The 128,612-nt window shown below is 57.0% G+C and overlaps 2 protein-coding genes and 3 long non-coding RNA genes across 8 annotated transcripts; 2 read left to right on the forward strand and 3 right to left on the reverse strand.

Moving 5' to 3' along the window:
* The first annotated feature begins 474 nt into the window (after nucleotides 1–474).
* On the forward strand, nucleotides 475–27,109 carry SLCO4A1 (solute carrier organic anion transporter family member 4A1). Of its 3 annotated transcripts, none has more exons than XM_023626883.2 (12): nucleotides 475–1,019; nucleotides 12,164–13,047; nucleotides 13,378–13,468; nucleotides 15,517–15,638; nucleotides 16,068–16,179; nucleotides 19,630–19,784; nucleotides 21,247–21,442; nucleotides 22,473–22,638; nucleotides 22,736–22,908; nucleotides 23,168–23,232; nucleotides 23,659–23,807; nucleotides 25,823–27,109. In XM_023626883.2, exons 2-12 carry the CDS (start codon nucleotides 12,231–12,233, stop codon nucleotides 25,985–25,987), a joined length of 2,211 nt encoding a protein of 736 aa, XP_023482651.1. In that variant the 5' UTR covers nucleotides 475–1,019; nucleotides 12,164–12,230; the 3' UTR covers nucleotides 25,988–27,109. The 3 variants fall into 3 exon arrangements, with proteins under 3 accessions (XP_023482651.1, XP_023482650.1, XP_023482652.1); XM_023626882.2 differs by lacking the exon at nucleotides 475–1,019 and adding an exon at nucleotides 1,252–1,456; XM_023626884.2 differs by lacking the exon at nucleotides 475–1,019 and adding an exon at nucleotides 7,705–7,802.
* On the reverse strand, nucleotides 27,103–37,749 carry LOC138920177 (uncharacterized). The gene is made up of 3 exons (XR_011430921.1): nucleotides 37,289–37,749; nucleotides 34,149–34,211; nucleotides 27,103–33,024 (listed from the first exon to the last, which is right to left on the reverse strand). It is a non-coding gene; the product is annotated as an uncharacterized lncRNA (long non-coding RNA).
* Nucleotides 37,750–51,198: 13,449 nt separating this feature from the next.
* LOC138920178 (uncharacterized) lies at nucleotides 51,199–54,567 on the reverse strand. 2 transcript variants are annotated; one of them, XR_011430923.1, is made up of 2 exons: nucleotides 54,283–54,567; nucleotides 51,199–53,335 (listed from the first exon to the last, which is right to left on the reverse strand). It is a non-coding gene; the product is annotated as an uncharacterized lncRNA (long non-coding RNA). The 2 variants fall into 2 exon arrangements; XR_011430922.1 differs by having other exon boundaries at nucleotides 53,900–54,520.
* A 4,515-nt stretch (nucleotides 54,568–59,082) lies between these two features.
* On the forward strand, nucleotides 59,083–111,266 carry NTSR1 (neurotensin receptor 1). The gene is made up of 4 exons (XM_001493229.4): nucleotides 59,083–60,290; nucleotides 106,809–107,010; nucleotides 109,468–109,558; nucleotides 111,010–111,266. Exons 1-4 carry the CDS (start codon nucleotides 59,577–59,579, stop codon nucleotides 111,257–111,259), a joined length of 1,257 nt encoding a protein of 418 aa, XP_001493279.1. The 5' UTR covers nucleotides 59,083–59,576; the 3' UTR covers nucleotides 111,260–111,266.
* LOC138920179 (uncharacterized) lies at nucleotides 95,392–118,946 on the reverse strand. Its single transcript, XR_011430924.1, has 2 exons — nucleotides 118,032–118,946; nucleotides 95,392–96,890 (listed from the first exon to the last, which is right to left on the reverse strand). It is a non-coding gene; the product is annotated as an uncharacterized lncRNA (long non-coding RNA).
* Between the last annotated feature and the right edge of the window lie 9,666 nt (nucleotides 118,947–128,612).

Genomic DNA, 128,612 nt, shown 5'->3' on the forward strand with positions numbered 1-128,612 from the left:
CTTGTTCAGGGTCACAGAGCAGGAAATACTGGCAGGAATTCAAACAGGACCTCCTGTTGATGGCCATGGGCCTGGTACCCCGCTCCTGCCTGATATCAGTGCTGACGTCAAAAAGAGCACCATTTTACCGAAAAGGCAACAGGCGGGAAACACTGGATTCCCCAAGCGGGTGCCAGCCTCACCATGCGCCCAGGGCGCGTCCCCACACCGGCGCCCTCCCAACTCCCAGGGGTGCCGGGGGCGCACTGGAAGGGGCGCGCGCAGGTAGAGCGTCTGAGGCTGGATCTGGGGGCCAGACCAAGGCCTGCAGCGAGCTTGGCGGGGCCGCCGCTCTCCCGCCCCGCCCGCGGCACCCCTGCGCCTCCGCCCCGGCCCCCACGCGGCCATTGGTGGCCTTTCTGAAGAGGTTAGGGCGGGAAACCTGACTCCCTCCCACGTCCTCGGCCCCACACCCCTGGGTTCGAATTGTGAGTCAGTTCGAAACTGAGTCGCCGCGTGACCCGGGGAACGGACTTCACCGCTCAGCTCTCTGTTTCCCGGCCTGTAGCTCCAGGATGCCGGGTCTCTCGGGGCTAGGGAGCGATTACTCAGCGGAAGGCGCGGGGCGCCGTGCCCGGCTCCGAGGGCGCCCTCGGTTCCTGGGCGATGGCCACCTGGAGGGTGGAGAGGTGCCGCAGCCTGGGGCCCCAGTCCCTCCGCCCCGCCCCTCGCCGGCTCGAGTCGCAAGCCCCTTCCTCTCTGCTCCGCCCCCGGCCCCGCCCCTCGCCCCTGCATCCGCGCCCGCTGCCGCCCTGGCCCAGGCCGCGCGCTCCCGCAGCTGTCACTTTAGTGGGCGGGCCCGGATGCTCTGGGGGGCCGGGCTCCGCTCGCAAGGCGCAGCCATTGGCCCGAGCAGGGGAGGCCAGGCCGCCGACTGTCTGCGACGGGGGCGGGCCGCGAGCGGATGAATGAAGCTGGAGTGGGCTGCTAGAGGACCGCCAGAGCCTGGTGCGCAGCGCGGCGGCGGGGCACCTGGAACGGTGAGTGCTCCCCCGGGCGAGGGCCGCGGAGGGTCGGGGCGCCCAGGTTCGCCGGGCCGACATGCTGACGTGAGGAGCGCAGCAGGTGCCCGCGGATGTTGGGCAGGAGCCAGCCGGATCGAGGTGGCGCCGGCGCTGGCGCGGCTGGGGATGCCGGGCGGGGCGGGAGGCCGGGCCCCGGCAGTGTGCCCAGAGCCGTCCTCGGACGGGAGGGCGGGACCAAGCGCGGACCAGCGCCCGGCAGCCCGGCTGCCTCTGGGGAATCAGACGCAAACTGCATCCCCCTCTCGCTGCCAGCTCTCCAGGCGGGAAGCCTCCGAGGAGACAGGCGTAGAAGGAAGGGGATGAGCAGTGGTTGGGGCTCTGGCGGAGATGGAGGCAGTGGCCAGGGCAGGTAGCCTGGCAGGTGGCGGGGCGCGCACCCTGGCACAGGCCACGTGAGTCGGGCTGGGGACAAACGCGCCTCCCGGAGCTCCAGGGTTGCGGCGGGCCCCCACCTCCGGCGTATGCGGCTGTGCTGAGTCAAGGAGAAGATCGTCAGCACAGAAGTTTCTCGTGGGCGGCCGCGCTTTGTTCGCACCAGCCGCGCTCCAGGCACCTGGGGGAGGGGAGCGCGGGCGGAGCCGCCTTCGCGGGGCGGGCTACCCGGCCAGGGCATGGGGCGGGTCCCCAGCCGCGGAGACTCCCGCCGCGCCCCTGTCCCCACCCTGCCACCGGAGGTCCCCGTGCCTGGCGCAGAGCCTTGGCTGGGCGACCCAGGCGCCCCGGGGTGTGGGCAAGGGGAGGGGGAGGATGGAAACGAGAGTGCGGGCCCACCCTTGACGCCTGGTGGACACACTTGACCCCGGACCGGGAAACCGAGGAACCCGGGTCAGACGCAGGGACTTGCACCTCCTGGGAGCGGGCCTCTGCCGGCAGAACCGTGTGGGGAGAAGCTGGCTCGGGCAGTGTGGGTCAGCGCCGCTGTCAGCCTCGGCTGCCAGGCCTGTGTCGGTCTGACACGCTAATGCCCGCGGTAGTTTTCCACAGGAGGGCACCAGCCTCCCAGTCCGGCTCCTGCTCTGCTCTTTGGAACTTATCTTTCCTCTGTCTAATCAGAGACGGGCTCGGGGAGCCCCTCTGGGACATGAGAGCCCCAGCCCGGCCACGCTGCTAAGTTTTTATTTGGGGCAGGGCAGGCACGTGGACTTCAGAGGAGGGCCAGCGCCTGGTTTTACCCACTCCGTTTATGAATCTGACGATAGCCATCACATTACTGACGACAGGAGCTGTTTACTGACCAGTCAGCATATGCCAGGCCCTGTGCCAAGTGCCTTGAGTAGTATCTCATCTAACCCGCACAACACCAGCAGGAGGTGGCTACTGTCCCACCCAGTTTACAGAGGAGTAAACTGAGGCATTGAGCCATTAAGTGACTTGCTCACCATCACACAGCTAGTTCGAGGTGGAGACGTTTGAATCCAGGTTTGTGTGACTCCAGACATCTCACAGCTCTGTCTCTGGTGGGGAGAATTCGACCCAGGAGAGCCAGGAACAGTGTCCCAAAAGGTCGGCCTGCAGCTAAGGGGACAGGAGCCTTTGGCCAGCATAGCCAGTATCGTGGGACGTGGAGGGTCCTCTCGGGGAGCAAGCGTGCAGTGCTGGCTTTCCCACGTGCTGCTGCGGGGAGAGGAGGAAGGGCCTGTTGCTGGGCCCCATGCTCCTAGCAGCCCTGCATCGGGACCTGTGTCGCTGTCCTGCTGGGTAGGGCCGGCGGATACTACCTGGAAGTTTTTCATCGAGCTGCTTTGTTCTGGGTGGCTGTGACCTCCTCCACAGCTCCCTGGGTGTGGCCCGTGAGCAGGTGCCAGGTGGCTCCCAGCCGAGTTCCTCCCTCCGCCGTGGTTTGGTGGCCGGTGCCTGGAGGTCGGGCAGAAGGGTCGTGTGAGTGGAGGTCTTGGGACTGTCCTCTGTCCTTGTGAGAGGGCCTGACTGCAGGCGACTCAGCCCAGAGTCGGTCTCCCGGGCCTCATCGGAGCCTTGCCTTGACAAACCCAAGGTTGCAGCTTGGGTTCCAGCTCAACATCTGGCTTCCGAACAGCAAAGGTTTCCTCAGCTCCTTGTGAAATCTGAGTTGAATGACCAGCTTAGCATTGTCTCTGAAATGCCGTCCATCTAGAAGTCTCTGTGAGTGTTACTCCATTTCCCAGGACAGCACTGCTGAGCCAGTATAAATTCACAGCTCTGTGGACTCATGCGCTGGAGCGAGTCTCTGCCGACTGTGCTGTTTGACCTGAGGCCTCCCCGTGGCTCACGGGCAGGTCGCCGGCCCAGAGCCTGGTGCTCGAGGATGAGAGGGAGCTGGGCTGGGGCAGCTGGCCAGCGGGGGACCCAGAGGACTGCCCAGTCCTACTCCTGCTTCCTCCGTTGTTTCGTCCAGCTGGGTGTGGACAGACACCATGAAAATATTCCTTCCGAAGCCACCTGGTCTCCTGCTCTCAGGCATGGCAAAGAGCTCATTGTCTGCTTTTGGAAGGGGATATACAATAATCCTCAGAACCTGAAGGCTGCATTTGTTCCGGACATCCAGCTGCTTGTCTGGCCGTGGTGTGGTCGTGGTGGGTGTGGGAGCTGACCACAGGGCAGGACCCAGTCTCTAGCCTGGCAGGTAATCGGACAGGCTTCCAGGATTCTGCCTCTGAGCAGGAGGGAGGCACCAGCTCAGGCCTCATGTGACTGGGCTGTCGTGTGACTTAGTGGAGCCCGGGCCCTGCTGGAGGAAGAAGAGGAAACTGGCCTGGCTGCCAGCTCGCTGGACCCCAGCTTGCATCCCCCCTAGGCTGTTCGTGAGGACTCGTCCTGCTGCTGGACCTGCTCAGCCCTCAGCCTGCTGTCCTCAGACAGCCCTCATGTTCCCCCATTGGCCGCGGCTCAGCCCCTTCCTGCCAGGGTTACACAGAATTAGCCTCTCGGACCACATTTCCAGGGGCAGGTGCATGCCTTCACAGACCACATGTCTTTTGCAAAAGCCACTCACGGTGTGGCCAGTTGAGGCCCACCAAGGACCAAAGGCAGAGCAGGGCTTCCTGGCCAAGGCCTGGCCGGCTCCACTTATCAGTGCCCAGAGAGTCGCAGGCTCACGGGCTGTGGGGCCGTCAACAGGTCTTCTCCTCCCACGCGGGCCTGGCTCCAAGTGAGCACCCTCGCCCTGGGGGCTGCCTTTCTCCATGGCTTTTTGATCTGGGAAGACTTGGAGGTAGCTGAGGCCTCGCCCCTCGGCCCAGCCAGAGAGGGTGTGAGCTGGCGGGGCTGAGGGTGGTGCCTGCTCCCGCCCCAGGCTGGCGAGCAGTTTATTGTGGGGTCTACCTCTCAGCAGGCACTGTGGGCCTGATCTTTGGACCCACAGGCTCATCCTGTGGACAGAGCCACCTCCCCCCAGCACCCCAAGCCCCGTGCGGCCCTTCTGCAAGTCTGTGTTTCTCACAAGCCCCACGTGGTGTCCAGACCCACTGTGAGCAGAGGGGCTGGGTCTTCCCCTCGGGGACCCACTGCTTCTTCCCTATGATGTCACGCCCCTGTTACAGTGGAGAAACTGAGGCCCAGAGAGGACTGAGGGGGGAGCGCCTGCCTGGCTCCAGGCAGCCCCTGTGCGTCCTCCCCCTGCGCGTGCCCCTGCATGGCACGGAGACTGGCTTTGTTTCCAGCCCCAGGGGTCAAGTGTTAGGGGTCAGACGGATGAGTGAACTTACACACGCCTCCCTCTGGCTTCTCCTGCCCTCCCCACACTCCTGGGCTCGGGCCATGGGGACAAGGGTGGGAGCAGGAATGTCTGTGCTGAGACAGCAGGACACTCCCTGAGGGACAGGCCCTTTCATGCTCTCTCAGACAGTCCTGCATTGTTAGCCTCCATGCAAAGCAGCTGACCTCCCACCCGCTCACCTGCTCATGGTCACCAGGTATGCAAATCGGGTGTACCGTGCACTGCAGTGGCCACCTAGATCCTGCCACCAGCATCCGCTCTATGAATAGCTTTGAGTCTCGTCTCCACTCCCGGACTCATAGGAAGAGGCACCAGGATGGATGTAGGAGGCCAGAGAAGGGAGCTGCCTGCAGAGTCCCCAGGTCATGAGGGGAAAGACTGAGGTCATGAGGGTGGGGGTGGGGGGGGGAATGGCCTGGGTGGCAGGGGCTGTGCAGGAGCCCAGGCAGGGGCTGCCATGTTGGTGCAGGCACGTCCCAGTGGCATGGGTTGCCACTGGCAGCCTCAGAGCCATCAGGTGCAGCGAGAACCTACTGGCTGGAGCATAAAGAGAAGGAGAAATGAAACCTGTCATTCTTCCCCTCCTGCTGAGTTCTGGGCGGGGTTCTGGGGGAGCCTGGGAGCAGCCCTACTGTTCTGGCCTGAGCTGCTGGAGCCAGACTATCCCACAGGAGCCAGGCCGACAAGGACCAGGGGCCACCAGCCAAGGCTTAAAATATTGCTCTCAGTAATCCTGTGTCCTTCCTACCTGCCCCGCTTTGTGGACAGCCTCCAACTGGGAAATGAGTCCATATACGGGGCCCTGCATGCGTGAGCACCCTTGGACATCAGTGAGCAGAGACGGGGTGTGTGTTCCGGCTGGTTCAGGCCTTTGTTGACGCTGGATCTCAGTTCTCACAGACCAGGCTGTGGGGAGCCACCCAGTGGGGCCACTGGCTTCTCACAGTGCAGCTGTCAGGGGCTCGTGAGGAGGAGGTGCAGGTGGAGGTAGGGGGGAGGTTTGGAAAGAGGGCGTGCTTTGAGGTGCAGCTGGTGGGCCAGGCCAGTGTGTGGGAGTCGAAAGAGAACTGTGGTCTCCTTCTAAAAGAGCGTGCATGTGCACATGCGCACACACACACACACACACACACGCGCACACACACACACGCACGCACACACACACACGCACACACACACGCACGCACGCACACACACACACGCACACACGCACACACACACACCCTCCCCCTCCCCCGATGCCCCAGGTGCAGAGCCCTTGGCTGGAGGCGCCGGCTACACATGATCCTCCCCGCTAATCGCCCTCACCTAATCCCGCAGGGCTGTGACTCTCCCGAGGGCCTGAGGGCCTCAGGCAATAGGAGGGCGACTCCCAGGATGCCCTCCTCCTACCTCTCCCCTGCCCGGGGACAGGCCGGGGGATGGGATAAACTCCCCTGAGAGTGGGCGCCCTGCCTGCTTGCAAGGGCTGCGTGTTCACTGTGCCCTGGAGGTCGCTGCACGAGGAGGGTCGCGCTCTCCTTGGACATGAGGAGGGGATTTTCAGCTTCTGCGCCTCTCAGGCCAGGAGAGTCATCTCAGGCTTCACTAGAGCTTCTCCAGCCTCAGATGGTCTCCCACGAGAAAGCGGCAGGGAGAGGTCAGGCTGAGAGGTGAGCAGGTACCCCAGGGCCCGGCGGCCACAACGGGCTAGGGCTAGGGGTGGGGGCAGTGGGCAGAGCCACCAGCCCTGTCCCCTCCCCAAGAGGCCCCCTTCTTGTGCCATCTTGGTTTGGGGGTCACGTGGCTGGAGCACCCAGGAGACCTTACCACTTGTCCAGTGTCAGCGGTCGAGCACAAGCCGTGGGGAGCATCTGGCTGGGTGGGGAGAGTGACCATCAATATGTGGGGTGAAGGACTCACCTCCCCTGATGGGGGATTTCAGTGAGTCTGTGTGTGCATGGGAGAGGGCCCAGCCAGCACCAGGCCCACGGAATGTTCGTGCACAGCGATGGTGGTGGTGGGCATCCTGTCAGATGTCTTTCCCCACAGCCCTGTCCCGGGCCTGGTGGCAATGTGGGCTTGGCTCCAGGCCACCTGCCTCTCACCTCCACCTGCTCTCCACAGCCTGTGCGGTTCGGATTTGTAGCCGTGGGCAGCTTGGGTAGGGGCTGCGGCTCGTCATGGATACGATGGTGTCCTGGGGGTCCCCGAACCCCAATGCCAGCAAGGACCCCCCTACAGCAGGGGTTGGAATAGAGCTGCTGCTGTGTCAGGCAGGGCGCCCCAGAGTAACACAGCCAATAGGACAGAGATATACACACATATAAAGGTTTATTATAAGAACTTGGTCCATGCGATTCTGGAGGCCAGCAAGTCCCAAGATCTGCAGTTGGCAAGCTGGGCCCAGGAGAGATGAAGGTGTGGTCCCAGTCTGAAAGCTGGACTCAGCCGCTGTGACCAAAATGCCCTTGTGCCCCGTGTCAGTCCACTGACTGCAGGACCACGTCTGGAGCAGAATCTGCTTCCCCCAGTTTCCCGACAGAAGGGCAGCAGAGCCATACATCGCTGCCTAGACGCAGCCACATGAGATCTTGGTACAAACTCGGCACTTTCCTCCGGAAAACCGTGGACGCAGGACTGTCCTCATGGCTGTGAGATTCCAAGTGTCGCACAGCCTAGACTCGCTCAGGATCCGGCCCCCTCTGCTGCTGGGGGGGGTACATCCCAGGTGCCACCTGCTCCATCTTCAGCCCGAGGGCCCAGCCTCCCGCTTCCTGACTCTGCTGTTAGGGGCCAAAGCCTTCCAGAGAGAATCCGGCCTTCCAGCCAGGAATGCGGTACCTGGAGCAGAGCTCTGGCGTCGTGAAAGATTATAATAAACACTCGAACAGGCACTGTCACCCGAGAGCCGACTTGATGGAGAAACGGCACCATCACAGACAAGGTGGGAGGGCACCCCACAGTCACACGGCTGTGGGTTCAGGAGACTCGTCAGAGGCCGGCTCCTGACGGAACTCAACCTGTACGGCTGCAACTGCCGGCGGGTCATCCGGCTAACAACTGAGGTCGGGTTTTCAATTTGCTACTTGAAGTGTATGTGGTGTGTGATTTTGAGTTGAGCTTTAAATATTCATGTCACATCCATAGCACTTAGTTCAGGTAACATTTTACCACTGGAGGTCTGACCCTTCCTGTCCGTCACTAGTCTGTCAACTGTTTCTCCTGCAGCAGCTGGGCTGAGGGTTAAAGCAGTCCAGCGTGGGTGGGGAGTGGGGAGTGGGGAGTGGTTTGACGCCACCAATACCTTGGTCTGCAGCTTTTGGATCCCTTACTGGGAGCACTGACCTGGGATTCCAGAGTCCTCATCAGCACTGACCCTCCATCCCCACAGGCCACTGCATACCCTGCTTCCCCGGCCAGCCCCTTGGCTGGTTTTGGCTCCTTCCCTTTGGGGTGTGTCCCCACCCAGAGATGAGGTCCAGTGCCCCGTCATTTGCGTGTGTGTGAAGGTGCAGGCGGTTATGTGTGCACACGTTGGTGTGCATGCACACAGATGTATGTTGGTACGTGTGTGTGTGCATGTGCACGTGCATTGAGAAAAAATACTAGAGGAAAGCATACCACGGGGTTGACGCATCACAGCCTCTGGGCCTTGGAATTTCGGGTGAGTTTGGGCGTTTCTCGTATTTTCTGCATCTCCAGGTGGCAGCCTGTCTGAGTTGCAGGCTACTGGGTGGCAGAGCTGCCCTGTCCCAGGGCTTGTCGCTCTCATCCAGGCTGCACGTGGCCATCGAGTGCTTGCGGTAAATGTGCAGTAGGTCCGTCCTGGCTCCGTCCCGTGAAGGGGAGCATCGCCTTCTGCTCCTCCTGAAGATTTGCCCGTCCTTCTCTAACACGAACATCGCCCTTCCTTAGGTGTTCTCTTTCCAGCTCCTCTCGCGACCTCGCCTGCCGTGCCAGCTTGCACAGAGGTGGTGGCACTATAAGTAAAACGCCAGGCTTGGGCCTGGGCACCCGGGGAAGGGCTGCAGTAGAATTTCTGCTGCCCACGCACGGCCTCCAGACACGGCGGCCGACGCCTGGCAGCACCAGTTTCCAGGGTAAACAGCCGGCCCCATGTGTAAATGCAATTGGTCATGGGTCTTTCAATAAAATGTCAGCGGGGACGGCTGTGACACACGCACAGGGCTCTGGAGCCAGACAGTGTGGGTCGAGTCCTAACGGCTGCTAGGCCGGCTGTGTGGCTTGGGGCAAACTGCTGATGACCCCTCTGGGCCTGCTTCCCTTCCCTGTCGGGGGGGCCAGGGCCAGGTGTGCACCAGCGACCTGCACACAGCCTGGAAATGTGTGGCAACATCGTGGGATGGTGCCGAGATATCCCGTGGAGTGGGGTCTTCAGAGCTTACCATGTTCCCCGGCCAGTGACATTTGCACCCGCAGCCCCGCCCAGGGAAGGCCAGAGAGGAGCCCTGGGGGGAGGCTTACGTCAGCTAAGCGGGCGCACCCTTCTACTTGCACAGAGGAGCGTGGCGGTGGCCACTCGCCTGCTGCCTCGGTGAGGTGGCTGTGCCGAGAAGGCCAGGAGCAGGCGGAGGTTGTGGCAGAAGCACCCGGAACCCCCAGCCCCTGGGCTCGGTCCACGGAGGGTGGGGAGCGAGGGCAGCCAGCGCTGTCAGATCTCTTCAAGTGCCACACTACATCCCAGACCTGGGTGCGGCCACTGTGGACACCCCTGCTATCAGCCTGGGTTGGTTCCCAGTGTGTCTGCAGGGACGACACAGGATAACGATGCTCTTTTCTTTAAAAAAAAAGCAACAAACTAAAGCAGCCACCTGCCCTCCGAGCACAGAAGTGTCTGCTTGGCGGCTGCAAAGCCCTCTTTGCTCTCGGATCGCAAAGGCCCTTGCTGGGGGCAGCCCTCCCGACGTACCCTCCCCACCCGCAGCCCAGCGGGTGTGGGTGCCTCCTGCCCTGCTCACCTCCTGTTCTGAGCATCTGTTCTGCTCAGACTCCACCTCCTGGATCCGGGGGGTAGTATGTGACTCCTCTTTGCCTCCTCGGGGGGCGGTACCAGTGTCCCAGGGCTGCTGTGACAAAGCACATGAGCCAGAGGGTGTGAAACAACAGGAATGTGTCCTCCTCCAGTTCTGGAGATGGGCAGGCTGAGGTCAGGTGTGGGCAGGGCGGCGCCCCCTCCAGAGGCCCCGGGGAGGTTCCCTCCTGCCTCGCCCAGCTTCTGGGGGCCCCAGGTGTCCCTTGGCTTGTGGCTGCATGGTTTCCATCTCTGCCTCCGTCACCACGTGGCTTCTCTGTGTCCTCTTCTAAGGACGCTTGTCCCTGGACTTGGGTGCCCCAGTCCGGGATGACCTCATCCCAAATCCTGAATCACAGCTGCACACACTGTTTCCAGATAAGGTCACCCTCAGGGCGTCTGGGTGGAAGTGCCTTATTGCGGGGGCCGTCATTTGCCCCCTTCCGGGTCCCCAGTGAGGGCCCAGCAGAGCCATGTTCCATGCCTAGTCTCCTTGAAGGAATCTCAGCCTAGAAATTTGGTCTGAAATACAACTCTGGAGGCGGCGCCAGCCCCCTCCAGCAGCATCTCCGTGTCGGCCCGCCCCAGTGTCCTTGCGTGTGGTGAGGGTGGGGGTGGAAGTGAAGCCCTGTGCCAGGTGCGTCTGGGTCTGAGGACCCCTTGGGGCTCCGTGTTGCTGCTAAGGGGGCCCAGCCCTGGGTGAGGCCAGCAGGCAGCTCCCCCCCGCCTCTGAGCGCAAACCCATGGTGCTTCTTGTGCCTCTGTGACGTGATCGTCTCCAGAGTGACGGTGCTTCAGACACGCTGGAGCCTCTGCACGTGAAGTGGCCCGACCTGAAAGGCAAAGGGTGTGTCAGTGTCCTGGGGCTGCCGGACAAAGGACCCCAGACAGTTATTGTCTCTGTTCTGGAGACGGGGAGTCCGAGCCGAGGGTGTGGGCAGGGTGTTCCTTCCGAAACCGTGAGGGAGGATCGGCTCCAGGCCTTGCTCCTCGCCAGTGGACGGCCGTCGTCGTTTCTCACCGTGCTCTCCCCGTGCGCGTCTGTGGCCAAATTTCCCTTTTCGAAGGGACAGCAGTCCTAGCGGACCAGGGCCCCCCCCCCCCCCCGTGGCCTCGTGTTACCTGAGGCCCTGTCTCCAAACACACTCACTTTCTGAGTGCGGGCTTTGGGCTCCAACAGTCTCTTTTGCTGGGAGGACGCAGCTCCTCCGATGGGAAGTGTGTTGCAGGCTGCGGAAGCCCCTCGGCCGAGGGTGCCCGGAGCCGTGCGAGTACAGCAAAGACCGACTGCTTTCTGTCGCGGCAACCGTGTGCTCGTGTGTTAACCGGTTTATTTCTGGCCGAAAACCAGCTTTTTGCCTCTTAAGATGCAGAATGGTTGTAGCTCCTGGAGTCCTAGGCAGCCTTGGGGCATCCAGGAGGAGCTGTTTACTGGCAGTAAGTGCCACCCGTCTAAACGTAGGAGTCGGGGGCAGGGGCATTCGGGATGCGCGGGGAGCCCCCGGGAGCCTCGCCACGCAGTCATGGCTCAACCACAGCCGAGCTCCTGCTGGATGGTGGGGCAGGAATGGGAAGTGAGGGCCCAGCAGGCGACAGGACCGGGCTGGTGGGGAGGTCAGCAGGAAGGTGGAGGGCCAGCACGCCTTCCTGTGAACTGGTCCACAGGGCTGCAGACCACAGCTTGGTTTACTGTTTTGAAAAAACCGCCGCAAGACGGAACACAGCTGCGTGGAACCAGTGAGGCCCAGTGCCGCCAACCCTCCTGCTGGGCGCCATCCCAGAGCTGCTGCGCTTAGGCTGGGGTCCAGGCCCGCTGCTCATGCCCCCTCCTCATTTCCCACACCCTCCAAGCTCTGGCCTAGGATACATTTCTTCTTTATGCTACAGGGCGGCTACGGCTGGCAGGCTGTGAGTTAGGGAAGAGCCCACTGCACTCCATGCTCCGCGTGAAGAGTTTCCACACGGGGCTCTCAGGGACCCTCACCTGCAAATGGCAGAACACACAGCTCACACAGGCCGAGCAGGCCATTGGGGGAGCAAAGGTCAGGGTGATTCAGGGGCTCCCATGGGCGTCTGACTCGGTCCTGCTGTGTCTCGGCTCCACTCTCCCCTTTGTGGCCTCATTTGGGCTGGCTCTGCCCTGTGACCAGGCCGGGGCACATGCCCACCCACCGCCGAGCTGTGGCCACAGACGTGCTACCCTGAGTGTGTGGGTCCAGGTGGGGCCCTGGATTCAGGGAGGGGGCTGCTCAGGGCGGGTCAACCCCCCAGACGGTACCTGGCAGGCAGAGCCACTGGCGGCCCTGAAGGACAGGGCGTGCGTAAATGTTCTCGCTGGGACATGAATGCGTTCGAGGGGGGTGCACGTTTGCTCACCAGAACTTTTTCTCACAGAACAAACTGGCCGCTGGGACACTGTTTGGCGACTTCCACTGCTGGCACTGTCACCCCCTCGGCAGAGATGCCCCAGCACTCAACGGGGGACAAGCCGCTCCTCTCCACGCCACAGCTGGTCTTCCCCAGCCTGCCCTCGGCCGTGGACAGCGGGTGTGGCCACACCCCCCCCAGCCGGCGGGCATCGATCGGCTCGCCTCTGAGCCCCGGCGCCCTGCGTTCCGCCACCCACAGCCCCCTGGACTCCTGCAGCCAGCCACTGTGCCAGCTGCCCGCTGAGAAGCATGGGCCCCCGGCGGCCCGTGAGGTGCGCTACGTGTCGGCAGGGCCCAAGCGCCTGGCGTGTGGCTGGTGGGCCTTCGCCCCTGAGTGTCTGCAGGCCTTCAACACGCCCAGGGGCTTCCTGCTCTTCCTGTGCGTGGCCTCCTTCCTGCAGGGCATGACGGTGAACGGTTTCATCAACACCGTCATCACCTCCATCGAGCGGCGCTACGACCTGCTCAGCTACCAGAGCGGCCTCATCGCCAGCTCCTACGACGTGGCCGCCTGCTTCTGCCTCACCTTCGTCAGCTACTTCGGGGGCAGTGGACACAAGCCGCGCTGGCTGGGCTGGGGTGTCCTGGTCATGGGTGCCGGCTCGCTGGTGTTCGCGCTGCCCCACTTCACCTCGGGCCCCTACCAGGTGGAGGTGGACGAAGGCATCGGGACGTGTCAGGCCAACCGCAGCGTGGCGTGTGGGAAGAGCACCTCAGGTCTGTCCAGCTACAGGCTGGTCTTCATGCTGGGTCAGTTCCTGCACGGCGTGGGCGCCACGCCCCTCTACACTCTGGGTGTCACCTACCTGGACGAGAATGTCAAGTCCAGCTACTCGCCAGTCTACATCGGTGAGTGGGGCCAGTGAGGGGACAGGCAGGGTGTGATGATGGCTGCTGACACTGACCTGGCGCCTCCTTGGAGCCTGGCCTCATCCAAGCCCTTACATGCATTTCCCCGTTGGCCACACATGGTCACATGTGGCCACAGGTGCTCCTAGCGAGGCAGCAGGTGAGCACAGGCTTTGTTCCACCTGCAGCGCCTCAGGTGGTGGAGGTGGTGCCGGGGGACAGACAGCTGCAGAAACGCAGGTGTGGGGAGGGGTCTTCTCTTAGGCGGGCCCCACGTGTCTTCTGAGTGTCAGACGCTTGTGAGCCCCCAGCACTCTGCTTCCCTTCCAGCCATCTTTTACACGGCGGCCATCCTCGGCCCCGCAGCCGGCTACCTGATCGGAGGCGCCCTGCTGAACATTTACACAGAAATAGGCCAACGGTGAGTGTCTGGGTCCCATCCTGCCTTGTGGCACTCTTGATACGCAGAGAAAACCCTGCGCTGTCTGTGCAGGACCCGCGTGGCCCTGGGCGGTGTTGTTACAGAGCAGGGTGCACAGTGAGAGTGTCTGCACTCCGAGGACCGTAGCCCTGAGCAGGAGGAAGTGCAGGCTGGCCTTTCTGTAGGGGACCTGGGAGTCTGTGGGTGGCTTTGAGAACTGGCCTGAGGGAGGGGCAGTGTGGACAGACAGCTCCCCGGACCAGGCGGGACCAGGCCACATCATCTCTAACGCCCTTTGTGTAACCAAGAGCCGGTTTTTCTGCTGCCAGCATCAGATTATTTTGTGTGGGGTGCCCTAAATTCAACTCAGTTCTGAGACTGACTCCCTGAAGTCAGTGCAGACCCCACAGGTTAAGGGCTCAGTCCCACAAGGCCACCCCACTTCAGACGCCAGCCGCAAGTACTGGGTCCTGGGTCACCCCCAACTTCTGTCCACCTTGGCTACAAATCAGAGGTTCCCACGACCCCCTCCTTGGGCTCGGTAATTTGCAGAACAGCCCACCAAACTCAGGAGGGCACTTCACACTTTACTAGGTGACCAGTTTATTATACAGGATGCGACTCAGGAACGGCCAGATGGAAGAGATGCGCGGGGCAAGGTGTAGGGTGGCGGGAGCTTCCACGCCCTCTGGCGGTGCGCCACCCACCCAGCATCCTCGTGCTTGCCCCCCGGAGCTCCCCAAATCCCTTCGGTCAGGGTTCTTGTGGAGGGTTCGTTATGTGAGCACGACTGATGGACTCATTGTCCATCAGTGATTGACAGCCTCCCAGAGGTCCGGGGGTGGGGCTGACAGTTCCAACTCCCTAATCACATGTTGGTCTTTCTGTGACCAGCCCCATCGGAAGCCCTCGAGGGTCCCACCAAGAGTATCCACATTGCAACAAAAGATGCTCCTGTCACCCAGGAAATTACAGGGGACTCAGGAACTCTGCATCAAGAAACTGGGGAGAGGCCAAATATTTATTTATTATGTCACGTGGTGTCTCTTTCGTTTCCTTGTATCTTTCGTTTGTGACGCTGGTTTTTATAAATTTGAGCAGGAGAGAGAGTTACAGAGATAGAGACAGAGAGACAGGAAGAAACAGAGAGATGGCGGGGGAGAGGTGGGGAAGGAAGGAAGTGTACCCTCCGACCAAGCAGGCTCTGGAGCCCGGACCATCCTCCACGGGGGCCCGTCCCTAGGTCTCCCCTCTGGATGGCTGCCCCGCTGTCTGCTGAGACTTGCGGTGGGCACCGCGGCACCGTGGGACTCTCTGCAGATGGTGCCCTCCAGTCGAGGTGTCTAGTGCTCTGACCTGGTACAAATGCCACCTCTGGCCTCAGGCTACTGATATGGGCGTCAAATGTGCATGTTCTGTGCAGAGTGCCTGGAGATCAGTGGGGCTCATGTCCCTCACTCTCCACACCCTCTCCCTGTGCCGGGATCTGGGCCGCTTGGCACGAAGAGGAGGCAGGCAGCGAGGCCAGTGTGGCGCCCCAGTGCGAGAGCAAGGCAGAGCTGCGGCCCACCCTGTGGAGGGCTGCACTGCTGTCTGGTGGCCACACGGGGCATCGGTGCTCCCCACCTCCCTTTCGCCCCTCTGGGCCTCTGGCTGGCTTCTGCCCTCGCCCCTGGGTTTCCCCCATCCATGATTCTTTCCCACTTAGCTCTGAATTTGAAAGTGAGCCTGTGTGCAGATCGCGGTCCCAGGTGCGCCCCAGCTGTGCCCTCTGTGCCCTGAGCTTCACGAGGCCCCGGCACCATCCGTGCCCCTCTATGCTGCTTTGGGGTGCCACCTCGTCCTGCTCTGTCTGGGAGAGCCTGCCACTCCTGGGCCCGCAGCCTCCGCATGGCCTCATCAGGAGGCAGCCCCTTGGGGCCGCGGAGGAGCATCAGGACCTGAGGCCAGAGCAGAGTGAGCCGGCACGGACTGGCGAGCAGAAGGATGTGGTGTGTGCTCTGGACGCATGTAGGTCTGACGCTGACCCCAAGCGCCTCTTCCCACAGGACGGAGCTGACCACGGAGAGCCCACTGTGGGTCGGCGCCTGGTGGGTCGGCTTTCTGGGCGCTGGGGTCGCCGCCTTCCTCATCGCGGTGCCCATCCTCGGCTACCCGCGGCAGCTGCCAGGTGGGTGCTCCCCCTGCGCGTGTAGAAGTCCTGCTCCCCCTCCTGGTTGTTTGGGCCAGCGAGGAGCACAGGGGAGTCTGGGACCTTACTTTGGGGGCAGGTGCTGCCATGCTGCGGGGCTGGCTGGTGGTCTCCCTCGACCCCTGCAGCCTCTTCTCGCTGGGGCCCCGAAAGAGGCTTGTTTCAGCTGTTGGGGGGAGGGGGTACTCCTTCAGTGCCTCTTTTTCCCTGTGGCCCCAGGTTGTTCCCCGCTGGCTCTCTCCCACCTCCCCTTCCCTGGGGGCCCGTCCCTGTGGTGCATCCCCACGCAACGGCTCTCCTCTCACACTCTGTCCACCGGACGTCCCCATACTGGAGGGCAGGGGTGTCAGGTGTGGCCTCGCGCTGGCCTCTGGTCCCTGCCTCTCGCTGACATCTGTGTCTGCCCAGGCTCCCAGCGCTACGTGGTCATGAGAGCGTCTGAAACACACCAGCTGAAGGACAGCCGCCACAAGGTGGCCAGCAACCCCGACTTCGGGAAAACCATCAGCGACCTGCCCCTGTAAGGACCTTGGGGGGGATGTGCCTCTCGCTTGCACCCATGTGCCCCAAAGATCCTTTGGGGGTCCCACACATGCTGAGTCTTGACCACGAACTAGGAGAGTCCATGTGACCCTCCAGGGCCAGTGGTGAGTGCTCAGCTTCTGGCCCTCCTCATGACCCAGCAAACTTAGGTCTTGGCCCCAAACCTTGGGCTAAAAGACTGAGGAGCAGTGGACTGACCTCCTGGGGCTGTAGCCACCAGGGACCTCAGGCCTCGCTCTGCCTCATCCCCTGACCATTTCATTAAGTGCCACGTGCGCAGGGCCCACAGGGGCTCTGCGCTGGCGCTGCCCTCCCTGTCTCGGGGTCTCTGAGGACGTGGAAGGAGCCGAACCGAGTGCATCCCTCCTGCCTCCCACCCTGCACCTGCCCTGCTCTGGGCACACAGGTGTCTTGTTTGTTGTCTTCGCTCCCCGCTCTCCTCTCTCTCACTGTGCATGACCCGGACTGGCTTCGTGGTCTTCGCACTCTGTTGAGACAAAGAGTCCTGGGCTGCCGGGGCCTCAGGGACGTGGGGCCTGGGGCTCCCGGCTGCCAAGTGCCCCTCTTAACAAACCAGGCATTCCCCGGGGGCTCTCCCAGGGCTGGGGGAGGAGGCCCTTGGATGGCTGCCCACCCAAGTCCTTGGCCTCCTCCAGCGCCTGCCCGCCTCTGCAGTGCCCTCGAGTCTGAATGGCCACCTCTAACTGGCCACGTGTAGGGCCAGGGCTGTTAGTGGCAGGAATGAGCCCCTGTTGTCCGTCTTCAACACAGGGAGGGTGAAGGGGCATCAGGGCGTAGGGTGGCCTCCAGGGAAGCCCCCATGCTGTCCAGGCCTTGCTCCCCTCAGAGGGGAAGGAGGGCTGGCTGCTGGGGGTGGAGGGCTGCACGCCCCCCACATTTAGGACTTCACTCTCCAGTTGCCCACTTCCTGTTAGACCACCCAGAAGAGCTGCCCACTCAGGAGGTGCCCCCAGGGAGGCCAAGCTGGCCAGGTGTCACCCAGTGCCTGCAGTGGAGCTGCTCTGAGCTTGGGCAAGGCCACCTGCTCCCTCCATGCAGCTCTGGGCCCTGAGCACGTGACAGCCTGGTCCCCAGGGGACCCAGGACCATGGCCAAGATAAGGAGGTTTATGCCCAGGCTCAGCCAGGCTCAGTTCACCAAACCAGTTGCTGGTAATAAAGTAAATCCCGGCACACATGCCCTTTACTAAGGTCATAACTAGTTCTCCAAGCAATTCAACATAAGAGTTTCAGCTGAGCAGCCTGAGGGCCAGGGTTAAGAAAGGAGGCCGTCTGCATCTCCCCACCGAGCCTGGCCAAGCGCCCGAGGCCTGGGCAGGTCTGGGCAAGGCCCGGGGAAGTGACCACCACACCCAGGGCACCCCCTTGCCTTCACACAGGACCTGAAAGCCCCACCCTGGAGAAGGTGCTGGGGACAGGCCAATGCCCTGAGCCCACGGGAGGCCCCACCCGGCCAGCACCCACTCTGGGGGGCTTTTCCTCCACGGCCATTGTCTTTCCTTCAAGGACGTGGGACTCAACCAGTTGACCAGAAAGAAGCCTTTTCAGGGCTCAAGTTTGAAAGTCAGTTTTGACGGAATCAGGTCCCCCCATTTGAAGCAGGACGGGAACGAGACTGTGAGTGCTCTTCTGCAGTTGATCTGAGTGAGTTGACAAGACTCCCAGAGCCACTGTATCTGAAAAGCCGGGTGGAGCCTCCTCCACCAGCAGCTCCCTCCCGGCCACCTGCTCCAGGTGTTGGGAGGGGCCAAAAGGCTAGTGGCAGCCACGCTGCGCGTTGGTACTTTCCAGAACCCAATTTACAGTTGGCCTATGTCCTCAAAAGGAAGAGTCTGAGAGTCAGGGGAGCCAAAGTTGCTTTGCCAAGTGCTGGGAGGTATTAGCTCTGACCCCTGGACAGACGGGGGCTCCCTTCTGCCGTGAGGATGACTGGGCTTTGTGGAAGCCGGTTCTCGGGGCAGCAGGTGCACGAGGACAGACGAGCACTGCCTCCCTTATAGAAGAGCCGAGAGCTGTCCACTCAGATTACGTGCACAAGGGAGGGCCGCTCTCCGCGCCGTCCAGTAGTAGTTGTTGTAGCCTGACAGTGGTCACTGAGAGAGTGCTCCTGTCCCGCCCTGACCTGGCTCCAGAAAGAACTCTGCCCCGCCCACATCACTCCCGCATTCTGGGGACAAGGCGTAACCACCTCCACCAGCTCCTGGGCGCCGGCCCGGCTCAGGTGTGCGGGAGAGCCGCCTGCCGCGGGAGTGTCTGCCCCCCCAAGGCTGAGCCGCCTCCCTTCCAGACCCCGAGTGTTTCCTGTTCTGAGCTCAGCCTCCGTCACTGCCCAGAAAGGAGGGGTTTGTTTGTCTTGTTTTGTGTCCTCGTGATGTTTTGATGGTCCCTTGCTTGGCGTCTTGCGCGTTTAAACAGCGCACTCAGTGCTGACACTGCTCGGCCTCCAAACCCTGACGAACCAGAGCGTGGGGCCGAGGAGCAGCCCTCAGGGAGACTTCTTGCTCATCCACGAGCGGGCGGACGTGGGGCAGGGCCTGGCGTGGAGCCCCCACCCTGCTGTGACCCTGGGGGAGCAAGTGGAGGCAGCGGGGTGACCCAGCACCTCCAGGTTCATGGCCTGCGGCCACCGCTCCTGGAGCCTGTTCTGCGAGCTTCCACCTCCCTCCACCCTATAGCGAGACCGAGGCCGGGTGCCCCCGGTCCGGGCTGGCAGGAGTCCCCTTTGCCTCAGAAGGGGGTCCTGGCTGGGTTCGCCAGGGGACCCCTTCCTCGGGCCCCCAGCCTCACCCCACCAAGTGCTCACCAAGAGAAGTTGGGGAGCCAGCCAAGCCCCCCAGGGGCTCCCTGGAGGGGCCTCTCTGTCCAAATCCATAGGGCTTCCTGCCCCCTTCTCAAGGGCTGGTGGTTGAGAAGGAGCCCCCCTCAGCATCCTGTTCCCCTTTCGAGGGGGCTAGTCCAGTCCTGGACTTGGTGACAGCTGCCTCCCTCCAGCCCCCCGGCTCCTGGTTCAGGCCCCTCTGCTGGTCCTCCCAGCAGCCCCTGGAGGTGATTAAACAGAGTCACGGCCACTCAGGGTCTCTCCCCCTGCCGAAGCCGGAACGCTGGCCCAGGATAAGGTCCTTCCGTCATCAGACTCAGCAGCCGTCGCAAGCCGCAGGCTCAGAGTCAAGGCGACAGTTCTCCACCTGCCACAGCCCAGCGTCGACCCCTCTCAGTTTCTCTAGAATAGTTGTGGGGTGCCCCCAGCTCACCTGCACCCCACCCCACTCTCCTCTCAAAACCGAGGCTCTGTGTCCTCGGGCGGGAAGGGCCATGACCTTGGGAACCGCGACTTCCTCAGACGCTGGCTCTGGCCCACTCTGACCTCTGTCTCCTCTCTGGTCTCTGTTGCCCCCTCTGCTGTCCAGCTCCATCTGGCTCCTCCTGAAGAACCCCATGTTCATCCTGCTCTGCCTGGCTGGGGCCACCGAGGCGACACTCATCGCAGGCATGTCCACGTTTGGCCCCAAGTTCCTCGAGTCCCAGTTCAGCCTGAGCGCCTCGGAAGCTGCCACCTTGTTTGGTGAGAAAACGCCCCTATCTTGGGGGTCTTCTGCTTTCTCGTTCATTCTCAGATGGATGGGGGTCTTTGAGTATCTGCTGGACAGCTAGTCCATGCGTGAGCAGGCTGTGGGCGCGTGGGGGCACGGAGACCCTGAGAGCCAGCATCGGGCTTTTACAAAAGGCGAGGTTGCTCCTCTGATGGTATTTACAGCCGCGGGGCCGTCCTTCCTGGCGGTTTGCGAAGCTGACTACAGCGTGTGCCGGGGCTGACCGGTTCTCTCCCCAGGCCCCAAGGAGCCGCCTCGCCCTCCTAGTGGGAACCCGCTCCTGCTGGGGGGCCGGGGGTGGGCTCTGCTCGCTTCACCACCCGCTTACCACTCAGGACCTCTGCCTCTGTCGTCCCTGGCTGGTGGCAGAAAGGGTTTGGGTGGTGACACCCATGGGGCACCTTTGGGCTTAGCTGTCCCCGAGAGCTGGATGGGACCATGAGGGTGGAGACCCCGGACCTGCCCAGCTGGAGGCCGTCTGTGGCCAGAGGCAGATGGGTCCTCCCGGGAGAGCGAGGACCCTTGTCAGACCCTTCCCTCTGCCACTGTTCACGGGGTATCCCTGCACTGGGGGGACAGCCACGGCCTCACCAAGAACAGGCCAGGCAGGAGGTATGGGGGGGTCATCGCAGATGTGGGATTAGTGCTGGCCGTGGGGGTCAGCACCACATGTGGAAAGTGGGTGATCTGAGCAGCCCGCGAGTTAGTCCTCGCCATGCCCCACCCCTCAGGGAGAGGGGCGGCAGATTAGGGTCCCACCCCCTTCTCGGACTAATGTCCCCAGACACCCCACCTTGCCTGGCTGCTTGGCTGACACCGCATGCCTGGACCCCCACCTACAACAACTGCCTCCCCTCCCCACAGTGACCCCCTCTCTCTGCCGACACCCCCTCCTGGAACAGCTGCAGCCGTTGGGGTCCCCCCTCCTGCACCCCCAAAGCTGGCCTCCGTCACTGCCCTGGGGGCTTTGAGGTGGCCTCCACTGGCCCTGGAGAGCCCCCACTGTCGTGTGCGCCCGCCCCTGGGATGGCCTGGGAGCCATGTACCAACTCATCCCAATTGTTCATTAAATGGCGGCGGCCACAGGGTCTCCAGATGTCCTCTCACGCTGGACTCGGCAGAGGCCGTGGTGGGCTGCAGACCCTCCCTCCTCCCAGTCCTGCCCCACCCCCACATCCCTCGGCCTCTGGGCACCCGGTGGCCTCCTGGCAGTCCCCTGACCGAGGCTCTCCCAGCGGACCCCCCGCCCGTGTGGTGGTGAGGGCTCAGGTCAGGGCCGGGCGTGGTGAGTGCCCAGCCCAACGATGCCACCCGGACGGGGAATGATCACCCTGCTTGGTTTCCCCGCCTGCAAAGTGGGACAGTGACACCCGGTGGGTTGACGGCCCCGCCCCTAGGCTCCGAGGGCTCACCCGGCCGCTCCGTCTCTGGCAGGGTACCTGGTGGTGCCAGCAGGCGGTGGCGGCACATTCCTGGGCGGCTTCCTGGTGAACAAGTTCAAGCTCCGCGGCTCGGGCACCATCAGGTTCTGCCTGCTCTGCACCCTGACCAGCCTGCTGGCCGCCTCTGTGTTCTCCATGCACTGCCCCAATGTGCCCATGGCCGGCGTGACGGCCAGCTACGGCAACAGGTGAGGGCCCGGCGGTGCCTGGGCAGAGGGAAGACCCCCAGCATACATGTCGGGACACCTGTGGCCCCAGCGGGGGGAGACCGGGTCAGGACTTGGGATGAGGTCACTGTTTGGACACCAGCAAGGAAGACCCCTCAGTGGGGTGCCCTTGCGCCAACTGATGGTCACACATAAATGGCACCTGAGCCTCGATTGTCTTGTCTGTAAAACGGGACCGTAGTCGCCCCGGCTCCTCACTACATGTTGATGGGGAAAGTGGCCCAGGATCGGCCCCGTGAGTCACTATGTCCTGGGAATGCGGGGAATGGCCCATCAGGTGGTGATTTGGGAATTTCTAAAATCGATGCAGGCTTCCTGCTCCTGGGCCCGGGGATTCCTCCCCCGGGAATGCCCGTGGAGGTGACAGGGCGAGGCTGCAGAGTACAGAGGTGCCGTTGTCCTGTTGTTGGAGACAGCCAGGACTGGAAAGCACCTAGGAGTTGGTGGCAGGTGGACGGGCTGACCTGCCAGGGTCCCCTCTCGGAGGCTCGGCCACCCTCAGTGGAGGAGGGAGCTCTGAGACCCGGTGTCGACGGGAAAAACCGAAGGAGCAGAACAATGGGCCCAGAGTGCCGGATTGGAGTAGAAACAGGGAACGGGTGCCGTCTGCCATGGCTGGTGTGTGCATGGATAGCAATCTGCACGAACACGCGGCCGCAGCCGGCGCTAAAGGACCAGGCCGGCCATGGGGCCCTCATACCTGGCACGCTTTTGTGGTCGTTGCGTTTTAAGCCACGTGAACGTGTGGCCTGTGCGCCACACAAACCAGTTAGGGGCAGCCGTAGGGGTGGTCGTTGCACACAAGCTGAGGCACAGGGGGGCTGGGTTCGCCTTGCTGTGAGAATTTCTGACAAGTCTCTGAGCAAAGGCGATGTGCAGAGCGCCATTCCTCGGGGCAGCATGAACCCACAGATGTGGGCTGGTGGGGATGAGACTGGAGGCTGTGGGACTCTGGCCCCGGCCCCATCGCCACCTTGTCTCCCACCTGCAGCCTCCTGCCCCAAGACCCCTGGGAGCTGACAGCCGCCTGCAACGCCGCCTGCGGCTGCCGGCCAGAGCACTACAGCCCCGTGTGCGGCTCCAACGGCCTCATGTACTTCTCGCCCTGCCACGCGGGGTGCCCCGAGGTGGCCGCGCCAGGTCCGGGCGGCCAGAAGGTGAGTGCGGCCACTGCTCCCGTCCCCATTGGTGCCCGGACCTGGGCGGGCCCCTGTCCCTTCCTCCTGTAATCAGCGCTCTTGTTGCGCCCCTCAGGTGTACCGAGACTGTAGCTGTGTCCCTCAGAATTTTTCCTCTGGTTTTGGCCATGCCACTGCAGGGAAATGCAGTTCAACTTGTCAGAGAAAGCCCCTCCTTCTGGTTTTCATATTCGTTGTAATTCTCTTTACCTTCCTCAGCAGCATCCCTGCGCTGACTGCCACCTTACGGTAAGCCATGGGCCCGGGTTGCTCTGTCTGGAAGCTTCCCTTTCAGGGTGCTAAGGTGGAGCTCGCAGTCCTGTGGGGTCCGCGCCAGGCCCCCAGAAAGCTGCGGCAGGAGAGAGCGAACACCTCTGTGAGGTGCTTGCCACCTGGGGAGGCGGCCGTGCGGCCTGGGGCTCAGCCGGGACTCGGACGTTGGCGTGGGGTATGACGTGGCGAGCGGCCATGCTTGCCCGGGCGCTGACGCCATGGTCTTCCGTTTCAGGTGCGTCTGTGACCAGCAGAGATCCTTTGCGCTGGGAATCCAGTGGATTGTGGTTAGAACTCTAGGTACTGTGCCACGGGAGGAAGCCACGCACAGTGTTGTTGTGTGTCCACTGTGCAAGGGCACCCAGCAGCAGTCTCCTCGCCACGCCTGTGTGTGCCCCGGCAGGAAGCTGTGTCCACCTGGGGGAGGCGCATTCCCTGGCCATCTGCTAGAGGGACCCATGGTCATTTATTTGTCCAGAGGCTGCCTTTACCTGGTGCAGCAAAGGCTCCGTGGGAGTCGGAGATCATGAGGAATCTCCCAGGGATGATGCTGAGTCCCCACCCCAGAAGAAGGGACATTTGAGTCCCCTTGGTGCCGCCTGAGAGCACCGCTGGCTGATGTCACCTCTCTGAGAGCCGGTGCATTCTGTGTCTCTGGCACTGCCCACACCGCCCTGTCGTCCCGGGGCATGTCAGGCAGAGTCCTGAGGGAGCCTCTCTCCACAGGCAGCATCCCGGGGCCCATCGCCTTCGGCTGGCTGATCGACAAGGCGTGCCTGCTCTGGCAGGACCAGTGCGGCCAGCGGGGCTCCTGCTTCCTGTACCACAACGCAGCCATGAGCCAGTACATGCTCATTGCCGGGCTGGTGTACAAGGTCAGCGGGGCCAGCATCTGCTCCCGGGGCACTGGAGGGAGGGAGTCCGAGGGTCTACTCCAAAAGGCCAAGAGCCTTCTCCAGCTGGCTCGGGGGTCCGGGCACTCCACTGGGACCTTCCAACAGCTTAAACCCCACTGGGGCCTGGTGGCTGTAGGGGTCACTCCCACAGCCTGGTTTCCAGAAACACATCCTTTCCACGTTTAGGGCCGTCATTGTCATGCCCTGATGATGCAATGACAGTACAGGGGGCAGTGGGAGAGCAGGCCCCGGGGCCACAGGGCCCCCTCCCCGGCTCGCAGCCCCAGGCGTCAGGAATGGCTCCCTGGCCTCCCAGGGCCTTCCCCAGCACAGCTTGTTGGTTTCCTGTGGCTCCGGTCGGCTGAGGCTTTGGGGAAGTAAGAGCCAGCTGCTCCCCACAGGAGCCGCTCTGGCAGGCGGCTCGCTCCTGGGCTGTCGCTCCGTGGATCCACATGTGATATTGCTCTGTTTCCAATCTTAACGAGCCTTGAGTTTCATCCTGTTTCTTAGCCTGACCTTGTCTTCAGGTTGTTAAGAGAAACTTCATGCTGCATCTCTTGTGCTACGTGGGGAAAAGTACATTATCTATATTTTGAATTTCTCCCCATAGAGGAAAAGGCACAAAACCTTCCAAATACAATGAAATCCTAGGGCCAGTCCTCTTCTTGGAGGGAGGACTCAGGAATGTCCCACTGGCAGGAGCCACTTGCCTCAGCCTTTTCCTGAAGGGCCTTGAGGATTCTCGGCCCCTTTGGTTTATCTTCCGAGGATTAGCATAAAAATAGCCGAGTGTGAGAAGGATTTGTGTGGCTGAGTTAGCAAGGGGTCATTTGTAAAGAGCCCGCCCTCCCCAGGGAGCTTCCCCTTCCTTCCGTGTAGTGTGGACCTCTGCCCAGAGCAGCAGGTGGTACCCCCCTGGCGTCTGTCTGCCCAGATAGAGACCCGTGACCTCAGCATAGCCAGCGTGGACCTCAGTGGTCAGGACTGGCTTCTAAAGTACCTGCTAATTTTAGTAGGGGGAGCAGACAGGTGTGCCCTCCAAATGTTATGCCAGCAGTCCATCACCAGGCCCCAGAGCAGACACGGCCTCGCTCACTGACGTGGCTTCAGGCCCATCAGCCCGTTGATGCTCCAGGAAACAGTGGGCGTTCCTGCTAAAACCACGTCTACACGGTAAACACGTGCACGGCTATGCAGAGGCCTGCAGGCTGGCCCACGCTGTGATCTTTAAGGCCGAGGGTCATCCTGCAATGACCCGTGAGTTCAGCATGGTGGTTGGAGGTGAAGTACCAGCCAGTGCTCACCAGCTCCCAGTTAGATTCCTGGGGCTGCCCCAATAAAGGACCGCAAACTGGCAGCTCAAAACAGCAGAAATTTTATTTTCTCAGTTCTGGAGGCCAGAAGTCCAAAATTGAGGTTTCAGTGGCGTCTGTTCCTGCTGGGGGCTGAGCGTCTCCCAGCTCCCTGTGCTGCTGACAGCTCTCCTGTCCTCGGCTTGTGGACGCCTTGTCCGGGTCTCTGCCTCCACGTTCACACGGCCGTCTCCTCTGTGTGTTTCTTGTTGAATCTCTCTTTTCTCTTATGAGGACACCAGTCACTGGATTTGGGGCCCACCCTAACCCAGAATGATCTCATCTCCAGATCCTTACTTAATTACACCTACAAAGACCCTATTTCCAAATAAAGGTCCTGTTCACAGGTTCTGGGGGCCAAAACTCGGCCATATCTTTTGGGGGGAACACTGTTTAGCCCATGACAAGCCCCCCCACCTCATCTGATGCTTCTGTTGTTTGTCAAATGGTACTTGTCATTCGTTCACTAACAGTGTTGGTGTCCATGCTGGGCTGGCCACGCAGGAAAGATGAGTCTTCTCGCCAGAGCAGGGGTTCCTCAGGACTGAGAGCCTGGGGCTGGGGTCCAGGGGGGCTCAGGACTGTGAGTGTCCGGGGCTTCCAGGCAGGCCGCTCTAGTCCAGCAGGCTCCTTTCTCCCCAGGTCCTGGGCTTCCTCTTCTTTGCTGCTGCCTGCGTCCTGTACAAGCCCCCATCGGGATCTTCCAATGGCCTGGAAGCTTCTCTGCCCAGCCAGTCCTCAGGCTCTGACAACCCCACAGACCTCCAGGATGCCCCCACAGACCTCCAGTTCCAGAGTGATGTCTGATGTCCCACCCCCCGCCCAGGGGCATGGGCCAGCCACTTGGCACTTACCACAACACTGCCTAATCTCTCCCCAAAAGGGCTGACCCTGCTGATTGATCTCCCAGCACTGAGGACCCTTCCAAAATCTCCCACTGGGTTCTGGGGGGCACTGAGCGGAAGGGGGTGTGTCCCAGCCCAAAGGTGCCAAGGAAAAAGAATGCAAGACACACCCAAAGTGGACACGCCACCCTCCTGGCCCCACCGGCCTGGCCCCTGGGCAGTGGGATGACCGCTCTCCCACTAGGAAGGCGCAAGGCCCCACAGCGCCCGAGGCGGTGCCACCTTCCATCCTTCCTCCTGCTCATTTCACACACAGTGGTTGTTTCCCAACGGACGCAGCCGAACAGCATAGACTGGAGCCTGGGGACCCCCCAGACACGTTAAGGGACACTGAAGCAGTCACACCATCTCTCCGTACCTCCCTCAGGGCTTGTGGAAGAGCAGAGCCACCTGTGGGGTTACGTGAGAGGCTCCCATCTTTGGTTTCTTTTCTAAATGGCCGATGTGTGGATCTGGCGGCCGCCTGTTGGTTTAGAAGTTGCTGTTCCCACGAGAGACGGAGAAGCACCTGCCACGACCTTTGATGCACACACAGGCCTGGCCCATGGTCTTTATTGATGCTGCACTGTGCTGTGGGGAGCGCTCTATGGAAGGGACAGAGCACTGACCCCACCACGGGGTGCTGGCAGGCCAGCCGGCACTTCTCAACGGTCCGTCCACTTCATCTGGTGGCTGACCTGGCCCTGACCTCCTGGTGAAGGGAAGCTGGGTGTGAGGCCATCCCCAGGGCGCGTTCCTCCTGGAGCCTTCTCCTCGATGTGTTCACAACCTGCTGTCCTGGAAGCCACATGGCCCCGCAGTGGGACAGGAGCAATGCACATAAGCATGTGATTACAGACCCGTGTTTTGCATAAACGCTTATTTATAGAATTTGTTTTACCTTTGGTGTGGTGGGCATGGCAGCAAACTCAGAGGCACCTGTGAATTCTGCCTGGAGGGCACAGGAGTTTCCTGGACTGTGTGTTTGTGGGCATTCTGAGCTAAAATTGCGTGTATGTTAATATATTTTAATATTTAAAGCACAGTGCCTGTCCAGTGTGTTTTATTTCCATTAATTTGCAAAGCATTGATTTGCACATCCTTCATATGGGTTTTCGTGAGTCTGTGCCCCGAAGTCTGCAGCTGGCTGCCCCAGGATGAGCCTTCACTTGGCCCGGGTCCTCCCGGTGGGTGTCCCTGCCTCACCCCTGCAGGACCCCTCCCTCGTTGTCACCCAGGAGCTTCCTCCCTCCTGGGTCCAGCGCCAGGTAGGCCTGGGTCCTCAACCAGGGTCCCCCTTCCCGCCCCTTTTGTGAATGACCTGGAGTGTTGGGATCCATTCAGGGTCCCGGACGTGACGTTGGTGAGGACCAGTGTGCATGGCGTCTGCTGGGTGAGGGCCCTGTCTGCTCGTCTCCTGGAGGTCACACGTGGCAATCCGAGGCTCCCAGACGTTTCTGGGGAGAAGCAATGATGGAAGCGAAATGGAAACGATCCTCTGGTGGCACTGCCGGCTGAGGTGCCCCAGGGCCTCGGTCCAGTTTGACCAATGCCAGCCCCGAGCTGCTGCAATGCCAAAGGCCGTGCCCGTCCACCCCACCGTCCAGGTACCCTGAGCAAACGCCGTCCTGTCTCATTGCCCAGAGTGTCGGGCTCCTCTGCCACCTGCCACCTTGTCCTCTGGGGCTGGTCTATGAAGACCGGAGGATCACGGCTGTGGGGGATCCTGGGAGGTGCCCTACCTTCTCCAGCATGGGGCCGAATCAGCTGGCTGGATTCCAGCCCCTGACCTGGGGGCTCCCCAGCACCAACCCTGGGTTTGGGCCCTGAACCCAGCACCCCAGCTCCGGCCCCTCCGGTGCGGCCAGGGAGCCCAGAGCATCCGCAGTTGCAGCCTGTGGGCACTGGGGGGCAGCACAGACACGTCCTGGGCATAGGGTTCCCTCCTGCCGCAGGCCCTGGTGGACCCAAGTCCCTGTTCCCAGCAGCATCCTGTCCCCCTAAATGCAAGCCAAAACGGGGCGTTGCTTCCTTCCTCTCCCCTAGGAGATGTTTCTGTGAACGTGAACTGGATGCCAGTCCTTCTACAAGTCGGACCCGGCCGTGTCCACCTGCCAGGAGCTGGGCAGGGCCTGGGGCTACGCTGGGAGCAGGAAGCAAACAGCCTCCTTGGCCTTGTGCACGATGTTTGAGGATTCATCCAGTACCTGCTGCATGGCTGTGCTGGGCGACTGGGATGGTCGAGGCCCTGCCCTGGGAGCCTCGATAGCACACCCAGGCCGGGCGGGAGGGCAAAAGAGACCGGGACTCACGGCTCAACCGGGTCGCTGGGACTGACCCACGGGCAGCACCAGGCACCCCTGACGCCCTCGCCCAACGGAGGATCCCCCGGCCCACTCGCGGGGTGGGACCGGACCTGGCAGCAGCTGATGCTCCTGGGTCCCCTCGCTCTCGTCTCTGCCCTTGAAAAGGGTCCGAGCTGGGCAGTGCTTGTTCAAGCCCACTTTCCTTTCAGCTTTATTGAAATAGAGTACACGCCACATAATTCTCCCATTTAAAGTGAACAACTCGGGGGCTGTGAGATGTCCACAGACTTGTGCAACTATCACCACAGCTGACTGGAATGCTCTATTCACTGCAAACGGACCCCTTGAGCCATGGCCATCTGGCAACCGCTGGTCCACGTTCTGTCTCTGTGCCTGGTCTGGGCATTTGTTCCCTATAAATGGAATCGCACTCCGGCCTTCCGTGTCGGGCTACTTTCCCTGAGCCTCCTGTTTTGAGGCCCATCCATGTGTCGCGTGTGTCAGCGCTTCATTCAGTCTCTTCTAAGGCCGAGTAATGTCCCACCGTGCCGACAGGTCCCGTTTGCTGATCACGTTATTTAAGGAAGGAAAGGTCCCTGGCGTCTCCCAGCTGTTTCCAGGCTGAAATGCAAACGTCTGAGCGCTGGGGCCTTGGAATTAGGATAACACCCTCCAACAGGACTCGGACCATAAGCCACACTGGAGTGTCCACGGGGGACACGAGCATCCTCCACCCGCCCAGGAGGACGCCCTTTCAGCCCAGGAATCACCCACTTTCCATTTCCAGGTTCCACCAGGCAGGCCTCGTGCCCGGGTCAGACTCGCACCTGGCTCAGGCTTCCTCTGTGCTTCCTGGTTGGTGAAACTGGGGGTCCTTCGGGAGGATGCCCAGCACCCTGTATGTGCACACACACCCATACACACCCAGCACACACACACCCCCATATGCACACACACCCCCATACACACACAGCACACACACCCATACACACACAGCACACACACCCATATGCACATGCACACCCATATATACACAGCACACACACCCAGCACACACACCCATACACACCCAGCACACACACACCCATATGCACACACACACCCATATACACACAGCACACACACCCATACACATCCAGCACACACACCTGTACACACCCAGCACACACACCCCTACACACAGAGCACACATACATACCCATACGCGCACACACACATACACACACATACACAGCACACACACCCATACACATACAGCACACACACCTGTACACACCCAGCACACACACCCGTACACAGCCAGCACACATACATACCCATACACGCACACACACACACCCAGCACACACACTTGTACACACCCAGGGCGTGCACACTCAGCACACACCCATATGCACCCACAGCGCACACACACGCACGCACACACACCCCCATACACACATAGCACACACAGACGTACACACACATGTACACACACATGTACACACACAGCACACACACGTACACATACAGCACATGCGTACACATGTACGTACACACCCATGCACACACACCTGTACACACACACATGCACATACTCCCCCTCCGTCTGCCAGTCCCAACAGCTGCATCTGCACCCGCCCTGTCGGCTGCACTCCCAGGCGGTGAGGTCCACGAGGGGAGCCTGCCAAGCTCACTGCTGAGACCACTGGGCCGGGCCAGCCAGGGAGGTGCACGGGGCACAGGATGCTGAGGAGGCAAACAGCAGGGGCAGATGCCCGGAGGGGCAGGAGAAGCTTCCTGGAGAGGTGACATCAAAAGGAAGGAGCAGGGTGACGCGGGTGGTGAGCAGTCACCAGGGCCCAAAAGGAGACAAAGCTTCGGGACAGAAGTGAGGCTGGTGTGGTGCTGGAAACCCTGCAGGCAGCCCAGGGGAGTTGTCGGCTGTGGGCGAGATAGAGAGAGAGAGAGAGACGAGGCCAGAGGGGCAGGGCCAGGGTCGGCACGGAGGGTGAGCTTCCATGCCGACGAAGAACGGCAGCCTCCATTGGAGAGGAGCGTGCTTCCAACGAGAAACCCCGGAGGAGCGCTGTGGGCCCGGACAACCTCGCCCTTCCAGCTTCATCGCAGCCCGATCCTGAGGCTCAGCCTTCTCGCCCCATGTTCCAAGTGGCAGCCTCGGCTCCTGGCAGCTGGACCGAGGACAGGAGAAGGAAGGTCTGGGCAGAACACATGCAGCTCCTCCCGGAGTTCCCGAGACAGACGCAGGTGACACTGTTCATACCACACGGATGCGAACTGTCACGTGTTCCCATCACAGGAGTGAGTCGGGAAAACCAGCCTAGTCCCCACTGGAGGTCACACCAGTCCCGCAGGAGCTGTATGGCATCAAAGCTCTGGGTGGAGATGTCCTGTGGGGGACCCCAGGACGAGGGGCAGGAGGAGGAAGCTGCTCACGTGAAAATGGGGAGGAGTGAGGAGTCGGGGAGGAGCCAGTGCATAACGGGGAGGGTGGAGGGGCAGCACCTGGCACCCCAACCCTGCTGTGCGACACTGTGCTGAGGGCTGTCTGTCTCCCAGCCGCAGGTGGTCAGATTGTCCCCATTCTTTGGGAGCCTGAGGCCCTGGCCATGTTCCCTGTGGTCCCACAGCGATAAATCGGCTGGGGCACGAGTTACGGACTGAATGTTTGTCCCCGCCCCCAGAGTCCTGTGTGGAACCCCTGACCCCCAGTGAGACGGTACTGGGAGGTGAGCAGGGTTAGATGAGGCCGTGAGAGTGGGGCCCCCATGATGGGATTGGCGCCCTCATGAGAAGAGGATGAGCCCAGAGCCTTCTCTTTCTCTACCACGTGAGGACACAGTGAGAGCGGCCTGTGACCCAGGAAGGGTTCTCCCTGGAGCCCGACCGCACCGGCACCCTGACTCGACCTCCAGCCCCCCGTCTGTGGGAGACAAGTGTCTGTTGTTTGCAGTCATGGCACCTCAAGCCGAATAAGGCAGCAGGATTTCAACCCCTGTCTGCCGGCTCTGAGGCCCACCCGTCCAGTCCTGGTCCAGTGCCCTGCCCTCCGGATGCAGGAGGCCAGAGGGAGGGAGAGGAGAGCCCTGTGTTTGCACAGTGAACCAAAGCTCTGAGCTGAGACGGCAGCGGGCAGGGGCTCTGAGTGTTCTGACTCAGTGCACACGACCTGGGGGGGCGGTTCGCAGAGGGGCACACACAAGCTGCTTGGCCCGCCAGGGACTGGGGCAAGAGCTGCCAGGGACTGGGGAGAGAGCTGATCTGCTATGACGTCCAGTCCGCCTTCCTGCAGTGGTGACACTTCACCATCACTGACGAGGTGGGCCCAGCTTCCTGCCCACGGTCCCAGGAGGGCCTCCTCATAGCCAACACTGCGCTGCAGCCCCAGCCCCGGGTCTCTGCAGCTCCCAAGTGCCACCACCCCACCTTGACTCTGGGCCGGGTTGGGGGGAGCCCGGGCCACCTCTGCGCCACCCCCTGCCTTCCTCACTGAAGCTCGCTGGGCTCCAGATCCAGATCCAGTGAAGGGACGGAGCAGACGGTTTGCAGAGGCAGCCGGAACACGGGGAGAGAGAAGTCTGGTTACAGCAGGCCTGCCTCTGGCCCTGGCACCCTGGGCCGTGGTGACACAGGGGCTGCGTGACTCACGGTGTGGGAAGTCCTACCACAGAGGCCAGAACTGACGCAACCACAGCCCTGCAGGCGTCTCGAGGATCACAGGCGTACAGCCGGCAGGCACGTGCATGCTGCCCACACCCGCGGGTCCACTCAGGCCGTGGGCCTGGTTCCTCCTGTGGCCTCCCCTGCCCTCTGGTAGCTCTGGGGGCAGCCCTCCAACATCCCTGGGGACAGGGAGTGAGCCACCCGGATCGGGCAGGAGGGCACAGCAGACAGGGCCATGCTGCCCACGGGGAGAAGAAAGATGGGAGTTGGTGGTAGGACAGACGGGATCTCCAGGGTCCCCGGGACCCGCTTGGTTCTCTGTTGGAGAAGCTGCAGAGGCAAGAAATATCAGGACCACGAAGAGCCTTCCTGTGGGTCAGGAATTAAAAGCTGGTTTCCAAGAGTCAGACACAGGTAAAGATCTGAAATGGCTCAGTGTCTTCTGGTTGGGGACTGTGTTCCTTTTATCTTTGTGCTTTTTTTAAATAGTCATTGAGTCCAGAATATATGGAGAACCCTTACAACTCAACAAGTAAAAGATGACCCAATTTAAAAATGAGCAAAAGACTTGAATAGACCTTTCTCCAAAAGAGACATTTGAATGGCCGATAAGATGTGAACAGATGCTCCACGTCATAGGCCCTGAGAGAGATGCAGGTCAAATCCACTTCACACCCCCTGCACGGTGAAAGCCAAAAAGACAGAAAACGAGTGTCGGCGGAGAGACTGGAAGCTTCGGGCAGTGCTGGGCGGATGTGAGACGGGGCAGCCACTCTGGAAACAGTTTGGCAGTTCTTTGAAAAGTTAAGCATTCAGTCACCATGTGCCCCAGAGTCCCGCTCCTCGTGTGAATGAAAGCATCTAACCATGCAAACTCGTTCAAGAGTATTCAAAGCAGCGCATTCGTAACAGCCAAAAACCGAGACACCCAGACGCCCATCGACTGATGAATGGCCGACAACAGTGGTCCATCCGCACAATGGAATATTATCTGGTCGTAAAAAGGAACAAAAGATTGGTTCGTGCTACAACATGATAAACCTTGAAAACACGGTGCTCAGTGAAAGCAGCCAGACACACACGGCCACATGTCGTGCGATTCCAAATGTCCAGAGCAGGAAAATCCATAGAGACAGAAAGCAGGTTAGCGGCTGCCAGAGCCTGGGGAGAGGAGTGGGGAATGATGCTAATGGGGACAGGATTTTCTAGGGGGAGTGACGAAAATTCTGATTCTGGAATTAGGTAATGGTGATAGATGCACAACCTTGTGAAGATACTAAAAACCACTAAGTTGTTCACTTTAAAGGGAGAATATTTTGGTATGTGGCTTATATCTCAAAAAGCTGTTATTAAATGAATAATGTAACTGAGCGCCTGTCATGTGTGATTCACTGCCCTAGACCCTGGGGATATATCAGCGGATGAGGCAGGGGCCCTGGCCTCCTGTCGTTAACGTGCCGTGACTCTGTTCTGTGACCACACCTCTGTGGAAGGGAAACGTGTGGGCCCTGTGTCCAGTTGCCTGACGATGCCCCCCGACTTCCCTAGGAGGAACCTTTGAGATCATATGTTCCCACTCCACTGTGGCAGACGGTATTTCCAATAATGGCCACAACGTTGTGTCCCAATATGTCTCACCCCACGTGCCCTTCCAGCACCTGTCACTTCTCCATAAAGAGGTGGACTGTGCCACTCTTCGAACTTGGGCAGGGGTTCGTGACTCTGCTTCGATGAGTAGAGGGGATACCACTTCCAGCTGGCCTGGCCTGTGGGGGATGCTTGCCCTGGAGCCCAGCCACTGTGCCGTGAGGAGCCCAGGCCACGTCCATGGCCCCAGGTGAGTCACCAGCCATTGGCATGCGCCATCTTGGATGTTCCAGCCTTGAGCTGCTCCCACCTGATGCCACGTGGAGCAGAGATGAGCCTTCCCCTCTGAGCTACACCCAAACTGCAGGTTCATGAGAAAAATAAATCATCAGTGCTGGTTAAGCCTGAGCCTCGCTATCAGTGAAAGCTTGAAGGGAAATAAAATGTTAACGGAAACTGGAGCAAAGAGAGCAGCAGAAAGTCAGGCCGCACTGTGGCCTCCTGTGACATAGAAAGTAGAAAACGTACCAAGTGCCCAGGCGATCCAGCTGAGGGGATTTCCACACAGAAGTGCCAACGGGTTTCTCTTAGCTGCAAGTAACAAAAAGAGAGCAAGATGAGTTAAAAAAAAATAACTTTAGTTTTCAAGCAAAATTTAGAGGAAATATAAAGAAGCCAGGACTTACTAAGATAAGAAAGAAACTGTTGACAAAACCAAGGGTTGATGAGGATACGGAGCGACTGGAAGGCTCCTCTGCTGCTGGTGGAAAGGAAAAATGCCACTGCCACTCGAGGACACCCTGGCAGGTTGTTATCAGGTTGAACATAGACTTATCATATGACCAGCAATCCTGCTCCTAGGTATTTACCTTAGAGACGTGAAGAATTACGTTCACACAAAGACTTGTCCACAAATGTCCATAACAGCTCTATTCATAATCATCAAGAAACTGGAAATAACCCAAATATCTTTCAACGAGCGAATGGATAAGCAGACTGTGGTACATCCATACAGTGGAATACTACTTGGCGGTAAAAAGCGAGGAATTGAGGATATGCACAACAACACGGACGGATCCCAAGGGATTATGCTGAGTGAAAGAAGCCAGACTCAAAAGGTTATACGCTGTGTGGTTCCACTTTTGCGTCATCCTCAAAAAAGGCAAAGCTGCAGGAATGGAGCACTGACCCCCGGTTGCCCTGGGTGGGGGTGTGAGGGCAGGTGTGACTTTAAAAGGGCAGCACACGGGCGTTTGGGGGGAGGTCGTGGTGCTCGTGAGTCCTGACTGTGGTGGTGGTTACACAAATCCACACGTGTTAAAATTCTTACACTCATACACCAAAAAGGAAATAAATTTTACTGCGTGATAGTTTAAAAAGTAAAATTAAAATCAACTGTTTCCTATTCCAAGAGTCTCCAGGTGGCGAAGGGTCTCAAGCTGATAAAGGGCCTCAGGCCAGAGAGCACTCGGGAGAAGACAGGCCAAAGTGGAGCCAAGGACATGGCTGTAAACTCTTTGTTAGGATGGTAGAAAAAATCCAGGTAGGGGGTCGCAGACCCTTTAAAACAGACAAGACGCCCCCAATGGGTCTTAAGGTGCACCTCAGGGAGCCTTTACATTAAACCAAGAGTCTAAGGGTCTTAAGGGCTTGTTCCAGAGCCGCGTTGCAGGGAGCCCGCGGGGCAGAGGGCTCACCCCGGCACGACAGGAGGACTGGGGCTTGGCTCACGGGGACCCCAACAAGGGTCAGACCCACAGAGTTTTCAGCAGCAACTGATTTATGTTTACAGATAACTGCCATTGTGTTTTAACTTCGGGTTCCTGGTGTTCTTCTCTGGTACACAGAGTCAGAATTGATAGTTTCCTGTTGACCTTGCATCCTGTCACCTGCTAAACTCACTTGTTTGCTCTAAGAGCTTTTGTGCACATTTCCTGGGATTTTCCACACAGCCAGCCACGTCATCCGTGAAGGGGGACAGTTTCATTTCTTCCTTTCCAATCGATATGCCTTGTGTTTCTTTTTCTTGCCTTTCTGCGCTGGCCAGAACCTCCACTGCGGTGCTAAGAGTGGGGAACGAGGACGTCCCTGCCTCGGTCCTGATCTCGGGCAGAAATGGTCAGTCTCCTGCCGTTAGGATGTTAGCTGTATGAAGCCTTTTGGCAGGCTGAGTAGTTTCCCTTCTATTTGTAGTTTGCTGAGGTTTTTGTTGGTTTTTAATCACAATGGACATTGAATTTTGTTGAACGGTTTTTCTACGTCAGTTGATATGGTCATAGGGTCTTTCTTATTCAGCCTGTGGATGTGGTGGATTATGCTGATTGCTTTCTGAATATCACACCAACCTTCCGTTCCCGAATAATCCTGCTGGGTCAGGTACTATGTTCTTTTCGTACGTTACTGGATTTAATTTGCTAATATTTTGCTGAGGATTTTCGTGTCTGTGTTCGTGAAGGATATCGGTCTACAGTTTCATTTTCTTGTACTGTCTCTCTCTGGTTCTGGTTTCAAGGTAGTGCTGACCTTACAGAATGAGTTGGGAATATCCCCTCCTCTTGTCTTTCAGCTGTGATAATTATAGACTCAGACGCAGTTCTAGGAAATAACTGAGAAATCCCCACACTCTGTCCAGTCTCCCCAACGGGGATGTTTTGCAAAATTGCTTTACGACCACGCCCAGGACATCAACCCTGACACGATCCGTCCACCTTGCTCAGAGTCCTTCCGTCTCCCTCGCTTGTGTGTGAGTGTGCACTGAGTCACAGGCACTCTGCTGCTGTGCAGGCTCATGCGTCCACCACCACTGTCAGGACAGAAAACGCTCACAGGGGTGGGCAGAGAGGCGAGCGGCTATCCTGGCCTCTCACTCTCGAGGCTGCCTGGAGGCAGCAAACCTCACATCTTCCTCCCGTTGGCCCCTGGCCGTGCTCTTGGGGCACAAAGCCCCCTTCTGCTGCTCGCCAGCCCTTCTGGGAACCATGGGCAGCTGTCGGGCTCCCCGTCCTTCTCGTCCCCGAGCCAAACATTCCCTGTTCCTCCCTAAGCAGAACCTGAAGACGGAGCCTGTCACCAGTGGCTCTCCTCCCAAGACTGCGTGGTGCTCAGCAGCACGACAGTGTCACCCGAGAAGCACTGAGGGGCCGACATCTGAGCCAGCTCAGGATTAGGGTTCAGGGGCCAGGAACCTGCATCTGGACACTGGCCTCCACCCCCCACCCCAGGGCTCCTACTTGGAGAAACGGTGAATTCCCTCACCACAGCCCTCAAGAGGGAGCAGGGGACCCTCATGGCAAAGCCTGCGCACCCCCCGTGAGCAGTGCCCAGGGGGCTGGAGGGGAGAAGACCCCCACCATACCCTGGAGCCCACCCCCGGTCAAAGAACCCTTGTTCAGCCTTGCAGTGTCCGGGCCGGTATAGAAGGGAGCAAATCCCTTTTTGCAAAGAGTACTCAACACACCATGAGCTTGTCTGTTTACCAAAATGCAGAGGGAAAGGCCCCATTTGTGGACAAAGTTGAGACTTGAGCAAATTTGGAAGACAGGATATTTCCTAGAGTGCAGAAAACAGCCCCTCCTTGTTGACAGCGGGTGTCAGCGCTTAATCGGCACAAACTGTGTTTGAAACAGCAAGCAGAGAAATCCCAAGAGTCCAAATCAGGTAGTACTCACCAAACATCACACACATCGACCGAGCCGGAGTCTCCCCGGGGAGCGTCGTGACGGAGACTGCCACACCTCAGCCTCTGTGCCTGTCCAGCCAGACGGGCAGCGGTGAGGGGCTGGGGGAGACGCAGCCAGGGGGCCTCAGGCAGACCCGGAGCCAGGCTCTTGCAGCAACGGCGCGTCTGACAACAAGGATTCAGCCGCCTCGGGGACAACTCCCTGCGACAGAGCAGTCTGGTGCCCGCTGAAAGATGTCCAGCCGAGAGGCTTTCTATCCCACCTCCTGTGGCCTGAGGCTGGAGGAGGCTGTGAAAACCCCGGAGAAACCAGGAGGAGGAACCAGGCAGATTTTTGGGGTGGGAGGGGATCCGCAACATTTCCACCACCTCCGTCTGGACTGAAAACCAGCAGCCAGAGGACCTTTCAGTGCAGTCAGGTCTCACACCTCCTCCTAGAAAGGAGGGACTAAAGACCAGTCCCTCACACTCCCGGCCACACCCTGACTCCTCATCCTGGACAGACAGGCTCCACACACACACCAGGCACACCACTGCCCCAGGGCCTTTGCACAGGCATCTCCCTCCTCCCAGACATCCCCATGGCTCCTCCTTTGCCTCCCGCTCAGGCTTTGATCAAATGTCCCCTTCATCTGGCACTCCACTCCCTGACCAGGCTCTGTCATTCTGTTTTCCAAGGTATCCGGCACCTTCTAACTGCAGCGTAATTCACTGTCTTGTCTGTCATTGGAAAGCAAGTGCCCGCAGGGCTGGGATCTGTTTGTTCACCTAGAACAGCGCCTGGCTCACAGCCGGCGCTCAGGAGTGCCTGTTAGATGATGAGTGGGACCCGTGAGGCGGCAGCCAGCACCACCCAATGGCCAGGATTACGAGGAGCAGCTGACGGGGGCTGGCGGCTCCCCACCCACTGTGTCCCACCCTGGCCCGCTGATAGCAGAACTGACATTTGTCACCCACTCTCCACCTCGGGCAGCGCTGCTCACTGTCCTGCCCTTCCTTTGCCACTCCCAGGGGGTCTGTGAAAGGTCAGGCATGTGACGTCCACACCTCTGATGGAGAAAAGACCTTTCAGACAAAGAGAGATGTCAAAGCCAGCATGCCACCCAGCCGTCGCCCAGAGATGACCCGCTGCCCCACTGCCAAGGGATAGGCCAGCCTCCGCTGGCTCTTCAATGGGGCGGGGGCAGCCCTCACCTCCCTACCGGCCCCGGCCAGCAGCTCTGTCCTGGGTCCAGCCCGTTGCCGGGAGTTAAACACGGGGCTCTCCAGGAGAGACCGGCACAGATTCCGGGTGTCAGTTCCCAAAATGCCGCCAGAGGAAGTAGCAGGACAGAACGGAGGACGCCCTCCCCAAGACGCTGGCGTCCACCTTGCTTATAATTTTGAAAAGGTGGAACTGCCAACTGTCCTTTGATGAGAGAGGGTCAAAGGAGTCATGATAGAGGTCTCCACAAGAGTCAAACACCGCCAGTAAATTTGTGTGAATTGATGTGGAAAACAGCCCAAGATACATCATGAGTGACAAGGGCAGGTGGTGGCGTGGTCCGTTGTGTGATGGAGGCCCCAGGTGAACAGAGACACTGGGGGACCACGGCTGGGGGTCACCCCTCTCCTATGACTCTCTCTGCTGCAGCAGCTGTGTGTGACGACACGGCATTGGCGTGTGACCGGTGACCTGGAGAGCCCGTGCCTCGCAGGCTCTGTGGGGGACGCCCCATTGTCAGCCACGTTGGTGCGAGCCCTGGGTCGGGGACAAGCAGAGTGTTCACAGGACACCTCCCTCTGGGGTGGGTGGGGCTCCTGGGTCCTGGGAGCCAGGCTCTTCCTTCCCATAATTCCCTGCCTCCTATTTGCAGAGGGTCTCCCCCAGGGGACTCGGGGGAAGCTGCACGAGTTCACAGGACTCTGGGGCGTCTGCTGAAGCCTGGGGCATCACCCCACTGAGGCATAGGGTGGGTGTGCCTGTGTGTGCACATGTGCGTGTGTGCACGCGTGACCATGCACACACACACACCCACTCACTCTTAAAGTTCTGTGCCCGTGAAGGGTGGGTTCAAACCTGATCCTGGAGTGGGTTCCCATCCCGGCTCTGGCACCTGCAAGTGGCTTGACCTTGGGCGGATCATGTCGCCCTGCTGCCTCGGCTCTCGCATCCGCCAGGGGCCCAGGCGGGGACCGGGCTCATGGGGCAGCGTGAGGATGAATCGCTCCGTCTCTGCGGAGCTCCGAGGATGCCCCTGGCCACAGCGGTGCTCGATGGCTGTCATCCGGCAGCTCCAGGCCCTGAGGTGGCCGCCTTCCGGTCTAAGGCTGGAGCCGGAGGACCGGCTGTACCGAGAGGCAAGACTCCCGGTTCGAGACGCTTCCTCTCCGGGCCGGCTCCTCGGGGCACAGAGATGAACCATGCAGAGCAGTCGCTCCCCGTGGTAATGTGCAGATTTGTTTTAATCGGCAGCACGTTACTGAGGCACATGCGATAACCGTCTAATGACTGTTACACGTTTAATCCATTTTGTTCTCAGCGGGCTCCTGCAGTAATTACATTCCGCGATGTTTAATTCATTACTTGATCGTTCATTCCAAGTTGTGTTGGGTCGGACGGCAGGCTCTCGGGCGCTGCGCAGATGGAGCCGGGCCCTCCGCTCTGGCTCGGGGGGCTCCCAGCAGGCAGCTCCCCACTCTGGGCCGGGATGGAAGCTGGCAGAGCGGGCTCCGGGGCAGCAGAAGGGTCCTGAGGATGGCGGTGAAAACTGCGAAGGCTGATGTAACATCGGGTGAATTATTACAATATTACAATTATTACAATAACTCCACAACTCAGAGAGCGACAAGTGCTCACACTTCACCTCCAACACGCCCACGAGGCCGGGGCTGGCCCGCAGTGCGTTTAAAGGGCCTGGGCGGACCCTGTGGGCTCAGACACATGTAGCCCTGGGCGCTTTACCTCAGCTTTCCGTGGCTCAGTTTCCCCGCCTCTGAAACGGAGGTGACACTACAGTACCAATTTCATTGGGGCTTAAGAGGATTGGGGTACCTGGCTTATAGCAAGGGCAGGAAAGTGTTTATTAAGCAATTAAAATCGTCACCATCCTTGCTCAACCGGGAAGGAAGCTGAGGCACGCAGAGCTGAGAAACCAGCCTGCATGGTCGGGCTTCTCCAGGGGAACGGCGCCCAGAGGCTGTGCAGACGTACAGATGCGTTCACTCGGAGGGACGAGCCCACGATGCTGGCGGCCGAGAAGTCCCGCCATCCGCAGTCTGAGAGCTGGAGGCCCAGGGAGCCGGTGCTGTGGTTCAGTCCGAGTCTGAAGGCCTGAGAACGGGGTGGGGGGCGATGGTGTGAGTCCCCCTCCCAGGGCAGGGCAGGACAGGCCGGACGTCCCAGCTCCTGGGCAGGCAGGGCACAATGCTCCTCCCCACGCTTTGTTCTATCCCGGCCCTCAGCAGGTCAGACGAGGCCCGCCCGCATGGGGGACGGCCATCGGCTTCTCTGCTGCCAACGAGTCAAACGCTAGCTCCCCCAGAAACACCCTCCCAGACACCCCCAGAATAACGTTCCGTCTGGGCCCCCAGAACATCACATCCCTCCAGGCCTCAGGTCTTCTTGGAGCCTCAGGTCTCCCCAGAAGTCTGTCCGCCAGGCAGGTGTTTCCCGGGGTCTGGCGAAACCTCCACCAGAACCACTCAGACCCGCTTTTACGGGCAGCGTCCATGGCCCTCACACGGCCGCTGCAGAATCTCTGAGAGGGTCTTTGCTGCCTGCACTGAAGGCGCCCAGGCAGCTGGGCTGTCATCAGGTTTAGCTGCTGGTGTTTGCTTGATCCGTGCCCAGACCCTGCCCTCCAACCTCCAGAGCACGCGGGCGAATCCTACGCCCTCAGCCACGCGGTGGAGTCACTGTTTCCTCGAGCGCGTAAGGGCCCTCCGCCTTTAATTACAGCAGCCCAGCCAGCGCAATCACACACCTGGGAGTCACTCATTAGGAGCTAATCAGCCCCATCCCCCATCTCTCGCCCGAGGCCCGGCGTGAATTTGGTTTGCAGCTAATGACTGTGTCTTTGCAACAAGCACAACGACAGAAATGACAAGTGCTTTGTGTATTTATTTCCCACTTTCCCCAGAAAAGCTTGGAGTGGCAGCACGCACAAGCCCCTGTGGTTCTGGCGGCACCGTCCAGGGAGAGGCTGGAAATGAGTGCAGGGTTAGCCAGTGGTCAGGCCAGGGCACACAGGTCGCGGCGTGTGTGACCACTCTTCTCTCTTAGCAACGATCATAAAACAAGGATGGTTGGAGCAAAGGATGCTGCCGAGGAGGGGGCAGGAGGGTGGGTCGGAGAGAATGAGGGATTAGTGCTGGGGGAGGGGTGGGAAGAGGGGTGCGGCACAGATGCGGGGAGGGAGTGGATTGGGTGAGGGTTGAGAGGTGGGTCAGAGCCGGGTGGGGAAGGTGGGCAGGGCCAGGGTGGATGGAGAGTGGGGAGGAGATGTGGTAGGGGAAGGGAGGATGGGAGGACGGGGAGGGGACCTGACTGCTGCCCCCTTCCCCCACTAGCTGGCCTGGCTCCCCAGAGATGGCCCACGGGGGCCACTTTGTACAGGGTCCCCTTCTGCTCTCTGTCTGCCACGGCCTCACAGAGCACGGCGTCTTCTTGTTTGGTCTCAAGGAGAAAGAATGAAGGCGTCTTCTTGTTTGGTCTCAAGGAGAAAGAATGAAGTCAGCTGAAGACCCAGCGGGAGGCTCACTGGGAGTTCTCTGACGGGACTTTCTCCAAGGCCATGGGGGGCGTCTGGTCCACATTCCAAGGCCCAGCTTTTCTCTGGAGGATGAAGACCTGCCTTCTCCTCCGGAAAGAAACGCATCTGTTTGCAAGGCACAGGGCACAAAAGAGCAAGACAAAGACGAGGACGGCGGAGGAGGATGGAGTTCGCGTCCTGGGACACCAGGGCGTTCATTGAAAATTAAGGCTTTACAGGGAACGTGCACACAAGCCTGCTCCCTCACGAGGAAGGACAGCGCAGCCTTCCCCAGAAGGCCTGGGCAACTTCGCCCGGAAAGGAGGGCCCCTGGGGAAGCCTGCCTCCCCCCCAGTCCCCTCCCCCTCCTCCAAGCTGCAGTTGTGGGGACTGTAAATGGGGCCGCTGCCCGTCTCCTGCCCGGCCCCTCCGATCTCTGACGACAGCACCGCCGAGGGGCAGAGCTCCTGAACCACGGCCGGAGCTGTGGGGACGGCGCCCTTCGCCCTTGGGGGTGAGAGGGCTTCTGGGCTCCGAGAGCCCGGGTCACGTTCCCAGTCGCCTCTGGCAGTGGTCTGTGCTGGGGGCGCAGAGCCAACACTGAGCTGATGATGGGGATGCAAAGCCCTGTCTCAGTCTGAGTGCGGCCCGTGAGGAGCTCCCGGGCAGGGACGACAGGTGGCATCTGGAAGGCTGTTCCCAGGACGACCCGCGTGAATGCGCCTCTCCCCCCTCGCAGCTGAGAAGCGGGGCAGGCGCCTCCCGCTGTGCACCGAGGACAACGTGGACCACGGCTGGGGGTTATTACTCTTCTCGCATCCCAGTTGTGATGGCACGTCATGTTCCACGGCTTTGGAATGAAGAAAACTCGGCTCCACCAAGGGCGGAGGCGGGGAGAGAGGTGGAAGACATGGTGCCAGTTCCACCAGCTGTGGGAAGGGGCAGATGTGGCCTGAAGAGCAAGCAGCATTTCTGAGCCCTGGGGGCCTTCTGACCCCAGCACACCTTCTCTGCCAGCTGGCCATCATTCCACAGTCAGATTTTTATTTTGTTTCCTTTTTCTAAATAAAACCCTTTTTGTTATAAGATATAAAGGAAAAGAGGGTACATTAAGCCTTAGCAGTCATTTACCCTTTAGTCTGAAATAGTATCACTAATTTCACTAAGGGCAGATTTGGACAGTGCAGGGGGAGGGAGGAAGGTGGCAGCGTACATAGGGCCAAAGAGAAAAGGCAGATGGAGGGGGTACCATCTACAGGAAGAGTCCCCAAAACAGGACCTGGAAACCTTGGAAGACAAATGTCTTCATTTCACTTCCTAATTTGGGCTGGGCTCTGGCTCCGCCCCACAATGCTGCAGAAGTCCATGAAGACACCTGCGGCCAGATGGCCACAGGAGACAGTGTGCCTTAGTGCACTTGGTCAGTCAACAAACACATGCCGAGAGTCTTCTAGATGCCAGGCCCTGCACTGCTGCTGAGAACAGAGCCGTGAGCAACATGGGGGAGCCCCTGGCCCCTAGCGCCCTTGACCGACACAAGAGCATATGCTGACACCCACCAAGTGGGTGGGCAGGGAGGGGTACACCACAGGGGTTGGGGGGCCTGGGGAGGAAGTGACATCTGAGCCGAGACCTGGGAAGGAGGCAGCCGGAAAAGGAGAGCAAAGAAACAGTGCAATGCCCACCCAGGGCCAGGACAGTGGGGGGGTCGGGGAGCTGAGGACAAGGCCCCACCGTCCACTGAGGGAGTGTTTCCTACAGCCCAGTGAGCCAGGCAGGGGCAGGTGAGGAGGCAGCGGTGAGAACCACGGCGGCCCTGGAGAAAGGAGGCCCTACCCCAACCCTCTCGGGGACCCTGGGCGCGCGGCCACCTCTCGGCCAGACTCCATACCCCAAGGGCAGAGCTGAGTCTAAGCCACATCACAGGCCACCTGGGAGGACGCCTGGACATGGAGGGACGACTCCCGCCTCCTGCACCTCTGCCGGGCCCCCACCCACACGGCGCTCAGTGCAGGTGCTCATGGCACCCAGGCCTGGAAGGTGGACACACACCCAGAGCCAGAGCTGCCACACGGAAGGACCCCCCATGTGATGCCAACAGTGGGCAACCCCGGTGTTCCCAACTAAAGCACCAAGTGTAGGGAAGACAGGACTTCAGGGTCTGGGGGGCGGCTGGGGGCCAGGCTGGCGGGGAGGGAGGGTTGTTGCTTCCTGAGAAACATGAATTCCTTCAAATAACCCAAAGGAGCACCTCTCTCAGTGTGAAAGCGCATCTGTCTAGGAGTTTAGAAAACCAGCTTCGTCGCAATGCCCCCAGTCTTCCCACAAGTGACAGAGCCGGGGTCCTCAGAGAAGCAAGCCGAGGCCTGGTTCTCCTGACCTGCAGCCACTCCCTGGACCGTGGCCAGCTTGGGTGCGCCTCTTGCAGGGACGTCACCTGGGCAGACAGGACATGCACATGCGTGTCTTCTTTTCCATCCGTCCTTCATTTCATTGCAGGAGGGTTTGTAGAGAGGCTGGAACAGGGCGAATGCTGTCCCAGGCACCAAGGGCATCAGACGTGCAGACACACAGACACTCAAGGCCTCCAGTGGACGAGCAGCGGGTGAGACGTGACAGAGGGGCCCTGGCACCAAGGGCGTCAGACGTGCAGACACACAGACACTCAAGGCCTCCCGTGGACGAGCAGCGGGTGAGACGTGGCAGAGGGGCCCTGGCACCAAGGGCATCAGACGTGCAGACACACAGACACTCAAGGCCTCCCGTGGACGAGCAGCGGGTGAGACGTGGCAGAGGGGCCCTGGCACCAAGGGCGTCAGACGTGCAGACACACAGACACTCAAGGCCTCCCGTGGACGAGCAGCGGGTGAGACGTGGCAGAGGGGCCCTGGCACCAAGGGCGTCAGACGTGCAGACACACAGACACTCAAGGCCTCCCGTGGACGAGCAGCGGGTGAGACGTGGCAGAGGGGCCCTGGCTCAGCAGTTCCTCTTGAGATGCATCTGCATCCACTCTCTCCCCTCCTGTGAGGTTGGGTCCTTTCCTAAGACGTCCTGTGGTCTCAGACCCCCAGGACTCTCCAGAAGGCCATCTCCAAACCTTGGAAAGTCACAGAGGCTGATGTGGGGACCCCGATGCTCCCCAAGCCACAGGGACACCTGTTGTGTTCCAAGCAGAGGGAATTTTACGCTGTCAGCACCCAAAGCCTGTGTACACCTACCCTGCCCTCTCTGGTCAGGGTGACAGCACCTTGCAGGGCGAGGAGGATGGGCTCCCCCGGGCACTGGGGGGTGTCCTGTGGCCTAGGAAGGGAGCCGTCATCGTGCACGCCCCACACTGAGGAGCAGCAAGGTGACCATGGGGCAGACACCTCCCCCTCCCGCACTCAGCTGGCGTCTCCACCAGCACCTGTGTCCCTTTGTAACACGGCTGCTTTGTACCTGTGTGGCGGGTGAATCGGGCCGGGAGCAGCCTTCCATCCACGACCGACAGGAGTCGCCACAGTGGGACAAGCCCAGGTGGGGTCCACACATCCCGGGTCCCACCTGCACTGCGCTCAGGTACCTGTGGCCACTTGCCTGTCTCACCGGCTGCCTCCAGCCGGGCCTCACCTGCCTGCCCCCCAGTGCTGCTTCCAAGTATCCTCCTGATACACAGCCGGCACACGACTCCCTGTCCCCCCTCTCTTTCTGGGGGACCCCCAGGGAGACAGATGGCAACAGCACGGCCCCCCGGTGCTCCAGGATCTGACCAGTTCCCACCATGGCCCCGTGTGGAGGGTCAGCGTCCTGCCCCGTTTTCCAAGGGGGATCAGGAGCTCAGGAGAGGGTGTGAGCACTCACGCTCCCAGCCACCTGGTGGAGAGGCAGGACCTGACCCCAGGGCAGCTGACTCTGTCCTCTGCCCGGGGAGGGCTTTGTGGGAGCAGCGAGAGCCCCAACAAGGGAGCAAGCGAGATGCCATCCACCCCAGTGCAACCCACCACCAGGACGGCGCCGGAGACCCCACTCGACTACGCCTCGATCCTTGTCCTCTGCGTTATCACCAGATTTTACCACTCATTTCACAATGATAGCAACTGTGAAGGGAAATTAGCATCTTTGTATTCTGCAGCCAGATACCTCAATGGACTGATTCTGAGTTTTTTTTAACAATGAAAAGGAAACACCCTGCTGGTTTCTACTTCAGTGACCTAACGGCACACACTGAACACTCAGAGAACTCTGCTTCAGTAAACACGTTTTTGTTTTAACTCAGACTTTGTTTTGTTAACTCTGTTGCAGAAAATGTCAAACACACGGAAATGGAGAGAAAATGGTACAATGAACCCTGTGTACCCGTTGCTCACTGCCGCAACTTCCAACTCACGCGTGATCTGGTTTCATACACTCATCAACTTGCTGTCTTCTTCCAAATTATTTTTTTAACATTATTTGGCAAAGTCAAAAATCCCTCATCAATCCATTGGTGGGTTACAAATGGAGTGGATTGGTGGGCTGGCCCAGTGGCGTAGTGGTTAAGTTCTTGCACTCCACTTCAGCGGCCTGGGGTTTTCGGGTTTGGGTCCCGGGCATGGACCTATACGCTGTTCGTCAAGCCATGACAAGGTGGTGTCCCACATACAAAATAGAGGAAGATGGGCACAGATGTTAGCTCAGGGCCAATCTTCCTCACCAGAAAAAAAAAAAAGAGGAATGGAGTGAAATGTTGGCATCCAGGTAATTTTCCACTGTGCTTTTTTTTTTTTTTTTTTTGCTGGGAAAGATTTGCCCTGAGCAAAGATCTGTTGCTAATCTTCCTCTTTTTCTCTTTTTTGTGTATTCTAGTTGTAAGTCCTTCTAGTTCTTCTTCCTGAGCCACTGCCACAGCATGGCACCTGACAGAGGAGTGGTGTGGGCCACAACAAGGAACCAAAGCCAGGCCGAGGGAGTGAAGCACGACAAACTTTAACCATGGGGCCGTCAGAGCTGGCTCCCCACTGCACTGATTTTGAAGGAGGCCCACAGATGGGCTGACAGCACCCCGGCACCTTGTGGACCCGGATGACAAAGCCCAGGAATTAATGGCCACCCCGTGGGTCCCGAGCAGAGGAAGGAACTGGACTCGGGGCTGTTCAGGAGTGTTCAGAGCAGGAACGTGCTGGGGGAAGCTTCTGGGATATTTCAAAAGAAGTAGCACTAAGGCCCTAGAATTATGTTTTCTCAAAAAATAGTTTTCTTTAAGTAACTTGGCTGTGTAGGCAAATCAGTCTGCGACGGTGGCGTGCTGCTATGAAGCTGATCATTAGCTGTCACAGGAAGGAGCACATCAGCTCCACTCGGCTCCCGGCAGACCCGAGCGTCTCAGGCACTAATGTCTTTATTATCAAGCCTTGAAATTCCCAGAGAAGACAAGATCTTTCACAGGTGACACTGTCATCGTTTCCAACTGGTTTAGAAAAATGAAACCACGGAGTTGCTCTCACCGCTTTTCTGCCATTTCTCCATCTTCACAGACAAAAACATCTGGGAATCAAGTGGCGCTAGAACCCTCGAGCGATGTCTAAAATGTCCCACGCTGGGGCTCAGCGTGTCCATTTGTGCTCAAATGCCCATGGTCACAACGCTCGCCTGCAGGTGATAGAAACTCCAGTCACACCAGCTGGAGGAAAAGGAGTGTGAGGCAGTGCAAGCTTCAGGCACCACAGGATCAGGGGTTAGAGCAATGCCATCAGGGCTCTGTGCCTTTGCCATTCCCAGATCTGCCTGGAACCAGCTTAGCACCCAGTGAGCAGGGCCACCCTTCCCAACAAGCAGGAAGGAGTCTGAGTGTCCACCTGTGTTCCTGGGACGGTGGGAATGGGGTCTCTGATTGCCTGGGGCAGGGGAGGCAAGGGCCAGCCTTCCCCAAGCCATACAGGGGGGCTCTCAGGAACAGAGACCCCTGTGACCCAGCAGAAGGCACCATGCTGGAGTAGGGGGCGCCGTGGTCCTGGACAAGCAAAACAGATAGACGTGCCCCCATGGGTCCGGACCAGCTGTCCACGGCAGAGCAGTGCTGTTCAGCCTGTTGCGAAGACTAACAAAGGAGCAGCCTTTTCCCATCCGGGGAGCATGCTTGTTAAACAGAAGTGGCATTTGAGAAAAGATTACAGAAGCCAGACGCCGAGATTCGAGGTCCGTTAAGGATGTCTACAGCAAGATTACTCACTTGGCGACTTCCAGCAGCCTCGCTCTTCTTCAAGAAAAATGGAATAACAGCTCATCGCTCTTAGCTATCACACCCATGATATGCGGGCATAGATTTAATATACAATTTATGGCTCTGTGTGTGTGTGTGTGTGTGTGTGTGTGTTTGCACGCCTGTGGAGAGAGGCCGGGAAGGAGGCCGAGGGAGGAGGAGCGTGCAGATTCAAGGAGACAGTGCCTGTTAAGGCCCCCAGAACGGTGCAAGCACAGAGTGTCCAGCAGGTCTCAGCTGGTACGATGGCCACGATATCGCCCGTGTGCACAGGCAAGTGTTTGCGTATTTATGGATACGAGAGAGGGAGCAATCTCAGCGGATCCTGTTCCTCTGCGAGGCATGTGCGGTCTGACTGTATGTTAACTGCTCATTTATACTGCAACACATTTTCCTCAAGCATGCTAATGCTCCTTTCCCCCCCATGATGATATTTTTAAAAGCCAGATTGCAGAGCTGTGCTTGTGCACTAAAAGAGATTTCCCAGGCAAAAACAACCAGCTGGCCCCCGTGTGCTGCCATTGCATACTCCCCACGGAATTACACCAACGGGGGGATGGTCTGTGAGCCCGCAGAGCACTCGGCCCTCTCCAGGAAAGGGCTTTCCCAGGACCCGGACAGAGAGAAGGTCCAGGCTCGCCCTTGCCAGCGGGGCATCCTCCGAGAGCCCTCAGGGCTTCCTGCGAGTGGCACGAGAGTGAATGTGTGTCTCCGCTGCTGTGCGTTGAGCCCCAGAGAAAAGGGTGGCTTCGTGCACACCCTGCATTCGCTGACCGAGAGAGTACAGCCCCCAGGCTGTGGTCACGGGTTACGAAGCCCCTGGACACTCACATGACCCAAATGAGACATTCTTCAATAGCCATCAATCAGCAGTTCAGAGAAGCACCTCTGGGTCCTGCTAGGCCGGCACTGGCTCTGCCTGCGCCCCAGCCCGCGCCCCGGCTCTGAGTGTGTGGGAGGTGTCTGCATTTGGGTCCATCGCGGCCAAGGGTCCCTTAAAATCTTCTAGCTCTTCCGATGTTTTGATTCAAAACAGCAGAGTCCTCACCACTCTGTTGTCTCCCCGATGACCAGGGCACCCCTCACCTGCCCTGAGCAAGGCCAACGGGCAGCTACCCTAGGGTTGCTGTCTCAGTTCTGGTCCCCGGAAGCAGACGCCGTGTGCAAGCAGGGCACCCCGGTGGGGGGGCCTCTTCCCTGAGCCCACGGGGAGCTCTGGGGCGTAAGTTGCAGCTCAGAGGTTGTCCCATCTCAAGGAATGGGCACCAGGAGGTCACAGGATATGATCGCCCCAGGGGTACAAACCCCAGGCACCTCCAGAGACAGCTCTCTGAAGACGGCCTCAGCCGAAAAACCCGGTGTGCCGATGCTAGCCCTGGAATGTGCATATGCAGTGAGACCTGGCCAGGGGACTTTGCAGATGTGATTAAGGTAGGGAGAGCCTCCTGGCCTATCGGGTGGGACCGTCTCACCGCGGGACACCTTGACAGCAGAGAACTTGCTCTGACTGTGGTCAGAGATGTGGCTAAAGGGAAGCCGGGCAAGTGGAAGCGTGAGAAGTTTGCAAAGTGGCGTTGCTGGCTCAGAGCTGGAGGCTTCTGTGCAAGGACAGGGAGGCCTCCAAAGTTAGGGGTGGCCTGGCTGACCACCAACCAGGACACGGGCTCAGTGCTACAGCCACAGGAACCTGGGGGAGCCTAGGCCGTTCTCCCCAGAGAGAAGGCCTGGGCTGGACCACTGGACTTCCAGCCCCACAGCTGAGACAGGAAAGCTGGCTTTGGAGCCCTCAGCGAGCAGTAACTCGGGGGCAGAGTGTACAGGTGGGAGAGGGCCCAGCCAGCCTTTGGGAGCACGTGCTACAGGGACAAGGCTGTCATGGACATACACATGATGCCACTGAAAAGGACTCTTTCCAGGTGCTACCACCTGAGGAGAGACTCCGTGTCTAAACAGGGAGGGGGCGAGCCAGAGAGGGTCACCTCACTCATCTGAGCCCTCTGCTCGCTCCTCAGGGGCCCTGTCCCAGAGGCTGACCCATCGCTGCCTGGGCTGGTTCCGCCCTGCTGGCCCCAGACCCTTGTGCTTGGCATTGGCCTTGGCCTTGTGCTCAGTGGACTCAGCTTCCCCAAGAGGAGACTGGTCCCCTTGGGCCCTCTGTCCCAGCCCGCTAAGCATCTTGGTCCCATAGGAGGTAACTAATGGATGGAGGTGTCTTGTTAGCTCACAGATGACTGTCTTAGGACACTTCGGGGACAAGTGGCAAAGACCTAAGTCCAACCAGCCTATGGGCGTAAAGAGCTCATGTTACCACAAAGTCCGGAGGAAGAGCCGGGGCCCGGCCAGGGCCTCAACCTGTGTCCCAGGGCCTCAACCCGTGTCCCAGGGAGCTCCATTTCACCCCAGGAATGTGCAGGGACGTGGGGGGTCCTGGGGAGATGGGGATCCTAGGGAGTGGGGGCGTCCAGCACAAGGCAGGGGCTCCTCTCTTGCTGCTGGGTGTCCCCCCATAGCTTCCCTCTCGGGGGTCCCGCCACCATGAGCACTTGTCATGTGGTGGAAGCCAGAGGAGGGCCTGACGGGAACGGGTGCCCATTCTCTGCACACCCCCAGCCAGACTGACTCCCACGCACACCTGCCCACAGGGGAATGCAGCAGACAGCTGAAAGTCTGGGTAAAGTGGAGAGGGGACACAGGGATGCCAGCTGACCCCACCTCTGCCTGGTCCCAGCCCGGCCGTCTCTCGCTGGAGTCCTAGACTTGCCGTGGAGACTGCGCGTCAGAATCCACAGGATGCCCTCTTCCTTCAGAGGCTCTGTGCTTCAAGGAGCAGGGGCCGCCCTGGGCAAGCTGGGCGCCTGCCTTCAGCCCCACTGGCACCGGCTTCGTTCCCCGTGGGTGTCGCCTTGAACGGCCGTCGGAGCTCCAAGGCAAGAAAGACAAAGGAGGCACTGGTTCAGGTTTTATTTTTGGAACTCGTATGAAGTCACTAGGAGATGAGAGGCATTTTTTGCTATTTAAATATTTCTAGGCAACTACAACTCCTGATGATAGACAAAGGGAGCACGCTCCGGATCTCTGGAAAAGGAGCTGGAACGTCAGAAGTCATGTTTGTGCAACTCCATTCTCCCCCGGAAGAGGAGGGACGTAAGAGGCGTTGACACACAGCTGCCCCTTCCTGCCTAACCCCAGGGGCTGCCAGGGTGGAAGGCGCGCTGGGGGTCCCCTCTCCCAGCTCACGCCCCCACACCAGGTTGCAAGGACATTCAGCCCTCAGCTGGCTGTCGAGAGCCACCATTCGCTCGAGTCCACGAACCTCCCATCCCACCTCTCCTGACAAGACACGGAGGCTAATATCAACCAAATGTGACCTGTTAGCTTTAAGTCACCCGATGTGTTCACAGTGCCTGGAAATTTAACTGCAAATTCGACAATTTATGAGGCATAAACTCTGAGCTTCCCAGGATGAGAGCTGACGAAATGCTGCTTTCCTTGTAAACTGAACAGACAGAACTGCTTGTGCTTCTGCGTGGGATGTGCTGTCTGTGCGTTTGTCTTTTGCCCAAGAGCAAATTCGGGACCCTCCTTCCAGCATGACCTGGGGGGAGGGGCAAAGAGTAGAGGTGGGAGGGGGAGGGAAATGAACGGGGTGGGGATGGCCCCGGGGGGTGCTTATCACATCAGCTTCAAACCCTCTGGTCTGGAGAAGTCAGTTTGCAACTTCATAGGAAAGTCTGACAAGCATCCTTTGCCCTGCTCAGCCCCACACGAGCGCCCAGGGCAGCCTTTCCAAGAACAGCTCCCAGGAAACAGGCTGTGGCGAATCCTGCTTGGAAATGGGATTTTCTCCTCTTCCCTGGGGGATGCTCCAACGTGGCCGGCTCCTCGGAAACCTCAGCCTTCCTGGCCCGTCTCTGCAGTCTTCAGGCTCCCAGGTGGAGCTCATGTTGGCTCAGCTGCATGCGAGGCTGCCCCGGCCCTGCTCCACAGGGACTGTTGGGAGCCGTCCTCTCACGGGTTCCACTTAGCAAACCTGGGAAGTGCAGGGATTGGTTAGGGGAAGGGGCTGTGCTTCTGTGGGGGGCTAAGTGACAACTGTGACAATGGCGTCCCCACACTGTGGCCCCTCCTCCCAGCCACCTGCCTGCCTGCTTCAGATGGCTGGGGTCCCACAGGGACCAGCCTCTGACCAGCGCTGTGGGGCTCAGCCTTCCACAGGATCCTCAGCACGGACCCTGCAGCCCACTAGGGCTAGAGCCCCATGCCTGCGCTATCCTCCCCATCCTCACTGGCCAGTCTCGCTCTTCCCAGACCGCGCATCATGTCCCCATGTCAGCCAGGCCCCCTGCCCTCCTCGCTCACACCCTATACTCTCTGCCCTTAATGTTCCCCATGCAGTGGACTGGGAGCTCCTGGAAGGCGGCCCTAGGGAAAGGGCCTCCGGCCCATGGAAACTAAATCTCTTTGTCAGCGTTTGTCCACTGAGATCCAAGGGTGAGTAGTCCCCAGGGCCCGGGTAGCCTTTTTGAGATGGTGCCCACAGTGGTTCTGACACACAGTCAGGTGAGAAGCTGCAGCCCCACTGAGAGCCTGCACAGCTGGGTGTGGGCACCACCCTCAGGGTGCTGACAGGTCTGCAGCCAGGCGGGGCCCCTCTGATGGAATCTGTAACAAAGCTCCCAGGGCTGGGGGACACTTGTTCCCAGGGCGTCCTCGGGCAGGCACCCTACCCACCTGCCTGCAGGTGCCTGCCTGGGGCCCCCCAGGGGGCCAACTTGGGAGGTCCTGGATGTCTGTGCGGCCACCCCACACTCCTGCGAAGTCCCCTCCCAACCGCCCTCCTGGGGATGGGCTGATTCGCAGACGCCTTGCACACACTCTGGTGTCCCACTTGGCCCAGTCAAGCGGGCTGACACCTGCCCGGGAGCGCCCCTCCCCTCATCACCCCATCCCCCTCCCCCCCCATCAACACTCCTCCAGCGAAGCTCCATTCCTCTGTTGGGTCTTCTTTCTTCAAACGGCCGACGTTTATGGGTGTTGACTGCGCTGAGCACCTCACGTGCAGTGTCCCCGTCTCCCACTGCGGCTGTGACAAACGACCAGAAACCAGGGCTGAAAACAACCCAGTTATCATCTTGTGGTTCTGGCGGCCAAAGTCTGACCCAGGGCCCCCCGGGCTGAAGGCGAGGTGTCGTCAGGGCTGCTCCCTCCGCAGGCTCCAGGGGAGCACCTGTCTCCTGCCCTTCCCAGTTTCTAGTGGCCCCTTCCTTCTGCAAGGCCCACAGCGGCTGCTCAGGTCTTTCTCTCACTGCCATCTCTCCGGCTCTCTCTTCCGCCTCCCTCTTTCCCATTTAAGGACTCCTGTGACTACACTGGGCTCACCGGATAATCCAGGATAATCTCCCTATTTCAAGGTCAACTGATTAGCAACCTTAATTCCATCTGCCGCCTCACTGACCCTTTGCCGTGCAGCCTGGCAGGGTCACAGCTTCCGAGCAGAAGGACGTGGACATCCTTTGGAGCCATCATTCTCCCTGCCACATGCATTATCCCATCTAATTGTCTCCACAACCCTGAACATTAGGCCCAGTTAATGTCCTCATTTCACAGATGAGGAAACCGAGGTGCAGGGTCACCCAAGGTCACTCACTTTGGAGACAGCAAAGCCAAGATTCGTGGCAACTTGGTCCTACTCCAGACCTCGAGCCCTCTGCCCAGCCAGGTGGAGCCCATTCACTCACACAGAAACACTGGCCTCGAGCAGGAGGTGACCGTTCCAGTGCTCTGAGGATGGAGCCAGGGCTCCAGGAGTCTGAGTAGAAAGGACGCAGAGTGGCGGGCAGGGTGGCAGGGGCTCTCCCGTTCCGCTCTGGGCGTGGCTTTCTCCCATAGGCACAGGCCCAGCCGCCGCTGGTCTCAGAGCAGGGCAGGGGAGGGGCTTGCCAATGAGGGTTCTTGAGTCCCTGTGCCCGGGTGCCCAAGACACGTGTGCTTGTACACGCACACAGACCACTTGAACGGCAGGTGGCTCACCAGGAAGACGCGGCTTGCGGACACGGGGGTGCCGGCTGGGCGGGAGAAGAACCAGCTGTCCCTTCCTGGTGTGCGAGAGCTGCTGGCGCCTACCGCGCCCCAGGCCAGCCCCTGGCTCCGTACTGAAGGGAGGTGGCTCTGGGGGGTGAGAAGCGGAGGAAGGACTCGGCCCTCCCGCCTGCTGGGTGCGCTCCCTTGCAAAGTGCTCGCCTGCTGGTGGAGGGAGAGGCCGGCGCCTGAGAGGCTTCCGGGCTGGCAGACGGCAGAGACGCGAGCGGTGATAAATGTTTGGTGGCCCCGTGAGTCAGACCATCAGGCAGAGTCAGAGCTGGGAGGAAATGAGCGTGTACACGCGGGCCTCGGTTCCAAGGAGCTGCTCTCCGCTGAGCGGGCTTGGGGTTTGAACTAGAAGATTCTCGGCATTAAGGCCACAGGAGGTGAAGGGAGCCTCCTGTGACTTGGGATTTGGAAGAAGAAGTGAGAAACGGTCCTAGCAGGCGAGCAGGGGGCCTGCGGGGGAGAGAGAAAAGCAAAGTAGGCATCTGTTTCAGAAGTCAGTCCACAGAGAGACAGAGCCCAAAATCCTGGGACCAGGGGCCCCACGGCACAGGGCCCGGCCTCCTGAGGGGCTGCAGCTCCCGTCTAAACCCAGGAAAGTTCCAGGGCTGGCCCGGTGGCATAGCGGTCAAGTTCGTGCACTCCGCTTTGGCAGTGGCCCAGGATTTGCCAGTTGGATCCCGGGTGCAGACCTACTACCACTTGTCAAGCCATGTTGCGGCAGGCGTCCCGCATGTAAAATAGAGGAGAATGGGTACAGATGCTAGCTCAGGGCCAATCTTCCTCAAAAAAAAAAATAAATAAATAAATAAATAAATAAAACCAGGAAAACCAGGGTGGTCATCCTACCGTGACCCTCCCTGCCTGTCACCTGGCTCACCTCGGCCGGGTGGGACTGCCCAGGTGTCTGCAGCTGGACAGGGAACTCCCTGTACCGCTAGTGGCTGACATTTTCCATCCTCGGCTTCACACACACCACAGCCAGGCAATGCCCCCGGAGCCAAGACCCCACCCTGGAAGGGTAGAAGCACTATCTCGTGCTGGGCCATCCTCTTCCCCATTCACGCTCTCTCGCTCACCATGGGGGAGCCCACAGGTTAAAGCTGCCGTGTACTGAGCCGTGACCTCTGGGTGGCGAGAGGTCGTATATCTGTCATGTGGTGCTTACAGCAACCTAATGACATGGGCCACATTGTCTGCACTTCACAGATGAGGAAACTGAGGCTGGGCCCATGGTCAGGGGGCCAGAGCCCAAGGTCAGTGCACGGCTGATCTAGGTGCCACCTCCTACCCAGCCCCGACGCCCCCACGAGCTCTCCACCCCACAGCCCCTGCCGTGGCCTGGCCCTCGCGTTAGGGGGATGCACTCACGGGCAGCCATGGCCCATCTCTCTTCTGGTTCTTCCTGTGAACATGGCTCCCAGGCCCAGAAAGCCGACCCAGGGCCAATGGGTGATCCAGGAATCTGGGGGACAAGGAGGCAATCAGCGAGGCTTAGTAGGCCTGAGCCGGACCCCCGGGGTCTGCCCACAGCTGAACACACTGGGAACCCACTGGTGCCCAGGCTGGAAGGAGGTTCTGTCTGCCCCTCCAGCAGCTACCACTCGCACTTCGCTTACATTTGTACGTGCTGCTCTATTTTTAAAATCCTCCTTGGAATGCTGTATGTTCTGGAACATGTGCAATTTCCATGCCGTGGGTGGGAAAATCGACAGCTAAACTCTCCAATTATGCATATTACACAGTCTGAGTGTCTCTAAATAAATGTACATGTCTCTCCATCTGCCTGTGGCCTCATAGAAAACAATAATAATAATAATAATGATAATGATAATAATAATAATGTATGTGGTTTTCAGCCACTAAGTTTGGGGTATTTTGTTACGCAGCAATAGACGAATAGATAACTGATACAGGTGTTGCTGTGAACTTATTTTTGTCAGTTGGTGAAGAAGTCTTCTTGCTAGCGAGAGCTGCTCAACAGGGGTATGGGGACTGGAGACAGAGGGGGTCTCCAGGGTGGAAGGGCCCCCCTGGCACTCTGCAGTGTAGCCAGAAAGATAAAGCCCTCCTACCACCCTGTCCGACTTGGGCCGCCAGTCTCTGATGAGACGATTAAGCCCCTGCCTCCCACAGCTGCGGGTCTGAGGGTGCCTCAGGGTGCCAGCCCGGGGTCTGCCTCCAGTTCCTCCCCCACACCCTCTTCATTTGGAAGCCTGCTGGAGAACCATGGGGTACCACACGTTCCCCTCCCACTGTCTGTTGTCATATTTTCTCCCCTAGTTCAGCCAGTCCCCTGAGCACCAACTGTATACCAGGTAGCGCCACAGAGCTGGGGGCAAGTTAGGAAACAAACCCCACAGGGACCCCAGCCATGGCAGGGTCACCTGGGCATCTTCCCCTCGGCAGCTCTCTGGACTTGATCTTTGCCCCGGGGCAGAGTCACCACCCTGCTCAGCAGCCAGGATCCCACATCACCTACATCACGTACTGACTTGAAGAAAGCTGGAGCCACCCCACATGCCTGCTGCCTCCTCAGCCAGAACTCCTGCTTCCCAAGAAACACAGACTCTCGTGAACGGCTCCCAGCCCTCGCCGCACACAGGATGGTGCAGCTCCCCTCCCACACACAGCATTTGGAGGGTCAAACTTCCACGTGTCACTGTGGGAGCCGGGTGCTGGCCACGGGTACAGCCCAATCACCAACGGACACAGCTGGACCTGGCTTGGTCCTCCCCGAGCACAATGCCAACACCTTCTCAAGGGTCTCAGCTGTTTGGGAAGCATTTGTGTCGGGGAAATCAGAGGAGAAAGGGGCGAACAACTTGGAGTAGAAGGTTCCGGCTGCTGCGCCATCCCGGCTTCTCGATGCCGGAGGAGCATCCAGAGCAGGCCACCAGGGAGCCGTGGACGCGTCTGCTGCCCCCTGTAGAACAAGGCCTTCCAAGCGACATTTCCTTGATGGTTTCAAGCAAATGCCTTGTCATAATATTTGTGCTAAGTTGCCTTTTATGACTTTTTAAGCTCCTAGGCTGGCTCAAAAATTAATCTTTGAAAAGAAGGCCAGCTTAGCAGAAAGGTCAGGGGTTTGAAAACCAAACAGTGAGCTTAGGCAACCGGCAGGAATGCGTCTCCGTTGGCATCGTCCTGAGCATCTACAGCTAGAGGCCGGCAAAGGGACAGGCTCCACTGGCCACTGACAGGTACCTTGCCCTTGGAGGGCTCCTGACGGAGGTGACCAGAGGTCACCATCCCTGGTAAGACTCCAGTGTTACCGTGGGTGCTGAGATGGCATTGAGCTCCCGTGGGTCCAACAGGGTCCAGCACCATCACTTCCTCTTGTGACGCAGACACTCAGGTCTCAATCCCAAGATGGGTTTACTTAAGTGGTGGGTTTGTCTTCAGAGAACAAGCCTAGTCTAACCTGGTGGGGTTTTAAAGCAACTTTTGTTGGCCCGAACATGTCCCCGTCACACCCCTGAAGTCACCACACAGTCTGTTCCCCGGTGTTCACTCCACGGGTGTTCCCGGGGTGCCTGTGTGCCAGCACTGACAGCATCTGCAGCAGCCTGCCCTCAAGAGGCGGCCATTCAGCCAATATTCCCATCTTACAGATGATGAAATCAAGGCACAGAGAAGCTACGACACTCGCCCAAGCATTAAATAGCAGGGCCAGGGGGTCTGTCGCCTCTGAGCCGCCTGCACCGGCTTCCAGCAAAGGGACTTGGTGCTGCCTTTGAAGGCTAAAAGTACTTTCCCACGTTCAGACTCCCTGACAGGAGCAGCAGGTTTTGGTGGAATGGGCAAAGCCAAGAAGGAATAAATACAGACCCATGCTGGCCATGAGCTCATCAGCCTGAACTTCTCCCTGCTGGGCAGGCTGGACTCGGGCTGGGAGCTGGGGCTGGCGGCTGGGGGCTGGGTGGGTTTTCCTCAGCTTCACTCCCTCCCCTCAACACCCAGCCCCTCTCAGCCTACTCCCATTTCCCATTCCCAGCACAGCAAGTGCCGCCAGCCAGGTCCCCACAGGGACAGGGCTGCCCCTCCCTAACCCTGCCTGGCACAGGCTCTGAGGGTGACTTCTGATGACCAGCTCCAGGCGGTGATGGGGTCTGGGGCATGGCAGCTCATAGCACAGCAGCCTGGACAAGGCCACTCCTCCAGGGTGCCCGGTGCAGGGACCCAGCCTGCATGGGAAGGGGTGCTGCTTTGTTCCCCACTCTTTGCCCCCCTCATTCACCCACCCCCTTGGTTGTGCCAGGAACCCCTGGGCCACCAGCTTCAGGCACCTTAGGTAGGCACCCCAGAAGGGAGGGGCGGCCCAGCCACCCCAGCGGGAAGCTTCCTGCTTCGCCCTTCCCCTCCATTACCCCCTCTCCCCCGCTGAGCGAGATGCTGTGAGGGGAACGGCTCCCTTCGTGGCGGGGTTGCGGGGCGGGGGAGTGAGAAGTTGGGAAGACTAGGGAAAGGAGGATGTGCCGCCTGGGGGAAGGTGCCTGAAAAGAGCCATTATCTCCTGTGCACCCCTCCAGAATCCCAGCTCCCCGGGGCGCTCGCCCAGCCCGGATTGTCCCTGGGAGCGCACGGGGGCGACCCGCCAGCCCTGCACTCCGCGGGGCGGGGACAGCGGCTGGGGCCTCCTCCTCCCCGGTCCACCGCCCCCCACGGCTGGGCGCGCCGCGCCGCCGCCAGCTCAGCAGAGGCGCGGAGCCCGGGAGGGCGCGGGCGCGGGGGGCGGTGTGCGGCGCGGGTGTGCGCGGAGAGCGCGAGGGAGGAGAGCGCGAGCGAGGGAGAGAGCGCGCCGGGGCAGCGGTGCGTGCGCTCCGCTCGGCGCCACAGGCTCGCCCCGCGCAGCCCCGGCCGGCCGGGTGCTCTCCAGCAGAGTCGGCACTGCCGCCCCGGAGCCCGAGGAACCGCGGCGTCTGGAGATCGGAGGAAGCCGGGGCAAGCGCGGAGCCCAGAAGGAACTCGCAGCCCAGAGCCGGGAGTCTGAAAGAGGAGCGGAGCCCGCGGCCCCGGGTGAGCGCAAGCCCGGAGCGCTCCGGGTGGCACGGTCCGCGTCTGGTGCTTCCCGCCTGGACGACGCGCCCCCTCGCCGTCTCGCGCCCTCCGCTCGGGCCCCTGGTACTCTGTCCCCGCCTGAGACGCGCCCACCCTCGCCTCGGCTTCCGGCCGCGGAGGCGCCCGACCGAGCCGCGGACCCCGACGAAAGCGGCGCCCGACCCCACGCGCCCACCATGCGCCTCAACAGCTCCGCGCCGAGCCCCGGGGGCGCGCCTGGCCCCGACCCCTTCCCCCTGCCGCCGTCGGGGATGGAGACGACGCTCCTGGCATCCGGCCTTGGCAACGGCTCCGGCAACGCGTCCGAGTGGGTCCGAGCGGCGCCCAACAGCGACCTGGACGTGAACACGGACATCTACTCCAAAGTGCTGGTGACGGCCGTGTACCTGGCGCTCTTCGTGGTGGGCACGGTGGGCAACTCGGTGACGGCGTTCACGCTGGCGCGCAAGAAGTCGCTGCAGAGCCTGCAGAGCACCGTGCACTACCACCTGGGCAGCCTGGCGCTGTCCGACCTGCTCATCCTGCTGCTCGCCATGCCGGTGGAGCTGTACAACTTCATCTGGGTGCACCACCCCTGGGCCTTCGGCGACGCCGTCTGCCGTGGCTACTACTTCCTGCGCGACGCCTGCACCTATGCCACGGCTCTCAACGTGGCCAGCCTGAGTGTGGAGCGCTACCTGGCCATCTGCCACCCCTTCAAGGCCAAGACCCTCATGTCCCGCAGCCGCACCAAGAAATTCATCAGTGCCATCTGGCTGGCCTCGGGCCTGCTGGCCGTGCCCATGCTCTTCACCATGGGCCAGCAGAACCGCAGCGCCGACGGCCAGCACCCCGGCGGCCTGGTGTGCACGCCCATCGTGGGCACGGCCACGATCAAGGTCGTCATCCAGGTGAGCGGCCTCTTCAAGGGGAGAAGGGCCAGGGAGAAATGAGGCTCTCAGCCGGGGCAAGGTTAGCAGGCACCCCTCAGGGAAGCCGCCACATCTCTCTTTTCCTCACCCCAAAAGTGATTTCCTATGTGGGCACCCTCTGGGAACAGGGAATTGGAGAAATGTCACTCTTGGGAAGGAGATGAGGGAGAGGCTGAGGGGCCTCAGAAGCAGCCTGACACTCCCCCCTCTTCACTCCAGAGCTGCCAGATCTCAGCGCCCATCTCATCCCCTCCTTCTGTCAAAGGGGCCAGAACCTCAGGTCAGTGGCCTCCTGGGGGGTCCACGGATGGGGCTCAGCTATCTCAAATTCCCTAAGATGGGAGATACTTGTGTGCACTGCTGGCCTCCTCTGGAGAGTCCCTTTCATCAGCTTGTCAAAGACTTTGTGCCCCCAAGAGGCTGGGTCCCTCTCCTCTGCAGCAGCGCCTCCAGGCTGCTCCCCCAGTGCCTCCTGCCTGCCCTGTCCCGGCCCACACTTGGGAGACGGAGCTGAGCCTGGTGCTGTCTCAGGCCAGTTCCTTAGCTCAGTCTCAGTTTTCCCTTCTGTGAAATGGGGTAATCATAGCTCCAACCTCAGAAGGTACAGGATTCAAGAGCGAATGTGTGTGCCATGCTGCGTGGTTCCTGGCTCATGCAAATGCTCAAAGGCACTCCTACTGTCGGTGACGATGTTGTTTCTGCTGGGAAGATCCTAAGGTGTTGGGCGTGGTGGCAGGTGGGGGGCCTGTGTGAGGTGTATAACACTGGAACTGGGTGACAAATGCCGCTCTGAGGGTCTGAGCAAAGCGCCACAGGCACCCAGGTGGGAGCCCTCCCTGGGAATCGGCTTGGACAAGGCAGCCTGGCAGGGTGGGGAGATTCCCGCCCTGTGGAGAAGGCTAATCAGTCAAGGGCTGGCCAGGCAAGGGCCCTGAGCAGGAGGAGGGCGTCCCTGGGAGGGAGTCCAGGAAGAAATGCCACTTTGAATGGTGCCATGGCCCTAGGACTTGGTAGCCATGGAGGTGCAGGGTGGGACAAGGAAGACCAAGAGGCAGGATCTGGGTGGGGCCGCCATGCTCTCTGCTGAGCTGCAGGAGGGGGCCAGCGCGGCCAGCTGTCCTTTCACGCCAGAGCCAGCAGCAGCCTCCCAGCACAACTTGTGCTGCTCCCTCGGAAGCCCAAGTATGACACATGTGCTGGGGTGGGGGCAGCTGGTGTGCTGGGGCCAGCGCTGTCATCTGTAGTCAATCACTGGGCTGCGGCTGACCCTCCACCAGTCATCACCGAGATGGGCCAAGTGGCAGAATTACGTTCCAGGCCCCCTCGCCTGCACTGAGAACTTGTCGCTACAGGTGTCCCTTGTGTGAGAGGCCCCCGCCAGCAGCCGCGTGTAGCAGGGAGATGAGTGAGGGCGCAGCCACCTCTCCACCAGCGCCTTCCTCGCGCTAGAAGCAGAAGCAGAAGCAGTCAGGGTGCCGTGTGCGGTAAACAGACTGGAAAATTACCCTCCCGCTTCCTCTGAGGTCTCCTCTTCCTTCCCATGCTCCAGTCTTTGATGGCCTGTGCCCAGGGGCCTCTCCCAATCTGCCCTGGGGGGCTGCGGGGGCAGCAGCCACACTGCCTGCCTCCGAAGGTATGACGCAGCAGTTCAGGTCAGCAACAAGGGGTGAGCGGCGCTCACTGCCCGCCCAGAGATGCTCCGCTCAGACCCATGCGCCCTCTGGCTCCCATGGGCTCAGCCAGGAGCAGTCTGGGTGTTGTGATCATCAAAAACAAACAACAGACAGAGGGAGCACGGCCCCCTGAAAGCATCCTGCCCCGACTCCATGGCCCGTCTGTCGATCCCACGGAATTGGACGCCTGAGTGACATCGATTCACCTCCCAAAGCGCCGTTCCTCTGAGTCCAGTTGCTCTGAGGCTGCGATGCTGGGTACGGCCCGGGGCGTGTCCCGGTCTTGTGTCCACTCGGCAAGTGTCTGTTGAGCATCAACTGGGACAGGCCCTCTGCATGCGGACGCCGCACCGGCCGAGCGTTCACTGAATGCTTGCTGGCTTCCTGACGCCCTCGGGGAGGGGAGGTCCCCGTTTTCCTTAACAGCCTCGGCAGCACACCTGGGATCCATGGGTGGGCCGATTTCCTGGTGTGCCAACCGCTCTCGAGAGGCCTCTCGGGGTCCTGCGTGCGGGCTGCCCGTGTGCTTGAAGGAACGGTCCTTACAGGAGAAGCACGGCCTTGGCCTTGCTGCCTTCCCCCATCCCTTCGGCGCTGCCATCCGCCATCTCAGGAGAGGTTTTCGGGGGCAAGTTAGGTTCCCCACTCAGGGTCCTGGGCCACTTGGCAGATGTGGGCAAATGTCCACTGTTAATAAACAGCGGTCAGGCCAGAGAGGGGCTGGGCAGCCGTGTCCGCATCTCCCTCTCCGATCGTGGTGGGGTGTGGAGGCCTGAGCCCATCAAAATGGCCCCTCTTTCCAGAACGGGGCCTCTCCAGCCAGTGTCTGCCGTGTGGCCGACAGCCCTCTAGGTCTGTGAGAGTCCGTCCTGGGACTTGCAAGCAGAAGCCATGTTTGGAAATGAGGTGGCTTGGTGATAAATTTCTGGGCAGCTCTGAATAGTCCTTGCTGACACAGCTGGGCATTTTCTGAGTGTGCAGCCCGGACCTCAGGCCACACAGTGGCGAGTGGAGGTCACGGAGCAGGCAGGGCAGTCCCAAGCCAGCAAGGGCCCCGGGTCCCGAGCCACCAGGTGGCCAGGAGGAGGAGCCCCAGCGCCTGCAGTGTGTCCCTAGTGTGGCTCTTCCTCTGCCCCCAGGAGGGACTGGATTCAGATCCTCCCAGACTGTTGGTCACAGTGAAATTTCTGGGGTAGAAGACGCGCATTTGAGGGATAAAGTGGTCTTGCTGTTAGGAAGTCCCTCTAAGAAATAGCACTGCCACCACCGTCCATTCATGCTTCTCCATGAGGTGGGTGTCGGTCCACACACGTAGCCCTGCCCATGTGGATTGGCCTTGAGTCCTGTTTGGTCCACTGCAATTCAGGCCAGACCTTTTGCGCTGAGCCCGGGCATGATGCGGGTCCTGCTGTCACAGGTTCTGTGTCGCTGGCTTCACATTGGGCAGGGCCCATGTCCGCTCACCCGATGAATGTGCACTGAGCACGTCCTGTGTGCAGCTGGTGGCTGCGAGAGCAGCGAGATGGGGAGAGCGAGAACGGCAGAGGCCTGGGGTATTTGAGTGTCTGGTTCAGATCTGACTTGGCTGGGGGCTTGTCCAGCCTCGTTTCGCCTCAGCTGCCCCCAGCCCCCACCACACCTAGGACTTAGCAGCGAATGCACCGACTGCCCCAGGGCGGTTGCTAACACCGCCGCTAGCTCAGCACCAGGGCCGTGTCCAGCCTGGCGTGGGCTCCAGCCCCGGCTCCCTGGACACGAGCTATCCCTACGTGTGTTCTCATCTTCCCAGTTGTAGCAGGAGGCACGGGAGGGGCTGACCTCCTCCAGCCTAGTGTTCTAAAACCTGGGGGACTATGCCCACACACACATGCAAACACACACAGAGACACATGGACAGAGACACACGCACAGACATGCATACATGAACATATACACCGACATATGCACACGTGCATACACACACGTACATAGACACACCAATATGCGCAAGACACACACGTGCACACAGAGACAGACATGTACACACAGTTACATGCACACACGTGCCCACATATATGTGTGCGTGCAGACACCCACACGGTGTGTGTTTCACCATGGTCCCTCGTGGCATCCTGCAGGCTGTCTCCACAGCTCAGTTAACAGAAGGGGATCTGAAGGCCCCATCTTTTCCCTCAAAAGTACGGAGGTGTCTGTGCTGCTCAGCGCAGAGGGTCTGGGGGCTGACGCCTGCAGGGAGCCACGGCCCAACTTCTCTAACTGGACACTCCGAGCAGAGACCCCAGGATCAGGGTCACCTCCAACCAACCCTCATGGGCACGTGCTGGTGGACACATGTGGGCAGAATGCCCAGTGTGAGCCCCAAGCCTGAGGCCCTGCTCTGCTGCGTCTGCAGCAAACCCACAGGCCTCAGGATGCTCGAGCTGGTGGTGCAGGCTTTCCATCGTGACAGCGCCTTTGCTTTGCCAGCAGGGGTGGGGCATCTAGAGGCCGCCCTGGGTCAGAGCAGCCTTTCTGCACAAGGTGAGGTGGGGTGGGGAGGCTGAATTAGGAGCTGCTTCATTTAAGCTCTTTCTAGAGAGCCCCTCCCTCAAGGCCACACCTAACACAGCCTGTTCCTCATCGCCAGGTGGGAGCTGGTCAGGCCCACGTAGGCGGCAGCTGGGGGCTCCTTGCGTCAGCCCTTCATTATTGCCCTTTTCCAGGACTGCCAACCTTGCAGCAGCTCCGTGCAGGGGCCCCTGCTCTTGGAGACTCCCTACCTCCTCGTTCGTCTTCCCAGAAAACCTCTTTCACATTTTGTGCAAACAGATGTGTTCCTGGTAGAGTTGGACCCGACTTCAGAAGGGGTTGACCAATGCTGGGTGGGGGCTCACCCTCTCTAGCCAGGGGGTCACGCAGGAGGAACTGGTGTCCCACACCCACCTGCTCGGAGGCCACGGGCACACTGACTCGAGCCGGCATTGTGAACACCCAGGCCATTCAAGTTGGACACGATTCCTCAAAGAGAGAAGCGGCCAAGACCTGGCTCCACAAAGTGGAAGAAAATTGGTTCCAATGAAATCAGGCCATCGACCATTTTCTCAGTGTGTCTGTCCTGTGCCGCCGGCTGCACCCAGTGTCCTCACCCGTGGGTGGCACGCTGAGGGCACATCCAGCTCCCTCTCACTCCCCCTCACTGGTTCTGTCCCTTCCCCTGCCCCTGACCCACGGGCTTGGTAACCGTGATGCACTCGGCCTCCGTGAGGCTGACACTCGTGGGCACAGTGTGACCAGTGACAAGGTCCCTACAAATTAACAGTGTACTGGGGAAACATGGCAGACACCAACAGGAACTCCCCAAAACTGGTGCCGTCATGCACCTCCTGCTGTGTGTGTGGAGGACACAGCAGCCCTTTGAGGGGCCCCTGCCCAGAGCACAGACCCTCAATCCCTGAGTCCCCTAACTTGGGGACGCTCTAAAGTCAGCTGAGGAGCCGTTCTGTATAAAGGGGATTAAAGAGATGCAGCAACTCCACATGAGGCGTGGTTTCCAGTCAGACCCCGGGCCCGAGGGAAAATGGCTGTGATGGCTGTTGAGACAATTGCCGAATTTGGACATGGTCCGTGGGCTGGTGATATTGTATCAGCGTTGAGTCTGATTTCTTGGTTTTGATAGCTGTGCTGTGGTTCTGTGAGAGAACGTCCTTCTCCAAGGACGAAGTCTGTCCCAAGGCTCGGTCCACAGCTTTGGGGGCGCCAAGGGCAGAGAGTGGGCGTAGTGAGCCCTGGGCAGTCCGTTCTCAGTCATGCTCATGAGCTCGGGGATGGCGGCCAATGGGCTGTTTTCCTCTCCCAAGTTTAGAAGGTCAGCTCTGGAGGGAGCAGGACTGTGGGGCTTTTATCAGGCAAAGGCTGGGGAGGAGGGCCTGGTCATGGCATGGAGAGCTGGGGTGTTTCTTGCACTTGGGCTGTTGTTCAACATGCCAGCTCGTGTGATGCATGTATCATTAGCATGCTAGCTCTCCACCCCTGGGTGTGATTTTTCTGTGCTAATGGAGCTAGGGTCACCTTCACTGGACTCCTGGGTGCCAGGGTGCATGCATGAGCCCAGGAGAGTCTGGAGGCTGCCGGATGTGGATGTTGGTGGCCTCTGATTCTCCTAGCTTGTCGACTGGCGGGGGGGGGGGGGGCGGCGGGGGGGGGGGGGCGGCTTGCAGATGGCCCTGTCTCGTTAGGCTGGTTCCTGTCTTATTTCTCCCGGGAGATTTTATCCTCCTTAATCTTAAGGATCATGGGAGAAGGTATCTTCTTCTGAAGCTACTTTCTGCTGTCAGGGGGCATTGAGAAGGGGTCCCTATATCCAGGAGGAGTAAAAATCTTTTTCAGCTTGTTGCAGGGTCCAGTAGGGATGAGAATGAGGACCAGGTGGGTTGGCCATTGGAAGTGGCTGGAATCTTTGCATGACCATCAGTTTAACGTGGAATTGTTGGAGCCTAGAGGACACAAACACGACGAGATGTCATTGGGTGCTCAGGTATCTTTCTGAGTGGCTTACATGGCACAGACGTAAATCTCCCTTAAGTTTATATCAGGTTGTCCAGCATCCACCTTCACTCTGCAGGCCTTCAGGAAAAGGTCAGGTTCAGTTTTTGATGATTCCAAATGAAAATGATTGGAGAAAAAAATGAAAACATTAGTTTGGAGATTTGGAACCAGATATGTTATGAGACTAGAATAATTCAGCATCTGGTCCAGTTTACAGATAGAAAACAAAAACCTCAAAGATAATTATCAGAACTAGAACCTAATATCCATGAATGTATACTATAGTTTCTATTGAAACATAATTTTTCTCTCTAAAATGACACTCATTTTTACCAAAGATAACCAACTAAGACTCATTGGTTTGTAAAATAAGTCTGGTTTCAATAAACTTGGCCCAATTATTTACATAAGTTCAGCAAGAATAGCAATCAATTATATAGGTTCTTTCAAATCTGCTTTGCTGGAACTTTTTAAATAAGGACTCTCACATTGAACTTTAAAAGCCTCTCAAGGCCCAACCAAGCAAAGCCAGGGACTTGTCAGACTCCGCCTGCAATACCTACAGATCCTTGAGCTTTCTTGCACCTGCCAGAGGAGTGACTTTCTTTACTCACCCAGTAAGGTTGCTGGGAACCCTGTAAATAAGGTACCAGGCTGATATTTCCAAGTGCCTTTATTTCAGAAAGTCGACCTTTATTCCTCAAAAGCTGTCTTGTCATATCTGAGTCTGTATGTTTCTCTCAAATATGACATTTTCCAGTCAAAACCTTGGTATTATAATCAATGGTTCCAATTGTGTTCTGTTATAAGGAGAACAGATTCTTATTGAGCTTATGCAAATAACTATATTTCCGTGCAACAATACTCACTCACTAAGAGTTTCCAAATTCTGGAGGGATCAAGTAGAGAGAAAAAGATAAATGTTTCAATTCTGCTTACAAAGGTATAATTTACCAAATTGCTATCAGTCATAGTTAGCATGAGAGAAAAGCTTTCCTTAAATCTGGAACCAAAACAAAACATCAAAAAATCAGCAATATCACAAACTAAAAGTCATATAAATTATAATCATCCTCATCAGTTCACTTAATCCCATGTAACCAATTCTTGATCTTGATCTTTCGTTAGCAGTTTTATGAAGCCATTAGTTTCTCCACTAGAGTTCTGTAGCTTCTTACCCAGTTCAGTTTTATGATCTGAAATTTTATCAGAAACCTGTACTCTAGAGTAAGTATCCGAGTCCTTTCCATGAATCTGTCCAAAGAGGAAACATCTTTGCAAAAGTAAAAAGCATCAGAGTGAAAAAGCAACTATCTGCAAATGACAAAAGACTCAAAAGGGCAATTGACAAAGAAGCTTGGCTACTTCTGTGACATACAACACTTCAAGAAAATAACTACAATTATGGCTGACCACAAGGATAGATCAGAATTTTAGGAATGTTATATGATTTTAAAACATTTATATCAATAACATTTATCCACATACCACCTAAGAAGGTTTATCATCACTTATTTGACAATGCTTCCCATGTAATTTGACATACCAAATAAGCCTAATTAGTTTCATATCTCCTTCTTTATAAGAAGAGAGAACAGATTTCTTTGAGAAGTCCCAGGGGCCCTCTGAAGATTCTCAAAGAAGCAAAAAAAAATTTTTTCCTTCTTCCAGGTCAAAAGAAAGGCTTCGTTCAGGATTTGAATTTTTTTTTTCGAGGGGAAGCTTGTTAAAAATATCAAAAGATTTTAAAACACTTGGTCAAATAGGAAACAATGCTTACTGTAGCCATTCAGTGACGATAGACACAGTCAAGGGCCGAGAGTTAAAATAGTCAAAAGAGCCTCAAGAGAGACCTCAGTCTTTTTGAACATAGGAAATTATTTTAAAAAACATAGATCTTCTGTCTTTTAGGTAAACTTACTCAAAAATAAAGGAAAGTCTTTTACAACCTCTTTACCAAGAGCAGACTAAGAGTTTAAGAAAATTATCCCTTTTAAGAGAAAGAAAACCAAATTCTAATTTTTGCAACAGCTTACTTTTTATGTGAAAACTTATTTACTTATACTACTTAGAACTTTTAATCATTATAGACCTTAGTGAAAATTAAAAAGTAAGCAATTATAAACTGTCTTTTACATTAGCATTCTGTGGTTTGGCAAGTTTATAAATACTTTTCACAATTTCTAGAAATATGCTACTTCATAGTGCAATCTTAATAAAAATATAAGACATGTTTACTAATAGACCCAAACATCTTTTGGTTTCTTTGTAATAAGAAGCTAAAAGTAGATAAACTTAGACATGTTTATCAGTCATGTTTCAGTATGTTATCTTCTTTGAAAAATGGCTGAGACATTCAATGAGTTTTTATTGTTTAATTTCACCTGGCAAAACTTCAAAGTTTCAAGTTATCAGAGAGATTTTGGAAGTTATGTTAAAGATACATGCCATAACATGTAAAAAGTTTACCCAACACTTTTATCTCTTTCACATCTATTTGATTTACTCATTCCCCATAATTATTTAGATTGCCTACAAAACTTCATGAGACTTTAGACAAAATCAGCCATCCTTTTAAGTTACTGTTTTTGCTAACCAGTTTTTTAATAGAGAAAACATCAGCTTTTTGGACCAATAGATGTGGAATAAAGGCTGCATGTCTGCATCAGAGCAATGCTGATAACTCTGAACACATGTCCATGTTAATCAAACCAAAAATCTTAAATAAGCTTTCAGTTACCAAAGATTAGTTTATCAGGTTGACTTAAAGACATTTGGGTTAGTTGCATTAGAAATAACTTAAGCAAGACAATTGAACAGAGCTCTTTCGAAATTATACCATCCGGAGGTAAAATATCACACATACATAACATACACATAGACACACATACACAGAGTCTCCACGGCATTTGTGTTAAAATTACTGCCATGAATCAGGTACAGTAATACACTAGTTATGAATCCAAATTTTGTTTTGAGCCTTTTTACTAATATTCATGAAGAAGACACTCAAGATGCTAGATTTTTGGCAAGGGCACTCTTATGGCTGTTTTTTTTTTTTCTTTCTTCCTTTTTTTTTTGGTCCTGGGGATTAGTGACGGGCTAAATATTCCCCAGAGGATTTGCAGGCTCTCTGAGATGAGGGAAATGGGTGGAACCCGAACTGCTTCTAGAGCTGCTTTTCCGGTCTTACAAGGAATTTTTTCAGGACATTTGCTCCTGATTTCTCAGAAACTGGGTTGTAACTCAAAAGACATTGTAGGTTGGTCTGCCTGTCCACCTACATCACAAAGGCACAGAGAAACTACTCAAGTTTCTCCAAGATGGAGGTTCTGGGGCAGAACCCATGCAATTGAAAGTGTCTCTAATTAATTAAAATGCACCCGAGGGGTGAGTCTCCGGGGACGCTTGGGGTGTTCCCCGTGATGGGAAAGCTGGTGTCCGACTGTCAGTGGCCCGGAGAAGGGTGCAGAGCCTGACTGCGGGCATCAATGTCGTTATAAGATTTAGTCAAGTCCCGCTCAGCCCAGGCACTTAGTCCCTGAGCCAGCACAAGGTGAGCCAGGCAGGCAGGAGGCAAAGGCCTGGAGTGGGCCAGGGGCCGGGACTTCCAATGCCAGAGTTGAAAGTTAAGTCCCCGGCAAAAAGTTTTCAAGTTTTCTACTTTACAGAAGGCCCAGGTTTTGCTCAGGTCCAGCCCGAACTTAACCTTGACTTGATGACAACAGGGGAGGTGATGAATGAGACAGACGAAGGAGGGAAAGAGGTGATCAGGCCTGGCCCTCACAGACTCTTCCCGAGGCTTATCAGGATAAGGGTCACACAAACAACAGTTCCCATGTCGGGGCACACAGTGCAGGCAAGAAGGTTTACCGAATAAAGCACAGGTCCCCTGTCGCCATACCTGACTCAGTAGACACCTGAAATACTCAACAGGTTCTTGACAGGAGGCAAAACAAAGTTCCAGATTGTCAGTCAAGTGACTGACCTAGGGGCCAGCCTGGAATCACTCACGTGCCCAAATAGATTAACAGAAACCGGGACTGCCAAGAGAGGGCACCTCACTTGGGGTTGCCAGGTGATCAGGCCTGGAAGAAGAGAGCTCCCAGAGGTGAATGTGGACTCTCCGAAACCGGGAAAACCAGACTGTCGGGCTAATGACTGACCCAGGGCCTCATGGTGCCCCTGAAACCAGAGAGAAGATTCTCCGATAGAGGATGAGAGAGAGAGAGCAAGAAGGAAAAGAGGGAGATTTTGAGAAAGTTGGTCAGATTGGGGGATGTTGGCTCCCAGGCCTTGACCTGACTTACTGAATGCTGGAGTCCGAAACGAAGGTTTTGCTGTGGCCACTTATGTCCACATTCAGGCAACCAGGCCATTTTGGCGCCAGCCCATCCGGTCTTCAACCGAGACTCAAGAAACTCCCGTCCCATCCCGTCCCTTCGTGGTCGCCCAAATGTTATGGCACGTGGGTTCTTGTCCCCCAGGATGGAAATCGAGAGATGACACATGGGAGCAGAAAGTAAAAGTGTATTAGCTTGTGCACTGGGGAGGCACGAAGGAACCGGTGCAGAAAGGAAAGGGGTGGGTGACTGGCTCGTTAGGGAGGGGGACTGTGGGGCTTTTATTAGGCAAAGGCTCGGAGGAGGGCCTGGTCATGGCATGGAGAGCTGGGTTGTGTTTGCGCCCGCACTGTCATGTAGTGCACTAGGATGTGCGATGCGTGTATCATTAGCACGCTAGCTCCCCACCCCGGGTGTGATTTTTCTATGCTAATGGAGCTAGGGTCACCTTCACTGGACTCCTGGGTGCCAGGGTGCATGCATGAGCCCAGGAAAGTCCTGAGGCTGCAGAATGTGGATCTTGGTTGCTTCTATCTGATTCTCCTAGCTTGCTGATTGGTTGGGGGCCGTTTCTGGTTAGGCACGGGGCCTTGCAGATGGCCTTGTCTGGTTAGACTTGTTGCTGTCTCAGTAGCATGATGCAGCAGCCCAGACCCCGAGGTCACATCCCAGCTTCACCACTGGCCAGCTTCAGGACCCCGGACAAGCGATGTGCCGTCTGGACCTCAGGTCCCTTGCCTGCCCACTGGAGGTAGTGGTTACTCTGTGGTCCAAAGAGTAATGGACATGAAATGCCGGGGACAGCTCCCCGACAGCTCCGGGAGCCAAGTAAGGGCTCGATTACCCACCACAACAGTAGTGCAGTGGCATTTAAGGAGAGACCAACCCTCTGATTTGTTGTTCTAGGGTAATGAGAGCTGTCTCCTCCCAAAAGGGCTCCCCTCCCGGAGTTGGGAGCTGTTCTCGTCATCCAGTCTCATCTACACTCTGGGGGGTCTGAGTGCACGCGCAGAGTCCCACAGGAAACCCCTGATGCCCAGCGTTGTTCCCACGCCAGTGGGGTCCGGGAACCATCCACAGCCGGTCAGCATCTGTCCAGCTCTTTTGAGAAACACTCACTGCCTGAAGGCGAGGGCCCGAGCCAGGTCTCTCCAGCGTCATGTGTGTGAAGAATTCTCTTCTGAGCACCTGCGATGACATCCATCCCCCCTCGTTCCTTCCACACTCGCTCGGTGAGCACCGTGTGCCAGGCACAGTGGGCACAGCAGTGGACAAAGATACTTCTGCCCCGTGGAGTGCACACCCCAGCAAAAGGCGGGGTGGGGATGCCACTTTAAGCAGAGAGCAGGTCTGAGGTCTCACCAAGACAGTAGAGGAGCAAGTGTGGCGGCGTCTGCGGGAAGACGATTCCAGGCAGAGGGAACAGCAAGCGCAGAGGCCCTGGGGCGCTGCTGGATTGAAAAGACAGCACGAGGCCTGCGTGGTCAGAGTGGCGTGAGCACAGGGCAGTGCAGGAGGGTAACAGGCATCAGAGGGCCACGCAGACCACGCAGTGGCTCATATTCTGGAAAAAACAGGTAGCCACAGGAGAGTCTGAGCCAGCAGCCATGTGGCTTACGTTTGAGGGGGTCGTCCGCCTGCCTTGCTGAGAAGGCATTTGGGGGTCAGGGAGAAAGGTCAGGGAGCTGCTGCGGGGTTCCAGGCGGGCGGTCTTGGGCACTCAGACCAGGGTGGTCCTGGAGAAGGTGGAAACAGTGACTGGACACCAGATACATGGTTTTCTTTTTTTTTAGGCTTACTTTTAAATTTAAATCCAATAAAAATCACTTTTCTTTTGTTTACCTCTATGGGTTTGAACAAATGCAGAGTCATGGAACTACCACCTCAAAGGAGATGCCGGTCCTGGCGCCCTGAAACATTTCCTCCTGCTGCTGCTTTGGGGTCCCCCGTGCCCCACCCCGGCCCCTACAGCCCCAATCCGTTCCCCTCCTTGGTGTCGGGCCTTTTCAGGATGTTACGGAGAGGGAGCCCCACGGGATGTCGCCTCCCGAGTCTGGCGTCTTTCACTTACATAATGAGTGTGAGATCCGTCCATGCTGTTGTCTGTCAACAGCGCTTCCTCTTTTGTGGAACAGGATTCCGTGGTTCGAGGGACCACGTTTGTTTATTCATTCACCGGTTGAAGGACATCTGGGTTGTTTCCCCTTTTGAGCGGTTACATTAATATTTGCTACAAATATTCGTGTACAGGATTTAGTGTGAACATACATTTTCATTTCTCCTGAGTCAATACTTGAGTCAGGTTCCTGGGTCATACAGGAAGTGCATTTAACTTTACAGGAAATTGCCAAACTTTCCAAAGTGGTTGTGCCATTTTGAACATCCACCAGCAAAATGGAAAGACTCATTGTGCATCTTAGCCAGTGCGTGGTTCTGTCAGTTCTTGGTTTTGTTTTTTGTTTCCATTTAGCCATTCTAGTAGGTATGTAGTGGTATTTTGCTGTGATTTTAATTTGCATTTCCTTAATGACTCATGATATTAAGCATCTTTTTATGTGTTTATTTGGCATCTGCGTATCTTTGGCAAAGTGTCTGTTCCAGTAGACTGCATTTTTAAATTTGGGTTGTTCATTTTCTTATTGTTGAGTTTCAAGAGTTTTCAAAATGTATTCTGCATAAAAGTCCCTTGTCAGATGTGTGGCTTGCAAGTATTTTCTCCCAGTCTGTGGCTTATCTTTGCATTTTCCTAACATTTCATGTCACAGAGCAAAAAGTTGTAATTTTGATGAAGTCTGACTTACCAAAAGTTTTGATGGAATGTGCTTTTGGTGTTGTGTCTAAGAGCTTGGTGCCTAACACAAGGTCACAAAGATTTTCTTCTCTGTGATCTTCTAGAATTTTTATGGTTTTATGTTTTGTATTTCGGTTTATGATCCATTTTGAGTTAATTTGCCGATAGGATGTGAGATGTAGATACCGAAATGGTCAGTACCACTTGTGAAAAGATGATCTTTTCTCCTTTAAAGTTTTTTTGCACTTTAATCAAAAACTCCGCTGACCTCGAGGGTGGGGCTGTGTCCAGACTCCCATGTGGTCCTCTGAGCTGCGTGTCCGTGCTGCGCCCGCCCCGCAGTCCTGATTCCCACAGTCTTATAGTCAGTCTGTCGAGTAGCGTGAGTCCTTCAGCTTCGTTCTTCTTTCCCGAAATTGCTTTCGCTGCTGTAGATCCTGTGCTTTCTACGTAAAGTTTAGAACCAGCTTCCCAATCTGTACAAGAAGGCCTGCGGAGGTTTGGATGGGGGCCGTCAGTCTGTAGCTCAGTGTGGGGGGTCGGGGCCTCCCAGCGCTGAGGCTCCCAGCCCGTGAGCTCGGCACGTGTCTGTGTTTGACTCTCTCTCCTTGATCCCTTCCTTCAGCAGTGGTTTGCAGCATACAGGTCCTACACAGATTTTGTTAGATTTACACCTAAGTACTCATGTTTTTGGAGTCATTATACATGTACTTTAAAAAAAACTTTCTATTTCCAATTTTCCATGGCTAGTATGTACAAATATGATTGGTTTTTGTATATTGACCTTATATCTTGTGACCGTGATAAGCACACTTATTAATTCTAGAAATTCTCTTACGGGTTCCCTGGGATTTTCTGTGCAGACAGCCCAGTCCTCTGTGCACAGAGAAAGTTTGTTTCAGCCTCTCCGATCTGTGACCTTTAATTTCCTTTTCTTGTCTTATGTTTCTGGCTGAGACTCCCAGTGTGATGTTTGATCAGGCTGATTAAACTCATATTTAATCAGAAAACTTCCTTGCCTTGTTCCTGATCTTAGAGAGAAAGTCTTTAGTCTTTGTAATTAAGTTTGAGGTTTCGACTTTAAGTTTTTAGTAGATGCTCTTTTTCAGGTTAAGAAAGTTCCCTTCCATTTCTAGTTGGCTGAGAGTTTTTATCATAAATGGCTGTTGAATTTTGTCCACTGCTTTTTCTGCACCTATTGTATGATCATGTGGGTTTTTTCGTTAGTCAGTTAACGTGATGTATGACATTAATTAATTTTTTACTGTGGTAAAATATACATAACATAAAATTTACCCTCGTAACCATTTTTAAGTGCACAGTTCAGTGACGTTACGCACATTCACCGTCCATCTGGAGAACTTTCTTATCTTCCCAAAGAGGGGCTCTGTCCCCATTAAACACCAACTCCCCGTTCACCCCTCCCCCAGCCCCGGGAAGCTGCCACCCTACTTTCCATCTCTATGATTTTGACTACTTTAGGAACCGCATGTTGGCAGAAACCGTTGACTAATTTTTAAGGTTGAACCAGCCTCACATTCTGGGGACAAACTCCACTTGGTCACGTACCATCCTTTTTAGATATTGCTGGATTTAATTTGCTCATATTTTGTTGAGAGTTTTTGTGAGTATGTTTGTGAGAGTTATTGGTCTGTGGTTTTATTTTCTTGCCCTGTCTTTGTCTGATTTTGGCATCAAGATGATGCTGGCCTCGTAATATGAGTTGGGAAGTGTCAGCTCCTCTTCTGTTTTCTGAAAGAGATTTTGTGGAAATGGCGTTATTTCTTCTTTACAGGTTTGGTAGAATTCTTCAGCTGGGGCTGGAGTTTTGTTGGAAGGTTTCTAGTGACGAATTCATTTCCTTTCATAGATACGATATTCAGGGTATACGTTTCTTCTTGAGTAAATTTTGGCAATTCGTATCTTTCAAGGAATTGGTCCATTTTATATAACCTGTCGAGTTTAGGGGCATAGAATGGTTTGTAAGTATTCCTTATAATGTCTGTTTCTCTTTTTTAATTCCTAATATTGGTAATCTATATGTTTTTTTTTCCCCTGGCCACTGTAGCTAGGAGTGGATCAATATTATTATTCTTTCAGAAGAACCGGCGTTTGGTGTCACTGATTTTCTCTATTATCTTTCTGAGTCAACTTTATTTATTTCCTCTCGTTTCTGCGCTTCCTTTTCCTGCTTGCTTTGGGTTTAATTTGATCTTATTTTCCTAGATTTTCTTTTTTTTTTTAAAGATTGGCACCTGAGCTAACATCTGTTGCCAATCTTCTTCTTTTTTTTTTTTTCTTCTCCCCAAACCTCCCTGTGCATAGTTGTATATTCTGGTTGTAGGTCCTTCTGGCTCTGCTATGTGGGATGCTGCCTCAGCATGGCTTGATGAATGGTGCTAGGTCCATGCTCAGGATCCAAACCTGCAAAACCCTGGGCCACCAAAGTGAAGTGTGTGAACGTAACCACTCAGCCACGGGGCCAGTTCCTCCTGATTTCCTAAGGTGGAAGCTTAGATTGCTGATTTAAGACCTGTTTCCTTTTCTAATACAAACACGTAATGCTATAAATTTCCTCCTAAATACTGCTTTAGTAGCACCTCTAAATTTTTGAAATGTTGTCTTCTAATTCAGTTCAAAACATTTTCTTATTTCTCTTGAGACTTCACCTTTAAACTTTGGGCTATTTAGAAGTGTATTGTTTAATTTCCAAATGTTTGGGGATTTTCCAGATAACATTTTGTTGTTGCTTTCTGATTTAATTCCATATGTTCTGAGAACGTACTTGCGTGATTTCAGCTCTTTAAAGGTGTGGATGTTTGTTATGGTCCCAGGTAATGGTCTGTGTTGGTGAATGAGATGGGCTCCTTGCAGGGTGTGTGTTCTGCTGTGGGTACATTATTCTACAAGGGTCAACTGGATTGACAGTGCTGTATTATTTAGTTCTAAAATTTTCATTGGTTCTTTTAGTATAGTTTCTTGCTCTCTTTCATGAACTTTTATCACCCCATTCGTTTCCAGAGGTCCCTTTACCTCAGGGAGTGTGGGTGTGACCCCTGCTTTGAAGTCTTTGGTACTTCCATCGTCTGAGTCTTCTTGAAGGTGGCATGTATTGATCATCTTTTCCCCCAGAGTTAGTCTTATTTTCCTGGTTCTTTCAGTGTCGAGTTATTTTGGATTACTTCCTGGACATTTTGAATACAGGCACACCTCAGAGATGTTGTGGGTTTGGTTCCAGACCACCACAATAAAGCGAAAATTGCAGTAAAGCGAGTCACACGAAGTTTTTGGTTTCCCAGTGCATATAAAAGTTATGTTTACACTCTATTGTAGTCTACTAAGTGTGCAATAGCATTGCGTCTGAAAAAACAATGCACATACCTTAATTAAAAAGTTGCAGGGCCAGCCCGGTGGTATAGCGGTTAAGTTTGCGTGCTCTGCTTCAGCAGCCTGGGGTTCGTGGGTTCAGATCCCAGGCACAGACCTACACTACTGTCAAGCCGTGCTGTGGCAGTGACACACATACAAAATGGAGGAAGATTGGCACAGATGTTAGCTCAGGGACAATCTTCCTCACCAAAAAAAGAAAAAAGTTTCTAAAAAGCTAAAACTTTAAAAAAATGCTAACCATCATCTGAGCCTTCAGCGAGTCATAATCTTGCTCAATGCAGGGTTGCCACAAACCTTCAATTTGTAAAAAACACAATATTTGTGAAGTGCAGTAAAGCAGAGCTCAATGAAGCGAGGTATGCCTGTGTTGTTGAGGTGTTTGGGTTTAAGTTAAAATCCTCTGGAGAATGTTGATGTTTCAGTTGATTCTTTTCTTTTGGCAGTCAGCCCAGCCAGAACCACTCCTCCTCGTACTGTTTGTGCTAGTGGTTCCAGCGTCAGCTCTGTTTTCAGATCCTTTAAACCCATTCAGGGTTTAGTCTTGGGTCTTGGAGGCGGTTTATGTCACAGTTCGGTTTTCAGACCCTGACTCTGGTTCTCTAGGTGTGTTTCGTACTTGTGCAGTTCAGGGTTACCCCAGCGCTTGTGTCAGTTCATGCACAGAATTAGGAAATCCCCTTTTCCACCTCTCCTTTGGCTGAGGTTTCCTCCCACGCTCTCCAGTTTCCAGAGATCCCTTTCTTAGTCATCTGGCTGGGAAGTCAGAGTATTCCATTTTATTTCCTCAACCGACTTTTTTAGATATATCTCTCTGTATTTGTTCTTGTAATGGCTGCTCTGGGGCCATCAACATGCATCCTTACCTTGTCACAGTCTGACAAGAGTTCACACTGTGCCAGTTCGTACCTGACACCTCCCACTTCTCGCTGTTCACCTTAAGGTCTGTTTTAGTTGACTGCTTTTTTTCTTATCAATGGGTCATGTCTTCCTATTTCTTTGCATATCTAATAATTTTTTATTCATATTGGACATTGTAGATGACACATTGAGGAGACTCTGGACTTTGTTATCTTTCTTTGAGGAGCGTTGGTTCTCGTTTGAAGAGGCCATTCAGTTGCAGACTGATCATCCTGACCTTGTGCAGACTCAGTTTTACACTTCTGTAGTGACGCGCTATAGACCTTCTAATGTGGGAGGACTCAAAATCTAGACTCGGTTATTGTGAGTTTGTGTTTGGGTTTAGTTAGGGTGAGGCTAGAATCGGCCTTCTCTAGGGCGTGGTCCTTACTCCCAAGGTGTGGGCTTGCTGGCATCTCAGTGGGATACTTGGTGTGTTAATGAGCCCTCTCCTTTCCAGCTCTGCCAGAATGCCAGCCACCCTCTCATAAGCTTTTCAAGGTTTCCATCTGCACACACAGCCCAGCCAGCCCAGAACCCATGGAGAGCCCCTGCAGGCTTCTGAGGACCCCACTGTGCAGGCCCCTCTCCAGTCCCTTGCTCTGCAGAGTCAAGCCATTCCCACAGCCCCAGTGTCTGATTTCTGCCTTCTCAGCTGAAATAGACATGCTCTGCCCAGAACCCAGCTCCTAATGTTGCAATCAGGAAAGTGTCCCCAAGCAGAGAAATGGATGACAGTGGGGCTCACCGTGTGAGTTTCCCTTCTCTCAGGGACAGCAGCCTTGCACTGGACTTGCGCAGTGTCTGAAAACAATCTCATGATGCATTGTGTACAATTTGTAGTTGTTTATGACGGGAGAGCTTGTCCAGTACCTCAAGTGGAAGCCATCTGTGGATTTTAAACAGCCCCTACTTTCAAAAATATCTGAGGCAGCTTATGATGAAAGACTTTGGTTCAAAGGAATTCTTAAAACAATATTGCAAAAGCATGCACAACAAAGAAACATAGTTGTTCCAGAAACATAAAGTTGGAGACAGCCAGTGTGTTTGAATACATCTTATACTGAAGCTTATGGAAAAGAGCAACACTGTTTGGACTTAAACATTTTTAGCTCCTTGTCTGTTAAAAGGTGAATTTACTGTAAATTTCGGTAACTCTCCCTTGACATATTTAAAGGTTAACAGCATTCTTCAGTGAGTTTTGTATTCTTGTAACTCAAAAAAGTTTCCTCTATTGAAAAAACACGCCACTTCCAGCCTTCTGCAGTTCAGGGAGTCCCGGGGCTGTTTGGAATAGCCCCTATTTAGCAATGAGGAAGTTGTAATTGCTCACAGCAGGCATGGGATGCTGCTGTCCGGAGCGTAAGTTCTCAGTTTCTGGCAGGATTGCAATGCCTCCAGCTCCTGAGAGTCCAGAGGGAGTGGAAGTGCTTCTGGGTCATTTCACTTTGGAGCCCCGTGCGGCGGACTGTCCAGGACATGCTGGTCTGGAGCCAAAATCAAAGACTTGCTCATTTGTAAGTTGGTCAGCTTTGGGCTCTGCGCCCAACAGGATGCGCACAGTCGGAAGCGGCTGTCGAGGGTTACTATTTATTCCCCAGGGATGAGGGAGAAGCAGTTGCATCTGTACTGACCCCATCTCCCGGGGTCTCTGAGTCTGAGCTCACCAGCTGCTCCCATCAGCCCAGCCACTCCTGGGAACCCTTAAAGGGAAGGAGCAGCAAGCAAGGGCAGGGATCTCTCCAGCCCAGGGACCCTCTCGGACGTGCAGCCTGGAGACCCCCTCTGTACTGTCCTCAGTGTGGGGAACCTTGTTACACGGCCCCTTTATTTTCCCCATTCCAGTGATGGGGAGGCACGGGGACCTGCAGGAGAGCACGTGGACTTAGTGGAAATCGGTTCCTGATGAACCACTGCGCTCCGGTGGCCGGCCTGCCTTCCCACAGCAGCGGGTCAGGAGCACAGGCCCCAGCGCCCAGGGCAGGAGGCAGGATAGGAGACTGTCACGAGGGATGGCTCAGGGGGCTGAGCCCTGGCAGGTCCCTGCTGACGCCCGTGGTGATGCCCACGTGGCTTTAGCAGGCGGCAGGAAGGAGAGTGGCTGGCCCAAAGACCCTGGTGTCCCCAGAGGCAGGCACGATGCCAGGATCCCAGATTCTGCCCAGCCCTGAGGCCTGTTTTTCTGATGTGGACTGTCCTCTCAGGGGACTTGGGCCACACCTGGGGGACATCTGCCCTGCCACTGGGCTGGATGGGGTTTGAGGAGGGGAGGGGCAGACAGGCCCGGGGCTGGGGGTGCTGCAGGTCTCACGGGGACCCTTGAAGACAGTGGGGCCCTGTGTGACCTCACAGGCCCAGACGTTTGGGAAAGAACACCAACCAGCCACAGCGAGCTGCCAAACAGACGCTTGAGTGGTGGTCTGGGGTCGGGAAGTGTACCCCAGCCAAAGGAAGCTTTTCTGGAGCAGCGAGATGCCCCTGAGGCCCCCGCCCTGTCAGACTCCCCTGCAGACTAGACGTGGATAATTGTAGGGCACTCAGACAAGGCACACCCGTTAAATTTGCTGCAATTCATTTTCCTGACAGCTTGTTTAAAAGATGCTCGTCTTACTTATTAAAAATACCCACATTTGTGTCAGATCTGGAGATCAGCTGGAAGATGCTCAGAAAGCTTCCAGGTAAAACCACAAGGGGTGTATATCCATGTTTCGAGAAAGTTCTAATCCCGAACACCTTCTATGCTTCTGCCTGTCATGAAGGCCACGGGAAGCTGTGCGGGTCTCACAAGCAGATGTGCTAGTGTCCTGGGGCCGCTGTAACAAAGGACCACAGACCAGGCTGCTGAAAACAACAGACATTTATTCTCCGCAGATCGGGAGGCCAGAAGTCTGACGTCCAGGTGCAGGCAGGGCCGCGCCCCCTGAGGCTCCAGGGGAGGGTCCTCCCTGCCTCTTCCAGCTCTGGTGGCTGCATCACCTCAGTCTCTGTCTCCATCTTCACGTGGCTTTTCCTCTATATCTGCGTCTCTCCTCTTCTGTCTCTTCTAAGGACACTTGTCCTTGGATTTCGGGCCCTCCCCAAACGAGGATGATCTCATCTCGAGATCCTTAATTGCCCACGAAGACTCTTTGTCCAAATAAGGTCACATTCACGGGTTCTGGGGTTAGGACCTGGACATGTCTTTTGGGGGCCACCAGTAACCCCACTAGACCACACTTCAGAGGCAGAGACAGAACATGGGACCAGGGGCCGACTCTGGCAGGGGCTGGCTCCCGAGCCCCGTCACACCCAGGGTGCAGACGCTGAGCTCGCCCTTCCGAGCACCTGATCGGGTTCCCCAGTTCCAGGTGGCGGCCAGCGCTGGGGCCGCTTGATAAATGCAAGAGACGTAACAGGAGGAGCTGAATGCAGACCTCCAGCCCTCAAGTGAGATTCTCTGGGACCGGCCCAAGACCAGCCAAGATGAGGCCTCCTGTGGGGTCCAGGACACGCCCTCTGGCCGCCCTGCAAGGACACAGCCCCGGGAGAGGAAGAGGGACGCAGGTCAGGCATGCCGAGAACTGCCTTTCCTACGTCATCTCATTTAATCCCCGCTGGGACCCCATGAGGCGGGAGCAGTGATCCCGTCTTGATGCCGTAGCAGGATGCCAGGCAGCGTCCATCTGGCCGCCTCACCCCAGTCCCCTCCGCCTTCTCTGTCCTGCCCAGGCTGGAGACACTGAGCCCAGCTGTCCTCATTGCCGGCCCTGCCCCAGCCAGGCGAGGCCCATGGGGGCCCCCAGAGGAGGCCGAGGGAGGTGGGGAGTGAGCTTGCGGTGCGTGCTCCCCATCTCCTCCCTGCTGAGCTGTGGGCGCCGTCTTCCCACGCGGCTGCTGGATTCCGTCACTGCCCAATTCCTGTGGCCCACCCTGGCCGGGGGCAGTAAGGGCTTCCCTAGGGCGAGTCTCTGAATCCTGCACCAGCCCTGGCCGGTTGTCTCGCTTGTCCACACCTTGGCAGGTTATTCCTGGGCTGAAAGCTCTTCAAGTTGGCAGCTGGAGTAGGCTAGTGGTTCCTTCCGGGTCCTGTTCGACACTGTGATGAGCTGAGGTCAAGCTTAGGTGCACTTAATGACACGTGTGAGCCTGCTGGTAAGGAGGCCCCTCCAACAGTCGAGGGCTCAGATAGTGGGTGCGGACGGGGACACGGAGGGTCTGGGGACGTCCACGGCTCCAGGGTCTGTCCTTTCTGCTCTAAGCCCATGACCTTTAGCACACCTGCAGGGTCGCTGAGCCTGGGTCAGGGTCCACAAAGGCACCTCCACGTGGCCTGTGACAGTCAAGGGGACATGCATGCAGAACGGGCCTGGGCTTACTCCTGGGACCAGCACCTGAGACGGCTCTGTTGTGCGGGGAGGGCCAGAGGGGCAGGCATGGACGCCAGGACCCTGGTCAGGAGGCTGCCCTGGCCCAGGGGGCAGCTGGAAAGGTGGTGATGGGCAGCGAGGCCAGGCTGCAGTCAAGATTCACGGGCACTCCCCAGCCCAGCGTGAGGCTGCCGGCTGAAGCTCCCCGACCCGGGTGTGGGAGGGCTCCTGGTGGCTCTGCTACAAGTCCCCACATCCCGGCTCCATCCGCCGCCTGCCCCGGTGGTTCCCGGAAGAGCCAGGAGATCTGTCCTGTCTCAGCCCAGGGCTCGAGCAGACCGGCCAAAGGGGGCTGTCCTCACAGCCGGGACCTGCTGCATTCCGCCAAGACAGCCAGGTCAGAGGCCCAGGGGCTGGTCACCACCAACCACATCCCAGCATGAAGGGGGAGCTGCAGTTGACATTTGTTGTGGGCAGGTGGGACTACCTGCCAAGGTGTGGGCAGGTGGGACTAATGACCAGGGTGTGGGCAAGTGGGACAACCGGCCAGGGCTGCAGGATTCTGAGGCTTGCCCCGGGGAAGCCCTTTCCACCCCAGGCCCGAGGGGCATAGGGAATGGGCAGTGATGGAACCCATTGGCCGCGTGGGTTGACAAACGTCTGAGGTTGACATTTATAGCATTTAGAACTGATTCCAGCCCTGTGTGGGGGACCTCCTGTGAGTGTTAACGGACTCCTTCCCTGCCCTTTTTAACTAATTCACAAAATAGATGGGGCATCCCTGCGTTGACTCCCCTGACACTCTCTCTGAAATTGTGAGCTGGGGTCGTGGTACAGGAACCACGGTTTAAACCCAAACGCTGATGTGCCAGGAATCACAGGGAAACGGGTCTCCAGGGAGGCTCCAGGTTCTGGGAGCGGGCAGCTCGGCCCACAATGCCTGTGGACTTCCACTTCTGTTGCAATAAATTAAACTCATTTATTTCTCTTACCCCGGATGGACGGGCCCCGGTCAGAGAGAGGAGACTAGGAGGATAGGCCGGGCCTGGGGTCGGGAGGTGACAGGCCCCATGTGACCCCTTGCTCTGCACCCAGTGTCCCACCTGTAAGATGGAGCTGGCATCCCCTGCCACCTGCATGCAGGGCCCGGCAGAGTCCAGCCACCCCTGAGCAGGGCAGCCCTGCAGACACAGGCAGGGGCTTCTCAATCGCCGAGGCCTATCTTATCCTTTTACGGAACTGGGAGTCAAGCGGTGCATTCTCCAAAAATAATGGGCACCTCAAGTGAGAAGCCAGGATGCCTGCTTGTCCCTGGCTACTGCAGGAGGCTGCAGACGCTCATGACCACATGCATCTACACTGACATTGGAGCGGGCACATCGACGTTAGGGCTGCTTTGAAAACCGGGTCCTGTGCATGTATCCATCCATCTGAGTCCAGTTGGGAACGTGGCTACACGGACGGGCTGGAGTGGGGCTCTGCTGCTCATCAGGAGTGCACAGCGGGAGGGTGAGCATTTAGCCCCACCTGTCTTCTCTGGTCCCAAAGGCTCCAGGTGCTCCTGGAGTCCTGGAAAGACCGTCTGTCCAAACAGGAAATGTTATCTCGAGAAACCAGGTCAGGTGACATCAGTGTCCCCATGGGAGCCTGTGAAGGTCCCCCTCGGCCCAGGGTCAGGTGTGGGGCCCACCAGCCCCACACACTTGTCACCGTGGGCGACCCTCGCGTGTCGTGGACTCTCTCTCTGCAGCTGCGTCTGTACTGTCCCCCAGCCAGCACGGCACCTCAGCCCATTGGCACCCCCGAATCTCCGTGCATCGGGGAACAGCAAGGGCTGGGAGGGAGGTGGGGAACACTGTGAGTCCAGATGGGGTTTGCTGGGAACAGGTGGGTTCAAATGGCGGAGCACAGCGAGGCGCGAACAACTGGCCTCTGCCACCAAAAGTGAACAAGGCTGTTGCCACCTGGAATCACGGCTTCCTTCCCTGAGTCAGGCCGGCCAGCAAGCGGGTCTGGAGCCAACTTCTCTGATCCACGGGGCCGCCGGCACTCAGCAGAAGTGGCTCAGACGAGTGTCTCTGCAGATGGCTCCTGGGCAGCAGCTCTGAGCCCGTGGATGGCCGGCCGTGGGGCAGCACAGACAGGCAGCTGGACACGGATTTCCACAAGGACTTGTGTCCAGGGTGGCTGGAGGGAGATCCTTGGGCCAGAAATAGTGAACTCCGGACTGGACATTTCCAGCCCCGAAAGCTTTCCTGCAAATGGCCCCTGGGCTTCAGGAATCCACGCAGACAGCCAAGGGCGGGCAGCATCCTGCTCAGCCTGCGCCCTGGCCCAGGGCTGGACCTGGGTCTGCAGGAGCTTCCTCAGGGCCAAAGTGGAGCCCAGAGGTGTGCCCGAGGGGGGGTGGGCATGGGCGCCCAAGGAGCCGCCCCGAGTAACTTCATGAGGGCCCGGGTCCTTCCCAGGAGTCTGAGGAGAGATGTCTCCAACTGGCCAGGTCTGGCTCCTGGGCAAGCGCCGACAAAGCAGACCAAGGGACAGAGCACCTGTGTCCTGTGCCCTGGGCACCTGGTGCTGTGACCAACGCAAGGCCCACCCAGCACTCAGCTCCCTACGTTCTCGCCTGATGTCACAGCAAACAATGCCAGGCCCAGCAAGGCTCCGGGATTGCCCAAAGCCCGCGGCACATGCAGGGCCAAAACAGGGCCAGCCTGACTCTTCGCACCCCTCCCAGAGCTCTGTGACAACAAGGAAGAGCAGCGTTGACTTACGCACAATGTGGGCTGGAGTAGCAGGGAGTGCTTCCTGGAGGAGGAGCCTGGCAGCTTTCAAGTCTGGGGGAGGGGGTAGATTGCCTTCCCTCGGGTTCTCCCAGCATTTGAGCTTCAACCCAGCAGGAGGGAGGTTTGGGGTCCTTGGTGTCGGTGCTCTCACCTCCCCCCAGGCGCCCATGTCCCCCAACCTACTCAGTGGCCCTGAGGTTGCCTCCTCCATGAAGCCCTCCATCTGTCAACCCCACAGCTCCTATGTGGCCATCCTCATGCTCTGCTTCCTCCATGAGTAAGGAGGGCAGAGCCAGGCGAGGCAGCTCTGACTCCCCAGCGCCCGGCACGGGGTCGGCAAGCTGCCGAAGCTCCCCGATGGGTGGACACCGGGACAGCCCACTGCATGAGTGAGCACAGCTTCCGTTTCCAACAGCAGCTTCACTCCTGCGGATTTTCACTGTTTGGTTTCTAAAAATGGCAGAGATCTCATTGCTCAACATCCCCTCTGCAAAGCTGTTTCTATTTCGGTAAGAATTGAAGCGGTTTGTGGCTTTCCCTGGGCCCCATTTCCACTTGAGGCCAGACAAGTGCTCTGCAGATAGCATGTGCATGATGGAAGTTTATTTCTGTGTGTGCCTTGCTCAAAAAGAGAGAGGAAAGGAAAAAAAGAATCCATGAAAAGCAAGCTGCGTCTGGGAGGCTGCGCTTTCTCTGCCGAGCAGATTGCAGGACGATGGCTTCAGTTGGTCAAACACCTGCTCCTCATTAAAGCTGGAGGGGTTGTCCACCGGGCCCGTCTGGACTGACCGGCCCGGTGCTCAGCTGCCCTCAGCAGGGCCCTAACGCCGCGATCACCCGGCCTGGGCTCTGGAGGGAGGCGCCTCGGGGCAGAGAAGGGTCTTGGGTGGTTTGTATTCAGAAGGAACCTGGAGGTGCTGAGTTGGAGAGGGACCCCAAGACCGTCTGCTGACCCCACCCCACCCCTCCTGACAACAGTCAGAGGAAGGCGGTTGCAAGAGCCGAGAGATGAGTGTCCGGCCCTTGGTCCAGCCACACCTGGGCAGTGACACTGAGATGCAGTTGTGCCCAGACCCACTCAATGCCTTTTCCCCTGCCTGTGTCCCTGGGTTTGCCCGAGCTGAGCCGGCTTCTCTGCTGTGCCTGTGGCCCCCAGGAGGGCAGTGGAGGAGGCACGAGGGGCTGGGCAGGAGGAAATAGCTCCCTGGAGAAACAGGGATGGCCCGTCAGTGCAGGGGCTGTGGTTACCAGCCCCTTGGAAAGAGCTCCGTTCCTCCCTCTGCTCTGGGGCTGGAGGGGGGTGGGGGGGGGGGCGGTGGGGAGGGTCTCAGGTTAAGGGAAGAGGGAAGCAAGGGGTAGGCAGGGAGGGGATCTCAGCCTGATCCCACGGGAGCCCTAGAGCTTGAACTGCTCTGGAAATTGTCCCGCCCACAGGCGGGGGCTGGGAGGTGGCCCGCACGTCAGACGCCTCTGGGCCAGCAGTAACAGCTTGGACGTGGTACGGCCTGCACAGGGCCAGGTGGGAGCCCTCAGCAGCCAGCGCTGCACCCGCATCAAATCACCATGAAGGAGGCCTGGGCAGGCCTCTGACTGTCCTCTGCGTCCCCACGGGGCACGTGTGCTCTCTGCTGGGCTCTTTGACCTCTGTCCAGGTCCCTGCCCAGCACAGCCAGGGGTCAGGCCTGTCCGAGCCCAGCCACCGCAGCGGCGCTCAGCGGGTCTGTGACACTTCCTGGCAGCCTGGGTGGAGCTCAGGGTGCTGAGTGAGGTGGTAGGACAGCTGTGGCGAGGTCTGGGGAAGGAAGAGCACCACTCGAGCGGATCCTTTGGCACCAGAGAACCTGGCTTCCCCACCCGAGGACCGAGAGCGTCCAGCCCTCCCTGCCCTGGTCCCGTGGATCCAAAAACGAGCGAGGTGCCTGTGTCCCAGGCTGTGGTGAAGACGCCAGAGCCTCAGCCCTGGCCCCGTGAGCCCCTGAGATGCTCCGGCATCAGCCTCGGCCTCGGTGGGGTGGTCGAGCTCTCAGCCTCGGCTCCCTCGTCCGGAGGGTGGGGACAGGGCTCAACCCGCCTTGGTCTCCGGCCCTTGGTGTGAGGCAGCAGGACCCTCAGGGAGGGAGGTTGTGGGGAATAGGAAAGGGTGACAGGGCCAGGGGCTCACTGTGGGAGCGTCCCACCCCCTGCCACCTGCACTGTGCAGGGACATCCCAAGACCCCTCTGTGGGAACCGAGCTCAGCCCACCTTGGCTGTGCATGGTGGGTGGGGCCGCTGGGGCTAAGCTCCTGCCGCTGTTGAATTTTAAGAATTCTCTGTACATTTTGGAGGTTTTTTTCCAACTTTTTTTATTGTGGGAAAAGTCACATAAAATTTACCGTCTTAATCACCTTTAAGACTATGGTTCAGTGTATTAAATACATTCAGATTGTCGTGCACCCATCACCACCGTCTGCCTCCAGAACCCTTTTCATCTTGGAAAACTGAAACTCTGGCCCCAATAAACACTAACTCTCCCCTCCCCCAGCCCTGGCACCCACCGTTCTGCTTTCTGTCTCTGTGAATCTGTCTCCTCTAGGGACCTCCTGTGAGTGGATTCACACAGTATTTGTACTTCTGTGACTGTCTTATTTCACTGAGCATACTGTCCTCAAGTTTCATCCATGTTGTGTAGCAGGTGTCAGAATTTCCTTCCTCTTTCAGGCTGAGTAATATTCTGTTGTGTGGATGGACCACACTCGGCTCATCCGTTCGTCTGTCATGGAGACTGGAGTTGCTTCCCCCTCTTGACTGTTGTGAATGATGCTGCTGTGAACTTGGGTGCACAAATGTCTCTTCAAGACTCTGTTTCCAATTCTTTGGCTGCACCATTTTATATTCTCACCAACAGTGCAGAGAGGTTCCCATTTCTCCACTTCCTCACCAACGCTTGTTATTTTCTGTTTTGTTTTTTTAATAGCAGCCATCCCAATAGGTGCAAGGTGGCGTCTCTTTGTGGGCTTTTTTGGTTTATTTTTTTACCTTTGGCTCTCTGTTCATCTGTTTTTTGTTTTTTTTTTGATAAAGATTGGCACCTGAGCTAACAACTGTTATCACTCCTTTTTTTTTTCCTTCTTCTCTCAAAGCCCCCAGTACATAGCTGTATATTCTAGTTGTGAGTGCCTCTGGTTGTGCGATGTGGGATGCCGCCTCAGTGTGGCCTGATGAAAAACCACTCGGCCGCGGGACCAGCCCCTCTTTGTGGTTTTGATTTGCGTTTCCCTGATGATTAGTGATGTTGAGCATCTTTTCATGTACTCCTTAGCCATTTGTGTACCTTCTTTGGAGAAATGTCTATTCAAGTCCCTTGCCCATTTCTGAAGTGAGTTGTTTATTTTTCATTGTTGTTGCATTTTAGGAGTTCTCTATGAATTCTGGATATTAATCCTTTATCAGATTATGAAATAACAAATGCTCCGTCAGGTATGTCTTTTGTAAATATTTCCTCCCAGTCTGTGGCTTGTCTTTTCATTCTCTTCACAGTGACCTTGCAGAGCAGAAGTTTTAACTCCAGTGGGCTCCAGCTGATGGGTTTTTCTTTCATGGATCATGACTTTGTTGCTGTATCCAAAATCTCATCGCCAAACCCAGGGTCACCTAGATTTTTCCGGTGTTATTATCTAGAAGTTTTATTGTTTCACGTTTTACATTTAGGACAATGAGCCATTCTGAGTTAAAGTTTTTGAGATATAAGGCCCATCTTTTACATGTGGACGTCCAGTTGTTCCAGCACCATTTCTTGTAGGCACTGTCCTTTCTCCACTCTGTTGCCTCTGCTCCTTGTCAAAGGTCAGCTGACTGTATTTGTGTGGATCTGTTTCTGGGCTCTTTCTTCTGTTCCCTGATCTGTGTGTCCGTCCTGTAGCCGGTACCGTGCTGCATTACTTTATACTAACGCTTGAACTCAAGCAGTCACTCTTTGTTTTTCTTCAGTATTGTCCTGGGGCTTTTGCTTCCTCTCCATACAAACATTAGAATCAATTTCTCAATATCTGCAAAGTAACTTGCCGGGATTTTGGTTGGAACTGCATTGAATCTATAGATCAAGTTGGGAAGAATTGAAATCATAACAATATGGAGTCTTCTTATCCATGAACATGGAATCTTTCTCCATTTATTTAGTTCTACGATTTTTTCATCACAATTTTGTAGTTTTCCTTCTATAGATCCTGTACATATTTTGTTAGATTTGTACCTAAAGTATTTCATTTTTTTGGCGCTACCTGCAAGTGGGAGCCAGGCGGGGTGGCTGGATGCACTTCCCTGCTCTGCACTTGCTGGCGGGGTGATGAGACCTCCCTTTGCCTCAGTTTCCCTGTCTTCACTGTGGTGAGGATTGAATGCATCGTCCTCTGAGAGCTCTGTGAACCACGCCTGGCAGAAGGGGAGCCCTTCCCTTGGCATTTGGAAATACGGGCCTCGGGCTCTGCTCGGGCTCGTGCAGATTTCCAAACTTCTTGCTACAACTGGCTTTAGTAGTGGTTAATCTGGCAGTTTAAACAGGAAGTTTGCCTTGGGCCTGACCCAATCCCCTTGCTTGATTTAAAAGGATTATCTTTAACTGACTCCCAAGTTCCCAGCCCTTTGACCCTCTGGGAGCACACCAGCATTTTTCACCCCACGAGCAGAAGGGACACAGGGCCCGTCACAGGGCGGGTCATCCGAGGGCTGGCTGGGTCACGCAGCCATGACAGAAAGTTGGATGTTTCTCCCCGGTGTGGACGGCAGCCTCCCTGAGATGGCCCAGCACTCACAGATGGGCCGCCGTAGCCTTTCGTCGGTGCCCGTGGCCACCGGGGAGGGAATCCCCAATGCTCCCTGCTCTGTGCCGGGTGATGGACCAGGTGTGGTTTGTGCAGTGTGTCCTGGGGGAGCCCACTGCCTCGTCCCACTCCCAGGGACCTGGACACCTCTGAGCTCTATGCCCTACTCCCCCACGGCCACCTTTGGTTCACGAAGAGCAGGTCAGTCCAATGGAAGATGTGAGTGGCCAGCTCCCTCCCACTTCGCTCTTGCATTCTCTGATTCAGCTTCTCACCTCCTGCCTGTCCTTGGCTCTTTCTTGACCTGTTGGGGTCACAGTGGGGTGGGCCAGGCCTGAGGATGCTGCTGACATCTGGGTGCAAGGGGCCTCTGGCGGCTGGCAGCTTTCAGGTTCCAAAACATTCTCTGGTGAGAAGCCACCACAGGCGTCAGTCGGACTTGTCACATCGCTGCAGAGAGGTGTGGCACCCCAGGCGGTCTGTGTCCTGGGAGCCACAGAAAGTAGACATCCATGAATATTTATGCGAGCATTGGACTTGCAAATTCCAAGTAATTTAAATGTCATAAACAGTGTGTGAACGTCTTTTCGGGAAAAGATCTGTCAGAGAAAATGAATCTTGATTACCAGTCATAACAGGGACACGGCCTCCTGGTCCTCGGCAAGGCTGCCCAGAGGCTCCCCTGCACGGCCATCCTTCCAAGTCACAGCTCTGGAGGTGAAAAATTAACGCTAATTAGGGGAAAGGCAAGCTGTGACTCCCTCATGAAGCAGTTGGCTGACGTGCTCACCCACGCACCTCTCTGTGGGCTACGAGCATTTCCAAGGGGACTGTTGTTTCCTGTGGGCAGGGACACTGCTGGCAGCCCCCCGACGTGGAGTCAGTCCCGCATTCTGTTCCAGCTTTCCAGGTCAGGAAGATAAGTTCTGGAAAGCTTGGCTGTGGTTGACCTGCTCAGGGCCACCTCGCCCAAGGATGCTGGAGGGCCGTTCAGGGAGCCCACAGTGTGGTGATCCGGCTTCTGTGGGGCGGGGGGAGACAGAGAGCGAGAGAGAAGGGACCCCACCCTCTGAGGGCCACTCTTGATGTGGGGTCTCAGCTGCTGAGGGAGAAGGTTCTGAGCTGGAAAGCAGACCTCACATGAGGAGCTGCTGTGGCAAAGAGGGTGCGATTGATACATTATGTCAATAAAGCATCCTGGCAGCTGATAGTCACTGCTCACATGGGCAGTGATAGTTTCGAGAGCTAACTCTGACCCTCAGGGCCACCCTCTGGGCTGGGGGCTCTTTCTCCTTTCCCCTTGATGGATGAGGAGACTGAGGCTCCGAATGGGGAAGCCACTTGCTCAGACAAGCACAGCGGGGGTGACCGTGGGACCCCATCTGTCTGACACCTAGTCTGCTTCTTATCCCTGCTGCTCCCGCCCTCCCCGCCCCCCACTCCCCAGCATCCGGTCCTGGGGCTTAGCTACTTGGCGTAACTCTGGTTCATTCATTTTGCTGGGTGGGTGATGGGGCAAGAGAGGAGAGTGTCTTCCTGGAGTGTGCCCTGTGCCCTGACCTGTGACGTCTTCCGTGTGGTCGGCTCTGCTCTCTCATGCTTTGGTGCACCTGGATGCTTCAAAGGAAGCCCCGTGCTGTTTCCAGAAGGTGGGGACCCAAATGCAGGCTGTCTGGGGACCCCCAACGTTGTGAGTGTTCTCCAGAGGGGCTTCCTGCCCCACTGTTCTTACAGAGGGGCTTCATTTCTTAGCGCAATTTTTTTCGTGAGTCATTTTAAATGAGTAACTCATGCTTGACCTTGTGCAGATTCTGACACATCCTATTTTAGGGTGACCTGGGGGCCCATGGGCCGCACCTCTCTCTCCTTTGCTGACCAGAGACAGCACTGAGGACCAGGTGCTGATGCACTGGGCCCAGTGCGGCCCACAATGGCCTGTGGGTTAGATGCCAGCTGGCACCCGCCCTGCAGGGCTTCTCGTAAAAACTCTAGAGGTCCCTATTCAGTACAGTGGCCAGTCTGAATCACGAGGAGCTTTCAGTGTGAAATGCACCCCCACGATTCCAGAGCCTGAGTATGAAAGGAATGGACAATATCTCACTGACACCTTTGATGCTGGTTGTGTGTTGAAATGACAATATTTTGAATGCATTGAGTTAAATAAAATATCTTATTGAAATTATTCTCACCTGTTTCTACTTTTTTACTGTAGCTGCTAGAAAATTTTAAATCCCATGTGACTGGCACTCTATTTCCACTGGTCTGTGCTGCCATGGACTCTGCCCCAGCAGAAAGGGAGCGTGCCTATCTGTGCACACGCGAAATTTTCCTGTGTTCTCTGGCCATTTTCCAGAATCTGCCTTGGCTCCCTCAGGCTAGGGCCCCGCACCCATGTTGGGACAGTTCGTCCCTCCCTTTGCCCGCTGTTATGGATCGAATGTTTGTTTCTTCAAAATTTGTGTGTTGGAATCTAATCCCCACTGTGAGGGTGTGAGGAAGGGGGCCTTCGGGTGATGAGGTCATGAGGGTGGAGCCCCAACGATGGGATTAGCACCCTTAGAAGAAGAGGCCAGACAGCCCCCTCCCCCTCTTTCAGCCAGGTGAAGACACCAGAAGGCAGCCGTCTGCAACCAGAAGAGGCCTCACCGGGACCCATCCACGCCACCTGATCTCGGACCTCCAGCCCCCAGCACTGTGGGAAATAGGTCTCTGTTGTTTATAAGCCACTCAGTCCCTGGTACTTTGTCAGAGCAGCTCGAGCCGGCTAAGACAGCAGCCATTCATTCATTTGTTCATTCACATTCTAAGTATTTGAGTGACTTGGGGCGCTAGCCTCTGTCCCCAGGCAGCCGCCTGTGTGGGGGGTGGGGACAGCGACCCGGAGAATAACACATACGCATTTAAACAGCCAGGGGCCAACCAGAGGAAAACGCAGAGCTCTCCCCACCTGCTCCGCCCCCACCGGGTGCTCAGGTGACCGCCTTGCCTGCTGGCCCCGGCAGAGGGACAATGCCAGGCACTCAGGGAGACCTCGAGCCTGCCTCTGTCTGTGCCAGAGAGGCCGGCCTGTCCCCACCTGGAGCTCCAAACAGCCCCACTCACATGATGCAAATTGCCTGATTGCCGCAGGCAGGCGGAAGAGGAGGGGCCGAGGGGGAGCCGGGCCGGCGGGGAATGAATGAATGCCTCATTTGCTTCCCTGAAAGGCTGGTGGTGCTTCGGCTGGATTGCCTCACTCTGCAACAAAAACCCCGACGTTACAGGCTTGGAACACTCAGAGTCTAACACATGAACCAATTATGTCTTTGTGACAAACACGTTATTAGGAGAGAGATTCAATTCCTTTCCTGGGTAGAGGAATGATGCAGAGGAAGTGCCCCTGGACTAGATGCCCGGCTCCAGGGAGCAGCCTCCCGACGAGGGTGGGCAGCCACCAGCTCCTCCACGCTGTGAGGAGGACAGTGGCCCTGGCCCCCAGCTTCCTCCCCAGGCAGGTGGCCGAGCCCTGCTCCATTCCTCCTGCGGGTAAGAACTTAGGGCTGTCTCAGTTGGCTCCAGCTGCTCTGATGGAACACCAGACTGGAGGCTGCTGGTCCAAGATCACGGTGCCGGTAGACTTGGTGTCTGGCGAGGGCCCTCCTCCTGGGTGGTAGCCAGCACCTCCTCGCTGTGTCTGCACAGGGCAGAAGGGGCAAGGGGGCTCTCTGGGGCCTCCGTTATAAGAGCACTAACCCCATTTGTGGGGCTCCACCATCATAACCTAAGCACCTCCCAAAGGCCCCACCTCCAGACACTATCACACTGGGCATTAGGACTCAGCATATGAATTTGGGGGCACCAACATTCAGTCCATAGATGAATCTCTCCCATCTGTGTGATGTGAGGCAAGTCCACGTCCTTAGGTTGGAGTGAGGCTAAAAGAGGAAATAAATGCAATAAACAGGTGAGGAGATGCCCACAGACGTGGCCTGTGAGGTTGGGAGGGGAGCAGCCCTACCCAGGAGGGCAGATGGCAGAGTTGCCAGAAAACCGGGGTTCCAGCTTTTCTGTTCTGTTTCTGTTTCTGTTTCTGGTTCAAAGTTTCCTTCAAAGGGGTCTGTCTGGTCCGAATGCCAAATGTGAGTTCTGTGTTCTACCATTCTCCTCATTACATAGACTAGTTTTCAGAGCCTGCTAATTATCACCTAAATTTGCTAATTTTCGTCCCTCAACAGAAGCCAGTGTGCGGTGGTTACGAAAGCTCAGGTGTTGCCAAGGAGGAATTTCAGCTGAAACCTGTCCCTTCAGGGGTGGCAGGGTCAGGAGGGAGGCGGGGGTCTGCTCGGAACCTGGCTGCAGCAGGATGAAGATGAGGAACCAGTTGGCCCCCTCGGCGGCCACTGTGCGGGAGGCCAAGGTCCTCAGGCCTCGAGGTCACGAGGCATTTGTGTGTTCAAGTGACCGCCCTGGTTCTGTGTGAGCCAACAGCAAAACGGGGACAGAGAAGCTAAAGGCACACATGCTGGCTCACATGTGCACACACAGACACACACACACACTCAGACACGCACACGTGCACCCTCAGACACCAGCACGCACATGCACACTCAGGCACACATACACGCACACACATGCACACTCACACAGCACACATACACACATGCACAATCAGCCAAACTGAAGCGTGAACTGACATTTGTCGATTGTAGGGGCTTCGGGAAGACACCACTTAGACATCGTCAGACTCCAGACCCCTTGAAGGACCCAGCTCGCTCGGCTCACGCGCGCTCAGCTGCCCAGGGCTCACTTGTGTTTGATTTCACTCTCGAATTTGATCCAGCAGCAAAGAGCTGCCTCTTCTCCTTCGAGGTTTAATTACACGCTGCTGGTTCTTCAAGAAGTCAGCCCCACAGGCCAGATTCACTGACGAGCCTCCCTTCACAGGAAACAAAAGTAAAAGAAAACCGTCCCCTCCTCTCCTCGTGCCCCTCCCCCAGCTCTGCGTGCCACAGTGACACCCAGTTATCTTTATAAACTCAGTCCCCAGGGCCCGCCCCAGGGCCGAGTGGTTAAGTTCTCACCTTCTGCTTCACCAGCCCAGGGTTTCACTGGTTCAGATCCTGGGCATGGACATGGCACCACTCATCAAGCCATGCTGAGGTGGTGTCCCACATGCCACAACTAGAAGGACCCACAAGTAGAATTTGCAGCTATGTACTGGGGGCTTTGGGGAAAAGAAGGGGAAAAAAAGGCAGATTGGCAACAGATGTCAGCTCAGGTACCAATTTGAAAAGAAAAGCAGTCACCACATTGTGGGGTAGGATAGCCCGGTCAACCACACAAATGCCCCTGCCCGCGTTTCCACCGCTTCCTCCCTCCCTCTCGCTTCTTGTATCGGGGCTCAGTGGTGGGGCCGTATTTTATTTGCTTGAGGAGTGTTTCTCTCCAAAGAGGAAATGGAATGGTGGGACAGGTAAATAAAAAATATGGTACCCTGTCTGTGAGGCAGTGTATCAGTTAGCCTCTGATGTGTAAAAAACAGTCCAAAACTTACTGGCGTAAAACAATAACTATTTATTGGCTTGTGATCTTTTGGGTGGCAATTTGGGCTGGCTCAGCTGGTCTCAGCTGGGGTCACTCGTGTGGTTTCGGTCATCCAGTGGCTCCACTGGACCTGGATGGTCCAAGCTGCCTCATGCACCTGTCTGGAGGTAGTGCCTGGTCCTGCTTGGGCTTCTCTCTCCAGGAGGCCCATCAGGGCGTCCTCACATTGTGGCAGCCGCATCCTGAGAGAGCGAGAGCAGACAGTGTAAGGCCTGGCTCGGATGGCACACATCTGCTGCTTTGCACTGGTCAGAGCCAGCCCAGTCAAGCCATGGGCCCAGACCCCACCTCTTTAGGGGAGTGACCAAGTCACGTTGCGAAAGGTGCGCGTCCAGGGCGTGAGAAACCGCCAGCCATCCTGGAGGACCATCTTCCGTGGCGTGAGGCTGGCAAGCTCACAGCACAGTCTTGTTAATGGAGAGTTCATGATGAGCTGCCTCACAATCTGGGACATCTGGGGAAGCGCCAGCCCTAAGATGGCACCCCGCAACTCCAAGGCTCTCCACGATGATCAAGAAGGCCCTCAGGCCCCTGGGAGGCCCTGGTCATTGCAGGGATGCCGGGCCATTGTGGTGATGTTTGTGGGCAAGCATGCCACTTAGCACATAGGGGCTGGTGGCAGCGGGTCCAGGGACAGCAGGCAAAAGGGACCAGGACCTTGCCTTGGTCTCGTGGGAACGGTACATTGATCAGATGTCCTTGGCCCAGGGGGTGATCTCGAGGTTGTTTTTCCACACGTGGGCATGCTCTGTCACCACTCCATCCCCGGCGTTGCTGTGGATTTTGCCTTGTAGCCTCCATGTTGGCGAGAATTCGTCCTGTGGTTGAGTTCTCAGGGACAGTGACAGATTGGCCAGAAGCAGAGACCTCATGGCATTGACTGTTACACAACAGACCGCATCCTCAGTGCAGTCAAGTGGCTGATTTTGCCCACCAGCACGGTCCAGGCACAGCCCAGCACAGGGAGGCCAAGGCCTTTGAGTGCCTTCGAGTGGCCATTTCAAAGCCATCAGAGAAAACTCATCTCGCCAGTGATGACAGAGCTAGCACAAGGTTGCACTGAGTGAGCCTCAGTAAATGCAGCTGGACTGTCACATGCCAGGATGCTGCTATTAGCACCCCGGTGGATGGTGGGACACGTGTGTCAGCAACAACAGGAGCAAAATGACTGGCCTCCATTATGGCTGGAGCTGACAGGTGACCCCAGCCCATCTGGATTTGCAGCACCCATCTCAATGGCAATTGCACTTGTCCAGGCTCGGCTGGGAGGGCAGCTCAGAGGATGCCCCACACTTCGGTCTACTCTCTGATTCTGCTGCAGCGGAACAAATCCCATCGTACCGATGCCTTCTGTGCACCTAACAGTGAGTCGTTATGGGGGAGAGGGCACTGGCAGCTCGGGGACAGCTCTGCAGAAATTAGGATACCCGTGCCTCCAGGAAGATGGACCTGTTGGAAGACATCAGAAAGTTTCCCTGCTAGGACATTTCCATGAGAAAGAGACTCAGATCGTTAGAGAAAAGATGTAAGGAGGACCCTCTGACCTCAGAGGTCATCAGCAGCAAAGACACTCGCATGGAGGTTTATTTAAGCAGGAGACACACCTCTGCGATGGAGCTCCCTGCACTACCGCGCACACAGCTCCGGCTGTCCGAGAGGCGGAGAGTCTAGCTGGGGTCCTCCTCTTGGCATAACCCTCGCTGCCTCCTGCCTGCACTCACCCCCACATCCACTCATCCCCGGGTCCTACCTCAGCCCCCCAGTCTCTGCCAACTCTCCACTGCTCCCATCCCAGTGGGGGCCGGCCATCACCTGTCTCCTGGGCCTGGGCCCCTCCCTGGTCCCTTACCCCAGGCTCTACCCATCCTGCGGGCAGAGCGTCCCCAAATGCAAACGTGGCTGCAGGCATGCCCTGCTTCACCCCCTCCTCCAGCTTCACCCCCTCCCCCTGCATCGCCCTCTCCCCTGCTTCACCCCTCCTCCTGCTTCCACAACCCGGGGAATTGGTGCCAGCCCTCTGTGATCTGTCCTCTGCCTGGCCTCCCTGGGCTCCTGAGGTCTCACGTGCTCCTCTCCTTTCTCCAGCCCAAGGGTGCCCCTCATCCGTCAGGTCTCTGTGTAAAGATCCCTCCTTCAGAAAATGGCCCCTCGTCCCCAGCAGACTGTCTCCTGCTCGCCTCTGTGTCATGTGTGTTTTCTGTCCTCTGCACTCACCTCAGTCTGTGTGCAGAGCGTCTCACATTCAGCAGACACTTAATAAATGCTTGTGAAGGTCAGACGAGGTGAGCCTGGGAGTCTGGTGCATTCGGAGGATGGGAGATAGAGGATGGGCTGGTGGACCCAGGATGGGGTGAGTAAAGAGAAGGGACAGTGCAGCCAGTAAGTGCTGGAACATTCCAATAAAAGATGGCAGAGCCTGTTCCTGGGCCCAGCCGCACAGCCTCATTCCCTTAAATTGCCTCAGCCACCACTGAGTTCCCGCAAGAGCAATGAGGGGCGGATGAGCCACTCATGGAATGTCAACAGCCTCAGCAGCCCCTGCGAGCCGCTCCTTCCAGCTCTCAGGGGAGCCAGGCTTCCCTTGGAGCCAACCAGCCCCCTTCTGGCTCCCGAAGCCTCAGAATGTCAACAGCGCGCAGGCGCTCAGGGCCTCCGACTGGCCTGGGTCGTGGGGGTCCAGCTGGCAAGCCTCCCTTCCGCCCAGGGGGCAGGCGGGGAAAGAACCCGAGCTGGGGGCTGCCATCGTTTCTGAGGGTCAGGATCTTCAGGGTGAATCTTCAGCCCACCCCCTCTTTATAGGCAGGAGTCAGGCCCAGCATGAGGATGGACGTGCTCAGGTCACTTGGCAAGACCCAGATGCCGGCCTGTCTTGCTCTCCACTCCAGCTCTAGACACAGAGAGATCAAGGCCCCTCACCCCTGCAGCGACCTGTCTCACACGCACATGTGTGGAGAACAGCCCGTCTCACGTGCCCTGGGCCGTTCGTACACGTAGAAGTTGAGTCAATTTACCGTGGCAAAGCATCCTGCATGGCTGTAAAGGAGAAAAGCAAAGTGGAACAGTGTGTTGTCAGGTGGCCACGTTAAGGCCACGTTAAGGCCCACTAGTCTCTAGGGACAAAGGGAAGAAGGGCCTTGAATTGACATGTTATCGGGGAATGTGCTTTGGGACGGCGCGTGGCTGCACGCTGGCCCTCTGGCTGCACTTGGTGCCACCACCTGCATTCCCTCCTTACTGACCAGTCTTCTTTCTATGAGAGATCTGCAGCCAGGCTCGCCCGTGCGCATGGGGCTGAGTGAGGGCGTGCCCCACCCACATTTCTAAGATGTGCTTGCCCCTCATCACAGCCATTCGGGGTGGAGGCCCCAGGAGGAGGCCTGGCAGAAAGAGCATAGTGTCGCTTCCTGGGGATTAAACCCAGAGCACAAGGTCCCTTCCAAGCCCAGGGGCTGGTCAACTTGGGAAGAAACCAGAGCCAAATGCTGGTCGCCTTGGGGTGAGTCCCTCCCCGACTGGGGCCCTGGGGACATGGGTGGCCACTCCTAGTCCTCCCCCTCACACCAGCCCCTCGGCTCTGGGCCCACCGGAATCAGATTCACCTAAAGCAGGACAGAGCGCTAATTCCATTGAAAGGGGCCGAGATGCTGGGTACAGAGCCAGATGTCCACGGGGCGCAGTGACCGGCTCTGCCGGTGGACGGTAATTCAAAATTGGGAGGGAACAGGATATTTGCTAAACTGCCCACACAATTACTTGGGAGGAAAACACTGAAAATTGTGGGAAAAGCTGGAGATTCAGCTGCCAGCAACAACAGTGAAGAACAGGGGGTGGGCCAGCTGCACCAGGGCGGAGGACAAGGCCCCACGCTGAGCCCAGGCCTCGCACTGTGGCTGGGGGCACGGCTCTTTTCTAAACACACTTTCTGAGATGTGGTCAATGCCTGCTGGTAGCTCGCAGCCCTGACAGCACGGCATGACCCAGTGTCGTAGGACCTCAATGTCGGGCAAGGCTGTGGGATGTGCACAGCTCCCTGGAAATCCACTCCCAATATCCACATGCCGGCCCCCAGGGTCTTGATCAGATCAGGTCCCCAAGCTTTCCTGGCATGAGGCAAAAAACTTTGATGACTTGACTTCTGTCACGGGCACATTCGAAGCCTCCAGAACGCTCTGTGCTAAATGAGTTGGCACCACTTTTAATCTCTCAGAGTCAAATTAGTGCCCTCCATGTTAGAAAAGTCCAAACAGAGGCTTACAACCCTGATCCAAGCAGCTTGTGTCTGAATGGCAGTGTAAGCAGTACGAGTTCTTGCAGACTGGGAGCCACTCTACAAGACAGACTTTGTCAAAAGCAAGAAAACAATCACTCTCATAGTGGAGGTGCAGGTGGGGATGAGAGCTAGGGCACACCCCATGTGGGCTATGGCTTCTGTTAGGTGACCACAGAGATGGGGGCCCTTCCCCAGCGTCAGATGTCTGCCCACAGGCTCACTGCCCTGCCGCCTGTTCTCCTCAAGGACTTTTAAAGCCTTGCTTGTTGCTACTTAGCAGATGTCCCACTGGTTTGAACATTCTCATGGGCTTTTCAGCCAACAGATATTTGAAAACACAGCAAACAGGGCTTCAGCCCACACCCTTGATGGCTCGCCGCTCTGCACAGATGGCTTCGATGCAGTTTTGAGAGGTGCTGGCCTGACCGAAAAGCATCTTGCTACCCGAGCTGCTGCACCCAGAGCGGCCAACGAGTCCCCACCCAACACTCGGCCAAGGCCAGACGCCCAGCACCCGTCCTGTGTGCTACCGAGGAGAGGGCTCCCCTCTGGCCCTCCTCGAGGACGCTCCTCCAGCACAGGTGGAGCGACAGGCATGTTGGGAAGGCCGTTTTCCTAATCTGATTGAGGGTCTCCCAGCAGTCTGTCTGGTGCCAGCTCTGCGGTGCAGCCAGGAGCAGACAGGATGTGGCAGCAGAGTGGCTTCTGTTTCGCCAAGTTCACTCTCAGTCTGTGTCCTCTGTGGGTCCAGCACTCTGGGAGGGAAGACTCCCCAGTACAGGGCTGCTGGCTACACAGGCGGGAGGGCTGGGGGACAGGGTGGTGCCTCCTGCAGAGATACAGCTTGCTCACCTACTCCAAGGGTCCCCCCGCCCCAGGTCCCTCTCCCCAAGTCTCCTCCCCCCAGGTCCCCCACCCCAATTTCCTCCCCCCCAGGTCCCCTCACCCCAGGTCCCTTCCCCTATCTCCCTCCACCCCAGGTCTCCTCCACCCAAGGTCCTCCCACTGTGGGTCCTTATGCCCTTAGGTCCCTAAGCCCCCAGGTCCCTATTTCCCCAGGTCCTCCCACTCCAGGTCCCCCCTCACCACCACATTCCCCCACCCCAGGTCCCTATGTCCCCAAGTCCCCCCAACCCAGGCCTCTGTCACACCCAGGCCATGTCCTCCAGTGCAGCCCCATCTGCTCCTATGGGCACTGTCCGTGGTGCTGAACTCTGAGTCTCCCTAGGGCTCCAGAATTCCCTCCAGAGTCCAGCCTCTCCCAGAAATTTGAAACCAGAAGAAGAGCTCGGGGACCAGGGTGGACCAGAATGGAGATCAAAGAAAGGAGAGAAAAATGAATAGAAGTTCAGCCCTGAGATATCACCAAGGAATTGTGGCCTTTGAACTAGAAGTCATTCTCAAAAATTTGCAGTTACCTGAAAAAAGTCCCCTCTGGGAAGTTGGGATGGGGCACACCCAGTGAATCTTCACTGATGAGGATGAGGTCCTTCCACCCTTGTCTAGCTCTCGCCCATACTCAGTGGATATGTGTTCTATTCATCTGCATCACTGTAAGGTGAGGATGCCGATAGCTTCTACTTCGTAGGCACCTGGCATGTCTTCTTGAATTTAGAGCACACAGATGGAATAAATGGAAACACGGGCCTGCCAGCTCCCCAGCACTCTCCATGAATCAGCTTGTGTCAGTGTCTGTTAGGTTTCTCTCCAGAACCATCCTGGGCGTCTCCTCACTTTACCAACATGCCAGCTGCTCTGTGCTCACTCTTTTCACTGAACTATGCTCTTGGCCCACCCTGTCGTCCTCATTCTCCCTGTCAACAGAGTGCCCCATGTTGCGGATGCATCATAACTTATCAACCAGCCCAAACCATACGCACTGAAGTTGTTCCTGGATTTTTGCCTTTCGAACTAGGCTGTGCTGAGTGACCATGACACTCAGCGACTCTGGAATGACCTACATGATTGTTCCTGCCCTCGGCTGTGGCCGAGAAGGGAGAAAGGGGAGTTGTGAGGGACCTCAGGTATTTGCTCCGTTTCAGCTTTTTCTGGGTATGAGGAGGGTTCTGTTCCATCTGGAGTCTGTCTCCAGAAGTCACCCCTGTGAGTCTGGGCCTGGCTGGGGGCTGGTCATCTGCTGGGGTGGGGAGTCCCCTGCCAGACCAGCTGAGACGGTCCCAGCGGTCTCCACAATGGAGGGCTTGGACAAGCCTTTTCTTTCCACCTCCCTCTCAGCAGCCTCAGAAGCTGTTTTGTGAGCCACTGGGTTTTGCAAACATCCTGAGTGATATTTTGCACCTTCCCACTCACCATGGGCTGGTTGTTGAGCCTTGAAGCACCACAGTGGAGAGTCCGGGGGCTGTCTCTTTATCTAAACATGATGAGATAAACTGGAGAGAAACAGACCCTGGTACCAAACAAGCAATTATTCTTCAGAAAAAGGGTGGAGGGGTCAAGGACCATTGAGGAGGCAGAAGAGTTGCCCCAGGCTGAGAATCCCCTCACTGGTGGAGCACCAGGGGCCAGGCCAGTCGGTCTGCATCCACACTGGGGGCTCCTCACCTGCCTTCACCTGTTTGCAGGCAGGCTGTGTGCCTTCCCACTGTCCCGGGGGTCAGCCGTCTCTTCCGGGCAGACCCACCATCCCATTCCAGCTGCCCCTAAATGCACACTTCCTTTTTATTGTTTAACCATGTCACTCTATCTCCCTCACAAAATTGCAAATGCTGGAGGCCCTGAGTTCTCAGACGGGACTGGCCACTGCCAGCCAATGCCCTCAGAGCATCGCAGCTCCCCAGGCTGAAGCCCCACCCAACCTTCTTCCTTTCCTCCCACTACAGACCTGGGTACCACGGAGGACAAACTGTGCTCTCAGCACCCAGGTAAGTACCTTTATTGTCCCCCTTTCAGAAATGAGAAAGCTGAGACCAAGAGGCCGTTCCAGAACTGCCTGAGGTCACAGCTAACCAGTGGACAAGCAGGGCTCCTGTCTGCCTGAGCCCAAAGTCCACCCCCAACCCCAGGCACTAAAGCCCCCCAGGTACCCCAACCCCCAGACACCCTGCAGCTTCCTGGAGGCCCCACCCATCTCAAGAGTCATCAGCTCAGGTCAGGGCTGCAGAGCCAGAGGGGGGACAGCAAGGCAGGGAGGCATCTCCACATTTCGCCTGGCACCAGAAGGCCTGTGTTCCCTCAGGCAGGCTGCCCTGGGTGGTCAAAGCTTGCCCGTTGGTCAGTCAAAGCTACCTGGAGGGTGCTTAGCCACTGTCTCAGGGACAGAAGGTGGGCTCTGGGATGGAGATGTTCAGCTGCCCAAAGCCGGGACCTGGATCCCTCAAGGCTCCAGCTCTGGAATCTGCTTCCTCCCAGGATCCCTGGGCACACAGGCCAGTCCCTGCCCTCAAACACCCCACAGTCCAGAGGAAGAGTGGGAAAGGAGGGCCTCAGTTATAGGAATCTTTGGAGGGCGAGGTGGGACAGGAATCTCCCAGGGCTGAAAGAATTGATTTTTTTCCATCACTAAATTTTATAGCAAAATTTTACAGCAGTGCCTGAACCACTTTATTTTTTAAAATTCCAACAGTTTAATACATAAAGTGAATAAGCAAAACTTCCACGAATTCTTCTACTTGTGTTGTTTTTATTTCTACGTTTTAATCTTTGTTCCATCTGGATTTTTTTGGTGTGAGATCTCTGTGAGTCAGGATACAAGCTCCAAGAACTAATTCAGGTTGTCTTAAGGGGAATAAAGGAATATTTATTTTGCTCAAGAAAAACTAAAAGTCCAGGACGGATGGTTGCAGGCATAGCTGGATCCAGGAGCTCACCTGATGTCATGGAGTGCTCTCCTTTTGAATGTACTGGCTTCATTCTTAGGCACGTCCTCGCCACAAGAGGGGAAAATGACAGCAACAGCTACAAATGCAGTTTATCACACAGCAGGCCCCTGAAAAGGTGGTGTCTCTTTCCTGAACAAAAGGCCTGGGGCTGGTCCTCATCAGACAAGTGTGATTGGTGCAGAGGTGAACACGTGGCCTGCATTTGTCCAATGAGGGCCAGCTCAGGCCTTTTGAAATGTGCCAATTGGCCAGGTCTGGAGAGGAGGTAGGCGACTGGGGGAGGGGTGGGTGGTTCCTGGGAAGCAGAGAGGAGGTCCCAGGAAGGGGCAGTGGATGCTGGCCGGGCAGGGGCAGTAGCCCGGAGGGTCCAGCCTACTTCTCTCGCTGGCTTAGACACCGTCTTCATCAGCGGGCGTTTCTGGCCTCTCTCCCGCCCCGTTCTTCTCTCTGTCCATTCATTCATTGATGCCAAACTATTCTCATTACGGTCTTTTTTTAGTGTGGCCCAGTGGTTGGTGAGGCTGTTGTCTCCCCGTCCCATATTGACCCATCTCTCTTCCTTTCCAGGACTTTCCCAGCTATTCTTAGGTTATTATTTTTTTCCATTTGAATTTTAAAATCAGCCTGTCTATTCCCAAGTCACTCTCGTGTTTTATTCGGACAGATGCCCAGACCACACATAGCCCACCCGTGTCCATGTGTCAGTCCAGGGAGCGCCCTGGCTTCCCTCAGTCAAGGCTTCTTTTCCCTCAGGTGGTGACATTTCAGCATCTCCCAGAGATTTTGCACATGGTTTATTGGATTATTCCTCTTTCCTCATTGCTGCAGAGTGGGGGGTAGATGCAGGAAAGGGGTGCAGGCTGAGCCCCCATCCGTGCTGTGAGCCTTGGTAAGAGGAGGAAAACCCTGAGACTCAGACCCCAGCAACCCTACAGTCCAGACTCAGTGTCAGTCTCCAGGCTGGAGGGGTGGAGAAGCCGAGAGAAAGCATCTCCTTCTGAAAGCCAGTGCTGGCCTGAGCCCCGTCTCTAGACCCAGAGGCCCCGCCTCTGATCAGGGCAGGCCTGAGGGCCGGGGGCTTCTCACCCTGCTCCAGGACCTCGGGACCAAGGGCTTGTACTTCTTCCAACTGCAGGAGCCACTGGGGCCCTTGGGCCAGACCCCACAACCCACCAAGCTGGGCCCTGGACCCCTGCTTGTGAGCCCCGCCCAGCCCCCGAGTTAGCTATTTTTGCTGCCTGTGCCCAGCAAGGTATGGTATTTTAAATGTTTTGACATTTAAAATCTGTGTTGGATACATTTGTTCTAGTTAAATTATACCCAGGCTGTGGCGATTCTTGGGGAATTGGTTTGTCTCCTGGACCCGGCCCTGGCATCCCTCTGCGCCCCTACCCAGTCCCCCACCCAGCAGGGAGCCCCAGAAACCTTCCCAGAGCTGGCGCTCGGCCATCAGCACCTCATCATCCCGCAGAAGATGGGCAAGTGGAAAGCAGCAAAACCGGGGGAGGTAGGATGGGTCCCCAGTCTCTGGACCCGCCACCCAAGCTAGGCGGACGCAGGACACAAGGGTGCCTGGTGGAGGCGGCTCCCAGGAACCCATGTGGGCAGATGACGCATGATGGGTGCCGGAGCTGCAAGTGTGGACAGCCATGCTCCCGAGGGTCTGGGTGGCCCCTCTCCAGCGTGGTCCTCCTCCAGTTTAGCAGAGCCTTGTTCAAATGGGACTGAAGGTAACTTCAGGCCACCAGCTCCTGGGAGGCCTCAAGTCCTCGGACTGGGGCCTGGAGTACATGGGAGTAGGCAGGACCTTTGGAGGCCTTGGCCAGTGTCCCAAAGAGAGCAAGTGTGTGAGTCTGCCCTGCTCTGGACAGACGCTCGGCCGCCAGGAGGCTCAGGAAGCAAACCCGCCCATGTTCCGAAACCTCCTGCACTTTTTGTGGCTGCTGGGTCTCAGTAGCCACTGCCCGCATTAGCAGGACAGGGCTGTGATTGTCCTCACCCCTGGTGAGACCGTCACAGTCGTGGTGTTGAGGAGGCCTCAACGCAGGACCCCTGGCTCTGCTTTCAGGGCTGTGGGCAAACCTGGGTGAGGAGGTGGCAGGAGGGTCGCCCAGCAAACCCCAACTGCAGCCGCCCTGGAACTGCTGGGTGAATTGCAGCCACCAGGCCGGAGCCAGCACAGGCAGGCCCCCCAGGTACCACCCGGAGCCTCTTGGATTCTGAAGTTCAAAATCAGCGTGAAGAGCAGCTTGGCAGGGCCGGAAAGGAGCCACTGCCTCCCCGTCACGAGGGCACTCATGCAGGTGCAGAGAAGCGAGGGGCGTCGGGATATGACACGACAGAGCTTTTAAGAAAGAATAAAAAGCCAACACAGTTTTGAGCCACTTGAGGCGATTATTTTACGGCCTGGGGATGATGCCTGTTTTAGGACCAGCTCTGGGGGAGGCCCGTCAGGGCCACACGCATCCTTGCTCATCCTGCTCACGCACGTCCCATCATCGCTCAGCCATCCACTTGTGTTTTTGCTCCTGTTGTGAGCAGCAGCACCAGCTCAGGAGGAGACCCAGCTGCCCCCCTCTCCAGAGGGCCACGGCCACTCGGGCTGAGCAGGTGCCTGGGCAGGTGCCAGCTTGGGCTGAGAAGGTGTCATCGCAAGGCCTGGCCAAGTCCAGGTCCAGCCACTTCTGAACCAGTGTCTTTGGCAAGTTCCATGACTTCCCTGAGACTCGGTTTCCCCGGGTGCAGAGTGACGTGGCAGTTAGAGGTGCTAAAGGAGCACTTTTCGATGCCCTGAGTGGCAGTGGGGATGGAGTGAGAGGAAGGGTTTTCTGTTTGTGTCCGAACGTGAACTATCTGCCTGCAGGGCAAAGGATGCTGGGCTGGGCTTCCTGGAGAGGTCAGGTGGAGCAGCCACGTGCTCAGGGGCCTCATCCATGGACGTGTGTCCAGACCTGGGAACCTGGAGCCCTGGCCTTTGCCACAGCTGGGACACCCCAGAGTTCGCGTTCCACATTATACAGGCTGGACCCTGTACAGAGGCTCCTTGAGGTGGCAGAGAGTCTGTGAACCTCTTCTGAGCCAGGGGTGGCAGGAGCAGGTGGAGAGTTGAGTTGGGGATAGGCGGCCTATGTCTGCCTGGCCGCCCCAATAGACCGAGTGGCTCCACACTCGAGGTCCTAGACCCCAGCCAGTGGGGCAGGGCCAGGGCAGTGTTCATGCATGTGGGTCTGATGGCCTGCCTTCCCCGTCTCTCCACAGATCAACACCTTCATGTCTTTCGTGTTCCCCATGGTGCTCATCTCCATCCTGAACACCATCATCGCCAACAAGCTGACTGTCATGGTACGCCAGGCCGCCGAGCAGGGCCAGGTGTGCACCGTTGGGGACCAGCACAGCTCATTCAGCATGTCCATTGAGCCCGGAAGGGTCCAGGCCCTGCGGCACGGTGTCCGGGTCTTACGTACGTAACCACTGGGACCTTCGGGGGGCGGGTGGTGGCCAGAGGCCGTCAAAGTAGCAAGCATGGCACCAACAAATGGGGCAAAGTTTAAAGACCCAGGGGCACAGCACGACAGGGCCAAGACTCAGAGTGCTGGCTCCATCTGAGGTTGATGGTGCTTTTGGCTCCATTCATTCATCCATCCATTCATGCACTCATCCAATCATTCACTCATCTATTCATCCATCCATCCACTCACTCACTCATTCCCTCATCCATCCATCCATTCACTCATCCATCCATCCATCCATTCATGTCCTCATTCATTCATCCATCCATCCATCTATTCATGTGCTCATCCATCCATCCACTCATCCATCCATCCTCTCACTCACTCATTCATGTATCCAGTCACTCATTTATTCAACAAGTCTCCTGAGCACCTACTTAGGGTGAAGCAGCTTTCTCACAGAGCCTGGGGGCAGCAGAAGCAGAGGTCACCTCTACATTCCAGCGGGGGCACAGATTCCACCAGAGGAGACAAACATGTACACCACACACATTCGGACAGTGATAAGCATGGAGAAGAAAACAAAGCTGTGTGGCTAGATCTGGCAGCCAGGAGGGGCTCCCTGAGGAGGTGACATCCAGCTGAGGCCAGCAGGACCAGGAGCTGGTCTTGGCAATAGAGCTGCGAGCAGAGGAACAGCTGGTGCAGAGGCCCTGTGGCGGGTGGGGGCTGTGAGCAGAATCACATTTTTGTCTTTCTGTGTCTGGCTTATGTCACTGAGCATAAAGTGCTCAAGGTTCATCCATGTCATAGTGGATATCAGAATTTCCTTCCTTTTTAGGGCCGAGTAACATCCCATTGTTTGGATATACCACATTTTGTTTATCTATTCCTCTGTTGATGGACAGTTGGGTTGCTTCCATCTTTTGGCTGCTGTGAATAGTGCTGCTGGGATGTACAAATGTCTGTTGGCATCGCTAATGTCAATTGTTTGGGGCGTATACCCAGGAGCAGAATTGCTGGATCTATGGTAATTCTATTTTTAATTTTTTGAAGAACTGAATATTGTTTCCCACAGCAGCTACGCCATTTTACGTTCCCACCAACAGGGTACCCGGGTGCCAACTTCTGCACATCCTCATCAAATATTCTTATTTCCAGGGGCCAGCCTGGTGGCATAGTGGTTAAGTTTGTGCACTCTGCTTCGACGGCCCAAGGTTCGCAGACTCGGATCCCAGGCACTGACCTATGCACTGCTTATCAAGCCATGCTGTGGCAGCATCCCACATATAAAATAGAAGAAGATGGGCACAGATGTTAGTTCAGAGTCAATCTTCCTCAGCAAAAAGAGGAAGACTGGCAGTGGATGTTAGCTCAGGGCTAAATCTTCCTCATCAAAAAAGAAATTCTTATTTTCTGGTTGGTTTGCTCTGTTGATAGGAGCCATCCTAGTGGGTGTGAGGTGGTGTCTCCTTATAGCTTTGCTTTGCATTTCCCTGGCGATTAGGATGTCGAGCATCTTTTCACGTGTTTATTGGACATTTGTGTATCTTCTTTGGAGAAAAGTCTATTCAAGTCGTTTCCCCATTTTTGAGGTGGGTTGCTTTTTTGTTGTTGATTAGTTATCTCTATGTTCAAGATATTAACCCCTTATCAGACATGTGACTTGTAAATATTTTCTCCCATTCTGTGGATTGCTTTTTCATTCTGTTGACTGTGTCCTTTGACACATGGTTTTTAATTTTGTTGTCCAAATTATCTTTCTTTTGTTGCCTGTGCCTTTAATGTCATATCCAAGAAATCATTGCCAAATTCGATGTTGTAAAGTTTGAGCCCTGTATTTTCTTCTAAGAATTTTATACTCTTTACTCTTATACTTAGGTCTTTGATCCATTTTGAGTTAATTTTTGTATATGGTGTGAGGTAAGGGTCCAACTTCATCTGCATGTGGATGTCCAGTTCTCCAGGTACCATTTGTTGAAGAGACTGTCCTTTCCCCACTGAGTGGTCTTGGCAGCCTTGTAGAAAATCATGTGACCATATGTGTGCGGGTTTGTCCCTGGGCTCTCTCTTCTGCTCCGTTGGTCTCTGTGGTCTGTCTTTGTGCCAGCACTGCAGTGTTTTCATTCCTGTGGCTTAGCGGTAAGTTTTGAAATCAGGAAGTGTGAGCCCTCCAGCTTAGTTTTCCTTCCTCAAGGTTGTTTTGGTTATTCGGGGTCCCCTGAGATTCCATATGAATTTTAGGATGGGTTTTTCTATTTCTACAAAAAGTGTCGTTGGGATTTTGGTAGGGATTGCGTCGAGTCTGTAGACCGCTTTGTCCTCCTAACACGGTCAAGTCTTCTAGTCCGTGAGCACGGGTGCCCCCTCCACCTCCCTGAGGCCCGCGTCCCTGAGGCCTGTCTCTGGGTGTGTCTCTCTCCCTGAAGCCTGTCTCTTTCTCTCTGCGGCCTGTCTCTGTGTCTCAGGTGCCGTGGTCCTCGCCTTTGTGGTCTGCTGGCTGCCCTACCACGTGCGGCGCCTCATGTTCTGCTACATTTCAGAGAAGCAGTGGACCCCGTGAGTACCAGGACGCCGAGGCCAGGGGCTGCTCCCCAAAATGGGTGGGCGTGGAAGGTGGGGGCACCGAGAGGAGCAGCTCACGCCAGGGTGCGGGCCAGGTGTCCCCGAGTCAGCCCTCGGGAATGGCTGTGACTGGCCGGGGGAAGAAGGCCATGAGGGACAGATGCCCCGGGAAGCTTCTCGGCCGAGAGACAGGTTGCAGCAGAAGGAAAGCAGGTCCCTGAGAGTCAGTACCGGGGACAGGTTTAGAGATGTCAGAGAGTGACAGGGAAGGGCTGGCCCTGCCGGATGTGGGAGGAGGGATGGCAGCTCTCGGGGCTCCTAGACATTCCCCCCGGGGCTGGAGGCATCTCTAGGACCCCCAGGACTCCAAGAGAGCCACACCCAGGCTGTGACACATGGCAGCGAAAGGACAACGCAAAATCCGCAGAAGGAAAAGCACCTGAGGAGTTGGGGGTCCAGGGCAAGCTTCCAGAAGCCCCTTCCCGGACTGACTCCCCCAGGATGAGCTGTGACAATATGTGAAATGCTGTCTACCAGGAAGCTTGCCAGAGACCGAGCGTGCAGGGTTTTTACTGGGGGAGCCAGTCGCGCAGGCACCCCTGCCTGGCAGGCACCAACATTCCCGACTCCCAGAAGGATGCAGGTGCTCAGTACAATCCATGGTGTCTGCACAAACAGCTTGGACCTAGGAGCCCCTCCTACCCTATCAGGGATGGTGGGGACGCTCCTGAAATCCAAGTGCCAGTCCCAGGCGAGACCAGCCTTGCCAGCAGGCGTTTCTGAGATGGAAGCCTTCCCTGGGCCCGCAGCGCGAGCTCTTCTGCACAGCAGGACTGCCAGGTCAAAGGGTCACGGGTTCTTCAATGTGACAAGGAATCATTGGGGAGGGCAAATCTGGGAGAGGTAAAGAGAAGTTACGAGGAGCAGAGCGCAACCTCAGATAAAGGGTTTCTGAAACTCAGGGTTGCCTGGTGATGAAGTGAGCTGTCTGCTGAAGGGGTGAGATCCCTGTGGGCAGAGGCAAGTAAGCCGAGGGCAAGGTGCACAGCTCAGGAGACTTGGAGGCGGTTCCTGCCCTGTCTTTTGAGTTGCGGCCCAGCACAGCAGAGCCCTGCAGCCCTGGGGGCCTGGGATTCTGCCCACATAAGGGCAGGACAGGTGTGCCACAGGGAGAGGTGGGGACTGCAGCAAAGTGGAGCGGCCACACCCGGCCTGGGGACGGTAGATGCAAACCCAGCTCAGCTGACAGGTCAGGCAGGAGTGGGATCAGAACTTCCAACTTCTTCCTCAGGAGAAGCCAAAACCCTGAAATTCATCATGAAATAGCCCCACGTCAAAAAATTTGCAAGTAGTTGTTCATTATTGTCCCAGGCCCTGCGTCTGTCCGCTGGCTGCCGTGAGCCCCAGGCCGTGACTGCAGCCGGGTCTGCGCCCTCTCCCCGCAGGTTCCTCTACGACTTCTACCACTACTTCTACATGCTGACCAACGCCCTCTTCTACGTCAGCTCCACCGTCAACCCCATCCTGTACAACCTCGTGTCCGCCAACTTCCGCCAGATCTTCCTGTCCACCCTGGCCTGCCTGTGTCCCCTGTGGGGGCGCAGGAGGAAGAGGCCAGCCTTCTCGAGGAAGGCTAACAGCATGTCCAGCAACCACACCTTCTCCAGCAACGTCACCCGGGAGACCCTGTACTAGGGGTCAGGAGGGGGCCGGGAGGGGGCAGGAGGGGGCTGGATGGAGACAAGGATGGGTAGGGAGGGGGCAGGGAGGGGGCAGGAGGGGGCTGGATGGAGACAAGGAGGGGGTAGGGAGGGGGCAGGAAGGAAGCTGAGAGGGGGTTGGATGGAGACAAGTAGGGGGCAGGGAGGGGGCTAGGAGGGGACTGGATGGAGCAGGGAGGGGGCTGGATGGAGGCTGGGAGGGGTCTGGATGGGGGCAGGGAGGGGGCTGGATGGGGGCAGGGAGGGGGCTGGATGGAGACAAGGAGGGGGCAGGGAGGGGTCTGGATGGGGGCAGGGATGGGGCTGGATGGAGGCTGGGAGGGGTCTGGATGGGGGCAGGGAGGGAGCTGGGAGGGGTCTGGATGGGGGCAGGGAGGGAGCTGGGAAGGGACTGGATGGGGGCAGGGATGGGGCTGGATGGAGTAGGGAGGGGTCTGGATGGGGGCAGGGAGGGGGCTGGATGGAGCAGGGAGGGGTCTGGATCGGGGCAGGGAGGGGGCTGGGAGGGGTCTGGATGGGGGCAGGGAGGGAGCTGGGAGGGGTCTGGATGGGGACAGGGAGGGAGCTGGGAAGGGACTGGATGGGGGCAGGGATGGGGCTGGATGGAGCAGGGAGGGTCAGGGAGGGGTCTGGATGGAGCAGGGAGGGGTCTGGTTGGGGGCAGGGAGGGGGCTGGGAGGGGTCTGGATGGGGGCAGGGATGGGGCTGGATGGAGCAGGGAGGGGCAGGGAGGGGGCTGGCTGCCTGGCCTTCATCCCCCACCTGGGAGCTGGAATGGGGGTGAGCTGGAGGCCTGCACTGTGGCATCTGAGGCCTAGGACCTGGCACCCACACCCCAGAGGCCCCATTTCTTTCAGCTTCTCCTCCCTCACCCCTCCCCATCCCTCTCTCCTCTTCTCTTTGAAAGTCAGAGATTGTTCCTCTCCCGGATCCAAAAGGCCCCTAATGAGGAGAAATTAGTGTTGAGTCAAAGGCAATCTTCCTTGTCCCTGGACTAATGGATGCTGAGAGGGAAGAGAAATGAAAGGAGCAGTGGGGCCGAGCCCCTGGGCAGCTGGGCTGGACAGGGGGACCCGAGAGGCGGCGCCGGGGGGAGCCTGGCTGTCAGGACCACCGCTGTCCTGGTACCTGAGTGAGAGGAGAGGGCTCCATCCCGCCTCTGGTCCAGCTCAAGAGGGAGTCAGCCCAGGTGCCGCAGGTGTCTGGACCCCCCCCACCCTGACAAGGACGACTCCCAGGGAGCTTTGATGTGCCCAGAATGACAATGGAAGGGTCTGCCTGGCACAGCCCGACCCAGGCCTCCCCCTTCTCCTTGCCAAAGTGGCAAGTCTCTGCAGGGATGCTGGCCTCCGACGGCCTCACAGTCTTCTCTCCGGGCCTCCCCGCACGGGCCCAGGTGGCCCAGGTCAGGACAGGGCAATCCCTGGCTGCTTCCACTCCCAGCTGTGCAAGTGAGCTCCAGCAGCCCGGCTCCGAGCTGCTTCAGGGTGAACACCCTGAGGCGGAAAGAACTTGCCGTATCACAAGAGATTTTGGTCCCGGGAACTCGGCTGCAGGTGAGGAGGAAGTGCCGTGGGTCCAGGCAGCCTGCCGGCCAGCAGCCAGGCTAAGGCCCAGACTCGTTTGTTACCAGTTGTCAGGCGGCGGCCCCAGCCCCGGCTCCAGGCGCCCAGAAAGGCAGGCACATCCTTGGTCTCTAGGAGCCACTCTCCAAACAGAAAGGACAGCCCAGCCCAGGAAGGTCCCCTGAGCCGGGGGGAGGCAGACCCCAGGGAGCTGCCCTGGACCAGCTGGGGCCTCAAGTGGCAGAAGGGGCCCGGAAAGCAAAATGGAGGCCTTTTTCAAGTAGCTTCTCCCACGTTTGTCCAGAAGGGAGATGGGTCAGAAGGCGGACGGCCTGCGTGGGCAGCCTTGGCTCAGGTCTCAGAAGACCTGGCCCTAGTCCAGGGTCTGCCAGGACTCAGTTCCCATCCACACAAACGGCGGTATCTGCGGTCACTTCGGATCTAGCCCCCCTGCTGTGAGTTGGTTTGTTACTTGAACCTTGAAAATCCTTCTCAGAGCCACAGGTCCTTTCAGTTCACCAAGAACAGGGCCAAGGACTCAGGCCCCCAAGGCGATCCTCGGGCCAAGCAGCCCTCCCACAACCCAGTGGCTGCTGACTCCAGGGGACAAGGCCAGCCCAGAGCGCCCACGCAGGCACCTGCTGTGCAGGGGAGCTCGGCCTAGCCGGGCAGGTGCAGGGGTCAGCACAGTCTCCAGCCATGTTCAGCGAGTGGACATCAGAGTTTGGCAAAGACCGAGGCTGGGCACAAGTGCCAGGCTTCAGATTGAGGACCTGGACTCACTCTGAAAGGTTCTCAGACCCCTCCCTGGCGGTCCCGATCTTCGGGCCCTCCAAGATTCATCTGAGCCTCGTTTTCCCCATCTGAGAAATGGGTGTGGTCGCTCCACCCTCTCAGCCTCTGCCAGGGCTGGATGTGACAGTGCTGGAGGAGCCAGCCTGCAAGGGACAGAAGGGACGGTTCCCTGAGGTGGGGACAGAGTTGACGCGGATGGAGATGCCCTGCGGCCCCCTTCTAGGCTCAGGTCTCCAGGGCAGGATCCCCTTTACTGCTGGTCTCTATGTCCCTGTGTGCGCACTTCATGTAGCTGGGGACACCTGTCCACGTGTCGCCAGACACCTCTCCATGTGCCGTCCAGCTCAGCACAGCCAGCTCCCGGCCACATCACGTTGTAACTGCCGAAGCCGGCTCTGCGTGCTGGGCGCGTGTCAGCCTCAGTGTCCAGTGTCCTGTGTGACTGCTCAGTGTTGATGGCGAAACCCCGTCGTGTCATTTCGCATGATGCTCAAGACGCCCCCACCCCCCGTGACGTACTGCAGTCGACAAAAGCAACCCCTGAACCTCTCAGTAAAGGAGACTGTCACCCGCATGGCTCAGACTCTTGTGTTGAGGGCCCATGGGCCTGCGTGCGTCCGTTCATGCCCTTACCCATTCCTGGCACAGCTGACAGCCCTCCCCAGGGCCCTTTTACCAAAAACGCATGAGCTTTGGCCATGTCCCCCGAAGGCTGGGGTCTGAGGGCCCGGGATCCCCCACTCTGGTGCTGCCCACCCCCTGCTGCTTCAAGAAGCAGCAGAGACAGAGGGGCTTGTGCGGGAGCAGGCCCCCCTGAGAAGCAAGGCGTCCCCTTGAGGCCTGGAGCCAGGGAGACCTGAGTCCATGCTGGCTGTGTGGACAACGCCCAGCCCCTCCCTGAGCCTCAGTTTCCTGATCTGTGGGCTGGGCACAGAGGAGGCCCACTGAAGGGGGTGCAGGGTCCTGTGACCATTTGACTCTGGTCCCCACGGCCCCTCTAGCCAACCCAGGGAACTGAGGGGACAAGGTCAGCTTCTCCCTAGGGGTTAGCAGGCTGGGGAAAGCCTGGGCCAGGGGTCACTAACCCTGTCCTCTTACATAGCCGCCCCGTGTGGAACCTCTTGCCAGCAGGTGGCCAGGACGCCCTCCATGGGAGATGCCTTCTGACTCAGGGTGTCCGCACCTCCCCCCTCTCTGCCCGCATCTCACTGCAGCAGGGCCCCGAGGCCCCGAGCCTCGGGGGACGAGAAGGACAGCATCTTTCCAGACTGCGGGGCTCCGGGAGAGCCTCTGTCTTCCCCCTGCAGTCTCCTCAGCAGCCTGGACTCAGCGGGAGGGGCTCCCTGGCATCAGAACGGCCAGCAGAGCCTTAGAGACTGGCTTCCCAGGCCCCGGCCTGCCCTGTGCGAGCAGAGGCCCCGGAACCTGGACCTTTAACCCCTGCGGCAGAGTCCAGGCCCACCGAAGAGCAAGAACCACCCATACCCTTCCCCAGCCCCCCATCCATCCATCCATCCATCCGTTCATTCATCCACCTGCCGGGTGCTCCTTGGGGCCTGTCTTCCTCAAAGCTGACTCACCACCCCATTCTGGTTGACACAGGGATGAGGGTCTGAGGCTCCAAGAGCTTCTGGCCCCTGCACTTGTAAGCCACCACCCACCCTCCTACCCCACAGCCCCTCACCCTGTCAGCAGGGAAGACTCAGGACTCTCACTCACTCCAAGGTGTAAGGGACTTGCTGGCAAGCTCTGAGAGGCACACTGACATTTTACAAGAATATCCAAAGGAATGAAACTCTAACAGTGGAATTTCAGGCCAGTCATGGAGAGAGAAATTTGGGGATAGCAAGCAGGCAGCCCTGAACCTTGACCATACTTCAATGCCACTGTTCCATGAGGCCAGAGCTCTGGCTGAGCCCCTCCCTAACTCCTACAGGTTTTCTGAGCTTGGGTCCCTATTCCAGCACAGGGACAGGGGAGGAATCTACCCTCGTAACGGGCAGGTACCTCTGGCTCCATTGCCATCGCCATCGCTAGGCAACAGGAAAAGGGCTTGGGAGAGAATCCTATACATTTTAAAATACATTTGAAGGAAGAAAACAAACAGCCAGCCACTGCAGGAGCCTGAGGACAGGAAAAGCTCCCTCCCCACCCCCTCGCTCCCCCCCCTTCCTCCCATCACCCCCCCATTGCCTATCTCCCTTCCCCCACCATCTCGCCTCCATCCTCTCCCTCTTCTCTCCTTACCACTCCTCCTTCCCACCCCCCATCCTCTCCCTCCCACCCCTTCCTCCCTCCCGCCCTCTCCCTCCTCCCTCTCTCCCACCACCGCCCTGCCACACTCCCCACAATTATGATTTGAATTCTGGTTTCTATCAGAACACCATGGAAACCAGTCCAGACTGACTTTACGAAAGGAATCACCTAGCTAGGACAGATTGGGGTCAAGGGGCAGGCCTCAAGCCAGAGTCTTGCCACCCTCATGAGGGACCTCCCAGCACACATGCGTACACACACCTGACACCCAGCTGCACAGCCTCCCACCCCACTGGGCTTCCTTCCTGGGCTCCAAGAGGCAGCCAGGTCCCAGTCTGTGGTCCAGCTCATGAGGTGGTCAGCAGACAAATGTGCGCCCTCCGGACTGGCCTGGGCCTCTGGTCCCACCTTCTCTCCTCCCTTGGGGTGAAGAGAGACGTGTGGGGCTGCACCCCGCTCTCGGAAGCCCTGGGGAAGTCCTACAACCCCAGAGCCTGGCCCCGTCCCTTCCCCAGGGCCTGAAGCACGACCCCCCAGCTCAGTGCCTGCCACCTGGACCTTCAAGACTGACAGGGCCTCCTGGGGTGGAGGAGTACAGCACAGGCGGGCGCCAGGGCTCGCTGCACGCCAGGGCTCTGGGGTCAGGGGTCAGCAGCAGGGTCCAGAGCCTGCCGGACGGAGGCCCCAAGTGCCACATGACCCCATGTCTCACCCTGTCCCCGAGCAGTGGCCTCCCTCCCCTGGCCCAGGAGGGTGTGGAACGGCAGACACTGGGGCTGTCACTCACGGTGCCAGTGGAAGTCAGTGAAAGGAGAAAACACAAACCCCCTGCAACTATTTTTGAGGGAAATTCATCGGAGTCAAACTCCCACTTTCTTATCCGTGATACACAGGGCCTGGTCCTTAGAAGACAAAAAAGCTAAGGATGGAGCCACTTACCCCCACCTCCTCCACCAGTTCTTGCTGGGGTCAGCAGGGCCCTCTCCCCTGGGCCCCCTGGAGCTGGGCCCTGAGCAGGCGCTCAGGAAACGCAGGCCCAGGCAGGACTGGGGTCCCCGCCCCAGTGCCCCCGAGCTCAGGCGCCTGCCGGCTGGCCCACTGCTACGGCACGGCGCCTGGCACATTGCAGACCCACAAACTGAGCCCGGATGGCCGTGGTGTACCCCCGAATGACATTCATGTCTTCAGATCTGCCGTCACCTGCACAACTCTGCCACCCCCCCTCTGAGCAGACAGCAGCAGACGGCAGAGCCGCCTGTCAGCTGGCACAACCCGGAGCCAGGAGAACACGCACTGCAGGGCGAGGAGGCATCCTGCCTGTTAGGATGGACAGAACCTCAGGGGCCGCCACAGGTTTGAGGTCATCTTGGCATCAAATTAGCACACAAAGAGAGGAGCACCCCTGGAACCACAGTCCTCCCCCTTGATCCTCTCCTCCAAGAGGCACCCCCCCAACCTCAGGGGACAGGGCCATTTCATCTCCCACCCACAACGCTCAGGGATCCTGCAGGCTGGAATGAAGACCTGCTGGGCTCCGGGCCCATCTCTTGGGAGGAGGCGCTTTCCCAGGTTCTGCCTCTCTGAACAGAGCTCCAAAAGGGACATCTTGCTCAAGGTTTGTTACCAGCGGTCTGTCCCATCCTTGTAAGGGCTCAACGCTCCCCTTACTTGCCCCTCAAGACCCACAGACTCTCTTTACAAGTCACTTCACACTGGCCCTGCTGGGGCTGCCGAGTGCCCAGTGAGTGTCCCAGGGAGGGGGCTGTGACAGAGATGCTGCGCTTCCTGGGTGTCTGCAGGCTCCTCCTGCTGTCAGTCAGCTGGGAGCAGCCCTCCGCCACCTTAGGAGCACATCCCCTCTGACTCCCAGCGCCCCGGGCGGCCCCGGCCCACGGCACAGGCTTGCTGGGTGACACGCCGTGTCGACCCGTCCCGCCTCAGCTCCCCACTCTGCCGGCGTCCCAGGATCACCTCCCAAATAAACCGCTAGGACTCCAGTCCTCGTCTCAGGGGGTCCTGGCAAGCGCCCCTCGGGTGGGATCCCAGGACTGGGTCACAGGGCCCGTCACTGATTGTAAGTGGGAGTCGGAGCTCGGGAACAAATGAGGAAAAATAACCCAGGAAACTCACGTCCACTTGCTGCTTGTCTTCAAGTTCCAACCTCCTTCCAAATGCACCTGCTGGTGTTTACTTCCCAGGGTCCTGGGTCACCGCTTTTGTGTTCCATCCAGTCTAGTCTTCAGTAATCCGTGGGAGGGAGAGTCTGCCGTGGGCTTATTCCATCTCGGCGGAGCCGTAAGTCTGCACCTTGCTTCTTAGGCTCTGCAGACAGGTTGTGAGTCTGTCCTCTGAGCGGTGCATGCCTCCGTTCCAAGGCTGCAAACCTTCCGCGGAGCCGCCGCACAGGTGCAGGGATGCTGGACACTAAGCCGTTTCCAGTCGCACTTTCCGCAGGAAGCGGGATGAAGCCTTGCACGTCCTTCGTTTTGCTCTCTGCGTGCTACTGGGCTGTCCTTTCCGACAGTGGAATCAGTGTTTCTGGGCCATGGGGTTTGTGCATGTGTAATTTTATTGCTGCTGCCCAATGCTTTCTGCAGAATTGTGTCAGAGCACATCCCCACCAGGCCGAGTGTTTGCAACAAGACTCTTCAAGTCCCTTTGGAAGGTTCTGGCAGAATATCCCGTGACATTGTCTCTGTGACACATGAAATCACCAGGAGCTCAGAGGAAAATGTCAGCCTCATTGAACCTTCAGGATGACCCGTTCACTGCAGTCTGTGAGGTGGCCCTAACACTCGGATGTCACCGTCCGGGGGCAGTTATCACACGCGCTCAAGCTTCCCGACCTGCACCTCCTGTCACCACTCCGTGGATCCCGAACCAGATGCTTTGGGAACAAAAAGGGACTCTGGATTGCGTGTGTCGCTTCTCTGCATGGGTGAGGGGAACCGCGGCCCCAACCAAACCACTCAGGTTCCACTTGAAATGACTCTCTTGCCTGCCCTTCCGGGAGGAGACTCCCCCCACCTCCCCAGGCAGCGAATTCCTGACTCGAGCCCTACAGCGGGCCGGCTCGGCAGCCTGTGCCGATGGCTGGACAGGGCTTCCTGGTTGTGGTGGCCAGCTCGCCAGAGAGTGGTTGGGAGGACGCACTGGTCTGTGCCTGACCCCTCAGGCATTCGTTTGTGAGTCTTATCAACATGAGATATGCTGGCTCAAGGTACCAAACTGCCGGGCGCATCTTGAAACGGCAAAGCTACAGGGAAGCTCCCAGGGAGCTGCCTCCCCCGGTGGGGGGGGGGGGGGGGGGGCGGGGGGCAGGCGAGGGGGCGGCAACAATGATGGAGGAGGCCCGTGGCTGTCAGGGAAACACCTCACCCACCCCACTGCCCCCCGACCGCACTGGGGTTCCTGGTGGACACACAACTCTGGTGGCATCTTCTGTCATTTCACTGCCTTGCTTGACAATGAGCTTCTCGCCAGGGGCCACCCCTCCTATACACCCAGTGTCCACACATTTACCTGCCTGCCTCTTCACTCTTCAAGAAACGTGAGCTCAGCCTTGTGGTTGGGGAAAGAATTGGAACCAGGGAGCAAGACAGGGATGGGGCCCAAGGTGCTTGCGGGCTACAGAAGGGGCGCCTGTGTCTGGTCCCCCAGCCGGTGCTCCTGGCCTGTCAAGTTGCCTGTGTGCACATTAACTTTCAAGATGCAAATCCCTTTTCTTTTACTATGAGAGCATTTCATTCTCTCGTGAAAAATTTAAATAACATGAAATTGTATATAGTACAGAGTGAAGGCTCCACTTAGTCCCACCTGGAGATCATCACTGCCGGCAGAGGGGTCAGCACACGGCTGCACAATGCACAACGCACAAATGCACCGACCCCGGAGCAGAGCTCTTGAGCATGCACACACAGGCATCCACACACACACATCCACGCGCACACATGCACACACACGTGTGCACACACATGCACATGTACAAGTGCACACATGCCCACATGCACGCACATGCTTGTGCATGCACACACGCACACATACAAGCACGTGTGCGCACACACAGCTGCAGACATGTCAGCACACATGGCACTCTCTCCTTCCTTTGTGTGCACCCACAAAGCCATTTTTTTTAGACACAAAGTTAAAATACATTTCTTACATTCAGATGTTTCCAAAAGTAAAATGGCCTGTCCTGTGCAGTCTCGAGGTCCCTGTGCCCGGAGTGTCCAGGAAGAGGACATGCCATGTCTCAGCAGGCCCCAGCTGACCCCGTGGGGGCTCGGGGACAGGAATGACCCTTCAGGGGTGTCCTGGGGGCTGGGATGGGGACCAGTCTTTCCACATCTCCCCTCTTTCTTTATGGAGCCATCACTGGATGCAGCCCAGGTGAGGCCGACAGGGCCAGCAGGGAGGCAAGAGGGACAGGAAGGGGGGACAGTGAGGACGGGCAGGGACAGCAGGGAAGGGATGCACCCCCCTGCTGCCCTCTCACTGGTTAAGTGGCCTTGAAATAGTCACTTGTACCCCTGCCTAGGGCCCAGGGAGGGGATGGCGCCCTTTACTGATGGGGAAACCAAGAGTCGGAGGGAAGGCCCCACCGCGTCACCAGGGTCAGCAGCAAAGCAGAGGACACGCCAGGTCTCCCAGCTCCGGCCCTGCACTCTTTCCACCAGGGCCCCCTCCCCTGCCGGCCTCCGGCCTCAGGTCCGTGGATGCTCCTGGGCAGCTGCTCTGCCCCTCCTCAGCCCACCAGCCCACCTTATTGTCCCTTATTCCTCCAAATACGCTTTTCCCTGGATGGGTAATGGGCAAACATATAGCTTTTCCCACTCGAAGTCATCCAAGGGGCCTGATGGAGACACAAAAACCCCGTTTTAAAATCCGCATCCCCTTTGGCACCTCATCGGGGCAAGGAGGGGGTACCGAAGAAAGCACCAAAGTCCCCCTATGGCCTCCTGGCAGCCTCTGTGGCCTCCTGCCCACACCTGTCTGCCCAGATAGGGCCGCCCATGAGGGAAGGAGCCTCCAGCCCAGCGAGGAAGCAGAGCCCCTCCAGCTGGTGACTCTAATCTGGGGAGGCTGCTCAGAGGAGGCAGTTGGTGGGAGGCAGCCTCAGCAGCTCTCCCCCAGGGCCCACTGAGTGAGTAAAGATTCCCATGGACAGGTTTACCTGAGCCCCTCATGAGTGCCAGACCCGGGCCGTGCGGGGACCCTGTGGTGAGCAGGGTGGGGCCCTGGGACTCTCATGGGGGTCAGATGGAAATCAGGAAAACAGACAAGGAAATGAGGCAGTCGTGGGATCAGCAATCAGGGACGGAGAAAGTGGCTGGGAGGTGACACCATGTGGCTGGAGCGGGAGAGCCGAGGGCAATGGGAGGACAGGTAGGTGGGGCTGGATGACACAGCTGTAGCTCTTATCCCGAGCTCCTCAGGGACATGTGGGCAGGGGGTTGGCATTACAGGGCTCCCAGGGCCACCCCCATCCCAGAGGCAGCCCGGCCCTGTGGATGGGGCCCTGGCGTCCCACAGACAGCCGAGTCTACACAGCAGCCTTCAGTGCTGGCTCTGTCCACATCAATCACTTCTCTTGGGCCCAAATTACCCTTAATCATCCAGTTCCTTCTCCCGGAAGGCAGTCGGGCTCCTCTGAGCGGCCCCACCATTCATCTACATTAGAGCTGGGCACTTCCGATGGGCCCTTGGAGAGGCCACACCACCAGCAATGCTGTAGTGCGAGCTCCCTGACCGCAGCGCAGAGCAGAGGCCCTCCTGTCCCACGGCGTGGACCCCGGCCTACCTGAGCTCACCCCAGAAGCCAACTGGGCGTCCCCTCCAGGTCCTGCACACCCACGTACCCCCACATCTGATGATAGTCCCTGGGCCTCCCCACCCGTGGGCTCAGCGGGAGCTCAGCAGTGCTGGCCCCTGCACGGGTAAATAGACGTTGAAAAAGAAAAGATTTCATTTTCCCTGGTGCAGAAAGGGAAGGAGACTTCCCTCGCCTTTTCTTTCAACGTTTACTTTAGAAGGCGTGTAATTGTACGTTCCTTTGAGAGGGCTATAAATCTTTTTAAAAAGCTAAATTAGCCTCTTGCCAGCTCACAGCCCAGGCCTGTCTTCCTCAAGGCCCTGGGAGCCGGCTCAGAAATGTAAGCATCAGGAAGGTGGCGCCCCTCTCCCGGCCGTGTGGGCGGGCCGGGAGCCTGCCTTCCATGGGGATCTCACCCCAAATCACCTCCTGCCATAAAGATGCGAATTTACTTTTCCTTTGGATAAAGCCAATTAGCTAACACAGATGGTCACCCCAATTAGCAGGCGGATTTAGGATGAATTACATGTGACAAATGGTGCTGTCGAGCCCTCCTACTCGAGAACTAGCTGTTGTTTACCTAGAGGACATGTGTGCAACGGGCTGCATCGTGTGGCTGCGGTAAAGGGTGTCCTTCTGTCTCCGCCATCTCTTAGCGGGATGCCTGTGCTATACATCGCATTCTGGTTAATGCTCATTAGATGATAAAACCGTTTTCTTTCTCCTCTACCTTTGTGGAAGCTTTGCCCAGTGGGCAGATTTTCAATTCTATTTCCCCGACAGCCCAACTGCACGTGACTTAGCGCGCCTCCGCGTGCCTGGCGCTGTCCCTTCTCACATTACCTGGTTGTTTTCCAGTTTGAAGCTGCTAAATAGTTTATTTCTGACTTTCTCACATGCCCGTAGATGTGGCACCTTCTCAGAGAGGAGCCCACGTGCCACTGAGAGGGGAGAATGTGCCGGACCCCGAGATGTTAGAGCTCCTGAAAAGAAAAGGCAGAGAAGCCCCAGCACACTCCTCCCCCAGGATGCACTCGGGCACTGCTCGTCGGACGCCAGACGCCTCCCCGGGCAAAGGGAGGCCAGAGCCGGAGGAGCGCCTGTGTGGTAGCTGTCCCACCCGTCCAGAAAGCCAAGCCCATAGTAATTCAAGGAGCAGTGAGTGTAGCCTGGCTGCTGGCCACCCACAAACACCAGCCAGAACCCGGGGTTCTTGAAAGGCAAGTGCCCGTGGGGCCTTTAAATGACTTTCCATCAATCACTTGCCGGGGGGCAATAGCTTCCCAGTCTGCAAGTCTCTGTGTGAGCCCCGACTAGACTCGATTCTAAACCCTGTCTTTTCATTTTTTGTTTTTTAAAATATATCATTTTCAAATATATATATATACTTTTCAAAAAGGTAATACACGCACATGGCATCACACAAAAGAGGTACAAAGCTGGTACCGAGAAATGTCACTGTCCGTCTCCCTGCCGCCCCTCAGGTCCTCCCCAGAGGCAGCCCCGGAGGGCGTGTCTGTTCTCGTGGAAGGAAGGCCACAAGCCCAGGGACCTGGGTGGACGGCAGCCCTCTGTCGCGTCTGAGTGCAGCCCTGGCTCTCCCATCTGAGATCCCAGACATGCCTCACTCTCGCGAAGCCTGCTTAGTGTCTGCGGGAGGCAGAGCATCCGTCCGGATCCCCGAGCCTGTGGAGAGGTTCTGGGCTATGCGACAGGGCAGAGGGACTTTGCAGATATGATTATGGCTGCAACATCAGGGTAGGGAGAGGGTCCTGGATCACGAGGTGCGCCCAACGTGGTCACACCCCTGAAAGCAGAGAACGTTCCCGGGCATCTCCGGAGGCAGAAGGAGAAGTCAGGGAGATGCCAAGTGTGAGAAGGACATGGCTCGCCTTTGCTGGCTTTGAAGATGGAGGAAGGGGCGCTGAGCCAGAGAAGCTGGGAACCACCTCGGGCCACAGCCAGCAAGGAAGGGGGAGTTAGTCCTACACCCACAAGGAGCTGGACCCTGAGCACAGCCTGGATGAGAGGGCAGCAGCTTCCTCCTGGAGCCTCCTGACAGGACCTCAGCCAGTGACACCTCAATTTCAGCCTGTGCGACCCTGAGCAGAGTACCCAGCTGAGCCGGCCTGGCCCTCGGACCGCATTGTCTACAGAAGACGAGACAGTAGATGGATGTTTGATGGCACTACATTTGTGGCCATGTGTTGTGGTGACAATAGGGAACTGATACAGCATCCCACTGCTCGGCTCTGCTACATTAACTAGTGCCTGAGTCATGCAAACCTAAGGTATTTTCAGTCTTTTGCTATTCAGAAAGTTTCAAGCTGCTTTCCCTGAACGTTTGTCTGTGTGCACCTATAGCAGAGGATAAACCTGCTCTTGAGCCCTGAGTTAAGCTCCTCCCGTGGTCCAGGGCAGAGGTGGCATCTACAGCAGTCACCATCCACAGGATAGGGGCAGCTGGCTCAGACAGCCCCAGGAACGCACTGGGACCCTCCCTGCAGGTGCTGTCTGAGTCTGGGAGTTCTGCGGCTGTCACTGGGCTCCTCCTAAGCATGCCGCATCCTGGATCTGAGTTGGGGGCACTGGTGAGGCAGGACAGGGGCCCTGACTCACTGTCTGTGAGGGGTACACAGCTCTGAGCTCCTAAGCCAGCAAGGCCCCGCACTCCGTGGCATTCCGAGCACTGCTCTTGAGGAAGATGGCCGTAGGGGAGAACTGGCCTGGACAGGATGATCAGCAGTGAGTGGACAGAAGAGGCAGGACGCAGGGACACGCACTTTGGCCTGGCTAGACCCCTGCCTGGGACCCGATGCCTCACCAGCTCCATCCTTCTGCTGTTGCGTGCTATGGCTGCTGGCTCACCTGCTCCGGTGACCCCTCCTGCTGAGCCTTGGGGTCCCCAAGCAGGCCTTTTTGACCCTCAGGGTCTGGCTGTGACACAGACTCAGCCCTGGGGTCATCAGAAGGGTTGTGCTTGGATGGGCTGAAGGGTCTGAGTCCATTTCTTACTCAAGCTCAGGAGAAAGGGTTTGGTTTGTGGGAAATGCTCTCTCTGGCAGAGATGCTGGGACCCTGAGTCCTGGGATTAAGCAGGTTGTGTCAAAAGCACAGAGGAATCAGTTTTGTCCAATGTCCTGACTTGGCCCATGTCTGCCAAGGCGTAAGATCGGCTTTCCTGCCTGATTTGGCCACTGGTGAAGCCCCAGACCCCACAGAGGTGGCCGTTCCCAACTCACAAGCAGGTGGAAGAAGGAAAGAGAAGGCTATGGGAGAAAATCAAGTGTCAATTCTTATGGAAAACAGTTTTCAATGGCCGGGAGTCGGGATGGTTTGGGAAACCAAGGCACACAGATGGAGAAATATCAGCATCATTCGCAGAGACACTGTGGTGATGGGGGCCAGCTGGGTCAACCTGGATGGTGCCATTCTGAGGGAGAGAGACAGCTCTCAGATGTGCAGGAAGATAAGCACTGCAACAGGCTGAAGACAAACCCCAGGTGAGCAACTTGTGGCCTCCAGGCGAGAGGGCCACCCACCATGGCAGACCTCACTCACCTCGGCCCTGTTCTGCTTTTCTCCACTAGCAATATATTGACTTGTTCTCTTATCTTCTTCCTCCCTTATCTCAAACTTGAAGAACTGTGTTGAGTTTGCTTCTCAGTTCCTGGCATATACATAGTGGGCGCCCAGCAAATGTCTGTAGGATGGATGGGTGATGGATGATGGATAGAGGGGTGGACGTGTGGATGGACGGATGGATAGGTGATAGGTGGGTGGATGTGTGGGTAAATAGAGTGGTGGATGGATGGGTAGATAGATGGATGGATAGATGGAAGAGTTGATGGATGGATGAATGAATGGACAATGGGTGGATGGATGGATGGATGATGGGTGGATGATGGATAGATGGATGGATGGATGATGGGTGGATGGATGAAGGGTGGATGGATGGATGGATAGATGATGGGTAGATGGATGAATGGATGATGGGTGGATGGATGGATGGATGATGGGTAGATGGATGATGGGTGGATGATGGATGGATGGATGATGGGTGGATGGATGATGGGTGGATGGATGGATGGATGATGGGTGGATGGATGGATGGATGATGGGTGGATGGATGAATGGATGATGGGTGGATGGATGAATGGATGATGGGTGGATGATGGATAGATGAATGGATGGATGATGGGTGGATGGATGATGGGTGGATGGATGAATGGATGATGGGTGGATGATGGATAGATGGATGGATGGATGATGGGTGGATGGATGATGGGTGGATGGATGGATGGATAGATGATGGGTAGATGGATGAATGGATGATGGGTGGATGATGGATGGATGATGGGTAGATGGACAGATGGATAGATGATGGGTGGATGGATGGATGGATGATGGGTAGATGGACAGATGGATAGATGATGGGTGGATGGATGGATGGATGATGGGTAGATGGACAGATGGATAGATGATGGGTGGATGGATGGATGGATGATGGGTAGATGGACAGATGGATAGATGATGGGTAGATGGATGGATGGATGATGGGTAGATGGACAGATGGATAGATGATGGGTAGATGGATGGATGGATGATGGGTGGATGATGGATGGATGGATGATGGGTGGATGGATGGATGGATGATGGGTGGATGATGGATGGATGGATGATGGGTGGATGGATGGATGGATGATGGGTAGATGGACAGATGGATAGATGATGGGTGGATGGATGGATGGATGATGGGTAGATGGACAGATGGATAGATGATGGGTAGATGGATGGATGGATGATGGGTAGATGGACAGATGGATAGATGATGGGTAGATGGATGGATGGATGATGGGTAGATGGACAGATGGATAGATGATGGGTAGATGGATGGATGGATGATGGGTAGATGGACAGATGGATAGATGATGGGTAGATGGATGGATGGATGATGGGTGGATGATGGATGGATGGATGATGGGTGGATGGATGGATGGATGATGGGTGGATGATGGATGGATGGATGATGGGTGGATGGATGGATGGATGATGGGTAGATGGACAGATGGATAGATGATGGGTAGATGGATGGATGGATGATGGGTAGATGGACAGATGGATAGATGATGGGTAGATGGATGGATGGATGATGGGTGGATGATGGATGGATGGATGATGGGTGGATGGATGGATGGATGATGGGTGGATGATGGATGGATGGATGATGGGTGGATGGATGGATGGATGATGGGTGGATGATGGATGGATGGATGATGGGTGGATGGATGGATGGATGATGGGTAGATGGACAGATGGATAGATGATGGGTAGATGGATGGATGGATGATGGATGGATGGATGATGGGTAGATGGATGAATGGATGATGGGTGGATGATGGATGAATGGATGATGGGTGGATGGATGGATGGATGATGGGTAGATGGACAGATGGATAGATGATGGGTAGATGGATGGATGGATGATGGGTGGATGATGGATGGATAGATGATGGGTGGATGGATGGATGGATGATGGGTAGATGGACAGATGGATAGATGATGGGTAGATGGATGGATGGATGATGGGTAGATGGACAGATGGATAGATGATGGGTAGATGGATGGATGGATGATGGATGGATGGATGATGGGTAGATGGATGAATGGATGATGGGTGGATGATGGATGAATGGATGATGGGTGGATGGATGGATGGATGATGGGTAGATGGACAGATGGATAGATGATGGGTAGATGGATGAATGGATGATGGGTGGATGATGGATGGATGGATGATGGGTGGATGATGGATGGATGGATGAAAGGAGACGGATGGATGAATGTACAGAGGTGAAACAAGGAGACATGCAGTACACTACAGGAAGAAGCTGTGTTGATCGGTTTGTCCCTCTGTCTGCAGAGAGGCAACATGAGGAAATTCCTTGCCTTTAGAGCCACAACAGCAGCTAATAACGAGGTCAGTGCCTGTCAAACTTTGCCAAGGAAATTTCCTTTTGGAAATGAAGATTCTGACAGGCTTGGCGGCTATGTCATGGAAATGGCCTGCAAAGCTGCAGCCACGGAGAAGACTGGAAGGGATCTGGTGCTTGAGCACACACATCACAATTAGAACTTTCCACCAGCTGCTCAGGTTGAGGCAGGACAGTGACTGTGGCCACAGAACGTGAGGGTGGAAAATCAGCCACAGGCTGAGCCCCATCCCCATGCAGTCCCCATGACAAAGAACCCCCAATGGGCCCTGCCTGGAAGCTGGAGACCTGACCCTCCCCACCACCCTTGTCTGCCTGCTGCTTCTAGATGGTTCCTACTCAGGGCTTCTCATAGGAGGGGCCTCTCTCCCGCAGGCCACCCTAGTGTGGGGAGAGTGTGCCCCTCGGGACCATGACGGGGTAAGGGAAAGGCACAGCCTAGGATGAGAGGTGTGTGTCGCTCAGCGCCTACAGCAATTCCTGGGCGCACAAACATGCTGCTGGTCAGGTTCCTTGAATTCCATGCCCTGACCCCAGGCAACAACAGCTCCTGAGTGCAGGGCACCAGGCTCCTGCCAGCCTCCTCCACATGCCCACCTTGGTCGCCCAACTTGCTCTGCTCCCATCTCACTCTGGACAGAAGCCCAAGTCTGGGCAGAGGCCACAGAGACCCCTGCTCTGGTGCCCAAATAGCTCTGGGCTCACTCCTCCTGCCACCATCCCCTGTCCACTCTGCCCTGGCCACACAAGCTGATCACTGTTTCTCAAATGTGCCACACCTGGTCCTGTCCGAGTCTTGGCCTGCACTGTCCCTCAGTGGCCAGCATTCCTCTTCTGAGTCCCACAAGAGATTCTGAAACAGACAAGGAGCTGGGTGCCAAGTATCTCTGGGAGATGATCCCAGGG

This window comes from Equus caballus, chromosome 22 (assembly GCF_041296265.1).
Source record: "Equus caballus isolate H_3958 breed thoroughbred chromosome 22, TB-T2T, whole genome shotgun sequence".
NCBI classification, from domain to species: domain Eukaryota; kingdom Metazoa; phylum Chordata; class Mammalia; order Perissodactyla; family Equidae; genus Equus; species Equus caballus.

Bases quoted from the DNA above. Each gene is read 5' to 3' on its own strand.
- SLCO4A1 (XM_023626882.2), top strand. From the start codon at position 1,392: ATGGAGGCAGTGGCCAGGGCAGGTAGCCTGGCAGGTGGCGGGGCGCGC. The intron at 13,048-13,377 runs GTGAGTGGGGCC...CTTCCCTTCCAG, and splicing joins CTACTCGCCAGTCTACATCG to CCATCTTTTACACGGCGGCC. The intron at 22,639-22,735 runs GTGAGTGCGGCC...TGCGCCCCTCAG, and splicing joins CAGGTCCGGGCGGCCAGAAG to GTGTACCGAGACTGTAGCTG.
- NTSR1 (XM_001493229.4), top strand. From the start codon at position 59,577: ATGCGCCTCAACAGCTCCGCGCCGAGCCCCGGGGGCGCGCCTGGCCCC. The intron at 60,291-106,808 runs GTGAGCGGCCTC...GTCTCTCCACAG, and splicing joins CGATCAAGGTCGTCATCCAG to ATCAACACCTTCATGTCTTT. The intron at 107,011-109,467 runs GTACGTAACCAC...TCTGTGTCTCAG, and splicing joins GCACGGTGTCCGGGTCTTAC to GTGCCGTGGTCCTCGCCTTT.